The sequence below is a fragment of the Pseudoliparis swirei genome, chromosome 9 (assembly GCF_029220125.1).
Source record: "Pseudoliparis swirei isolate HS2019 ecotype Mariana Trench chromosome 9, NWPU_hadal_v1, whole genome shotgun sequence".
In the NCBI taxonomy this organism is placed as follows: Eukaryota; Metazoa; Chordata; class Actinopteri; order Perciformes; family Liparidae; genus Pseudoliparis; species Pseudoliparis swirei.
The window spans coordinates 13,425,360-13,568,939 of record NC_079396.1 but is presented as its reverse complement, the minus strand read 5'-3'; the positions used below and the strand labels follow the sequence as shown (position 1 = coordinate 13,568,939).

Here is a 143,580-nt window from a genome sequence, read left to right as displayed (position 1 = left end):
GCAACTGGATTTCTGTGGCTTTCAAATTCCCTCGAGACTTAAAGCTTTGCCGCTCTCCTTTTTGAGATTGCTCTAAGTTACTCTCTCACTCCATTATTTGCTGTCCCTCGTTCTGCTTCCTGCTCCAACTCGCTTCTACCTGCTCCCACACTGTCACATGGTACTTTGAGCATTATTTGACACCTCGGCATTTCCATCAAGCTTTATGTCAACTGAATTTGATCAGAGAAAATAATATGGCTGCCGCATAGAGGAATATGGTGTAAGCAGATCGATGCAGTTTCCAAAATTTGGATTAGAGAGAGCGGGAGAGAAAGAGATTGACTTTGTCAGTCTGAGAGAAAGTGCTGTCTCAGCTGAAGCCCAGCTGCCTTCTGCTGTGCATCTGTGGGCCTTGAGGTGGAGAGTCCCGCATCATTACCTTTAGTTGAGTATTACATTTCTTCCACTGAACAAACCACACATATATGTGAATGCACATGTATGAATGCAGAAAATCATACTCACAAACACAACCATTTTTAAACCTTGAGAAACAAGTGCCTGATGGTTTTCCAGCTGGTGGATTGTAGCTACTCCTCTCACCGGCTCAGGCTGGCTCAACGATATTAAACAAAAACATTTCCGTGTGAATATTGTTCCTAATTAGAAAGTCTCAAACTTCATTTTTAAGTCGCAAAAGGAAATTCTGAATTACAAATATCCAGTTTCCTCAGGCAGTCTTTTAAGCTGAGCTCCTCCTAAATGCTGTTTGTTGTGATGAGGGAGGATGGGAGGTCCTGTAGCTGCTTTCTCCTTCTCTAGCTCTATGGCTGCTGAAGGCAGCTCCTCCTCTGGGGCTACACCACTAACAACATGACAAATACGCTTCCGCTTGACTGTATTTATTATGACACTATACCGCATGTTGATACATGGCCTTTGTCCCTTTCTGTGGCTTTTCTTGCATGAGTGTGTGGCTGCGTTTTGTTTTGAATGAGTGCCTCTGTTGAAGTTGCACAGTAGTAATGTTTGCAGCTCCCCAGAGAGTCTGCACTTGAACATGAAGACTAATGCTATGGCACTGGGTCAGCCAGCCTCTGGCAGGTAGAGATGCAGAGAGAGTGGCTGACCATGGACCAGAACGAGTCCCTGCAGCAGCATGAGGAGCTGAGGTCTGAGGGAGAGCATGAGGCTGAGAGAAGAGGGAGAGGAGCGGTCGTCCTTGAGGCAAAGACACAATCTGTCCCATCAGGGAACGTGTGTGTGTGTGTGTGTACATCCATAAATCTGAGTGTGACTGCTTTCTTTGTCCAGCGTATAATTTCCCCATTAATTTAAAGCTCTCTTTGGGGACCTTCACACACTGTAAATCAAACGAATCGCTGTATGGAGCAGGACTTTGCCCGTGTGCCCTGTTGAGCAGTGTGTGTGAGTGCATGTTTGTATGTGGTCCCACCAGATTCTACTCTGCCCAATGACAACATATTGCATTAGAACCAGAGCTTATAAGGATAAGCTGTAAGTGTTTTCTCATAAACAAAATAACAGAACAGGATAACCACATGGCACAATAAAACCACAGCCAAAGTTTACACTATTGCTACCTTGCACATCTGTACATCTGAATGATTTTAAAAATAAATAAACAGATAATTAATTGACAATTAATTAATTGTCAACACATTTAAAAAGCTGTATATTCACTTCTACCCACCTCTCAAATGTAAGTATTTCTCTCTTTTATATGATTGTAATTTAACAGAAAATCAGCCAAACAAAACAAACACTTTTAAGACATTACCTTAACTTTAAGGAAACTGTGATGGACACGTTTCTCTACTATCAGATTAATGCCAATTTAAACAATTACAAACAGATATGTATTACTGTCACGGTAAATGAGCCGGTCGACAACAACTTTGCTCTAACCACTTCTTCGGTTCTCTCTGTACTTGATTTCAGACAGAACTTTCAGCTCTTTACACTGAAACTTGGTGGAGTGGGCGGATTCAAAGGTCTGGACCCCCCCTGGCAACCCTAAATGTGCTTTTGAAGCCCGATCTGTGTGAGTGTCTGTGTGACAGACAGGCCGGTCTGGAAGAGCCGAGAGGACTCGAACAGCGATTTGGATGTTGTTAAACCCTCTGACACGCCAGGAATCCTACCAGACTCAGAGGCCATAACCTGAGCTTTTCGACGGCCTGCAGGACACCACCATGGCTTTGTGTTGCAGCCAGTGTGCTTTAAGTGTGTCTCGTGCATGTGTCTTTACGGTTATATCTTGGTGAGGGCCATTTTGAGTTTGGACCTTGAAAATAGGGACATCTTTGGTAAAAGTAAGGGTTTGGGTTAGGCTTTATTTCAATGGTCGGCATTGAGGGCCGGAGAATGCATGTTATTAAAGAATCACCCAAATATAGAAGTATTTATACGTGTGCGTGTATAAAGACTAATGCTTACACAAAACCGTGTAACCGTTCCTGTGGTCTTCACTTTATGATGTTTTAGTTTAGATTGTTTTAGAGAAAGTACAACAGTAAGAAAGAGAAACAAAGGACAAAACAGGCCATCTGCAGGCAGAGGGGAGAGAATTAAAGATGAAAACAGGTGCAGTATACAACGAGCACTAGAGAGCAGATTAAAAAAAGATCAAAAGCAAGAGTGACTGATTCTCCTATTTTAAATAATTTGCCAGCCTGCATGGTGCTGATACATCTGTTATTGGCCATATATATATAGAAAGTCAAGAAAGTCCTTTCTTTTCTTGTACCCGTTTCCAACCTCATGCAATAATTATGATTTGATGATGATTGCGATTTCAAATGATTTCAAATACTCAACCACACGATCCATCAACCAAAATCTATACATCAATCAAACAAGGTTTCAAATGATGGCTTAAAAATGAAAGCCAATATACTGTTTTGAATATTCTAAAAAGTATTATTTCATCACAACAACATAATGTTGTTATGCACTTTCAGGAGTGCGTTCTCTTCAGTGAATGTCTAACTCTAGAAACTGAAGCTGATGGAGGAACAATCTCCATGGGGTGTTTTCCTTGTGTGCGGGGCAGAACAAAAAGCTGCTTCTAGAATCTAGGCTAAGAGATTCTCTTCATGTCTTGAGATAATCTAACAGGCGGTGTAGGTTGTGCCACACTGTGTTCAGCCTTCCTTCCCATGGGCGTTGGGTGCAATCAGGGGAGAACAATGGGAGCAGGGTAGTTGGCACCGAGCATGCTGGCCAGGCACAGATGTGCCAGGGCTGTTGGCAGAGAGAAGGAGGAGGTAACAGTCCGGCTGCCAACTTGCCTTTCTGCCGGGCCGTGAAGCCGGCACCTGCCCTCCACATGGCCCGGAGGGGAGGGTGACATCAGTGCATATCGTGCTGCTGATGTGTTTGGTGCGGGAATATTACAGATAGAAGATTGAATACATTGGGTAATACAGGATCCGATTGGGATAGACACAACTAAATGACAACTAAGATACATTCTTGTCATTTCAAAGTTGTGTGCCATGCAGCAGCTTTAGTAAATAATGTGTGCAGTGTTCATAATTTGCTTTATCGACCTAGTATGTGCGTCGCATTGAGATTTCTGCCACTAAATCCTGAGAAAACCTGACCTCGACTTATGTACACATTATTGAAAGAACTCTGAATCAGTGAGATGAGGTAAACAGGCTGATGGCTCTCTTTCTCTCTCTCTCTCTCTCTCTCTCTCTCTCTGTGTCATAACCATTGAGGAGCAGACTTCCCATGACCTAAATGACTTATTAGCATTCCAGTGTTTGTGGTCAGGTGAAGCTGTCAGACTGTGTAGCTTTGCCCCTGCTGGTCTGCTGTTCCATATTGAAAAGTGTGACGAATAACAGGCCATCTGTCTCCGTGTCTGCATTTCACTAACCATCTTTCCCTCTCATCTCGATCTCATTTGCTCCTTGTCTCCCTCATGATCAGCCCAGTGTGTATTCCGCGCTGGACACAGCTGTGCCCAGGCATACAGGAATAGCCAATTCATTTGGACAGAGGGTACAAGAGGTAGACACAGAATGAAAATGTGGTCATTCAGTATTCCCTTCCAGTCTCGGGCTCAGCAGGACTGTGAGCCTCCCGTTTACCTCACCACAAGCACAATCAACGGGATCACAAGCCCAACCAAAAGTCCTGCACAATGAAAAAAAACGGACACGTCTCTCTGCCTTTGCACTGCCATCCACCATGAAGCAGTCTTACCTCCGCGTATATACACGCTCTCTCATTCATTCAAAGCAGCCTGATGCCTCACCTGTCGCCTCACGATCCTGCAGCACAGAACGCTATGCAAGTCAGAAGCCCTGAAATGTTGTCTGGCGGCTGTAACCTCAGCTGCTTACCCTCCTGGATGCTCCCTCGACAGACGGCTGTGGCAGCAGCAGCCTTCCACCAGGTAGCATCCTCTGCTCGGCGTGAATTATGATTGCACAGCCTCTGACTGACAGGCTATGATGTGCTTCATCAGAGAAAGCACACTGTGCAACACGGCTCACGTGGTGCTGGGACTCACACAGGCACAGATGCATGCAAAAAGACCCAACACCTGAATGTATCCACAAGAGTGTGCTACTGAGACGCCCCCCTCCCACCTCCCCCATGTACACTTCAAAGCAGTCACTTCCCCATCTTTTTTTGGAACCACAATATGAATATAAAGTGAAAATAACGCATGTTCCTATTAAACTTTTTCATCCCCATCTTTGAGTACCATGGTATGCTAATTATAAGCTTCCGATGAAGGTCAATATATGCACACAAGGAAGGTGGATGCAGATAAAGATCTGTTTGATTTGCTGCCTGGAACTGCCGGCGTTACACTTTAATGAGAGGATTATGTAGGGGAAAGCAAGGAAAGCTGAAACGTGTTCCCTGGCTTCAAATGCCAGTTGGCTTCTCTGTCTGCATTAATGTTGCATGTCAGGTATGTGTGTGTGTGTGTGTGTGTGTGTGTGTGTGTGTGTGTGTGTGTGTAGGTGTGTGTGTGTGTGTGTGTAGGTGTGTGTGTGTGCGTGTGTGTGTGTGTGTGTGCCTGTATGGATGCCAGGCCATGTAAAAAGGTTATGAGAGCTTAGTTCATGTGAAGTACTCCAGCAGTCGCTGCTCAAGACCGAGCGAGGTATTAGTCAGAACACGTCTCGGTCCTTGATGCAAATACGCACTGCGATTTATGAACACACACACTCACACAAGTGCAAATAACCCTATATTGTACAGCGCTGTGCCCGTTTCTGAATGACTTGTTGTCGCCTTACTGCACAGGCAACATGTGAGAGTCTGTGTACATGTTTCTGCAGCAGTGGGAGGGGGTTAAACTTTTCCCTCTAATTGTAGGTCCTTCCGAATTTACCCCACCTACCAATTTGGAGAACAGCAATTTTGCTAATTGTTTTGTTCTGTACAAGTAAAGTACAGACTGCAGAGTGTGGCTGGGATTTGAAAGCACTAACAACAAGAAGGTCAAACAATGTAAAAAAAGAAAAATCAAATCACACACATAGTTTACAATTTTTTTTAAACAACCAAGTGTGAGTTCATCATCCCCATCCTTCCACATCACACACACACACACACCAGAAACTCCATCTTTTCCCCTTTGAAATCTGATAAGAGGACTTAATTCCACCAGTTCCATTTCAAGAACAGCTTCTCTTTCAAAAGATATTGCATATAACAAACATCACCAGACATGCTAATACGCTACACAGATAAGACAGAGTAAACCTTCCATATATTCCAAAGAGAAGTATTGTGCATAATGACAGAGTGTACGAGGGAGTAATGACACCCTAGTGAGATAATAAGACAGAGGTAGGCCCCAAAAAGCCCCCCAAAAGATCCTAACTTGATCTCTCCTAAGTAGCTAAATCAAAGCTGGAAGGGTTTAATTGCCAGTCGATCTCTTTGGTAGACACAGAGGAACTGACTGGGGATTTCAAGAGAGACAGAGAGACGGAAGATGGGAGCTAAGGGAGGAGCGAGGAGGTATGATGCAAACATAATGGGATGGAATGAGCCTGCCTCTATGCCCACGCCTACGTTGCCTGTCAACCATTAACTCCACAATAGACCGTGTCCAGAATACAAGCCAGGGCCACTGCACGTGTTTGAGCTCCGCTGTAATCCTTCAAATAAATCTCCTGCCGGCTCCTTGTCTGGCAGCAACCGCACTTTTGGAGGCTGTTGGCTTTTGTTACTTGTGTGGTTATGGATCGTGTGCTGGTAGAAGGCACAAACGCAGAGACATGCACATACATGCACACGGATCTCGTGGGCTGATTTCCCTTTGTGACCTTCCTGTTTCACGCTGTAGACATGTTGCAGCGCTGTGATCAGCTTTGCAACGCCAAATCCTGACTCTAATTTGACCTTTCTTTTTTACACTGGATCTGTATTATCTATATATCCAAGGGAAGTAAATGTGGCCGGTAAAATGATACAGCTCTATTCCCTCCCACATGACTGATCTCCTGTTTGACTCTGGTCCACCTTAAATCAATGACAGCTCTGATAATGATGATACTTTGGGAGAGTAGCCGTGTGTTGGGCTTCTCGTTACAACTCGCACCAACCCATTCAGAGGATTAATGGTCTTTATGAAATATGTCTGAATTGGCCTCAGTCTCATTACATTCCATTGTGATATTTATCTCTATAGCACCCAACATGATGAAACCATAGCATGTAATTAAGTTTTAACTTCAGCACAGACACGACATGATTTTGCACTGCAAGGCTCCACTCGTGCGCAGCCTGTGTGTGTGTTGTGTGCGTGTGTGTGTGGGGGTGTGTGGAGGTTCTGTGTCTGTGCGTGTGTGTGGTGACGGAGAGTGTTTGTGCTGTTTTGAGGTCAGTAATGACAGAGAAAATAGCTGTCAGGGCTAATGGGAGGGGACAGCAGGGATGATGGGAACACAGAGAACAGCGCCGCTCAACATGAGACGAGGCACACAGCGCTGCTACAGTGTTCACACAGAGAGGGTCACAATGAGAGCAGAACGCAAACACACACAAATATGCACAAACATACACCCCTGTGTGGGCACTAGCAGTCATTCCCTCAGCATGTGTTATGGAACCTTAAATCTGATATAAACCTGGACCTTGAATTCTCCATAAAAAATCGACGACTCTCTTACGACTGCTGAAAAGATTGCAGCTTTATTTTTTTGACACGACAGCAGCCGTAGGAGGCAGCGAAATGCATCTTGCTGTGGTGTTGAGTGATAAGAGACGTTTCCATGGAAATGTGATACTTTTTTCTGTGACTCACTGTTGGAATACGTTGTAGTCGACAATATAAACTGCCATCCTCAGCAACGGAGTAATTGACAGGTGTGAAGTATTTGATATGCAAATGATTTTTCCTTTAAGTCTCTATTTTTCTATATTTCCACACTTATGACAACCTGGGGAGCACTGAGGTAGAAGCTACACACAAACAAATGAAGAAACAAAATCCTGTACGTTCACACATTATGTGGGTGAAATAACTCCTTTTCCTGTGTCTTCTTTTCAATCCCCGGCAGTCTGTTCTTCTTTCTCAGGTTTCTAACTTTTCATCTATTTTCCTTTTGTAATGAATTATCATACCTTGGCCGAGGGCCAGTGAGGTGTGTAAGTGTAAGATGATCACAGAATTGTCCAGTGGAGATGTGTCTGAATGTTTCTGGCTGTAGGCGATGTTTGAGTCAGTGATGGATAGACTGTGGGAGGAGGAGGAACCAAAGCATTGCTTTGTTGTCTCTGTTGAAAGACAGTGATCCACTGCAGCGGAGGCACATTAGACGTACTGGCACTGGTAGAAAGAGACAGCAAAAGGCTGTCTATATATCATTGCAGTGCAGGGAGAACAGAGGAATAAAGAGATGGAGGGAGAAAACCAGAAAGAGTGAGAGAGGGAAAGAAAAGAAAAAGAACAAGGTGACATTCTTCGCCTGAGAAAGCAGAACAGCAGAGCGTGTACCCTTTCTGCTTCCCCCCACCTGTCCTCTGATGTTCATTGTTTTCCTCTCTGCAGCCTGTTCAAATCCACTCCTTCATGTTCCCTGCCACCCAGCCCCCTCCTAAGCCACATTTCTCTTGTTCAAGGCGGTGGTCACACCCAGGTGAAACAATAGCCAGCAACTTTATTCCCATGCACCTCCCAGAAACCTGTGCCCTCGGGTATGGAATTCTATCACTTATTTACAATCTGGGGGATCAGCCCAAATGCACTATGGGGAAAAGCAACAAAGGCACTAGATTCTCTCTGAGATTGGACCCCCACCCTGCTTGAGAGAAAAGGAGGAAGCATGAGGGGTTGGTGAACGGTGAAAATAATATATGTGCTCTTTGAAGAACAGCAGCCATAATGTACCGCTGCCCAGTGTTTGACAGTCCATTTCATTGACTTCCATTCTCCAAGGAGGCCAATATGCTATCAGCCTAATAGAGTGGGGGAGGAGACTTTATGTGGTTGACGGCCACTGTTTTTATTTCAGTCCTGCAGTCTGTCTATGAATATGGAGTAACCCAACACACGTGCATGTCCTCTAATATGATGCTCTCTGTTCATCCCTGGGCAATCTAAGCACAGCCCAATCTCTTTAAGTGCTTGGGGGTCTCTTCTGGAATGTCACTTGTCATTGGTGTGACCACAAATGACACTTTTGCTTAAATCAGCATCCATCACCTCCCCCTGCAAAGAACCTCTGGCAGCTGGGGAGGTGTGCGCGCTCACAGAATTAGAGCAACCCACCGAGAATATTTAAAGGTTAAAAGAATGTCTGAAATGAAAAACGCTGTGTGTGTTTACATTGTGCGTCGACATAATGTAATTTAGACTTTGGAAGTGAAACACACACACACACACACACACACACACATATATATATATATATATATATATATATATATATATATATACACTAACGTTCAAAAGTTTGGGGTCACTTAGAAATGTCTTTATTTTTCAAAGAAAAGCACTGTTTTTTCAATAAAGATAACATTAATCAAAAATACACACTATACATTGTTAATGTGGTAAATGACTATTCTAGGTGGAAGTGTCTGATTTCTAATGAAATATCTCCAGAGGTGTATAGAGGCCCATTTCCATCAACTATCACTCCAGTGTTCTAATGGTACATTGTGTTTGCTAATCGCCTTAGAAGACTAATGTCTGATTAGAAAACCCTTGTGCAATTATGTTAGCACAGCTGAAAACAGTTATGCTGGTGATATAAGCTATACAACTGGCCTTCCTTTGAGCTTGAAGTTTGAAGAACAAAATTAATACTTCAAATATTAATCATTATTTCTAACCTTGTCAATGTCTTGACTATATTTTCTATTCAATTTTCAATTCATTTGATAAATAAAAGTGAGTTTTCATGCAAGACACAAAATTGTCTGGATGACCCCAAACTTTTGAACGGTAGTGTATATATATATATATATATATATATTTCCACCCATAGATGCTCATTCCCCTGGCATAGCTCGTTAGATGAAAGAGGGAAACCTCCAAGAACCAGACAGAAGCTCATTTGTCAAAGTAGAGAACAGTGTTTTCTCTCTGTTGTCTCATGCAGGCTATAAGTCAAGAGCAAGCTTTTTGCTATTTCATACCTCCTCCCACACCTTCAAGTTCAGCTGAAGTGTATTCAGCATATTTTTCCATGATAGCAAGTGATGCATTATTCAGTGGACTCTGGTTGATCTTGGCTGCAATAAATCCGTGGTCGATAGAAACGTGGACATGAACTTGCACACACTCACACACACACACACACAGACACAAATACACAAACTTGCATTCTCCAAGTGTTGATACATGATGAATTAAAAAGGAAGTGAGCATCTAGGAACCACATTGCAATGGAGAGATCTTAAACACATGTACCATGGATGAAAGGGCTCTGGGCTTTTGAAAAGCCATCTAAAGCAGCATGGTAATGAGAGTAATGAGGATATCAGACGAACGTGGAGCAATATGCTTGTTAAATGGCAGCTGAATTACATCAGAGGTTCACCCCTGTGAAGCAAAACACAGCTGAAGCGAATTGTCTGCGCCATGGCTGAACCGCACTTATTATTTAAGGAAACTTTAGTATAGTCAAAGAAGAGTTCACACTCATAACCTACAACAGTCACACCAGGCGATAGGCAACACTTATCCGCAGCCGGTGGGTCATAGGATCTCATAACTTCACAGGGAGTTAGAGGGCAATTCCACAGAATTCATGCTTCAAAATAAGTTGACTAGTGATGAGGACGACTCAGGCTGGGCAAATCTGTGGCCATGGAATTAGTCTGAGATCTCATTTTGGGTTTAGAGACTGGAGCATGGCGTTTGAAATATATTGTTTTATATTCTAGGCTGTGAGTGTCTAATGAAAGGATCTTTGAGTTGCACTATGGAAGAAATATATTTTGGACTGATACTGAAACTCAGGATGCATACATTTTAATGTATCTTTTGAGTGCCCCACCACTGAAGTGCTCTTTTAAATAAAAGACTAAACTTAAAGCAATAGTTTGAGACTTTGTCAAATAGATTTTTTTCACTTTTTAGCCAAAAGTTGGATGAGAAAATCTAAACCACTTTGTCTGATGTATACAAGGTTTACAGACACGCAGTAACTATAGTATGTAAGTGTGTTTCAGTGGCTGAACAAATTCAAACAGTTCATGCTCATAAATCTTAAAATGTGTATGCAGGCATGCATCGGGGTTATCCCCTACGACCTGTAGATGACCTTGTGCAAGAAAACAAATTAGCTAGACTGTGCGTCTGTAGCCTATGGAGGAGCCTTATCGGACACTGTAACAGAGGGAGAACGATTGTGAAAGGTGGATACTGCTGAGTTGAAGACAACACATTGTGTTGTCAAATGATTCAGGGAGTCTGCACCTCATGCACCCTGCCAGTTCTCCTCACTATCATCCACCCTGAAAACCAGCAGTGGCGATATTTGGTTGGTTGGTTTTTCCGAAGATTGGAGACAAGATGAAAGACGTGTGGAAAAGAGGGAGGACGGACTAGGAGTGTTTTCAATCATGGTAGAGAGCGGAAGAGAGGAAGAGTTCAATGCCGTGACTTAGGTGCTGCCTGCATTGCAGCCTGGGCCTTATTGTTATTATGATTTATTTTGTAATGAGCAGCGCTGCCCTCCCCTCTGCCATACAAAGGCCTGATTGAATCTGGCGTTCCATGAGCATGTTAAAGAGGTCCAGCTTCATCTGGGAGCTGCTGACTGACAGTGGGTATCATCTCTGTAATTGTTTGGTAGACTGGAGCTCAAGCCAGCCAGAGAGAGAGAGGGAGACTGTCGAGGAAGGGGGGAGGGGAGGAAACATAGGGAGGGAGGGATTAGGATTTTTTTTTTTTTATAGGCGGGGTGAAGGAACAAAGTTATCTCTGTAGATCTCAATTTTGTAGGGATGGGACCCCATGCAGAGAGCTGGGAATAGTCTGTTTGAATATGTTCAAACTGACTATTCGTCTGTGTTATCAAAGCAACAACAGGGGTAATGTTTCAAAACAGAAACCCTGCATGTACAGAAGCTGTTATACAAGGAAATTATGTTGCACCGTTTTTATTTATTATAGAATAGTGCCGGCATGAGTAAAGTGCATGAGAGATTCTGTATATATAGCTGTACTATAACAACGTGACACTGTACCTGACACCTTCATGTGACTTCTTCTTGTCAACTCTGCACATCTCACCCCATGGTCTCTCTACCCCTCACCACCCCATTCTCTCTCTACCCCTCACCACCCCATGCTCTCTCTACCCCTCACCACCCCATGCTCTCTCTACCCCTCACCACCCCATGCTCTCTACCCCTCACCACCCCATGCTCTCTACCCCTCACCACCCCATGCTCTCTCTACCCCTCACCACCCCATGCTCTCTACCCCTCACCACCCCATGCTCTCTACCCCTCACCACCCCATTCTCTCTCTACCCCTCACCACCCCATTCTCTCTCTACCCCTCACCACCCCATGCTCTCTACCCTCACCACCCCATTCTCTCTCTACCCTCACCACCCCATGCTCTCTACCCTCACCACCCCATTCTCTCTCCCTCACCACCCCATGCTCTCTCCCCTCACCACCCCATGCTCTCTACCCCTCACCACCCCATGCTCTCTACCCCTCACCACCCCATTCTCGCTCTACCCCTCACCACCCCATGGTCTCTCTACCCCTCACCACCCCATGCTCTCTCTACCCCTCACCACCCCATGGTCTCTCTACCCCTCACCACCCCATGCTCTCTACCCCTCACCACACCATGCTCTCTCTACCCCTCACCACCCCATGCTCTCTCTACCCCTCACCACCCCATGGTCTCTCTACCCCTCACCACCCCATGCTCTCTCTACCCCTCACCACACCATGCTCTCTCTACCCCTCACCACCCCATGCTCTCCTCCATCACCACCTCTGTATATATCATGTTTTTTCTTCTTCCTTTCCCCTCTTCGAACTCACTCTACTCTCTCCAACTCGTTCACATCTACTTCTTCATTACTGCATCACTGAACACAACCTCCCTCGCTCTTCTCTTCCTCTGTTACCATTCTCTCTCTCTTCCTCTTCCTCTCTTTCTTTGTGTCCCTCTCTCTCTGTGCAGTAAATGGTAATTAAGAAAACAGTGTGGTGAAGAAGAGCTGCAGAAAAGATGGTTATCCTCAGTCCACATGCCATGCATCCCAAGTTAGCCCCCCCCCCCTTCTCAATCTCTCCCTCTCTTTTTCTCTCTCTCTTTCTCTCTCATCCCCCTTCTTCAAGTTTCAAGTTTCAAGTTTTTATTGTCACATCCCCTTTTATACAAGTATAATCGGTTCGTGAAATTCTTATGTGCAAAACACCCGACAGCAGTAGCAGACTAAAAAAAAGAATAAGAATGAGAATAAACTATACAATATCCACACACAAAAAAGAAGAAAGTATTAACAATATATATATAAAACAATGTAATAGAATATACATCATGACAATATATATATATAAAACAATGTAATAAAATATACACTTTTTTGAGACTATATATATATATATATGTATATACATACAATATATATATAAACAATGTAATAAAATATACACCATGGCCATAGATATTCACAGAATATGTTCTAGTGTGTAGTGTTAATGAGGGTCTCAGTCCTTGTTCAGCAGCCTGATGGCCTGACTGAAGAAGCTGTCTCTCAGTCTGTTCACTTGATACCGCGGTATCGCCTGCCTGACGGTAGAAGGGTGAACAGTTTGTGGCGGGTGGTTATTGTCTTTCATCATCCGTTTGGCCGTATATGTCCAGGATGGAGGAAGCTCACCTCCAACGATGTACTGTGCCGACCGCACCACCCTCTGTAGTGCCCTACGCCCAGGGCGGTGCAGTTCCCGTACCAGACGGTGATGCAACCTGTCAGAACACTCTCGATGGTACTGGTGTAGAATGTTCTGAGGATGCGGGGGGCCATGTTGAATTTCCTCAGTCGCCTAAGGAAATACAGGCGTTTTTTCACCACGTGAGTGGTGTGCGTGGTCCATGTGAGGTCCTCGGAGATGTGCACGCCGAGGAACTTGAAGCTGCTGACCCTCTCTACTGCAACTCCTTCTCTGTCCTCCTCTGCTCTGCGGTGAAGTATTGCATGCATGCAGTCCCACAGCATTGTCAGCCTTGTGTATTAATATTGCTGGTGTGTGTTTGTGTGTGTATATAGGTGTGTATGTGTGTGTGTGTGTGTGTGTGTGTGTGTGTGTGTGTGTGTGTGTGTGTACCTGCAATGTGCAGCGCTAGCACATTTGAGTGACAATGAAAGATAGAACAAAAAAGTACTCGTATCCTGAATCTGCCCAACACTGCAAAAGGGAGGTTCATGTCCGGTGCTCCATGAACTGGGCAGGTATCATTTGAATGAAGAGCAATATTGCGCAGCAACAAGTGGGGTAATGGGGCTGAAACAACAATGCACAAAGCACATTATGTCACAAAGTCAGTTTTAAATAGACTGGATAGATTTACTGACAACATAAATAATTGCTCAACCACAGGCTGCTATCAGAGGTTAATTTCAATATGAATGTGCTTTATTTAAACAAACAGCTTAACAGCCTTTCCATTCTTGCAGATATGTATTGCTATAATTCCGATTATTCCTCTTTGTGCCAAATCCTGCTATTTGTTTAAATGTGCATTCTCTGGCACACATACAGCTCAGTTTACAAACTAAAAATGATCTTGTTCCTCTTTGGAGTTTTAAGTCAGAGCCAGAGCGGACAGTGAATATGGATGTCCAAGTTTAATTTTGAGGCCAAGCATTCCACTAGTTTCACATGCAGCAAACCCAGAACAGTACTCTTGAAAATAACAAAAAAAAAGGTCATCAACAAAGGAAAAGTAGTCAAAGCAAGAAGACACTGTGTAGGCGTATTGAAGGGCAGTATTTAGTCAGACATATTCATGATTTAAAACAACAACCATTTGACCCTCATACGCTTTTCATCATGCCAGAGATAATACAAATCGGATAATCAACAATTCAGGACCACTATAGAAATAGACTTTGACTTTCCGTGTTTTTGCTTAAATTAATGCACAACTTGTTAATTGTGTATGCTGTTTGCAGTGTTTCATGTTGGCTTTATGCTGTGTTTTGTTTGTTTTATGTAAATATTTGATAAATTATTCAGATTAAATTCAATTTGAAACACTTTATTTTCATATTAACATGATTGACTGAAATGTGGCTGAATGAGCTGACTGAAACAGGACAAACATAGTAGTGCCAGTCTCATAAAGTACATAATGCATTAAACTAAGTATGAAACAGAAGTGGGTAAATCTATTTCAAGACAGAATAAAAACAAACAAAACCACACACCAGAAGTAAAGCTTATCCCATCACATTCATTCACTAATTAACTTTGGCTCAAAAAACTGGAGGAATATCAAGTCAATATCAATATTGATCTCACACAAGAAGAACGCAGAGGAGCATGGACACACTGCCCTGACACATTCGTTTCAAAAAGAGCCATTTGATTCTTCATCTTTGGGATGAGCCCCATCTCACTATCATGCATCTCTATTTTCCCTGTAACACAAATATATAATTGCTCCCATTGTACGCATCATATGGTATCATCATCTATGTGCATTCAAACACACATTCATGCACACATGCGCACAGCCCATTGTCCTCCTCTCCCCCTGTAGGCACCCCCTCCTCCGCTAACACACCATGAAATCTCCAACACTCACAAAACATTTACATGGCGTTAACGCTAAAGTGCGATACAATTGGAGCCTGAATAGCAACTGCAGAGATACATTGTTTGTGTGCACGTGTGTATATGTGATAGCAAAGCACATCAGTAGTTTCAGCACTCGTTTACACTGTGCAGATTGTCTAAAATATCCTTTTACCAACAGCCCGTAAAATGGTGAATATTAATGAGCCTGAGTGAATGAATTCTACATTTGAGTTGAGATTATAGTCAAGTGCCCTTGTGTGACTGTAATGATCTCCTGTGGTCTCCCGTGTGTTGCTGTGGGATTAGCATGGTAATCATGAAGCATGTTGACACACACTGTTAGTCAGATTGATGTGCTTGTTTGATTGGTGCAGAGCAAAACAGTTTTACACACCGACTGACTGCATTAGCCACGTGCTATTAATCTGAGACTTAATGGCTTTCCCCAAAGATGGTGTTCCCATGCACGATGTTTTATTCAAATGCTTGCTGGGTCCGTTGGTAAAGTGTTGAGATCTATCACTGTTCCTCTCCCTTACACAAATGCTCGATCCAAATCAATGTAGCTGCGTCTGAGTTTATCACCAGCAATTATTCTCCAAGTAACACCCTCTCTCGTCTATTCTCGGACCAATCAAATGGGACATGTCGGAGTTTCAGACTCAATGAATATAGATGCAGCCCCTCAAGCCAGATGTCATGTGTGTTTATATGTTTGTGAAAGTGTCCGAAGAGGAGGACAACGAGGGTGAGCTGCTAGACTGGCTTGAATCTCTGCACTGATACAAACAGCCGCAGGAAACAAGCATTTCCATTTCATCCCCCGTTTTTGGCCCACTTGCTAGGATTTCGAAAATGTGTACTTTGCTTAAATGTCACGCTCTCACCATATCAAAGGCTGCAAAGGCATATCTTTTAGATGTGACCACGTCTGTCTACAGCTATGGAATCAAAGTTAGATATTGGTTTGTGTATATATTTGGCCTTGTTCTTATTCTCACGCGTGCCATATGTATAGCCAAATAACCAAAGGCACTGTGACGTAGTGTTGTTCAGTCGTCATGCTCGTACACTGAGCTTGTGGACAGACCAGTGACGCTGTACTGGGAAGCCTTGGTGATGCCCGACAGTGTGCTGCTGCTCCACTGCTGCGAAGAGGACGGACAGACGTGACACTACAGTGACGACGACAACAAACCATTATGTAGTCCTTCCTGTTCCTGCTCCCCCCCCCCCCCTCCCCCTGTACTCTCATCTCCCTCCTACTCTCTCTGTCCTGCTATCAGAGTCTCAGAGAGAGGGTAAGAGAAAGGAGAGGGGGAAATAGAAAAGGAGAGGAAATAGAGGGAGTGAGCAAGAGCTAGACTCCACCATCAAGAGGCTCACCTTGTTCTGCACCATGCACACACAGCACCCCAGCTTTGCTCTCTTTCTCCACCAGGCCGGTGGATGCATCATTCATGAGCAGCGACACATTTGGCTGCGTCATCTCATCACATAACTGTCAATAACTTTTTCGGACTTTGCCTACTCGGTCAGCAGGTTGTACTGGATGCGATAACAATATATCTTTTCCCGCAACAAAGAGCAAACTGCAGGATGCTGCTTGAACGGCAGTTGGTGACGAACACGACTATTAAGATTGAACGATACTCCTTTAGAAATGGTGGCACTAACTACATTATTGATATTGAAAGCTTCTTTAAAGGATAAAATCCAAGTTAAATGTATGCTCGTCATAATGACAATATATCAACCCAAAAAATTAAATCCACTATTAAGGCATTAAAGGGATGCAGATGTTCCTTTGCTCTTGAAATCAAAAGACATGCAGTCTTTGGCTAACAAACACTTTAATATTCATTATACTGTCGCTGTTGAAAGAGAGCAAGCGACCACATGCAGAGAGTGAAATATGAAAGGGTAGTTATTTAAGAACTGCCGTGTCGTGCTCCCAGCACCCTTTTTGCCCGACCTGTCCTTTTCCCTGAGTGCCTGTGTGTCGCAGCCTGCTGTCAGGCTGCCTGCTGTGAAGGTCACCCTCCCTGCAGCTATGGATTACACAGGCGAGCACAGTCAGGCAGAATACGATATTGTCCTTGAGGGGAGGTCTGAGGCCGAGACAGGCAGAGACAAACCCTGTGGAACTTCTGGACCCCACCGGGACCAGCCAGTATGATAACGTAGCTGCCACCATGTGATGAAAGGTAGAAGGGTAAAAGGAGCAAAAGAGGCAAAGCAACCGTGCATATACAAATATAATTGTCTTTATATCTATTGGTTTGTCTATATATACATCTTTCTAACTATATATTTATTGCGGTGCAGGTGACAAGATCTCCATCTCAGGTGTCCATGGCTGCTGTAGCCCATATGCTCACCATATATAAAAAGAAGGAAACCTTCAGACATCAGAGCAGCCTTGATGGGCCAACAACACTCCCAGCAGACACAAGAGGGAATCTAATCCCACAGTCGTCATCAGGTGATATCAAAGAGCCGACAAAAGAGCATTCTTCCCTCTGTTTTCCAGCCTCAACGGAAGGGGATGACATCTTTTATCCTGCAAAATGGTGCAATGAAGGTGACTTTTTCTTTGAGTGGGACAGGAGCCATTTGACAACAGCTCTCTCTGGAGTCATGCCACTGTTTAGAGGTCAGAAGAGACAAAACAATAAAGGCACACACACACACACACACACACACACACACACACTTGGCAGATCCTGTTGTCCTTTGCTGGCTCGGTTTTCCTGCTGTGACCTTAATTTGTTCTGTCTTGAGTATGAGCGGCTTCCGGGCAGCGAATGCACCTCGAGGGAGCAAACTGACAAGATGTTTGAGCATTAGGTACATGTGGGTTTGAGCATATGGGAGAGACAGAAAAGAGATCGGATGAGATAGAAAAAAGGAGGGTATTGAGACGAGGATCAAGTGTATGTATTTGTGCATGTGTGAGTGTGTGATTCTCAAGTGAGCATGTGGCTATGTTCCCTTTTAAGCAGAGGAGACACGGAGAGGAGAAGCCGAGGCTGAAAGGACTGGACGCCCGGCCACCAATAAAAGCAAAAGAACACAAGCTGTCTCCCTGCAGGCTAATCCTCTAATGAAGATGTGTGGCGCTGGTTGGCTGGTGATTATTGGCCCAGCACAGAGACACAAACCATCTTCAGTGCTACTGTAAATATAATCTCTCACATTTACGCGAAAGCCATCACTGGCGCAAATGAGAAAATGTCGGGTGGCGGCAGAAGCACTGCTGTTCCATTGTGTACGGTTCCTGCTGCGCTCTGACATGCTGTCACACTCCTGATGAATAATGTGGTTACTATGAGTACACACATGTTATGAAATGTCATGATTTGGTTTATTATAAAATAATGCAGACAATGTACAGAGCTAAAGCAAAGTCACTGCCAGGCTGTGTTTTCAATACATGAGTGTAAATATGATTTGAGAGATGTTATTCTTTTTTTAAATGTTATATTAATTATCAGATTTATTTGATCATATTAATTTAGGATAGGAATATATAAGCATTTTTGCTTCTACCGATGCCTTTTCAGTCTTTCTGTTTTGTATTTATATAGAATAGTATTGTATTGTATTTCAATGATTGACAGAATAAAATACACAAATACAAATACAAAAAAATTGCTACTTTAATAAGCAATCCCATTACAAGACCAAACATTAACTGACATTATTCAGATGTGAAAGATTCAATGTGAAGTCGCTTATGTGTAGCTGCGCGGTTTTTACCGTCTCATTGGACCAATTGCACAGACATGAAATATATGCTAATTTTATGGAAATGCTTATTTTCATGCTTCTTCTGATTTGTTACATTTCCCCCCGTGCTCTTTTGAACCCCATCGCCAGCCGCTGTCTGAGTTTCACTGTTAGCTGAGAGCTGTGTTGAAGCAGGAGTTCATTCATCCGTGACCCGCACTGACTGACTGCCGCTGCATGAGGAGACACTGACAGTGGGGGATTGAAAGCTCAGTTCAGGATACAATCTCCACGCTTGGAATTTCAGATTCCACCGGCACAAAAATCTCTTCACTAGATGTGCATAAGAATTGACCTTGAAGGAAACCAAGAGCCCAAAATACAACATGTGACAGCAACAAGATACACACATAGCAACATACAGTCAACGGACGAGCTCAGATGCCACATTACCCCTGTGGCCCTAACAGCTTGCTAATCCACACCTCTGGCACCCCACCCTCGCGATCCTCCGATGCTCCTCCCCCACTCCCCCCAGGCAGGTGCAGGGAGCTTTGGTGCAGGTCCTGGCAAAACCCAATCTCCTGTTTCTCTCCCACTCTCTCTCTCTCTCTCTCTCTCTCTTAGGGGTAGTGCCGCTTGTTCAAGGTAGAACTTGTGTGGAGACAGGTGTGCATACCAGACGCCGGCACTAAGCCCGCCAAGCAGATCCTAACTACCTGCTAGCACGGTTTCCCCGACTCTCATCCGACGTCGAACGAAGCCCCACCTGCTCGCTGCAATCAGTTGCCGTGAGGGGGAACGATGCCACAGAGGGCAAGTCTGAGCTTGACCTGCTGCCACTTTTATACCGCCAAGCTTGTCTGCGTCCATTCAGTCGCGATACACACACCATCAAAACACATTGGGACCGATTTAGTTGGCAGGGGGAAGGCGTTAGGGCGAGAGATTTAGGCTATTCTGAGCTATTCGTGGAACATTAAGGATTAAAAGCTGTAGCTCAAGGCTTCTTGGAAGCCAACTACTCCTTCAGTCTCTGTGCCTGTGGGAGTGAGTTGAGAGCTGTTTGGGTGGATGAGGTCACAGAGGGAGACGGTGTCCTTGTGGTAATAAGTACGGTTCAGGCTGTAGCGTGACATTCACAACAGTGTGTCAGATCTACTGTTCACATTTGCCTTTGCATGGGTCAGACGATACAGAGAGACTTCAGCTCAATGATTTACTGATGGACGGAAGCATCTATTCCACCCCGGCGGCCATCTTTAACCGAAAGATCGTCACCCTGTTTGCTCATTTCCTCTCTGCCTTCATCTCTTCAATGCTCCCTTAAGTTTTTTGTTTTTCTCCTTCTACACTTCTTGTTCAATCCCGCTCTCCCATTATTTGGTTGCTTCATCAACTTCCTTCTCCCCCTCCCACTTCTCCTCCTCCTCCAGCTTCCTCCTCTCTAGCCATGGCCCTATGAATTGACCTTGCTGCATCTCAAGGATAATTGATTTTTCTTTGGTCTTTGTGTGAAACCTATATCTCAACAGCACTCAGAGGAATTTCCTCTTCCTCCCAGAGCTGGATGGAGCTAATTCTCTTTCATGAGGACACTTTTGACTCCATTTTATCTGTCTGTCTGCCTCTCTCTCTCTCTCTCTCTCTCTCTCTCTCTCTCTCTCTCTCTCTCTCTCTCTCTCTCTCTCTCTCTCTCTCTCTCTCTCTCTCTCTCTCTCTCTCTCTCTCTCTCTCTCTCTCTCTCTCTTCTGAGCACACAGAAATAGAGCAGGCATGATTAATGCAACATCTATCGACGCAAAACGTTAGCTTTGCTCAACCTTTTTATGCTCTGCTGCTGTTTGGGAAATTGTGATTCATGCACCTTCAAACGCTGTTCTGAATTATCCCATTAATTGATCAATAGAACAGTTAGAATTTTTAAAATTGAATGAGCAGGAAAGAGAAAGCACAAGGGCTGTATATGACATGGATAAAACGTGTACCTCTTATTTCAAGAATCTGACGCATAGCACTTTGCCATTTCAAGTCCGGCAGCACCAGATGTTTGCATTCAATACTAAAACGTTCAAATGTGACTATTATACCACACTCATACAAGTAATCAAGCATGGGTGCTTTGAAGCAGAACTGATATGTTCAGTGCACCTCCACTCCTGCATTGCTGGTGTCTGGTCATCATCTAAGTCAATATTTTATTGATATTTTAGTATCAGTTATGTCCCTGCACTATCCTCTCTAAAATATCTGTTTTTGTTCAGTTACATGAAGAAAATAAGGTTGTGCAAGTATAATGTAAGCATTGAATAATAGAGCCAGACTTTTGGTCTGACACATTTTTGTCACGAGGTAATCCAACACCTGTGTAGGCAAAAAAAGAAAGTACACATGGGAAATATATTTAAACTCATTTGTAGTTCTCAAGATTTAAATGCATGGGAAGCCCTGCAGAACAATATCACCAAACTTTAACACAACTAAAAAGCAAATGATTATCAAGATACCAATAAGATATATCAGAATATAACTGCAGAGTCTTAGTGATGCAAAGGCATAAGGACAGTAGATAATGGCACCAGAGAGCTGCAGTGTGAAGAACCATGTGCCTCGTTCCACTTTGTGATCAGAGTGACTGTTGAAGCATACAACACGTTGTCCAGGCTTTATCTCCCAGGTGTCTTGTAGCCTCGGGATTCGCAGTAAGTTTTCATGCGGGCTGCCTTGGTGAATGCACTAACGTCACCCCATTATCACAGACGGGTGGATGTCTTTGCTTCACGGAGCAACAGCAGTGGGCTGTTGTGGTGGCAGGTGCCGGCACCGGTGTGTGTCGCATAAACTGTGCGTTTTATTAGAGTATATGCAAATGTTGCATCATGTATACATTCAGTGTGTTTTTAGAATAAGTAAAGACCTCATCACAGTAATTCATTATATCAAACCATGCGTGCTCTTGTGCCATTTAGGCCTATATGAATGGTCTTTGACAGAGGTCACTGCAGTGGGAGTCAGAGCATACAGACACTTCCACCTCCCTCTGCTCTGCAGTGTTACACACACTGATGGGCCACACACAGACAAACACACACACACACACAGACAGAGATGCACTCAAAGACACAATAGGTAGCCTTCCAACCAGTCCAATAACAGGGCTATTCATAAGAGTCTTTTAACAGCGGTATTGACAACCTGCTGACACACAGTCACTCCAGCATAAACAGATGGAGCGGTATAGAAGAGCAAGGGAGGGAGGGGAAGAGACCTGTTATAGTGGCTTTTTGACTGACAAGTCTACTCCGCGAAACAGGAGTTGATTCTCCCTATAAATGAATAATGTCACATTAATCTTGCATCCTAGGTCACTCCTAAAATATGTGTTCTATTCTAATTACAATTATGGGAATAAGATGAACTTTCTCATAATCACAAAGCGCTATGTCTTAGCCATCCCTCCAACTTGCCAGAAAAAAATATTCCATCTGAATGGAGAAAGAATATCCTGCAAAGCAAGCCAGTGGCCCAGTAGAAATATAAAGAGTGAACATTGAGTTTTCACTTAAGAAATCCAAATTAACTGCGAGTTTGCAGATTGATTTCGCGAGATTTAACCTTCACAGGTGCTAATCACGTGTGAATGTTTATATCTCAGTGTTGCCAAAGCAATAAGCAGTATAAATGCATAGTTTGGTCAGCGTGTTTAGCTGCACAATTCTCAGGCTTCCGCAACACAAAAGTGTCCCAGTTATATCTTGGATAATCCAAAAAAGCAGAATGGAACAAACTGTGACATGCATACCAAATATCTGACTCAATAGGAAGTTAGAATAACTGTGTGACTTTGACATTAACAAAGAGAGCAAAGCCGTCATGGAGAGAATGGCGGAAACTGCTGATGTGTTCAAAGATTCTCTTTGAGCTGACCTGTGGAACCAGGTGAGTATCTGCAGGCTGTTAGAGGACGGGGGCGGGAGAGCTTGAAGAATGGAATGAGCAATAGCTATGCAGACAGGTCAACATAGAGACAGATTATATGAAGACAGATGAGGCAGAGTGGGCACACAAAGACAAAGAGACGGACGGACTGCATGGTCCTGCACTCAGGAGGTGAGCTCTGACGCAAAGAGACAGGAAGATGAGACGAACAACATCCAAACATGAAGTGAGGCTCCCCGAAAAAAACTTTGAGATGAAGCTAACAAAGTGGAATGTCCCCGGAAAGCTTGTCACATTGCCATCATGCAGCATTGTGGGTAACAGTGATGGAAAAGACACTTCTTATCTCAGAGCAGATTCCAAACCAGGAGCTCCCTCCGGGCATCACTGTGCTGAAAGCGTAGGAGGATTTTATTTTTTTTGACAACATGATGGCTGATCACAATGACAACGCAGTCAATCGAGAGGCTGTACGTCAACGGGAGCCCGGTGATCATGTGATCTATTAGCTTGCCGTTGTTCTCCTGCTGCTTGGCTCTGTTCTCTGCCAAGATAACACACACACATGTTAATGCACAAGCACAAACGGCATCAGAAGCAGTCCCATACCCCGAACTTGGTGCAGAGCCCATGTCAGGCAGTGAGCTAAGCTGGCTGCCCATGGCTTGGTAAAGAGCTCACTGTACAGCACAACAACACATCCATTGCCATTATCAGCATCAGGGCTGTCATCGCTATCACAGCGGCCAAAGACCTGAGCCAGGGGCCCGGATTGCCTACGAAGCTAGTTACCATGGACTTGTGAATGCATCGTCAAGGACAGAGCCACACTGGGAACGGTTGTTTGCTCAAGGTCATACAAAACAAAGGATAGAAAGAGACTAATAGCCCTACACAGCTGTGGTTTACACAGGCTTACTCACACCATACGCAGATCAAATTGTATTATCGTTTTGTTTTTAATTCTATATATTGCCATTTGTCAGAGATATGTTATCACAACCTTGCAGATTTATTTCAGAGAGCAGAATCAGGAAATGTGCTGATTGGAGGTCCAGATCCGCCAGCGTCAAAATTGTAAAGGTCATTACAATGTCATTACCCTTTTCAGAGGAGGAAAGACAGAAATGTCAAATCACTCAGCAGCCACATGATAACGCAAATGGAGCAGAATGTTAGGTACTGGAAAATCAACAGAAATAATGGAAGATACCTATCTGAGTTAATCCGGAGAGGTCTACGTCAACTTTCCTCGAAGAGGGACGGTTTTATGGACACACTGGTTTGGTATATCTGAGCTACAGTACATTATTACAGTTTGAACACTGTTTAATATAAAGTTTGAAACAAAGAAAAAGAAAAAAAAAGAAATCAGCAGTACATGCAGTCAATAGAGCTTCTGCAAAGGCAGAATTCATGATTCATGCTACTGCCTTCAGAAGCACACAGAAGTCACATTCCATCTTTTATTACTCATCCCACAACTGTAGTGCTAAACAGTTGAAATAGACGCACTATAATAACTACTCTAAGCCCAAACCATTGCTTTTATAAGCAACTCTACCTACTGTTAGTTATCGTGGGACAGCTGTGGTGTGGCTGGGGTAAAATATAATTTACTGGAGCTGCCAGACAGTGCTTGTCTTACTGTTAGATTAGGTCAGGTAATTGCTCCTTTTTGACCAGAGCAAGAAAGTGGAAATGTAGCCAACGCCAAAACGGACAGACACAAAATGACCATGTAAAAAACTAAAACTAAAAACTTGAGAGAGTGAGAGTTAACATTTGAACAGTTCCACAGACATGATGTATACTGTCTTGCTCTGAGCATTTAGATCACAGGAATACGTACCCCCTCAATATGCACACCCCAGACTACATGACTCCCTTTAATCATTAGAGATGTCTGCTTGAGAAACATGCCTGCCGGGAGAGGAGTAGAGCTGCGCCTGAATCAGCCCAGGCATGCGTTAAAACAAAGCCGCCTCTCCGGCAAAGAACATAGCAACTCACACACACACACTTGAAACAAATGGACACAGAATAAAGTCACATACTCCCACAGGCATACACACAGTAGAAGACTCTGGAACACTTTCACAAGCTGACGTGCTCAGTGTTGCCTATGAAACACACACTATCCTTTCCACAGCAGCCCACCAGGATCGGTCACATAGAGTAACAGTGGCAAGCTCCCATCCTCTGTATGTATGTGCAAGCTGACTATGTGGAGCAGAGACCACACAGCATCCCCTCTCTCAGACATGCTACTATGAGACCAGAATACTGAAGAAGAAAGTGCCGCCTGACTCAGAACAGAACAGCCCTGTTTGATAACTAAAAGCTAGACTGTGCTGCAAACTGAGGACTGAATCTTCGATGGCTTTGTTTAAAAAGGCAATTTTTGTGACAACTTGTTTGGTCATGTAGAAACTAGGTGGTAGTGTAACAAATACCTGAGAGAAATATGTACTTGAGGAATTCTGTCTCCCCCATTTGTAGGAATTAGCATTCCATCAGTTATCAGGAGTATGAAACCAACCATTGTTACCTCTTCTCACAGGGCATGAGAATATGTAGCCTGGTCACGTGACCAAACCATAATGACATTGTCCAGCTTTGACCTTCCCTGTCATCACTCACACCTGCCATATTCATGGATCACTATTATCGCAACTACAAGCACTAACCACGATGTAAAGGTTCATCCCAGCGGTCATTATTGACAGATGTCTCTGAGGATGGAAACCATCAGAGCGCACTGTCAATAAAGAGCTGCCAGCGGCCAAGTTTAAGTAGGGATTGGTGATCCAACGACATGATTGACCTCTCCAAAATCCCAATGCACCAAAAAGCGACAACTTACCCAAAATCATGATGTGCTTTGCCTCTGGTGTCCCTGGGTTGACAAGTGCTCCCTCACTGCCCCCGTCTTGCCTGCTTTCGCCAAGGGACAAAGACTCCCAAATCTCTTTTCAGAGTTCCTCTCCACTCTCCAGAAAGAGCCAACTCAGACAGGCAGCGCTAGACGAGAGGAGAGACTGCTGCTGCTGTGCTCATGCCGTTCCTTGCGCCTGCCCTCTCCAGGTAAAAAGCTGAGTGTGATTATGAGCGATAGAGCACAAGGGTGTGTGTGTGTGTGTAGGTGTGTGTAAGTCTGTGTGTGTGTGTGTGTGTGTGTGTGTGTGTGTGTGTGTGTGTGTGTGTGTGTGTGTGTGTGTGTGTGCGTGTGCGTGTGTGTGTATGGAGGAGGGGGTCCAGCCTTTCTGCAGTTGTGGCTCAGGTAAGCCTGAGTGCTGTATGGAGGGGGTAAGTAGGCAAGAGAGGGAGAGGGAGAGAGAGGGGAGGCAAGGGGGTGTCAAAGAGGAGGGGGAGCCTAAATTGTGACAGCCTATCATAGGGGGAGGTTACAGAGCAAATATCTTCTTCTCCACAGCAGCCAGGAGGAATTGTAGTGGTCTCCAACAAAAAGCTGACAAGCAGTGTCTTCTGAGCGGTGTCATCTCTCAGGCAGCTTCAGAGGGAAGGACTTCACCGCACTGGAGTCTGCGCTGGCTTTGGTCTTTCTCAGTGAAACGCACGTTCCCCTTCACACTCTGGCTTTCTCTCCCTCTCTATGCTTCTTGTTTTTGGGGTTGGGTATAACCTAAAGGCACCTTACACATGCCTCTGCTCTGATTGGTGGCAGCCTCAACCAATGGAAACAGCGACAGACACTTGTCATCATGCAGAGTGGACGTCATGAAAGAGAGACAGAGCTTGCCTTTTCCCTCAGCCACTGTTACTCTATTTCATTTCTCAAATTCTTCTCACAAATCTCCCCCTTACGAAGAGGATGATTGTCCACCCCCCCTCCCCACCCACACACACACACACACCACCCTCCCCCACGCCCCCTCCACCCTTCTCTGTCCTTTGACTCCATGTGTATGAAGACTTGTTAAAGGATTAACCTTTTTGTGTCTGTGGCTCTGCCCTTCTCCCCTTTTCTCCTTCCATCTCCTAACCTGCCCAGGCAAGGTTGTGCATTTTATCAACCGCTGTGTTTTCGTCAAAAGGATGGAATTTAGACTGGGAGTGGAGTGGGGGAGGCAAGCAAAAAAGGAAAGATGAAATAGAAAGCGACAGAGCGGAGGAGGCAGACGAAGAAGGAGGGGCAGAGATTAAGCTGAATGCAACTGACAGAGGGATGAGGAAAAGTGGAATGACAAGGGGAGACGACCGGGAGGACGGAATACCGACAAAGACCGTCGGACACAACGGCTGCAGAGACCTAAACTGTGTGGACCAGAGCAATGCAGCCACTAATCGGGCTTCACAGGTCCACTTCCTCCATGCCAAGAAACCACTCAAACAGCGTCCGTCTGCTGTCATCTCTGAGCTCTCGTCTCTCTCTGTGTGTCTACAGATTCACATGTGAAGAGTCAAGATAGCCAGAGAGAGACTTTTGAAAACAATGTGGTTGAGAAGCTCTGCACTTAAGGCTTAAGAAAGCTGTCAAAAAACGAATCCTCTTGGGCGGGGATACTTGCAATCACACGGATATAAACACGTGAGCCTGGGGCGACAGAACATTCTGCCTGATGTTCATATTGCCTCTTCGTGTCCTGCTCTCGCCTTCTCTTTTTCTTTTCTATCTCTAACCCCCCCCCTTTTTTTCTCAGGCTGAGGCTGTGAGTCACAGGGTGTTGGAGTGAATACTAAGGAGGCTGGCAGACACCTCCAGTACCGCTCTACACAGCAGCTCCACTGCATACATGTGAACCATTGAATGAACAGTGTACATTGGAAGACCCAAACACATTTTTACAAATTGTAAATGTGGGTAAGATACACTGACTACCTGCTGGAGTTATGGAACATATGGTAGCTCCATATAACACCTGCAGCGGTAATACAGATTAGCCATTACACACAGGGAGTAATTGACTCACATTTGTGGAACACACATTGAAGAGTGCAAAAGGACAAACATACAGAATAGAAAATGAATTTGAGCCTGTGGCTTCTTGGATAAAACGAACCAACACACAGTGTTTGCAGGAAATGGACTGAGCGCTGAGGATATTAGTTTTTGAAAATGGGACACCAGCAGCTGGAAGTATTGATGAGAATAGTTCTCATCAATACAGCAATGCGTGCAAGTCCTTCCATGAGCATGTGTATGTGTGTGTGTGTGTGTTTGTGTGTCAGTAAAAGAGCTGAGATAGGGTTTCCTCATTAGTTGTGTTGGTATCAATAATTCAGAGCCGGTCCTTGTTGGCGTTCAATGGACCGAGTGCTAATGTGCTGTCGGGCCAGCGGGGGCCCAGGACCCAACGCCATTTTAATGGATGTCATGATGAGAGGGGGAAATTGGAGCACGGAGATCCTGTATCATCCATAGGTAAGAAGAAGGAGAGAGGACACGGCAGAGGAGAGGAGTGAGGACGCAGGGGGGGAAACAGATGGCAGGTATGGGGGCACAGAGGGTGGTAGGGAGAAACAGGAAGAAGAGATAGGAAAGAGGAAAGGAAATTGGGCTATTAAGCTCCCCGTTTGCCATTGGCTACAGATCGATCATTCTTAGAATGACCTCTATCACCTTTGAATGGATGGGTATCAGGGGGCACATGTTAAGTGGCCACTAGGGGTATATCTTCAATGAATAATGAACTAATGTATTTTCATTTGCAATTTACTTGACTTGCTAGAGGTACTTCACTCACGAATGTCTTTCTTATCATTCATAAATGTTGACTCGTATGATTTATGAAGACACATTTTCCATTTTTGCAGCTGACCAGCAACTAATTGGATTAAATTATGGTAAAAGGGTAGTTATTGAAAACTACTTATATTCTCCATGTAAAAGTTCAAACTTGTATAATTATTTATTCAGGCAACCATAAAGATGTCCTTCAGACATCGCAGACCAGTTAAATGGAGCGCTTTGTAGCAACACATCCCGTTTCCACTCTCAACTTGTCAAGCCTGGGGATCTGACACCGACATACCAAGGCACCCTTTAGTGTCTGTGTGGGATGCAACAGGCTTCCAAGTAACAAGCAACACATATCACTTTTACCCAAGAAGCCGCTGTGTGTGTCCTGTGGGAACCACGTCAATGTTGGTATTATTATACCGATAGTTCTATGATTGTATTGAATGTATTGAAGAATCCAACAATGCTAGACACATTTAAAAAATGTTCTAAAGTGGAATGACAATCCAACCAGGAGAGTTTCATGCAAATCCAACTGTTAATGACATAACATTGTTTATTTGGAAAAATTAAAAAGACATTTACAATCAGGTTCATAAGTATTCAGACTGTGACACAATTGTTCTATTTTTGCCTATTTACACGACTGTAACGTATTTGAAAAAAAACAGTCAATATGAAGTTGATGAGTAGACTTTACAATGGATATAACAAAAATATGGCATTAACTGTTTAGAAGTTACAGCAATTTGTTTACAGTCTGCCACATTTACAGAGGTTTAGAATTAATTTGACAAACTAATGGATAGTGAATATAATCATCCATTATCAATATAAAATATTCCATCATAGTCATCACCAAACGCTGAGTTTCCTCTCTTGAGATGGTTTGCCAGGCCCTTACTGCAGCCTCCTTCATGTGCTGCTTATTTGTGGGTCTTTCTGCCCTCACTTTTAGCTGAAATTAATTAAAAGCATGCTCACTTTTGGAGCATTATCCATCTGTACCGAGTAGCACCGTCCAATCCGTTTTGCAGCATTTGGCTGAATCTGAGTACATAGTACACCCTCAACACCTCAAAACTCATCCTGCTACTTCTATCAGCTGTGACATCATCAATGAACACCAGTTGCCCAGTTCCATTGGCAGCCATGCAAGCCTGTGCCGCAGCACTGCCTCCACCACGTTAACCAGATGATGGGGTTTGCTTCAGATCAGGAGCCGTTCATTTCCTTCTCCACACTTTTCTCTTCCCATCCTTCTGGTCCAAGTTAATCTTGGTTTAAGTCATGCTCTCTGGCTAAATATGGCCTTCCTGTTCTTCAGTGTTACCAGTGGTTTGCAACATGTTGTAAACCTTCTGTATTCAGATTTATGAAGGCATCTCTTGTTCCTAGACTTTGACAATAAAAAGCCTCCCTCTTGACCTCAGTATTATGAAGGGTTATAGGGATGGGTATTCCAACACCGGGTATACACAGGACCGCTGTACCTGCACGCACGTAGCTAGCGCGCAGCTACGAGCTAGCTTAAACATGGGCTGCTCGTCATAATCGGTCTCCACGTGTTCAGGGGACGGTGACGTCTCCCCGTCGCCAGCCTGGCGCTGGTGTGTGCTCACGCGGCTCCGCGTAGTCACACACGGCCAGTCCTAATAAACTCCTTCTTGATGGGGGGGGGGGGGGGCGCAAGACTTTTTTCGTCAGGGCGACCGGAGCTATATATATATAATATATATATATATATATATATAAATTTTTTTTTTGAATCATAGGTTAGGGCACTTATAAGCTGATAGCTCAGCCTCCGACCCTTCGGTCAGCCACTTAAGGGTTAAAATTTGTGAATCCACAGAACCACATAACCCCACCCGGGATGGGGTGTAGGTCATAATCAGTGTGTGATTTCGCCAAACCCCCCTATCGTTGGGAGGTCGCGATTCAGACTCGCGCCTGAATCGCTCCTCCCGGTGGCGATCTGAATCGCCATCGCCACCCCGCTCCCTGAGAGATTCACAATCTGCTGCTTTGCTGGAAATCACAGGGAGGTCGCGGCACTTTCTTGGCGATGTGTCGGCGTGTGCGTGCTAAAAAAAAACCCGTTCAGAAACAAAGAAACCCGGAAAAAACCGAACCCTGACGCAACAACAGGCAACACCTCCGTCAGCAAAATGGCGTGAGGTTAAACGATGACTGGGCGAACCTGCTGACAACACGAGAAGTTCACAACAATAGTTTTTTCAATTTTTTCAGGCGCCCAAAGAAAAAAAAGACAAAAGAAATGCGCTATGTCGTCGGGTACATCACCGTATTGAACCGGTACCATATTGGCACCGGGTTTCGGTACCCAACCCTAGTTACGAAGGGTAAGCGTTTTCCGGACCAGCTACCAAATCCAACAATTGTAATCATCTCCAGATGACCTTTTTATCTGCTTAATTTGTCATGAAATAACGAGGTAACGGGCTACACCTGGCCATCAAACCATTTCTCAGACAATTGTCTATTTACTTTTGAACCTCTGAAAATGTGGAGGTAACAGTTCCTAAAAGGTTAATGTGATAGTTTGGTTATATCCAATGTAAAGCTAAAGGTCTGCACTTCAACCATGCCGACTACGTCTTTATACATGTGTGTAAAGTTGTGTAAAGAGGGAAATAGGAAACATTGAGTCACAATCCAAGTCTGTATGCCCCTGAATGTACCTTTAATTCCTGTGGCTCTGTATTCTATTTTGTAATTGTGTTATATCTCATAGTGTTGGGATTTGAACCTCGAGGCCACCGTACAAGATGATGGCGAGGTTGATGGTGGTTGTTATTGGTTGTTAACTAATGCCGCCCTCTACTGGTGTAAATCCGTAAACACAGGACTCGAGTAATCTGTCTGTAAAATATTCAAGTTTTAGCTACCCTACTAGACAGCAATCTGGAAAACTGAAAACCAAGCCATGTAAACTGAGAGGCTCATATGTTCGCAGAGTCATATGAACACACACAGTTAAATCAGGGAACCAAACAGACATGAGGCACAGCCGGTTGAATTGATGGACTGTCAGACTGAATCAGAAATACCTAACTCATATAGGAAACTATCTGTACAACAGACTTGACAACGCTGCGGAGGCCAGTGTCCTTACTGGAACTGTTTTTATGGGCAGAATGGGGAATTAGACAAAGTGCACAGATCCTGAGTGTAACAGGTCAAACTTGACAGGAACGACTAATAAGTATGAAGGACGAATACGGACTTAGTCTGCTGATGTGCAGAGACAGCATTTTTTAGATTTATCAAATCTGAGAGAGAAAACGACATCAAATGCCCCCATTCATCAAATGCTATGATCCGTCTTCCTAATTCTTTCCTGCAAAGGGAAATCAATAAAGCTACACTCACTGAAATCTGCCAGACCGAGTGTAACTCACCTCCTCACAACAGCTCAAAACCAGTGTCAAAATGCAACTTCTGTTGATCATGAATTCTACTCATATTTCATAACCCGCAGGCGATATGTGACTTTCCAGAAACGATAGTTCATCGTTTTTCTTAGCATGGTGTCAGAAAAAGATTTCTGTTGACACAGAGTCTGCCCCTTGGTCATATATCACGGTTTGGGTGTCTCTTGGCACTGTGGTGGTGAATGTAGAGGCTGCCTATGAATGTCAAAGGTGGGCGAGCTCTGGGTATCAGCACACTTGCCCGTCATAATATGGCAAAGCATTTAATAGAGCCACCAGAAAATAAATTACAGCTTACTATGCCAGCTATGGAATCTGAGGTAACTTTATAGGAATCACATCTCTATATCTGCCAAATGATGAGCACATCGTAGGACACAGTCTATTTAATGGCTTCATTAAGAGCATGCATAGCACACACAACCAGCCGTTTAGTATGAATAAAAGACCTCTGCATTCCCCTTGAAGTGGCCGGAGTCTGCAAGTCTGACAGTTGAGCATATCAGTTTACAACTGTGAGGGATAAATCATCTCACTAAATTTAGACTATTGATCAGGTGTGAACATGTGCAAAAAATGTTTCCAGTTGTACATTTTAGATTGTTTCTCACTTTATTAAAGTGTTATTAGATACTAATTGCATTAATTCAATGATTAAGGCACAGCTGGTTGAATTGATTCATTGATCAAAAGTATATTTATCTATTTTGAGAATATATTTTTCATTTCAGTCAATTCTCAAGGACAAATGCCGTTTCTTTTTTGTTGTCAGCCGGACCAAACAAGACATTGATAGTGTTGTGCTCTAGATATTGTGATCAGAATTTGTCCTTTCTTTGTGACATTTTAGAAGCCAACTGATTAATCCACCAATCACAAAAATAATCTTTTAAGAAAAGAAGTTGCAGCCTTTTTACTAAGTGTGTATGCCTTCATTACATGCTTTTTGATCAAAATGCCATGTCGATAAAGCTCTACAAAAATAAAAAGATTGATAGAGTCTGCAGTTTTTTGAGGACTTGTGATATGTGGGTCATGTGACTGTCTTGTGAATCCACGCCTGTGTATAGAGATGAAGAATGTTGATATTGACTGCCACACTCTCACACGTCCCTGACATTTTTACACCAGCACCAGAGGACAGGACGTCTTTCTTTCCAACCGCTCGGACCACACATTTGCACTATAACTGCAGTCCATACTTCCCTACAACTTAACTGTTGCTTCTCCTTGACTAAATCATTTAAGATACACAATGTTGTGTATTTTAGAGAACAGAATATAATGATTTTCTATGTGGATCACAGTCTATTTCTAAAGCTCAGACATTCCTCAGCTGAGAGTGATGTGGTAGCTGAACAAAATCACCATGGAAGTCAAAAGTCAACCACAGCCCTTCTTCAAAAGTTGGTCTCCTTCCCACACACGTTTTGTTGAGAGAAAACACGACAAATTGTGCACACATATGCTCAAATTAAGATCACCTTCACCCCCCAAATGTGGGGTGTCAACAGTCTGTGTGAGGGTAGCAGAGGACAGATGAAGCTGTCAGAACAGTTGTCAGCTGCAGGGACATGCAACATGTATTTGAGCCAAGAATGAAGACTGTATGAAGAGCATTTGCTTACATTTGACCGATCATTCATATAAACAAGTGTAATGTTTTGTGGTGCATCCGAGCATTGTATACCAGCAAAATCCACTTAATGTAGCTACATATAGACAAATTGAATTTTAAAAAGATGTATTTCTCGCTCCACACAGAGACAGTAAAGAAGCACACAGTTATTGTAGCATCAGATGGTAATAGGCTCCTTTCCTACCTGTGGTCCACATTGCACCTCAAGTCCTCCTGCAGCTCCTTATTGAGTCAGTCCAATCTCCTATCCAGGCACACTGAAAAACAACTATTTCCACTGTGATATCCCTCCCAGTATGAAACTGGTCGGGTGGAAAAAAATATATCAAGAAGGATCCTCAACTGTTTTTATTCTTCCAAGAGCTGTGTATGCAAACGGCATAGCCCTACGCCTGGCAATGTAAAGGATATGTGGAAATAGCAACCACAAACACATCTATTACCTTCCCTCCACCTCTCTACATCCCATCTCCTCCCTCCCTCTCTTTCCCTCTCAGCCCTGTGTGAAAACAAAACTTGGGTCAAGTAGCTAATCGTAGCAAGCCCTAATAAGTGAGGGCAGTTGGATGAGAAGAAAGGAAGAGCAGAAGCTGTCGCATAGAATAAATAAATAAATGTAATCGAAAGCATAAAGAGCGAAAGTGAGATGCAGTACACAGAGAAATATCAACAAATGAAAAGATGTTTTGTGGTATAACAGAATACACAAATTATCTAACAGTCAGAACTGTTGCTAAATTGTCATAAAGGACCACCAAATGGTAAACCTTTGTATTGCTATTATTGCTGAGAATGAAAGAGGACAAACTGGTAAACCTCAGCAAAAAACTGAAAAAACGTTTGAACGTTTATGGAAAGATTTTGAGTGAACAGTAACACACACATGAGTAAATTCAGAGCTAGATGTTATCCACCCACCCTACAGGCCACTTGGAGCTACAGTACCATGACATGATAAGCGAAATAGGCGAATAAGCCCTGACACTGCATCACCGTACACAGTTTAAAAATCACACACTCTCAGTCTTATACGCAGGCACACTGCATCTCAGCACTCATCCATGGCACTCTGCAGGAAGATAAGGTTAGAAGCGGAAAATGACAGCAGTTTACAGTTGTAAGCACATTTCAACACCAAGGGGCCTGCGGGGTAGTGTTACAGGGACACACTGCTTCCCAGGACTGTCCCTGTCTCTCACAGGCTAGTAAAGTATAAACCACAAACCATTAAATCTGACAGTTGACTTACTGGCTATTATGTATATTGTTATGTTTCAGAAGAAATATGCAGCTGGAAAGTGCAATTCCAGCCTGAAATACCTTAAATACGAATGCTCGATCTTGGCCTACTTATACACATCTGTGATGTGGCACAGCTTTTAATATAGACAGTATCACAGAAGTTAACAAAGTAAAGTTAGTCATAACACACACATCTTTTTGTTTAAACTCTAGTTTAAACTTAAGTTTAAATGTTTACCTATTTTGCATGGTTGAATACATAAGACAGGAGTATAGAGCAATAATAAATGTGATCCATCCAGCCTTTGACTTCTCCTGTGCATTGCGTGGTCCAGCCACTGCTGCTGCCGTCTCCCTAAATCCACGGTGCGTCCGCACGGCGTCCATGTCAGCAGGTCCACAATGGAGTGGGCTGGCAGATGGTGTCCGGTGGCCCTGTGAGTGCTTCCTCAGTGGTCTCCTGATGTTACAATTCACATGTCCAACTTCTCTCAGTCACTCCAGTACAACTGGTAGTCATGCCATCATCTCATGAACTGATACATGTGCAGTTCTGGATGTACTGTAGGCCAGGACAGTGGAGTGTGGAGATGGTTGGGCGGCAGGACAAGGGCAGTGGTGGCGTTGGGCGAAAGTGGGGCCTGGGGTGGAGCAGTGGCCTTCGTGGCCAAGACCAGACAGATGGTGGTGGACTTCAGGAGGAGGTGGCTCTGGTGGAGGACTCTGGAGTGCCTGGCCCAGGGACAGGAGAAGGGACTGACGATGGAGGGTGAAGATCAGCAGGTGGCTTTGTAGGGGAAGTTCAACATTTTTCCCTTGAAGAAGAAGGGTCGTCTGTGAGCAGCATGCTGGAAGATTTAGAAGACACGGCAGTGCAGTGTTCTTCGGGAGTTCTTTGCCATTGTCTGCTGGGAGCAGTGTGCCTTTGCCTAAGTCTGCTGCCCGGGCGAACTGACCAGCCTCACCAGCACACTGGTTGGAACTGGGGCCATGAGAATCTCTGTAGGTGGAGACTGCTGGGACAGGTGGTGGAGTCCACTTGGGAGGACGCGACGACCCTTATTGACACCCCACCCGGACCACCACCTCACCACTGAGGACTTTCTCACAGGTCTCCAGACGCTCCCTCCACCTCGTCTGACACGGAGACAGCAGGACGGATACCAGAGAACATTCCTGCCCCTGCCAGTGGAGGGCTCACTTGAGAACATCTCTGCTCTTCTAAATATAACTACAATAACTACTACCACCCTGATCTGCACTTGTCTATCTCATTTGTTACACACACACATTTTACACACATTTCATTCATTGCATTTCATTTGCTCACACACACACTTTTTTTGCACACTTTATTTGTATTTTTTGTTTTGTATTTGTGTGTGTTGTTGTGTGTAATGTATGTTGTTTGTATATTATATATATTATATGTTATATTATTTTTTTTTTTATTTTACTTTTATTCTACATTTTCTTCATCTTTTTTTCTTTTTTTTTGTGTTTTTTTTTTTGTGTTGTGTGCTGCTTACTCGACAAACAAATTTCCCCTTGGGGATTAATAAAGTATATATCTATCTATCTATCTATCTAAAATATCAAAAATCTTTACAGTAAACAACATCCTTGAATTTCTCTCAAAGGGGGAGTTAAGCTCATAGCCTACACTTTCCTTTGTGCTTCATGAAGACTATATATATATATATATATACATATATATATATTCGGGCTGTCAATCGATTAAAAAAAATTAACTAATTGATCGCACATTTTGAAATTCATTAATCGCGATTAAAAGTTTTTTTTTTTTCTAAAGACTAAATCTTCTAAATGAATGAGTAATCCCTTCAGACAGCGTGTATTTTAGACACTTGTTTAATTGTATTCTTTTTTAAAGACAAAACTTCACACAGAGCTGTGTTTTCAAAGAGGCTCCTACCGATACAGAGCCAGTGAGGTATTTAATATCGTGGATGATAAATTGTTTCTTCAGTGAAACATCCAGATTAGTAAACAAAGGTGTATTAGAGACCCCATTGGTCCTGTCATCTTTAACATTGAACAGCAGCAGAACCAGTGGCCTTGGTAAACTGACAATATGTCACGTTAACCCTCTGGAGGCTGGGCTCATTTTCTCGATTTTACAAAAAAATGTAAAGTCACTTTTGCATGTGACACATCCCAGTGTTTTCCCCACCATTCTCTCAAGGTGAGGCCCCGCCCCCCTGAAATTTTCTCTATCGCGCCAGATTACAGCAGAAGTAATGTAAGGTTCTTTCCTTCAAGACGTCTTTGTTCTTGTGTTAAACTAAACGTCTGTTGTTGGTCGTCTCTACAGCAGCATGTCATTCTGTCTCCACGTGTCGTTCACTCTTCTCGGCTCTCCGTCTCGCGCGCCGCAGAGCTCCATGCCGGCGTGTCTGCGCGCGCATCGAGCGGAGCAAAAAAAAAAAAAAGTCCCCTGCACCTTCCGCCCCGCGTCACCGACACGTCGCCCTCTGCTTCTCTGTGAATATCGAGGAGCAGACGGGAGGAAGGAGGCGGACTGCCGCGGCTTGACACTCAGAGGAGTGCAACAACTTCAACGACACCGGAAGTAAACAGAGTTGCGTTAATTGCGTTTAAATATTTTAGTGCGTTAATCGCGGCCAAATTAATCGCATAGATTAACGCGTTAACGCTGACAGCCCTAATATATATATATATATATATATATTATTTTTTAATGTTTTTAAGCAGTCTGGCATATATATTTTATAAAACATTAATTAATTAAGTAGTAAAAAAAACTGTAACATTGAAATGCAGCTTCTGGATTTGTCTAACCCATACTGCAACACACATATAATAGATTCATATTCAGATATTTAAAAAGTATTTAGGTACAGTTATGCTGTACAATTTTTTTATTCACGTCTACAAAAAAAAGTCAAAATGTGGCTGCAGTAGGGCTCCGCCATGTTGAACTTACTTACGTCCCGACAGAGTCCCGCCCACCTCAACCTGCGCAGACTTTAATTAGCCAAAACCGAAACACCTGTGCAGTGTGCGATCGTCGGCAAACACAGTACATTGAGTCGAGACCGTTTTATGCTGAAGCTATGTCCAACATTAATCTTCTATCCGCCAGGTTTTCCACTTATGACAAAATGTACAGTCATGAAGTACGCGAACAAAGCTTTGCAGACTGGCCATTTAGAGAAGATTGTAACTGCACACCTGAGAAGGTAAGAGGGCCGCCGAGTCTCGACGCTGCTGGTTATGATAAAAGGCTTCCAGCAATATTTACGATTGACAGCTTTTTTTATGTGCAATGATACAATGTTGTGTATTAAAAAGAGGAATTTAACTGAAATTAAAGCACCAATGGTGGAAGAAGTTGAAAGTAGCTGAACAAGCTCTGTTAAATTAATGTTACTAATGTTTCAAAAGTAAAATGTTGGCTTCTAAAATGTTGTGGAGTAGAAGTGTAAAGTAGCATTAAATGGAAAGTAGACGTAAGCTAAGTTACTTTCCACCACTAGAAGGCACTAACTACTTCATGGTAAGACAGGCAGCGGGAGGTCAGACTGGGGTAATGTGAGGGAGGCTTCCTCTTAATTCACTCAGGATCTGTCTGTCAGCCCTAGGACACGGTGGCTACTGAAAATAATTATTGATTTTCCCAAATCATGTTGACACTTCAAGTTACGTAATCTTATACTACAGCCTTTTATCTAAGGCTGTCACAGTGTGTGATCGATGGTTAAGCAGGTGTCACTGGTGCACTGACTCTACCCTTTGCCCATCCTTGTCATGTGATGGATGGGCTGCTGACACCTCACTTGGTGAGCAACACTATATGCCATGTTACCACATCTCCCCCCCCCCCCCAGAGCCAAAATTAGATTATCTGCTGGTTTTGTTCTCCATTACACTAAATTCCCTCCAGCTATGCTCTTTTGTTCTTGCATTTGTCTCATTTGTCATTGAGTTAGCAGCTCATAACATTCAACACATTTTGTGCTTGCTTTTTTTTCTTTTCTTTTTTACAGTATGGTGGGGACATTAAAACATCTGTTGCTGCTTGGTTTGTCTTTGCAGATGGCCACGGCTGGGTTTGTCCACTGCCCGAGTGAGAATGAGCCTGATGTTGCTTGCTGTTTCTTCTGTTTGCTTGAGCTTGAGGGATGGGAGCCAGATGACGATCCTTGGTAAATTAAGCATGTCAACTTCCTCAGGCCTTTTCCTTTACCTAACCTACCTTCAGACGGAGAGCCGAGAAGTGTTAATGCGACACGTAGAGACAGAATGACATGCTACTGGTTAGAGACGACCAACAACAGACGCGCATTCTGCGCATGCGTTAAAAAAACCAACTAATTAATCCTGTAATTTAATCATAATGCGTTAATGCGTTATTTTTCACAGCACTAATATATATATATATATATATAAAATTATAATTACCTGTTTTAAATGTTGTTGCAGTTTCTTTATCTTAATCAGCATGATGTCATTTAAAAAATAAAATCTTTTTGGTGTTTTTGCTTTTACAGAAGATTGTATCCCAGTTGAGTTGGATTTATTTAAAGCGGGCTCATTTTAAAACCAAAAATGTAGGCAGTGCCCATGAGGAAATGTGTGGTTGCTTTTCATTAAGCTATTCTTCTCATCTTTTCTTGCCTCCTCTCCTCACATCTTAGTCCTACACATGGAAGATGCGAGCGGAGGAGGAGAAGCAAGGAGTTGGGCAACATGCGTTTATCAAAATGAGACGTCCTTGCCTTGGAGCAGTCATCCCAACTAACTACAACTTATGAATCGAAAAGGAATAGTTACATTCAGTGTCCTGCCATGGTTCAATTATTCCAGCTGTGTGTCACTACTCTTTTGCAACTGGTGTGTCCTCTCTGATGATATGAAGGAACAAATGCCTAAGTCCTGAAAGGGGCTAACTAGGGTTAAGGATGACACGACATTGCTCTGTGTGTAAAATGCAGATGTTGTCCCTTGCACTAATGTCCTCAATAGCATGTTCTCTGCCCAGGACTGAACATTCAAAACGTAGCCCCAACTGTGGATTCTTAACCTTGAAGAAAGACGTCATCGAGCTGACTGTGGCTGACTACTATCAAATGGAAAAAGAGAGGCTAAAGATCTACCTTGTGAGTGTCCTTAAAATCGGTGTTGTGTGTGTGATGAAGTGAGGTTTTGCTTGAATATGTTTGGAGTGGTTGTTCACATGGCCTGCATTTTTTTCCACTCTCCAGAGAAAGGTTTGTCATCAGAAGATGGCAGATTTCCGGGATGGCGTCGACCATATGACTGAGAGCCTAAAATCTCAGTTGGACACTATGTGATATGGTTGAAAACAAACTTCCTGTTTTATATATTGTGATTTTATTGCACTTACACTAACCATAAGGGTGTAGCACCAGCCTTTACTCTTGACTCAATAGTTTTTAATAGCAGTTTAAATGATCAATAAAGTTGTTTGTAGTATTGTCTTTAACCACTAGATGGTGCTTTTGCACTGAAGCTGTAGTTTTCTGCAAGACGCTCTCTGGAGTTTCACATCTCGCACTCAAAATCTTCACAAAGACGATCTTAAATAAAAGCTCACATTGAACAGGATTACAATGCTGGTTATATTCCCTCTTTTCAAGTAAATACGTACCATGTTCCTGAACGTGCCACCATCTCTACCACCCCTTTTCAAATGTTGACCCTGGACAGATGGCCTGAAGCCCCTCCCTTTTAATACCAACTGTTGCCCCAGTAACATCTGTTACATATAGGGGGACAGTGTGCACTGAGATTGCTCACCAGGACTCTTGCCTTACCCTGTGGCCAGGACTAAGATTTAGGAAACCCTTATGGATGCTGCTGCTGACAATGGAGGAGGAGGAGGAGGTGCTCATGCAGTAAACACACTAAGAAAGACCCGGCACACTGTTATGCTTCACTGCTCTTATTTCACCTTTCAAGAACAAAGGTTTAACTCTGAAACTATTATTTGCAAAAGTTGGTGTAACGTCTTGAGAAGTTTAATCTCTTGTGTAGCAGAAGGAAGACGTTGGGCTCAGTTTGTGTGCCTTTGATGGCTGATGGGAGTGTTGGCTGAATGGAGTGCAGGATTAAAAGAGGCTATCCCTTCTCCAACCATCCACTGGTCTGGATTACTGTTTAATGTAACACTCTGGCCACTGAGCCCAGATCAGCTGCTTAATTCTCCTTTATCCGCTCCCTGCAGAGCAAATTGAAGTAACTATTTTTACCCCAAAAAGTAACCTACCCATACGTGATGTAACATTTCTAATCAAACTGTTATGCTTCTCTTTTTTTGGGTCTTAAATCAATGCATTGTATTCCCGCATTAATGTGTTTCTTTGATCGGTGACTTTTTTTCATTTGAGATGCATGTAAATGTCTTATGTAGAGGAAGATCCACTAAATGTACCAAATACTAATTTCAGTTACCTGATGTTGGTTGACATTTAGCTCTGAGTGTTGAGGTATTTGCATAAATGCACAGATTATAAAGAGTGTGTTTACAGTAATTGCTAATGTCTCTCTAATCCGGCTTTATACACGCTTCCATTTCAATCCACTTATTTGTGTGTCTTCCTGAAAATGAACAGCATGACTTCTTTGCCATAGTGACACAGATGTGATGGATGGGCTTATCTGTGGGAATGGCATAAAACTGTTTTGATTGGATCATAACTGAGGTGGGTTTATGTTTTTCCCACCCCGGTTTTATAGCAAAAAAAAACACTATTAAAGTATTTAGAATTATTCATTAAGTTAATTATCTGCATTGCACTAGTGCACATGGATTTGGTTGTGGTCTGATCTAATTAATATACTGACAAAGGGTGCAACAATGGCTAGACTGCAGTTTTGTAATTAATGGGTTTCTACTAAACGAACTGTAAACACTGAGTGAGGCAGATGGACAAATGGACAGATGTTCCCAACAGCAAGTTTACAACCTGAGCTCTCATCAGGCCCATCTGTTGCTACTTTGGCTGGGACCGCCCTCTCCCCTCCTCCAGTGCTCCTCATCAGCCTCTCCCCGATGCTCCTCACACGGCCCTGTTCTAATCACATGACACCTGTGCTCACCCTCCTGCCTGACCACGGTTAACCCTTTGATAAACGGTGCTTAAAGCCACGGAATATTACATGTGAGCGCTACTAATTTCAACATCGGTGTTACTAATTCTCTTAACTTTTGCGAGCTTGTTCCAGTCTGACAATCTCATGGAGAAACCCAAAGTATAGTAAGTATGTACGGGAGTGTGCAAAGGTCAGGTGGGCCCAGTGAACCTGGACCAACGCCACGCGGCTGTGGCTCACACTGATGTCGTGCACAGTACCTGGGCAAAGGGACCCTGCATTTAAATACTGTTTTCAGTTTTTCCTCCACCGCTAATATTGTCTACCGTCTGGCAGTTGGGCACGCAGGCTGCTGGTTCGCTCAGATACCACGGCCCTCCTAGCTTGGATGTTTTTTGTGCCCTGTTCGAAAGGGACCCCCATCTGTCCCTCCACTCAGCCCATTGTGGTGTCCCAAAGCCCAGCAACTTCCACAATGCAGTGGGCGTGCGGGAGGGGGAGGGGGCAGGGTAAACACGACAGCATCCAGATCCCATTAGAAGCTCTTTAACTCCTCTACCCTAATGCTCTCAGAGAACTCTGGGAGAAGGACCACCCCTCATCCTCATGCACACAATGTCACCTTTTACACCCACTCCCATTGGTAATGAGTCCACAGCCGGCCCACTCCCCTCCCATGGACGTCTCCTTTCTCTCTTGTATCGGTAGAACAAGCTACCATACCATTTTTTTCTGTGCCTTATTTCACTGACCACAATAATAAAATGATCTTAAACCTCCATCGTATGTTTACAGGGGGGACGCTGGTGTGATTAATGATAGATCTTGGATATTTATTCAAAAGTTAGAGTTCATTCTTTTCCTGTCTCGCAAGCGTCTACTCCGATGTCCATTCAGAAAAAGTTAAACTCATTTTAATTGAATCACTTCCACCATTATTGACCGTGACCAACCCAATCTCTATATCTTCTCATAACACCAGCATTGCCATCTTGTATTGTTTGAGTCGGTCTTTCCCCACATCTGTCTCTCCATCCATCTCTTCAGTCTTTCTTCTACCAGCTGCTCCTCCAAGTTCAGGGCGTCTCCGTTTCGGGGTGCGCCACCTCTCAACCTGGGCCCGTATCCCTATGGTGCCCACAGAGGTGTGTGTGTGTGTGTGTGTGTGTGTGTGTGTGTGTGTGTGTGTGTGTGTGTGTGTGTGTGTGTGTCCCTGTGCGTGTGCATATGCGCACTGTTGCCCAAGAAGGGAGGGGGGATCACTGTGCCGGCCCCAGTTTAAAGGCAGAAGGATTACCGGCACACTGATTAAAGCCTTCCAGCATCCTATGGCCCCATTAATACAATCCTAATGACAATGCGTTATCCCTCTATATAGCTCCTATGGATCAGAGCCTTTTCATTTTAGTGGGAGCCACTCTTGTTTGGCCAGTGGATTAAATGTAGTGCACACATAAATTAAAATATGAGCACAAGGGAGATGGAGACAAGGCTTCAATCTGAACTTCAGAATGTTGTCTCAGAACTAGTTTGTTCTTTTGTTGTTGGTAATGCCCACAGCCAACATTTATTTACTATAATGTTATGTTGCCATTAGAGGTCATGCTATTGGCATCTACCTTTTTAATGTATATCAAGATAAAGCCACGAAGAACACAACAGTTTTGGAGTCAAGCGTTGGCGTGCTGCACCATTAATTCTGATCTCTGGGCTGATATCTGACATGACCTCACTCTCCCTCGGGAGTCAGCCACAGGTCGCGCTCCGCTGTCTGCTGTCTCAGCCAAGATGGCATGACAGCATGTGTTCCCTTCTCCTCGTGGACGAGAGCCACTTGATACACTCAATCTGTGTGTGTGGTCTGTACTGTAAAGTACATAACCACTGGATTAGTGGTTGCAATGTTTCAAATATTTATTTTCATTATTTTTATCTGAATTTATACAAATTTTCACGTTATTCAAAACATGTTGGACCTAAAATCCGGAGGTGAAAGAAATACATATAACTTCCTGAATTGTATTGAAACTGAATGTAACTCCGTCTCCATGCCCGATCTCCAGAGACTGTCCTGCATCTCTCTGTTTTGTAATCTTGTATCCAAAATTAATTTATGTGGATTATTTCTATATCCACCCACTCATGTATTTGGAAGCTGGAGGATAATCCCCCCTCTGCCCCCCCCCCCCCACCCCACACCGTTTTTTGCCACAACAAAACAGCAAAGACACAAAGAGGGTGAACGCCAGCTAACTCTGCCAGTACTTTCTCAGCGGCCAAATGTCTAGAGCTATGTGTCATTCCTCTGCCAAGGCTGACGCGCAGGAGGACGGAGGACACGCCGGTGAATGGGGAGCAAGACCTTAGTCCCCTCTTCTGCCCTCTCCTTCTCTTTCCTCTTCTCCCCCCCCCCCCCCAACACTAATTTCCTGTTCCCTCTCTCTCTCATGCTCTCACTCTCTTCTCTCTCTCCCCAAATTGGCCCAGCTGTCCGTCAGCCGCCCCCACCCCACCCTCCACCCACCCCTGCAGTTCCCCCAGCTGTCTGCCCGCCCCAAACGAGAAGCCCAACAACAATACAGGTCACAGGTCAAGAGAAAGAACAGGCTGCGTTCACAATGGACCAGTGGCGCCCAGTAAAACAATCATTCCCTTTTTCTCTTCCAGCCTTTCTCCCCTGGTGCCAGCACTGAAAAAGACAAACCTTTGGAGAGGTAGCTGAAGAGGGGGAAGTCCTCTTGGACAACAGCCTCCGAGGCACCTTCCCCTTCTTACAATTGCCTAAAGGACCACAATGATAAACACACTCGAACACACCAGCTCTTGCTCTCAGCTCTTCATCTCTACACTCTGCCACCCCGCTCTTTGTTTATCTCAAGTGCAATCATTTCCTTCAACACAATCATTGAAGTCAAAACGAAGTCTTTTGTCATAAGTTGCGTGATATAAATGTGTTAGGGACCTGGCCAGTTTGAGCTGATCTGGAAGTTGGCATCAGAATAGTATATGTAGTTAATTTACTTTTCCTTCAACTTACGCAAAAGGTTTAATGATGTGTACTTTGTACGTTGAGGTTAGATTCTTTTTTGAATAATAATGGGGAACATTTCTAGTGCATTTCTCTCTCTAGGCTATTGTGAATGAATTCTTTGACAATGAGCTCTGCCCTACGGTGTTTTGGCTTGGATGGGAAAATGGGACATGTGTGAGAGAGACCCAAAAAGCCTGTGACACATTCACCTGTTCCCCAGAGCAGTTTTCCCATGGCCCACAGCGGCGTCCTGCCTGACCTGATAGAAAGCCCAGAGAAAGCCCCTGAATGACGTCATACATGCTGCAACAGACTTATTGTCACAAAGATCTTTATTCCAGAAACGTTGTCTTCATTCTTCATTTTAGTTTGTCCATGTTTATGGTGAAAATTATTTTGGCCTCTTAAATTTCACAATTCTATTTTTAGTTTTTTTTATCGTGTTTGTATTTTGTTAAAAGTACTGAGATATTCTTACTCATGTCAACATGAGAAACATGCACTTAATCACTGCTCTTTGCATGAATTCAGTAAAACACCTGAAACTGAATGTGTGCAAAGGGAATGTTCATAAGGGACTGTGATACGTGAGCTGGTATTGAGTTATCTGTAATATGATTACAATATTTAAAACTTCATTTATTTAATTTGGATTAAATAAATTAAAACATTTAAAAATTACTCTTCTGACTTGTGGTGCCTTCAATATAGTTTGCAAGCTGCCAAGTATTCATGATACTTTAACACACGTTTAATCTGTCATGGAAACAGAGCTTTATTTTTACGGAAGTCTCACTACATTATTATTATTAAACTGGTGTAGCTGCATGTAGGTACCCTCCGCTCTATTGGGAGACGTGCACGTTCTGCTCAACTGAAATGTACTGATAACAGCATATAAGAAAACACAAGGCAAATAGTGTTACTATGGAAATAGTATATAATATAAGAATATTTATTCAATTAAGTGCGAAACAGTAAAATATTTACAACAGTACTGTATGACAAAAACTGTAACACCAAATAAACAAGTACCTGGAATACCTCAAATAAATAAATTAAATACAGGACAGCTACTAGTGACTGACAACAAAACCAAGAAAACAGTGAAACAAAAACAGTGCTGAAAAAATAAAAAAAGGACAAGACATTATCAAAATAAATATTAAATACAGATATAAATAGATGCATTGGGTTTTCTTCTGGCAAGTGTGGCCTCAGTGCACAATTTAGGTTATAACTTTTTGTTCAATTTCTTTTAATATGCAGAAATGCACTAACAAAGTCATTTTTGTTCATTCTCTACACTTGAAACATTTGTGTAATGTCGGATTTAGTCTAATAATATTTTGCCACTAACAACTGAGGGGGCAACTTCTGTCAAAATAATGAACACCAAAATGAAATAACAAATAACAAAAAATAATAAATAAAACATATAAAATGGGTGCGTGTTTGTATCAGGTAGATCGAGTTGAGGTGGTGAGTCTCTGAGCGGTCAGCGCTCTCAGAGTTCTAGACAACATAATGCAAACCATTTACCTAGACCATCGTTTTTACAGCCGTTCATTCGAGAGCAGTGCTTCATAGCAGAGTCAATCACTGGGCCTCTAAAGTGTTCAGGGTCACATTTCACATGCTGCCCATCTGAGAGGCGACCAGGTGAGAGGGAGTGAAGGGGTCAAAGGCCACGTCCAGGGGCAGCTCATAGCGGGACGCTTGAAAAAGTGGATGGCCCTGAGGCCCTGCTGGGAGGCCGCCAGTTGTGGAAGTGGGGTAATGGTGGGACGAGAGGTAGTGGGCATGGTGGCCAGGGTGGGATGAGTAGTTCCTCTCTGACTCACGGGGAGAGGGCTCCTGCTTCAGGGCAAAGCTGCCACTGATGCTCAGGGGGGGAGTGAGAGGTCCATCGTATGGTGGAGTGCCACTGCTGCACTCGTTAGGGGAGGGGTTGTCATATACAGGCCCCTTGAATCCCTTCATATGGAGGAGGTGGGAAGCCTCCAGGGAGCCATAGGGGGGGCTGGGAAGGCCTGGAGACGGGTAGCTGAGGGGATGGCTCGCCTGACCCCCAACACCACCCACCCCCGGGCCGCCACACTTATCGTCCATCTTGTTGAGCATCATTGGACTGGGTCCCAGCTGCAAGCAGCCGGCCACGAGGTTACTGGTGGGCTGGGACAGACCTTTACACATCATCTCCACAAAGCCATGACTCTCAGGGGACTGGCCATTCTCAAGCGACTCCGACAGAGCCCAGATATAGTTGCGTGCCAGCCGCAGAGTCTCGATCTTTGACAGCTTCTGCGTCTTGGAGAAGCAGGGCATCACTGTGCGCAGGCTCTCCAGGGCGTCGTTCAGCCCGTGCATGCGTGAACGTTCTCTGGCGTTGGCTTTGACTCGCCGGGTACGACACCTCTCTTGTCTTGCTTTGGTCATCTTCTTCTTCTTAGGGCCTCTCCGTTTGGGAGCCTGTTCTCCATTTGGTCCCATCTCCTGCTCCTCATCATCATCCTCCTCCTCCTCCTCCTCTTCCTCCATATCCTCACTGCCCAGTTCTGTGCAGGAGCGGATTCGTCCACCGACAGTCAGGCCATGGCTTTCCTCTCCATCCTGAGAACTGCCGTCGTCCTCCTCCAGCCAGCCGAGGGAGCTCACCAGCTCACTCACATCCCCATCTTTCCCAAATTCTTTGGTCATCATTTTGATCTGAAAAGAAACGGCACAAAATGTCAGTGTATCAACCTCAAGTGTGTGATTGATATCTTAAGGACTAAATATAAATGCAAATACGCTTTACCTAAAATGTATATGTAATGATACGATGTTGTATGGAACAGGAAGCGGTGCCTGGCGTCGTGACTGTGGCAACTCTTGTTCCATGAATAACAGAATGAACACTCAAATTCATCACTACAGATATGTACCGTCATCTGGACTCAACAGGATGTATTCACCATGAAGCTCAAAGATTAAATCAGCAACATACAAGTCAACCCACATGTTTTGTTTTGTAACATCTTGAGGAATAATGCAATAATAATGCATTAAGCCCAAAAGTTTGAAGAAATAAAAGCAATAGATAGTTTTGTTGTTTTATGTCCCCAGACAGGTGATTTGCTATTGTTTTGAAATAAAAAGCGACCCTTATTGTGCAAAAAAGTGCAAGGACAAATGACTGTAATTTATTAAATCAGAATTGCAGACAATTGTGTCTGTATTATATGCAACATAACTTAATTAGGCTGAACTTAATTAGGCTATAACACTGCAAATATAATACTTTTATTTCGGTTTATTGAAATTGACAACACATTTAGTAAATAAACTGTTGTTCTGCCACTGAGAAGACAACGTAAGTGCACACTGTATATTTAGTAACAAGATGTTGAATCATTAATAGAATCAATTTGGGAAATGTTTCTTGATGATGAACAAATTAATGAACTCACCTGTTTGTATTCACCGCTCAGTCTGTTAAAAATAAAAGAAACACCAGTCTAATAAAAAAAGATCTGCAGCTGACTGATTAGTCCAGAGAAATTGATTTTCTCTCTTTGCGCATGCACCACTGTCCCAAACTGCTCTGCTCCTCAGATAACCATGAGTGCGCGTGGAACTTTCATCTACAAATGACACGACGGGTCTGATACCCTGGCCTTTAACCGGGTAAGCCCCTCCCTCAGGGGCCCGGCCCACTCCCAACTCAGCCAAACGCGCGTGGCGGGCTCGTGGCCAGAAGTTGCATTCAGCAAATGAGTGAGGGACAGAGTGCACCCCCGCCCACCCCGCCCACCCCCCCCCCCCCCCCACCCGCCCCGCGTGCGCGTGTAGACTCTTTTATATTTGTTAGTCATTAGTTTCTGTAACACTGGGAGGTTTGGGGTCGGTGCAGAAATTATGCACAATTTGGAAAACCCTTATAGGCATCATAAATTATATCTGATCATGGAGTTTACAGAAGGCTATAACGCAAATATCCACATTCATAGCAGCCACAGATTATTTATTTAACTTCATCTCACTTTATAATCTGCCAACAATATGTAGACTACACTATGTAAAATGGTGATGAATTTGAGTTGTCACTGCACAAGTGTTTGTTTGCAAGTTTAGAAAAAAGAATAAATGAGGGACATTATTTACTCCCAGCACTTGCACTGCTATGTTCCCGCTAAACGTCATTAGCCTACATCTTCAGACTTGGATATGTGACACTAACCAAAGACAATCCCATCTACGTTTTAACCATCGTAATCGATTGTCTATCTCTTCATTAGTCGCTTGGATTAGGAATTTTCCACCTAATTAAACCGGCCTGGTCTTCCCTGAAAAGAGACGCTCTTCCATGTGCGCGTATTTAAGTGATGTTGACAGCTTCGTGTGCAGAGAGCAGGTGTGTGCGTTGTTCACCCACTTATTCAATTGTTTTCTTCCATTTTTAGCGTCATATTCTGTCCCTCAGGGCCGTCTGATTATTGAATCGATTAGATCTGTGATGGACAGACAGGTACTTTATGGTAGCCTATAGGCTCAACTGACGTTGTAAATACTGTAATTCCTTAATTGCTATGATTCATACCTTTTCAAGACGGATCATGTTAATTTTTAATACGTAGTTTATCTATTTATTCATCTCGTGTTCTCTTTTTGTTTTTTGGTTTTTGGATGATAAAAGTTGGCATGAACACTAACAATGAATACACATTGTTTTATCATGCAATCCGTAGGTCTCGAGACGACTATGCCATTGTTGATTCTACACTAATCGTTTCTCAATAATGAACATTTTCCCTATTTCTGACTTAAATACCAGGGCATAATAAACTCCCGCCTGTCCTCGTGCGTGGCGAGCTGCAGCGCAGCGGGGGTCTATTGTCATCACTGGCCATTGACAGCCGGGGTCTTGCGAGCTGCACGTGCCCCCGCATTGATACCATTGTGCGCGCCGTTGCGCACAGCTGTGTGCGAGATTTAGACTGAACTTTGCCAACTGCACTGTTGGTTCTCCGTGTTTCTGAGCGTGCAACGTATTTGCATGTCTGAGAAATAAGATGTGGTCACGTGACTAATCTGCAACATCGCGTAAAAACAGGCACTTATCCAACGATTAATTGAACAGACCCTAACAGATGGCTGGATATAGGAAGCGTGGGATGGGGGGGGGGGGGGGGCATCTGTTGCTTGGATGCTCACACGTCACCGCTTACCCGAGAGGATGTCTCGTGCTGAAACAGCATTTATCCCTCTCTAACGGCTCTAATCACTCCTGGTCAGTGCACTGGCCATACAGGCATGTGGACACAGAGAAAGAAGAGTCCTGCCGTTTGTGTGTGTGTGTGTGTGTGTGTGTGTGTGTGTGTGTGTGTGTGTGTGTGTGTGTGTGTGTGTGTGTGTGTGTGTGTGTGTGTGTGTGTGTGTGTGTGTGTGTGTGTGTGTGTGTGTGTGTGTGTGTGTCTTGCCCCAAGTGTACAGCAACAACTCTAATGTGATGTGTCTAAAGGTCCCCAGGTATATGCACCTCACAATTTCACAACACACAACACACGTACACTATACCCTTCTGTCCCATGAGTGTGAGCCTGGCCTCCACCACACCTGCAGCCTGCATAGGGAATTAGAGTCTCGCCGTCTCCCACAGTCCCCGTTGGTTTCCCCCATGACTGACTGACTGACGACAGAGAGGGAATCGAGTCCTGCTCCCATTTAAGCAGTAACACAGAAAGCGAGCCTTCTGGAAGAGGTCATGGTGGACACATCTGATCTGAACCAACTTTTTATAAGTTTGCATGATTTTAACGTGTACTCCAAAATATTTATTGAACAAATTTAGGTTTTGACAAAGTTATGCAGTTAATTACTGACTTAACATGTTCCGAACCTAGCCAATATAGGAAAAGATTCATTTTGTTTTGAGTTTATGACCCTAAAACTGGCTAAGATGAATGTTCAATTTAGGCATGAGCAGTTCAATATAAGTCTTTGACCAAAAGAGTGGGCCTACCAGTCTTACATTAGCTATTTCAGAGCTGTTGTTGCTATTAATGGGGGTAACCTCCGTCCTTCCAACAAGCGCTGCCACAAGTGAGTTGTCTCTCGCTCTGGTCCCCTGGGACTCAGAGTAGAATGGGAGGGATTTGTGTGCTGCGCTGACAGATGGGTCCTTGTTCCTGTCTTTTTCCTCATCTCTATCTCCCTCTCCCTCTTTCGCTAAAACACAGACACACTCACACACACCAAGACTGCACGAATACAATAGGAATGAAAGCTCTACACACATGCTCCCTGCACCGCTTCTGAAAGCTGAGCCCCTTGTAGTGATCATAAAAGATGGAGGGAGCGTGGATTTGCAAGAGGGCTTTGCGTGGTGAGGGGCGGGGGTCATGTGGCACGGGATGGTGAGAGGGATGACATTGTATTGTTGTCAAAACCCAAAAGAAATTGTGCGTGTCAACCATTTCCCAAGTTTTGCCTGTAATACTTTTGAGAAAAGTAGCTATGCACTTCATCTGACTTTTTAAAATAATTTTTTACATTCTGTGTGTGTGTGTGTGTGTGTGTGTGTGTGTGTAGGTGTGTGTGTGTGTGTGTTGAGAAGTCCCAGGGCTCAGTTCTCTCCATTTGCTGCTCACTGAGGTTGAATACAGCAGACTTTGCTGAGGGAGAGACTGACAACCTTCTGACTCTGCTGCACACAGGGGATCAGCAGTGGTCTGCACACATAAACACACACAGCCAGTTGTGAATCAGGATCTTTTAAAGGCAATTACATCTCTTGATGGTAACTAGTTTGTACGCTATTCTTTGTCAATTTCTCACTGCAAAACAAGTGAGATATATCTAGATAAGTCTGAATGTTGAAGGATTTTAAAAGTGAAACCTCAAGCCACATAAATCAAGATATGAATGAAAGTTTACTGTGGCCAGGTTTTCACTCTACAATATTCATCCAATGTGCACTATATCTTTACACAGGAACCTACAATATGCATGATAGTTTAAAAAAAAAAAAAAAAATCACTTGAAAAAGACATGTCTGTGAATTGGTGCCACACAGGTACTTATCTTTATCTAATTATGTTGGAATATAATCCCATGTTTTGACTTGAGACTATATACATTTTTTTGCAAATGGCTTTCATATCCATGAAACACAGATGTCGACAACTTAGAGTTGTCTGTGTGACAAAGTGAGTGTTGATAAGATCCAACAGAATCTCATCCAGGAAATATGAGCAGATTTCGGGCATTTTATTCCTCTTCCTTTGGGCTAATGGATTTGGAAAACATTCCAATTGGGCAGAAATGTAGCTACAGAATGGGAATCAGGCCTGAGGGCAATTCTCACTAAGTGGGGAGAGAGCCACGAAACAAAGGTGCCTGTGGTTTCATATTCAGGATACTTTACAACCTCCGTCCCAGGACATCAACAATGTTTTTGGGTGTGCTGTTGAGGGCCAGAAGAGGGGGAGGAGGATCCATCTGCCATGCTGCCGGTCCTCAGGGAGACGGGCATATCCCAAGGGTGTTTTGGAGAGAGAGGGGCTGAAAGGATTACACCCAACCACTAATCAACGACGGTAATCTGTGGGCCCCCGTGCAAAATCCCCGCCGATCCAAATTACAATTTGGGACAGAATAAAAAACTCAGCGTACAGGAGCAACTAACTGATGTTGTACATCTTCACAAATCCAAGGAGAAATCCAGGTGATTTTTAATTGGGAGATTCAACGGTGGAGGTGTGATTGGCAAAGAGCCATAGTGTCTCTGTGATCAGGTGCAAGTGTCCCACAAGTGGCCTCTGATTCCCAGTGAGACCATTATGCAAATACAAAAAAACTAGACAGGCCTACAACATAAATTAGTCTAACGGATAAAAGCACTTTTGTAATCAAATCTGATTCCAAAATGTTTTTCTTGCATTTTGGTGGATACGACCCCAAATAACTAAATATTAGAACTTGTTTAAACATTTCAAGAGTGTTTCACGGATGTATTTATTTTTCATTTCTTTAAAGCAATCAGAAATTGCTATTATTTGCCTGTAGTCTTGAAGATGGACGTTCAACAGCTGATTTCATGTTGTCCCAAAAAACGAAACCAGCAGAAAGGTTTGCCCTGAGCCGTCCAAAGTGTTTGAAGCAGCAGGAACCGACACAAGGTGCAGCTGTGGAACTATTGTCCTGACAGGTCTTTCCATTTAATAAAAGAATAGCAGGGAATCAAGTTGCCACTAGTTTTATGATCCCTTGTCAGTATGGTTTTGATGTCTGGGGTCTGGATCTAGTGGTGGGTTTAAAGCTCCACAGGACTATAGAAGATGCTGCCTAATGATGGTGCCAGTCCTCCAGGGCATAGGGAACTGGAGCATCCTGGCCTGCACCACCTCTACCTCCTGCAGTATGCCCATTGGCTCGGCAGCCTCTAAGCCGCCTATCCCCATAGCCTCATTGTTTAGTGGGCCCAGCACTGTCAATATTAAGCCTGGCTAATGTGATCTAGAGGCAGCTGGAGCAGCCCCGATTATTACCATGACACAGCCGACTGAGGGGTGTAATATCATTAAAAATAAATCAGGTGGTTTGGAGATTTGCTGTAGCATGGAAGACTTTGAATGACATTAAAGTGGGAGAACTGCCATCATTTCATTAGTCAGTTGGGCACCTCAGAGGATCTGTTGAAACATTTCCTTTGAGTTAAAGTAATTTAATTTGCTTTCACAACAATACACACACAATTACAGAAAAGGGAAAACGGTGTTGGTAATGTTTCCAACTAAGTGTCTAATAATTAAAAAATAAATGTCAGTCATGTTAAGAACTATGAAGACATCTGGATCGGATAATATTTTTAAATTTACTTATTATGTTATGCTATATTGTAGGTCATCTATTTGAATGCAGACCTTTCGGATATTCCCTTTGTTATTATTAGCCTATTGTGGTGGATTATTGTTGCAAATGATGAGGAACACGTGAGGTACTGCTAATCTTCTTAAACTGCTTTCCACTGAGCTGTCTGCTCGGCAGACTCATCAGCAATCAGCTGACAATAGGCTGCGAGCTGACAGAATCTATTAACATTTCCAAAGTAAAATATGAAAAGCTATAAGTTAGCTTCGTTTCATGTTCTGTGGATAAGGTTGACTTTGTGGGCGGTTTCCTCATGTTGCAGGTTCGATCCGCTGCTAAAGCGCCAGGAGTGCCGTTGGTCTCGCAGCAAGGGTCTTATGTCGCTATTGTTTTGACGCTCGACCCACATAAACGGTCATTTCAAGGGCCATTGAGCGCGCGATGGATTGTTCCCAAAATCAACTGAGGAGTGGGTGGCATTGATTATTGGAGGAACGGGAAGAGTGACGCCAGAAGTTGTAAATCTGTTCTCTCTCCAGTGAAATTCAATCATTTAACATCGAGCCAGTGCGTCACTCTTAGCCAAACGGACTAGATCCTTTTACTTCAGCTAAAAGTGGCAGGCTATAATATAGGCAGCTTGAATTAGGCATATGGTTCTAGGGAAATAAAAATAACAGATGGAAAAATGATTTTGCAGAATGGCCCATATGTATTCATTATGTAGGTTATATTATATTATATTATTATAATCGATACTTACTACTTTATGTGTTTCTTATCATTTGCATTATTTATCTGAATTTGTAAAGTATTGCTGTCAAATAAACGTACTGGAGTAAAACGTATTTCCCTATGAAATGTGCAAAAGTATAAACTCGCAGGAAATATAAATACTCAAGTAAAGTGCAAGTACCTCAAAAGTACTTAAATAAATGTATCGCCTTCAACCACTGGATGGACACACAGACAGCGAGATCGAGATACAATTCATCATCATCATCAACATCATCATCATCATCATCGTTATTATCGTAAACATACTTTCGTAAATGCTGTTGTATCAACCATGCATGAAGTAGACCCACGACTGAATTAAAGAACAGATTTTTTTTGTATTTGTTGGAGTTGACGAGTTGAAGCCAGAAGCAGCGCGTGGTCGTGTCTTCATGTTGTGTAACACTGACATCTAGTGGCACGACTCTGAACTGCTGTCTCCCTTTGGCTGTCTCGTGCTGTACATAGGTACTGTGCAGTGGTTCTGGTTTTATAGTACTGCTGCATTAATGTGTCTGTTATATTTGATTGCTTATACGGTTGTGGTAAATTTTACTATTTGTAAATAAAAAATATAATAAAATCTAGTTGAGATCAGAATGTATGACTCTCTTGACTCATATCTTCACATGCCTGAACATAGACAATATGACAAAGCCTATAGTCTATGTTCTCACTCACACACACACACACATTTCTGACCCAAATAAAAGCATGGGTTCAGAGTCATACACCTGAGCCTATACTTTATATTTATATATATATATATATATATATATAGATATAGATATAGATACAAAATATAAAATAAAATAAACAAATAAATGAAATCTTTCATCTACTCCTATAAGCACTTGCTCTTCTCCATGTCCACCTCTGCCTCGTCCAACTGCCAGTCCCTGAGCATCATCGCCTTCATCAACCTGCTTCTCTCCTCCCCTCTCCACAGCTCCACGGGATATGCACAACTGACACACTTTAGTCATAGCTTGATACCTCCTGCCAGCAGCCAAACCAGGAGCTGGTGCAGAGATTCGAAGTGTTTGGCTGCCCAGGACGTCAGGAATGGCTTCGAAAGGAGAATCCTCGATTAAGAAGTCTCCTTCACCAGTGACCCAACCCAGACTGGGTCCTCCTTACCCCTGCTTACCTTTGGCTCTTGCAGATCCAAAACCGGCTCGAGAGCAGAAACCGAGGATGCTGCGTCCTTCGGATTCACCATTTGACCCCACTGCTTTGGAGGTGAGTGGAGTATACATCTTTTTGTGACAAAGCTAATGTGGAGCATTCATAAAGTAGGACTATATTTAGATGAGCCATGTACTATTCATCTCATCTCTGATTTCATGTCCAGTGCAAGATGCTAAATCAATATAGAAATTTGTTTGCCATTACGTTCTGTTTATGCTGATTGGTTGCCAAGTGGCTATATACGATACTGATGCTGATAAACTGTCAGCATCAATCTGGAATGAGACTAATAATCTAAGCTAAGCAAAGAAATGGGGCACTGGAAGTGAGCATGTCATGCAGTCTGTGGCCTCCTTTGGGAGAAAGAGGCTGTGTTCTGCCACCGTGTGTTCTATTTCTTTCATCAAGAAGGAGATTCAAACCAATGATGGGGACCGACACACCTATTAATATTATCAGTATTACAAGAGGCAAAATAACAAGACACCATCTTTTATTCAAAACTCAAAGTGAGAACATTTTTATTTGACACAGAGGTTTTATTTGACACATTTTTCAAAGCTAGAAACTGTCTGCAAGGAGAATGGACCTCCCTTCTGTATTTTGACTGAAATAACAGTTTGTGAGATATTTAATTCAAATCAATTCAGTTTATTTTATATAGCCAGGCCTCCTCTTATATAGGAGGCCGGCCCTCCAGCAAGAGACTTCAGACCCAGCCAGGTCCAATGGACCCTATGAGACGTAAAGTCACAAACACTCCGGAGAGGAAACAGAGTTAGTAATGTGCGATGGAGAACTCCGTGACTAACATTGGTGGTCATCGAGGCTTCATCACTTACGAATACAAATTGAGATCGATCTGATAAATAGGACTTAAACCAACTTAGTGCGGTACCCGAAATGCCAATCGACTGATCCAGTCTCTGGAACAGGATGTTACATTACATGTCATTTAGCTGACGCTTTTATCCAAAGCGACTTACAAACCTGTTACATTCATACACTGTAGACACAGCTACAGGGAGCAATTCAGGGTCAAGTGTCTTGCTCAAGGACACATCGACTAGGGCGGGGATTGAACCTCCAACCCCTTGATTGAAAGACGCACCTGCTAACCACTGACCCATAGTCTCCCTATGTCATGGTCAAGGTCAATAGTGTCGAACGCAGCAAAACAAGTACAGAGATGAGTCCTTAATCTGATGCAATTAAGAGGCCATTTGTAAGTGTCACCAGTGCTGTCTCGATGCTGTGGTGTTTTCTAAATCCTGACTGAAACTCCTCAAATAAACTATTATGATGGAGAAAGTCACACAACTGGTTTGCGACCACTTTCTCAAGGATCTTGGAGAGGAAGGGGAGGTTAGAGATCGGTCTGTAGTTAGCCAACACCTCTGGATCCAGAGTGGGCTTCTTCAGGAGCGGTTTAATGACAGCTACTTTGAAGGAATGTGGTACGTGGCCTGTTAGCAGAGACACATTGATAATATCTAATAGAGAGCTGCCAATTAAAGGCAAAACGTCTTTAAGCAGCCTCGTCGGGATGGGGTCAAAGAGACAAGTAGAAGGTTTAGAAGTAGAAACCGTTGAAGATAATTGGTCAATGTTAATGGGAGAAAAAACATTCAAATATACACCAGGGCATACAGCGGTTTCCAAGGCCACTCCAATGAAGGACAGATTGACACTGGTTGAGGGCAAGAGATTATCTTGCCTCTAGTTAGTTGAAGAAGTTTATGAAGTCATGAAGTCATATACTGATACAACATAACCGACCAGAGGCACTTTGTTTACTGTCCTATGACAGATATAGTACAGTGTCATTTACTTTGTAGTGACATGTGTTGACTGTTAATGTTATACAACACATAAGGCAATAAGGAATTGAGAAAAGGCAATGTGATTATTTAGAAACGGTGTCATATACTCTGGAAATTAAGTACATATTAAATTGCTATATTTAATTATTATTAAAATATAAAATATCACTAAATATATAGGAATTTAGTAAATTGTGTAAGTACCTTGACGAAATAACTCCTGTTAACATTACATAAGTCTAAGCTATTGGTGCTCTCAAGTCAAAGGCAGGGATAGATCAATCAGACAAAACATGAATGTAAAAATGTGTCAAAGTAACTCAAACTACACTGATGCCCACATTAGACTTTGTGTTAATGTACTTTATCTGTGTTCGTGCTTTAGCTTTGCTGTCATTCTCTCGTGCTTTAAGTGGTGCAATGTGTTGCTGTTACTACACACTTTTAAGGAGCGAGGCTGTCCCATTTAGCCTGCCAGGATATGTGGGCCATGTAAAGACATCCCTCTCTGCTCACAGTGGGACCACGGACAAGACAATAGGCCAGAGTTCCTTCTGTGCAAACAGGGTGCTTTAGCTATGCTGCTAAGAGTCATCCAGTGCAACCATGCATTCATTTACCCATCAAAGGCAAACGCACACCACAAAGGAAGAAAGATTCTTTAAAACATCTTTAAAATAATGTCTTAATCAGAACACATATCACTTAACATAGGGTCCATTGACCTCACTGCCTACTGTGTAATGTTAAGGGCAGGCTGCTGAAATGAAAATGACTGTATATTAAACCCATCTGAGATAAAATACTGTCCTTGGAATGATCATTTAAGTCTGATATGGTTTTTCAACAAAAACAGTGAACCTCGATAACAGTTCTCAATGCAGAACCCATGAATATGCACTAGACAATTGCGATTAAAAGAGTTTAACTACTCGCCACATGATGTGTCCTACTTCACTGATTTAATGATCTAGTTCACCTTGTATGTGCATTGGATAATTTAAATGTCCTATTCAAAATAGTTGTGATGCCACAAAATCTTACATTCCTTTTAAGGTGAGCGCAATAACCAAAGCAACACATATAAATGAATGGAGGGGGGATTTACGTATTTAAATGAATGCATTATTAATGTAAAAACAGTATGATCATAATAGGTGACTTAATGCATTCTTGTAAATGGAGTAAAAAATGAGTAAACTCGGCTCTTACATTTAATTAAACAGTTAAAGAATACAGTTGCATATTCCTGTCACCTCGATCATACAGTGAGCAGATCAAGCAGCGTTAAGGCATGTAATTAATGCACGGTAACGTACACACGCGTTATACCTTGATCTCTAGACCTAATATGGAGCGTCGTTGTTTGCCCCGATGCGTGCACGTCGTGCGTCCTACGTCATGACGCACTGCCGCCATAGCCCGCTGGGCTTCTCCTTCTCGCCCAGCCTGCTCCAGAGCCGTCACACATTCTTTGGTTTGTCGACTCCTCGGACACACCTCAGCCAACACAGCAATGGTGGGTTTTTTTGTTTGCTCCCCACGACTTGCGGAGCATTTTTTTCTTGTTTAATTAATTTCTTGCCTCAAGAAAATGGTGTAACTTTTTTAATATGAGAAGTTGAGTTTCGATGTCGAAGTTGGCTCGCGGGCTGTTACCGGAAGTGCAACTTTTGTAACAAGCTAACGTTAGCTCGCACGGTAGATGGATTAAAGTTAACGTTCACGCGACAAGCGAGTTGATGTCGTCTAAATACCCGCGTGGATACGACCCGTTGCTGAATGATTTAATTTGACGGAATGTATTGTTTGAGTAAATCTAACTATCGGAAATAATATGTTGCAACGCCGTTGAACCCAGCTAGCAATTCACTGGCAACCATAATCATGTCGCCTGCTTTCTCTCTGAACAGTCTGACTTCTCGGAAGATCAAATTATTGGTGAGTTTAAATTTTGTGTCGGGACATTTTCCAAATCTCGCTCGTTTTGCATGCTTTCATTCTTGCTTGGTTGAGATGACACTTTGCCCTGTATCTCCTCGATCGCCCTGCTCTGCCGCCTGCCATGTCGTGTTTTGTAGGCTCGGTTATTCTTCTTAATTTCTGTACCGTTTCATCACTTTCCACTCGCAACTGCTTATCCTTTCCAGATTGAATTTAACCTGGATCAGATTCATGGTAAGTCAGTGAGAGGGGACCGCCTCGGCTCACAACTGATGCCCACCCGAGCGGCGTGTTTAGGGTGTGATCTGCATGCTACTTCTGGGTCAGCCTCACGTCAGCCTGTGTCCACTGTGGAGTACAGTCGCTTTGCACTGTCTGGTCCGTCAAAAGTCAGTCACATTTTGCATTTAATGTTATAGTACTTGGCAGCTTTGACCGTGTGTTGCATTGTTTCTGTATGTGGCAAATCATGCGTTGGCAATACGTATAAAGCCAATTGTAGCCAACGTTCATATGTTATCATAAGTCAGTCCTGGTTGCCATTCACTTTGCCTTTTTATCTTCCAAGCGAGGCCTCTTCTAGCGTGCCCTTTTTTGGTGCTGGATACAGTCGTGCATGTTTTTGTCCTCGGGCTGGTTTGTTTAATCGCAGTTGTCATAATGGGCTGTAGCTACTCTCACTCTCCTCCTACTTTGCTCCACTCCTCTATTACCAAATATGGTGTTAGGAAAAGTGCTCACTGGCCTAAAGGGAAGAGTCACATTCCTCAGAACCGGAAGAAACTCCACAACAGTGCCTGAGCTTTTTTGGGAATGGCTTGTCTCATAAGATTAGGACCAGACTGCTGCCTGGTTATTGTGCAATCTGACTCCATGTCTTAGCCAAGTAGCAACTTTCAAGACCATCCTGTCATATAGACACTTTATCAATCTGGTCATATTTATAACTAAAACGGTGAGAACTACTGGCATTAATTATTTGATTGCTACCATAAAATGCGCAAGATATTAAAGATGACATTTCATAGAAACCTCAAGTGAAACTGATTGTTGCAATACCATATAACTTTCACATTGTTTAATTGAATACGTTTTGTTTTAGTTTTATGAAGGAGATAAACCTTGTGTTTCTTTGTTTTATTCAATATTTTATATTTATTAAGTGAAACTTTTCAAAAATCCTTTGAACATCAGTCGGCACCACTTACTGCAGTCTAAGAGTTTTGTGAAGCGTATCTGATGTTGGTGATCTGCAGGAAACGTGTGTGTGTGCTTCTAATTAGTTTGAAAGCATTTAGGATGATCTTGGCCGTCTCATTTACAGAGTTGGATTAAAAGAAAATGTAACATACCAAACCCCTTGCATGTTTGTTTTGGTTCTTTAATTAAGGCATGATACGTTATAATTTTAACCCGATTCCATGATATTCAGACACATTTGATATCTTTGGAAACTAAATGCCCGAGTGTTTGCATGTTCAAACTACAACAAATGACAGAACATGAAGTGTCGCACTGGTAAAGTAGTTTTACCTTGTTTTTGTCAAGGTGTAGTAAAAAAAGTAATCAACCAACAAGATGACTAAAGTGAGTGCAGTATGTGCTGAATTGAGGAAGTTAGAAGGGTGTTTTCCACTGTCTAACAGCCGAGTATACAGAGCAAGCTGCTTTTCAGTGGTTGCGTCACAATCTCTGAGTTGTATAAAATACTCCTAGATTATTATTTGTTTGCGTTTGAAATGATTTTATGAATGCATCTTTTATCCTGGAGAGCCGGAGTCCTGTAGACTAGAGTAGTGTGGAACATACGCAGGTTGCTCAGTGTAGTGCTGTGTGTCCCGCCTGCTCACTTTAATTGTAGACCTCCCAGCAGAAAACATCATGTCAAATCTTTGCTTTTTATTTTCCGCCTGTTCTCATTTTCTGGCTTTTCTGATTTCATCTATTTCTAAGTCTGTTAATATCTCCATATCATTCATCCATACATGTCTGCTGATCTCCATTTTTTTTAACGATAATTCATATCCCTCCACTAACTCGTCCTGTGTCTGTGTGTCCTGCAGAGTTTAAGGAGGCATTCTTGCTGTTCGACAGGACAGGAGATGGCAAGATCAGCTTCAGCCAGTGTGGTGATGTCATGCGGGCCCTGGGCCAGAACCCCGTCAATGCCGAGGTGCTTAAGGTCCTGGGCAACCCCAAGGCCGACGGTGAGAGGGGAAGAAATGCACTTAATGGGAGATATTTCTTTTTATGTACAGAAATTCTGTCACCGTTCAGAAATAAATATTCTTATGATTTGAATCTTTCTGTGGATTTCGTGTTTTGCAGCTGGAAGCTGAGACTTTCCTCATATTTCTTTCTTTCTTTCTTTTTACAGAGTTGAACTGCAAGATGCTCGACTTTGAGCAGTTCCTGCCCATGTTCCAGGCCATCGCTAAAAATAAAGACCAGGGCTCCATGGAGGACTTTGTGGAGGGGCTGCGTGTCTTTGACAAGGAGGGCAACGGCACAGTAATGGGAGCAGAGCTTCGTCACGTCCTCACCACGCTAGGCAAGTTACATTTGTATCGCCCTTGACTAGACTGCTAGATGGGAAGATTATTTTGAGTTTATTTCATGACTTCATGCTGTTTAAATTATTTCACTGACAAATACTGTAATCCCCACAATGGATATTGCCAGCGCAAGATGTACCTGCTGAAAACTTAATATACATGATATAAAAAAGTAAATTATTTGCATGTTATTTATTTGGCGTCATCAGGTGTGCCAGTGTATTTTTAGTGTTATAATTGTTTTTACTTATCTTTTACTTGTGCACATTTATGACTTGTTCATTTGTGAAATTCTTTATCAAATTCTTTATCTTTCTAAATCATGGTAATGCCACTCATTATATATATATATATAAATAAATAAAATGTATTGTTTATTTTTCAGGTGAGAAAATGTCAGAGGAGGAAGTTGAGACACTCTTGGCTGGACACGAAGATGCCAATGGTTGCATCAATTATGAAGGTAAGAGGGAAAGAAATGCACCAGAATGGGCGACTTGCCATGATGCTACCGTCAAAGAAACTCACACCCAGTCGTTGGTAATGAAACTACAGTCGGCACATACACTCTACTGTGCCCTCGGTTACATGGGAGTTATGTGAACATATCGTCTCGGTTACCATTGCCCTCGAGGGGTCCTTCCACCCCGCTGAAAGACAACAACATACGTTATTTACCGAATTTATACACACTCTTTTTGTCTGCTCAGTCTTTCCTGCATGTCGCTGTCATTTACTGCATTCTAGTTTCTCTCCTTGTGTCACTGAGGACGGGGCTTTGCACACCGTGTGTTTATGAGAGCACTCAGACACTGTCTGCCAACACGTTGCCCCCATCACCGATATCGGCTGCTCTGTCTCAATGGCGATCGGCTGAAAACAAACATGCGTTCATGCTGACATTCTTGTGCGGTCTTGAAAGCAGTCGACATGGGTCGACTACTGTCCTCGCGATCTGAAGGCAGTCCTTGGAAGCACCCGTTTCTAACTCCTCCGCTACAGTCAGCCAATGCCTGAGTTAGTTTTCCGATGTGGGTATCCGTCCGGTTCGCTGTCTCCCACGCGTCTTTACACTTGTGGCGAGTTGACTGCTGTAAGCGGCCATGTCTAACAGTGTGTTGTTAACTGTTCTTCCTCCACAGCGTTTGTCCGCCACATCATGTCAGGCTGAGGGCCGGTATGGGCGTTTGGTTTTCCATGAGAGTGCACCTCCAGGCTTTCCTGCAATTGAGTTGTTAAATAATTCGCTCCCATGAGGCCACCCTCGCACTTATTGGCTGTAGTTTTGCGCTGCATAATCTGAAAACGCGTCCAATGTAGAGATGCAAAGTGGACCTGTAGGTTCCTGTGGGAAAGCCTGGCGGTCTCTCTCATATCTAATCCTGAGGCTGTGAGCCATGCGGCGCCTCCTGCTGCTCCTCCTGTCCCTCCTGCAGCCCTCTGTCTTGACCCCTGGCTGCCGCATGCCCCTCTGCATGTGTCTGAACTCCCCAGAGGTCAGACGGGGATGTGAGGGACACGCAGGGAAGTGACTGGTCTCATTCGGGGAAAGCCTGGTAGCCGCTGTCGAGTTATGAGCGAGTTATGAGCGTGTGCGTGTGCGTGTGCGTGTGTGTGCGCGTGTGTGTGTGTGTGTGTGTGCGTGTGCGACACAAGACTGCTCCTATCTAATTTGCATGTCATTGGCACTATCCAAATCGGCTTTATTCTCTGTCGGTGTTAGCGGTGCTGCTCTTTTCAAACCGATAAAATAGACAGTTTATGACATTGAAGATATGTTCTTTACATTTTAATATCGCCACCAGCCTTGGGGGAGTGGACCAGTCCCTTTTTCCGACTAACCAGAGAAATGCAATGAGTTGCTCTTGTGCTGATTATTGACTCCTCTCTACTTATGGAAGCTGAATTTGTAGCTGGCCGCCGTCTGACTGGACTTGGCTCCCTTGACCGTCTCCCCTTTCCTTTGCTTCTCAACGAGAGGAAAGCATACAGCGAGGATGGCTTCTCTAACCGGCTCTTCTTGGATCATAGACATGGCCATCGGCTTCGGCTAAATAGGAGATGGAGATGATTACCGTACCTCTTTCTCGCAGTAACCGTCTTCCACCCTTCTCTCATCTGGTTGAACAGAATGTGGGGCCTCTCCCTCCGAATGCGGATCTAGACCACGACTCTCACACGCGTTTCTTCTTTTGCAGAACTCGTCAGGATGGTCATGAACGGGTGAAGACGAAGAGCAGCCAACTTTTTCTACCCTGTCACATGTACCCCATATTTTCAGTTTGCTTCGACATCACCTGCCCCCCCAACCTTTTCCATGGATTGGTTTTCCACATTGGTTTGATTTAAGAAGTGCCTTTTACATTCCCTACGAAGACCAGAGGGCCCCGTCTTTGCCGGCAGGTCCATTCACAGATGTGACCAACGTGTATGCATTCAGATGTCTTAATGCTCGCATTGTTTGCATTATCATTCCCAGATGCAGCACTTAAGATGACATGCATCAATAAAGATATACTGTAATTATTCATACTAGTGTGTCAATGTTGGATGGGACATTAATATATATACATGTATGGTATCCAGCTGTCAGCAACCTACTGTATCATTGGCTAAACATTTCTTTGGCAGAGGAATTTGTTCCTCCAATCATGCGGTAAATCGCTATATTCAAAACCATACTATCATACAGTAAAAAAAAATTGTTAAATGTGCTCCCATGTTTTTAATTCCCCTAAATCTTTTGCTTCATTTAAATAAATGTTTTTCCTGAAAACTAATTGTGTTGGTTTTGAGCTCATTTGTTTAATTTGCCTTGTCTGAGGTGCAGTGCGTGAAGCTTTTCCATCGACACAAGAGGGCAGTGCTGCTGCTGCTAGTCAGGAAGACCAATTCATTGTTCAGGGAGGCATGTTTCGGTCGGCTCGCAAAGCTTTTCTTTTGTGCTAAATACGTAATTTGAAGGTCATCATGGATTTAAGCTCTGGTGCTCAAGTCGATATCATCTTTTATTGGCTGTTTATGGTTTCTCTAAGTTTAGGGACATTGCAAACTCAAATATCAACCCAAAAAGCATTTCATTGTACATTTTTTGCGGCCATGCTTTTATTTTTTTAATGATCCGTGACTTGGGCAGTAGATGGCCGTTTGGTGGCTGCCTGACCTTTTCTTCATTTCCCTCCCAAGCAGCCTCAACTATTTCCTCTCATTAGGCCCTGCAGCGATTGGGCGTGTGCTGCTCGTGTGTGTGCGGGCTACGGTTCAGGAGGGTGTCATAGTCCACTGCTGAATAGGTTGTCCACTAATTACTCGGTATGTGTGTGGTCGATGGAAGTCAAGGCTATTGATTATTTTAATCCTCCTATTTGTGAGTCTGTGATCCTCGTGGCTGTGCATTCGACAGGGGATTCACTAATGGGCCTCAGCGCAGCCTGTCTCAGACCTCTCCCCGTCCAATTAACTTTCAACTGGAATCTGCCAGTAGAGAGAGCCGGGGCTCGGCTCGGCTGCAGCCCGCTATCTCCGATCAGGAGCAACACATTCAACAAATCCTTTAAGTCTGGAATGCCGTCAGCTCTCTTCTCGAATTAGACACTTTGGTTTTTGCCAGTAATCCAAGAGGTATTCAAGATTCATTTTATTTAACACGGAGATGTCTCGCTCTCGCTCCCTCCCTCCATGTTTAAGGAACTGTTAAAGTGGCATTATTGGAATTTGAGTTCCCTTAAATGAACTAGTGACATTATTTATACAACAAAGCATAGTGATGACGTTTTCATCAACTGCCTGTAGTTTTATATCACTTTGATTTGTAAGCATTAAAGAAGAACTACTGGTGAGTAAATTGGATAAAAAATAAACTACCTATTACTTTTCTTTAATTTTAAATACTTTTTTTATCTTTTTATATGCCTCCTAATATTGAATAATACAGATGATTAGTACCTTGACGAAATGACATGCTGGCTAAAATTCAGATCATTAGAATATGTATTGATCTGTTTGAAGTATTTATCAAAATATTAGATTTTCAAGAAAAATATCCACAGGCCAGCTTCTCATGTGAGGATCTTCTTCTTTGCTTTCTAATGACACTACACCTCATGTCTCTGGGTTTGGGCTGTCGGTCAGATAAAACAAGACATTTTAAAAAGTCACGTTGCTTTCTGGAAAATTGTCATGGACATTTTATAGACCAAACAATAAGCAGCAAATAATCAATAATTAATAGATGAATCATTAAAAACAGTATTTAAATCAAGTTTTTTTTATTTCCCGCAACTATATTTGAAATATAGTTTCACTCAGATGAAAAATAGCCTCTTGGCTAACTCTGGCACATTTACTGAATTTTTTTAATCAATGTGCACTGACCCTTATTAAATAAACCATTATAACGCAGAGAGGCTGGATAAGTGTAAGAGCACAGCATGACTTCCATAAAATCAGTGGGGTTATCGGTAAATTGAGAGAAATGTACTAATATTCTATACATTCTTTTAATTTTCATAAATTCCCAGAATGTATGTGTTGGTTATTGTTGATGGGTCTTGCCAACAAATGAGCTTTCGTCAACATTCTGATAAACAATGTCAAGCAACATCCATCAAACACTGAACCAATTTAGTTTGTTTGTACAATTGATGACTATATTGTAAGATTGAACTCGTATACATCGGCTGAATTTTGTCGACCCTGGGTGTATTCTGAGCAGAGATCAATACAGCGGTACTCGTGTTTGTGTCTTAACAGTGTCTTAAGACATATTGGAAATCCATGTTGTAGCAGGCAGAGCTGTGGTCAGCCCCCATTTGTTGGATCTCATCTGTGAGTCCACAAAGCCACGTCGTATATCCAATTCTCCAGGCGGTCCAAGTGGTCACTCCAAATAAAACTGAACAAGGGTATGCATGTGTTTATGACAATTTATGTTGAACATACATGCCTTTATTCAGCCCTGACCTACACCACAGCAAAACAACATGCACAAACACACACATGGGAGGTCTAGATATTTTTAATAGCAGTTGTCTACTCCGCCTATTCAACGTACCAGATCCCAGGTTTACTGTATGATACATACTGTATGATCATATTTTAACAGGCTCTCTCAAAAATAAAGTACTAAGTCGATATGGCAGTGTAATAACAGTAATGTGCCTGTAATGTATTGTACAACATTAAATGTAAGTAAAACACAGCAGCTGTTACTTTTCACTGCCTCATATTACAATATCTATGTATCCACTCATACTACTGACCCCCACACACACACACGCACACACACACTTTTTTCAATAATGCACTTGGCAATTTAAACTTCATCACACACAAGTGCCATCCGTAAAATGTGATGCCTTGTAATATGTTTAGTTTTGATCTTGCTGCGATATCTGACTTTGTGATGAAAACAGAAAAGAGGTGTCAAACATCTGTGTTTACTCAGATGGCCTTATTTTGATCAGTATGGCCCCAATACAGGGTGAACCACAACAGGGATTTAATTTCAACTGCTGTAAATCCCTGTCGGGAAATATATTTTACAACGATGAGTTGTAAAACATAGGCAGGCCATTCGATCAGAGGTCAGCTAAGTCATCGTGATCAATGGCAACCTCAACACCATTATTGCATTGAAAAACAATTATGCCGAGAGTGATTGTTATATCCTAGTTTTCACAATGTCAGTTAATAGGTATCACATTATAGTACTTTAGATTTTTCTGAGCAATTGTTAACTGTACATTCATATTTGCACAAAGGGCGCCAATAATTACAGATATTTATGATGATTGGCTTCAAAATCACACAACTCGACTTAATTCCACTTCTCTCTGACTCGATCCACGCTTTTGGTCGTCTGTAATCTCTGTGTCTGTATGTGTGTGTTTATTTGTCCATGCAGGAATGGAGTCTCTGCATGTCTGTATATGTGCATTGATTTGCAGATGAACATGTCTGTGTAATTGTGATTATTACGTCTGCGTGTGTGTTGGTGTCCATTCTCCGTGAGGAAGGATGACTTTCAGTCTGGGTAGATGAGGAAACCGGAGAAGGTGCTGTACTTGTTTGTGTTCCCTCCGTGGACCTTCCCCCCGTCCAGCTGCACACACACCTCATCACCCACGTCCAAATGCAGGATCACACTGTTGGATGCGTAGTCGTAATTCTGATCGGCGTCCTGAGCGATGGCGCTGGCTCTTACCTGTCACCCACAGAGGACATACGCATTGGCAATTAGAGCATGGAGGAAACTGAACAAACACTTGCAAATGTCATCGCCGCTTACGCAACAGCTCCAGGAACTCCGCAGCTCTTCAAGACCAAACCCATTAACTCATTCCGTTATCACATTATTTTTTTTAGGCTGGGTCATTATAAATTATTAACACCTTTCGAACGAGACGCTTGTGAATATGACATCTCCTCTGCATTCGTGCTGGATAAACGGATGGATGGGACGGTGACCCCAAAGGTGGACTGAGAACACGACCACCGTGTCCGTTATCGATCCGTCCTTTGCTGGGGCTGAGATCTGATTGGGTCGTGAAGATAAGCGTAATCATTGGGGACAACAAGTTGTCCATGGGGAAACTAGTTCATTCGAGAACCAGCATCACGATCCACCTCAGCTATTGACCTGTTGCTTGTGATCCTAGGGCCAGTTCAATATGCATGATATTGAGTGGCTATGCCGAAGCCAGACAGTTTCACATTTGCATGCTGTGTGCGGGTTCCGTGTTATTGACCCAGCAGCAGTACATCTTTACTCGTTTTTTAACACATTTAATTGGGTTTACTCATTGTAGATATTTAAATACACACGCTTAGATTGCAACATACCAAGCACATAGCTCTGCACTAGTTCATGTTTTGTTCAAACTGGCATGTACATTTAAAGGGCTCAGAGTTATTAAGTCGCAATCCTAAAAACGTCCTATGGAGGATCTATCAATATTTCTGGTGGAGCAGCGCGAATCATCAGACATATGTCAGCCACCAGTGGCCTTGTGTCTGGCTCAATGTCTGTCTACGGTGGGAGCACTCAATCTGTGTCAGCAGCCAGACAAGACACTCACATCTCCATGACAGCCAAAGAATATGATCTGCAACGCAACGACCATCACGCCATCCCCATCGCTGGGCCTCTTTCTCCCCAATGAGCATGCATCAATTTGAAAACCGTCAATCACTGAGCAGCACTGGCTGAATTACTGTCACAGTATGCTCTCATCCCTGTGCACCGATCCATTTTGCCATTTTCTTATTGTTCACCATCTATCTATCTACCCTGGACATGTGTTCAATTTCATGGACACTATCTGTAGGTCTCCTTCAATTAAATCCAGGTCATGGATGTTGCATCCGAGATGCTGCATGTTGGTGACCAGTTTAATTTAGGGAGTAGAGAAGTCCATTTCCTGCGGCTTTACACCTCAATAACCACACATTAAACACGAGAATATCTTGTGTTACATTACTACAACAGTTTTGTGTAGTTAAATTTAAGATGTTGTCGTCCCCAGGCATCCTAGTCTACCTCTGCCTAAAACAGCTATAATTCTCACTCAACTTGTATCATTGCAATGGACAAGTGTGCACGGAGCCATATCGTGTCGTAAAAGTTCAACAGAAATGGAAATGACCTAAACATTGTCTCCGTGGGAACAAATGGAAGAAGTGAAAGTTGGATGAAGTAACCTCTGTCTAGATGTAACAAAGACCGTCTGGGATGTGGAGAAGTGAAACACACGCCTGTGCAGGCAGGTGCACCGGTTCATACAACAATGAGCTTGTATATTCATAAAATCATATGTTTAATGAATTGAGATAGTGTAACGTATGGTTATCTGGCTATAAAACCAGTATGAGATATATGGAATGTAGATCTGCTCAATGCACCCATGTCCTCGACATACATATACACGATACTAAGTTTTTAAATGAGTTAAATGAAATGAAATTGATTGAAACATAGCACACAGAGCATAGTTGGTAATCTGACCTATAGTCTGGCCACGGAATCGCATCTGATGCAGAACAGAGTGTTGATTATTTGTTATATAATCAAAGCCATATCATTTCTTTAACTTGTGGGTACCCTTGTGTTACCAGGCAGCCCAATTAATATAACTAAACAATGAACATAACTATTCTATTCTTCTTTGGCCCCCTGGACCATCTCTCAAATAGCGACCCCAATCCATTGTCATCTGAAAAGGTTATACTGTTGTTCTGCTTGACATGTGTCGTGACAGCCAATATCAAATTTGCATCTCGGGCTGCAGCTGACAGAATCAGGAGCCGCAGTGGACTGCAGCCCTCCCCGAGGGAGGGACGAAACAGGAGTGATCCCATTTTACAAAGCGCTCCGCTCGCTCCCTCTCCTCTCGGCGCGTTTCCACGGGTGAAGGTGACAATAAAAACATCAGAACTAAGTCAGCTCTGCTGTTGTTGTGACTTCCTATTGACACAAGGCATATGTCATCCAGCTCATTATTTTATCCAAACAGTGTAACCGAGGGAGATGTAGAGAGATCTTTACCACCTCGGGTCTTCTCAGATTCTCATGACTTAATGCATGAAAGTGCGGCTGAATACTCTCACAAGAGAATAGTATTCATCAGTCAGTATAGATGTCATTTTGCCAATATACCATCTGCGAATTGGTGCTTCAGCTGAGGTTCCTGCGCGTGAAGGAATAATGCAAGCCGTCCATTCATGCAGATGCCAGACAGACAGGCATCAGAGGGCCGTGGTGGGATTAGGACCGGAAGCCGACGGAGGAGAGGGATTCGGCTGGAGGACACAGCCTGATCCGTGTGAACCAGGCAGCACACTGTGCTGATCCTGGAGCTTGAAGGGGTGTGAGCCGTGAGGCAGGGGCCCCCAGGGTTTGCCTGTGGCTGTCTCTGTCTCTGCCTCGCCCTTTCATTATCGGGCCTCCAGTAAACACGCCTGGGAGGAGAGGGGGCCACAGGCAAGGAGGAGGGGAAGGGGGGGGGGGGTGGAGGTGTGGGGAGCAGCTGCAGTGTGATCGTCTATACAAGTGGAGCTGCAGCGCTGAAGGCATACACGGAAAGACAAAAAGAAGGTAGAGGGGGGAGAAAAACAAGGGCCAGGGGGTCGAGGAAAGGGGGGGCGCCTAGAGTAACAGGCTGATCAAGCGAGGCTATTTTGTGAGACCGGTGAGATGTGGGGGTATATGAAGGCTTGTTTTATCTGTGGGTCTGTGCTCCACTGGTAATAAAACTGACAAGATTCATTCACTGTGATATACTGACCTCTTAGAGTGGAGACAATAGAAAAGTAGCTGTTAAACTTACCTAAGGGACTCCAGCACATGGCAGGAGGGTTGGTGATGGGTGGTGGGGGGCGATGTTGTGGAAATAGAATATGTATTGAATAGGTTTTTCCTCTCCGTTGGGACCTCGGGGATTACATGGCGACCAGAGACTGCAGCATTGCGCCGTACCTTAGACTACTATTACCTGGCATTCAGCGTTACTGCTGCGCTATAATGGGAACACATTTGCACAGTAGGAAAGGGATTGACTTCATTAAATTATGTGTTTCATCAGAGACACTTTTTTATATTTGATTTAGATTTCTTATGGACTGAAATACATCATCCTGTCTGAATTATCGTCTTAGAACAAATTATGTTATATCTAACAATTTCTCTTGCTCTGAGGCTAATTATATTTCACCTATAGCATATCTATGTCTCTGTTCTGGGAAAGTTATTACAGGTACCAGTCATTACACTGAGGGATGACATTTTAACACGACTGTAAAATAACTTGACCTTTAACTGAGCTATTAAAAGAGTCTGATGAAAAAAAAATGAGGGAGAAATTAAATGGGAGCCGAGCCAGTAGCTATTTGTCTACATTGTACATTGTGTGAAGAATATTTATCATAGATATACAGTGGGGCACTATGGGAATATAAATGAGTCGGTGAAGAGCTCGCCAACCAGTTAATGAGGAGAATGGAAGAGATTGTTAAGAAGGTCCGCTTGACGTATTACCAACCTTCATAGCATCCAGCATGCCAACATTAGCATAGACCGTCTTAATAACATTTGCCACCTATCTGGAATATTAAGTATCATTCAACTCATGTGTCCTTGACAGTGATTTAGGAATAGAGAGATTAAACACATTTATAACAGCAGTGGCACCAATCGGGGAGAACATTTACAACTATTTGTTTTGACTAAGGCTAAATAAATATTCAATCATTAATTATTATAATGATGTATGACTGAATCATCTTTCAAACATGGATGATCACAATTTGGCATTGTGTGCCTTCTGTGTCCTAACTTTGCATTTCACATTTAAAAGGGGTGAAAGGGCTCTAAGTGCAGAGCAAACATCCACATTGAGATTGTACTGTAAGTCGATTACCATTGCATTACAAACATGGAAGCAACGGAAGTGTAAGAACCTCTTCAATCCCAAATCCCCTATCTCTGAAACCCTGTCATGATGCTGCGATGATTCGTGAAAGTTGGATTGAAGTGTGAGCAGGTAGGCTTTACAGAGTGGGGATTTAGTGAAGGTAATAGGTATTGGATCTAGGAATCACACAGAAGCCCTGCCACAGTCAGCACATCCTCCTGAGATGCTGGCATCGCACCGCACCACACTCATGGCACATGAGTCGGACAGCTCAGGCACTGTGCCTATTTAAACGTCATTAGCAAAGAAACCGGAGTATATTCCTCGAGGTAATCTGTTGATGTCCAGAACTAATTAATGATCTTTCACTTCCTAACTGCAATTGGTGCATAAATACAGTTTGTAAACCAATTTTCTTTCTTTCTCTGGAACGACCTCGATCACTTGTCAAGCCGAGACGTGTTGAGGGGGTGTCCATTGGTCATCATGCCTGATCTCATCCCGGCCTTCACTACCAGCCTCCCTGATGCCTCGTCTGGCAGCCCACTGTCTCCACGCCTCCATTAAGTCATCTATCTTCCTCTGCTCCACCCCGGATCTTCCCATCAACTCACTTGTCTTGTTTTCCTTCTCACTTTCACTGTCTCAGAGTTAACGCCTCGGCATGTCTATGTCATGTCAGGTCTCTTGTGTTTCATTCATTCTCGCTGAACCTGTCTGAGACGTGCACTAAAACCGGTTGCCGAACAAACCCAACGTAACAAATGACCGTATCTGTTAAGGTGTCAAAGTTACGACGCAAGCGGAAAGGGAAGATGGCACAATTGTGTCTCTGTCAATCCTTCTTTATTGTGTTGAAAACATACCCAGTGGGCAGAGAGATATCCAAGAAAGCCTTAGCACTTCATAGACTCTCCATTGTCACCTACCAGAAGCTCTGTTTGTTTAGATCCTTATTAGGAGAGCGCTCGACAACGCGGCTGTTTAAGGAGGCCACCTGACGGGTTTCAGATAGACCAAGGTTAAATGATTGAGTTGAGTGAAAGGATAATTAATGGATAATCAATGAACAAGCTGGCGACGGGTATGGAGATGAAAGTATAGCAGGAGTTCATGGAATCTAATTTAAGATGTACAATTATTGAGCGGTGTTAAGATGACGAATGATAATACGAGGCATTAAGTCGGCCGGCTTAAACACATATTCACCTCTGTGGCACCAAATATAGTCTAAATTAGATATGAAAAATCAACCTTATTTACAACGGCCTGATTAAACCCTATGAACCTGTATTGGGCGGCGTACACGGCCTGAGAGTCCTTGGTGCACTATGTATCCATAAAGTGAGGTCTGAGCAGAGAGTATTTGCATTTGAAGTCCTTGATGAATGAATGAATGTAAAAAAAACAACTTGAAGAATGTTTCCTGAATTTAGAGTCCTCTGATGAAATGCCTGTGATTCCTCCCGCCGCTCGTCTCCCCTCCTCCCATCAGCACATGTGCCTTTAATTAGTGTCTGGGGAATGAGCGAGTGGATGAGTGGACTGTCAATTTTACATTCATTATTTATTGAGCTGAGATGTAAACTGACTGGTCCACGTACTGACAGACATTTCTCCCGTGCTCTTTTGCACTTCTGTTTAGGCGATAATCAAGCTCTGTGTACGATACTTACTAATTAGACGGTTCCTTTCGGCGGCGGCGGCATTCTGCCACTTGTCATTTAGCCAAAGTGCGTATGAGAATGCAAATATCCGTAGCTTGGATTGTAGACTGTATAGCATGAATTTCCCTTAATGAGAAGAAAGATTGCTTTTTCAGTCTTTGGCTGTCATGTTGCCACCTGATAAGTGGAATGTGCTCGGAATCTGAAGAGCTCAATGTTACCGAGGTGAATGCGAGTCAATGGTCACACAGGATGGTCAACTGTGAAAGGAAATCTGCTGCATGGTCGTGTGTGTGCATACATACAAACGCATGCTTGCAGACCCTCTATTGTACACACACACACACCTTCTTGCATGCACACAAACACACACACACACACACACATTCTCTTACCAGTCCGTTCTTCTTCAGGTCTGCCCACATGCTGGTCCCATCACCACCTCTCATTAGAACATGGTAGGTGAAGAAGTAGATGCCCGGGAGAGGACAGGTGAACTTGCCGGTGCTGGGTTCATAGTAGTTACCGACATTAGTCACCACGTCATCAAACTTCAGTATCTCACTCCCCTCATGCTGCTTGCGTAGGCCTGCGTAAAAGGCGATTTTGGGAGTGTAGAGTGAGGGAGAATAGCCACCAGGACCTGGACCTTGGGGCCCCTGTGGCCCTGGTTTGCCTGGCTCTCCAGGGGGTCCACGTGCTCCTTGAGGGCCAGGGATCCCCGGAGGCCCGCGAAACCCAGACTTCAGCTTCTTCCCCAAGTAATCCTGGGGTGGTGGCGACACAGCGGTCAGCTCCTGGCCAGGCTGAGACGTAGCGTAGGGGTCACAAACCATCCTGCAGCTCCCAAGCATTTCAAAATGACTCCCTGCATTTTCGGTGTTCCCCCCTTTGGCGGTATGGACCAGCAGGGGAATGGCGACCAGCAGTATTAGAACCATGGCCACACCTACAGCAGCTCCAATGACCCGTTTCCTGCGGCTGAGCCGTGAAGCGGCCAGCGTCAGGAAGTCCTCTTCCCCCTTGGCTGGAATAGTGCCGGCCAGGATGAAGCCTCTCAGAGAACCGGCTTGGTGTAAGAAGGATGTGCACAGGAGTGGAAAGAAAACGGCGTGTCACTGAGCTAAAGTATGAGAGAGAGTGCAAAATGGAAGAAAGCGAGGAGGAAAAAAAGCGGAGAGGATCCTTGAAAAATTGTAGACACGTCCAGGGGACCAGGAACACAATATTTTGAAGCCTATAGTTAAAACGATGGAAACTTTACACATCACCGTGTTTAAGGAAATAAGCACACCAATCTGGATTTCTCAGATTTGTGGTGACACAGTACAAACAAAACACACAATTTAATTGATAAAGTCTGGTTGAAATTCTTTTGACTTCCCTCGTTGTCCTCCAGATCACTTTATTTTTTCAGCATCAGACAGAAACCATGATTGGCAGTGAGAGGGTTGTTGTGGAAGCAAAGCTTATTAAAAGTATGCTGAAACAAGGGATGGTGCCAAATTCAGCTCCTTGAGGAAGGGGTGGGGGTATTGTTGTATTCTTTTTTGCTGGAAGCGTATAATTTGAAGTTTTTTTCAAAGAATAATCATCTTTCGTGCCCCTCCTTACAAAGCTCAGGATTTCACTTCATGTGGACGCTTTACTCAATGCCATGACTAGAAGTGACACAAGTTCAGAGTTCAGATATCTTTTCCTGACACAATTCACATGTCACTGTCCACAAAAAAAACGTTCTTCCGGAAACCAATAACACTTTTAATAGATTCCTCCACTGCAGCTATATCTGCAGCTGGGGAGGGGAGGGGGGGAGCAAAGAGAGCACAGACACCTTAAATTGATTTATGAATTATTGCCATTTACATTTGTAACTGCATGTAATATGTTTGAGATCATTCAAAGAATAATTACAATCAAATGATAAAGATGAAAAATTCAACAACAAAAAAAGGATTTAAATAAAGATGGGATTAATTTTTGTTTGTTTTTAAATAAGGCAAATAGACATTTGATTTAGTTGCATTGCATTTCTCTTGAGTCTATATGTACATTACATAAAATACGTGATTATCTATAATGCACCATGGACATTTCTGATTGAATTTAAAACAGTTTAAAGAAAAAGAAACGGACAAATAAAACTCACCATCTGCTCTTCATGACGCAAACATATGTTTAAAGCAGACAGCATGTTTCTGTGCATCCGTTCAGTCCCACCACGATGCCCACAGAGGAGAGCCGACGGGCGCGCAGGAGACGCGAGGAAAGTGACGAGAGTTTCTTAATCAGCGCCTAATCCCTTCTTTTCCTTCCAGGTAGGAAACAGAGTTTAAATTCCGCTAACTTCAGAGGAAATTAAGCCCAGAAAAGACCTTTTGGAACACTTTGACGCGCAATTCCAAATGAGGGGCGAACGGCGACCAGACGCTGCGATCCAGAGTGGTTGGATCGCTTCACGCAGTGTGGTCCATGGGCAGCCCTCGTCGACACCTGTTAGATCCCTCTCTCTCTCTCTCTTTCTCTCTCTCTCTCTCTCACTCTCTCTCTCTCTCTCTCTCTCTCTCTCCCTCCTTTACATCATACCAGCATTTTTATTTTGCTACATTGTGACAAGCAACATTGTTATTCACTGTAGACAACACGCCTCCCATCTGCATCTTGTTAGCCTGACATTCACCTGTTGTTGGAGGGAAACTCTGAGCAAGAAGAAATGTTTGATAAAGTGTTGCAGAAAAAAAAGGCACATGTTTTCATCCTCTCTGCACCGCGGAAGCGAGGACGGAGGACGTTGACGAAGTAAAAGACGCCTCAGCATGATGTGTGAGGAATGGAAGAAAAAACACTAAATGTTCCCCAGACCATTGTCTGTGTGCGACTCACATCCCACAGCTATAAAGCCTCATTAGTGAAGACACCCTGCCCCACACACTGTGCTGCTCTTTTTCCTCAACCTAAAACCTTACACACCAACACAAACTCTGCTTGCACTGTGGTATCGACACAGACTCACATTCTCACATAAAGACGTATGCAGGTATATGGACAAACCATTTCTGCACCATTAGTAATGGAAGGCCGTGTTTGGTATTATTGCATTAATTCTCTCGCTGTCAGAATGTGATGCCACGTAGACGGAAATGTTTTCTGATCACCTTCCATTTCAGTTACATCTTGGGTAGATTTTTAACTCATATCACTATTTCCTCAGAGTTTTGTGTCACCTGTCTGACACGCACAATCGCAAATCTGTGAGTTTAAAGTTTGATGACTGAAGCATTGGGAGCAAGGGAAATATGTCTACATAATTGATGACATTCTTTTTATTAACCACCACCTCTTGGACCTCTCTCTCCTCAGATATGATGACCACTGTCTGGCCATGTATGGATCAACCGACCTGATCCCACCGGACATGAAGAGGCAGATAATCATTAAGGTGTTTTTTTCCAAAGATGAGTTAGTGTGGGAGGAAAAATACAACAAAACATAAAACTATATTTTCGTCGTATAAGAGACTACAGAAAATGCATTTACCTTGTGAGGGTTAGGAGGAAATTGTGTACACAGCGTAAATTCATCAGCATTTACATAATGCAATAGTTCATCAGTTTCTCGTGACCGATCATTAAGTTGATTGTTGTCCACTGACAAGAGAAACGATTCTCAAGGATAAATCTTTTCTCTTATGAGTCTTGTTTACAGAATTTCCACCACCGAGGGGAAGTTTAATGAGCAATGGCCTGTGATATTTCCTTTGGGAAATGTTGGTATATCGTGTGTCAGTCCCAGTATGGTCGGTCAGTCTGTCCCACTAAAACAGTGCTCAGAGGAGCAGCATGGGGCAGATAATCATCGCCAACATCAGAGGCAATATGCTCAGGATTGGATTTTTAAAGCCTGTTTAAATATTACTGAGGTGATTAATATTGAAATATGTGCATGTCTTTCAGCTGTCTGTCTCCCTGTCTCCCCATTATCTTCTTGATTTGTTCCCTTTAGTATTCACACTCGCCAAAATTTCAACATTATGCATTATGTTGATAAAATGCCTTTTTTTATTCAGTGCAATTGCTTTATCGTGTCGCTTGACTTTACTTTGACTCACACAGTCTCCACTGCCACCAATAGCAAAACGGGCCATCGGAGAATCAGTAGTGGGGTGTTTGAATAATCAGTTTGTTTAATAATTAATTTCATATATAATGACACACCCAGAATAAATCTCTGTCTTTTGTGCACACGCCTGCATAATTTTAGGCCTAACTTTTCTCTCGTCTGTTCTGTGTAAACAAGTAAGAGAGAAGCAGGAACTTATTTATGCCCACATTACTCATGTGATATTTATTTTCTGCTCTGGCTGGTTTGTCTGCATACTCTTTTAAAGACACCATTAATTCTTTAATTCAGCCATTCACAGCAACATTTAAATAATTCTTTTTATACATACGATTTTGGCATGCAACAAAAAAAGTGTTTATTGCAAGAAGGGTGGTAATGGGTGCAACAATCTTAGCTATCTCAGTCAGCAATAGGTGGCATATTGTATTTTGTTTTGAGACTGTGGCACCGTCACACAATCCACACCGACGCAGGGAGTGTGACCAACACATACTGAGCATCAGCTCTGAGGGATGATGACACACCGTCCCCAAGAGGCACGTTGCTGCCGGAGGGTCGGCGCTCCCGGGGGACCGCTGCTCACGTCTTCCACAGTTAACAGTGACAGGAATCCAGCTATCAAGCTCCCATTCTTTGCTGCGAGAGATTACTCTCTTGTAAATCAATTTAGAGGTCATTAGGGATATAAAGAGGTGATTTGAGGCAAAACCAAATCCATGGAATCTACGAGAACTGTACACTTTAAGAAAGACATGCTATAAATGACATTTACGTTGCTGCGTTTACATTCATGTCTGTTGGACATGAGGAGTAAGATATGAAGATATGATGATTGTGTTCAGGTTTGACCCTTGGAAAAAAGGATATAACATGGATTAAAAGCACAGAACATAAATCACATTTATAGCAAGATAATTCAAAGATGAATATGAAGTTAATTTATGCAGGCTCACTAGACCATGCATTACATTGTGCTTGCACCTTGACATAAATGTATTATTTTCTCCCTCACGTACATGGGCATGTATGGTTACTGTACAGTTTATTTGTAAGCAGATGTGTCTACATCCTGGTGATGTGCTGTTTCATTAAGTTCTGATTATGGGGCCTGATGCGGAGTGACAGTGTGCAGATTGAGTTGCACAGCCACTCTAATTCTCTCTATTAATAACAACCCTCCACGCTGCTTTCCCTAAACCACAATTATTAATCACAATTTGTCATCTGTCCGATGCTCCACCCTCTCTTTCTCCCTTTCTCCCACCCTCCCTCTCTATAGCTGTGTTCTCCTCCATCCCAGCAGGGCCAGTTATTCCCTGTACCTCCCCACCTCCTCCCACCCCTCACCCCAGCTCCGTTCGCCTTCAGCTCAGAGACATGGTCCAGCATACAGAGGCATATTCTCACTCTCTTCCCTCTCACACACACACACACACACACACACACACACACTCTCTCTCTCTCTCTCTTCTGCTCACTTTAACTGCACTCTGGAAGGAGCCTGATTAATCAAAGGCTCTTCATCTTTAAATGGTCAAATAACAGTTAACTTGGATTTTATAGACTGTTTTGGTAACAATCTACTGAAGATGTATTATAATAAATGCTCTTTGCCAGCCTTGCAGCGCGAATAAGCCTTGTACAGTGTAATCATTGTCGAGGCCTACAACCACTCACTGAGATCGCTTGCAATGGCCTTTTGGAACACATTGATTCTTTCTTTTTTGGCATAAATCCCAGGCATCTGGAATTTCTATGTACACAAAATTTTGGCATTTAATCAATAAGTGTGCTACGATATCTATAATGTATTATTGCATTATTGAAAATATTCTGAGAACTAAAATCATGTTGATTTATGAGTTAACTCCCCTAGGTCTTGTTCTGCCACTCCAATTGTCAAGCTGCATTTATGCTCAACATTTTGACAATTTTAGGATATTAATTTAGACTAAACTGCAATTTAACCACACGACGGAACTTTTCTTGCACTTTGTTTCTTCAGGAGTTGAGTGAGTCTCAAAAGCAATGCCACCAACCATCCCACAAGCATAGTCCCCCACACACACACACACACGCACAGAAACAGGGTCCCTCTAATGTTTCCTTTGAGCAGAATAGATGTTTGGGGGAAACAGAAAAGATTTTCATGTGCAAATGTCAGTCAGTCCGCTCTAAGCAATCACAGCCCCGTCTTCTCCAGAGATCGGGGCTTGAGACACAGCCTGAATAATTTAGCAGCTCGGTGCCACAGTGCTTTAGGGTCGCAACCTTCTAAAGTGATGACAGAAAGACGTTGGCTGACTTCCCCTCCCATTCACTCCCATTACCACTTCTTTACCATTCCTGATTCCAGGCAGACAAAGCAGAAGGCCACACTCGGGAAGAGAAATCATCACTGCTGTATAAACTGCGTCAGAAACCAGAGCACAACCAAACAATGACATTTTCAGAGCATCCCCAAGTCGGTGGCAATCCTCTCCTGTGGCACGCTGAGAAAAAAACACACGCCGCACACATGATCACCCAAGCCAGTCTTGGCAATGCGTTACAAGGGCAGGCAGAGAGGAATGGAGGATGCAAGAGATCCCACTGAATTATTGAGAGTGATTTTTTTGGGTGACTTATGGTTGGTGGCTGTCACGTACAGCATGATAAATTGTGCTGAGCAGGAATTACACTTTCTCATTTCTCCTGCTGTGTATTTGTCTCTGTCTGACCACCCCTTTTCTCCCGGACATTCATCCTTCTACCGCCTCTGTCCTTGTACTAGTGAGGTCAGACTTTTGGAAAAGCATGTCCTCAAAAGTCATGTCATGAAGCATCTATGATGACTTTTCAGTAGTGTTGCCGTTAGGGTTTGTAGTGCCTTTTATCAATGTTCAATATATCAATAACGTGGATTTTCATGGAATTTAGGATACACATTCGAGGTCACAAGAGGATAAAAGCTAATTACTTTGTCTTACTCTGTGAAATAGCTCGAGCTGGATTGGAACACAATTTGGCACCGACAATCATTATTTCCAGAGGATGCATATACTGGCCCTAGTGATCCCTTGACTTCTCTACAGCCACCATGAAGTTGACACTTTCACACAATTTTAAATAATTTGTCACATCAACCATTGGGTGGAATGCAAAGAAATTTATTTATTTATTTTATTCACAACTTTGTTTCATGATTGTCTGTCCCATCTCTCTAGACACATCTCTAGTTCCCCAAATCAAACCATTGACATGTTCCATCCATCCACGAGAGGCCCTTGGAAGGTCCCTTCTTTCCCCGTCACCTGACTGCCACACCCATCCACACACCTGTTCCCACGTATTCAACTCTGTTTGTCCATGTTTCCTCTGCATGTAAGCATTTTGCAATAATTCACTCAATTCACCCTGCTGACTACAACAATAAAGAGCTAAGAAGTGAGATAAAAGCAGTTATTTGCACTTAAAAAAGAATCATTGTGGATATGGAGATGATTGAAAGTAAAAGATGAACGATGGGTTGTAACTTTTATTCTCAGACCAGAGAGAGAAGTTCCTTCCAGCCTCTGGGAGCCAGCAGGGAGCAGAGTGGCGACCATGTGGAACAGTGACCAGGGAAAGAGAGCTATATGTCTGGCCGTGGCTGGACATACAGCTCATAGGGCCTTGAGGTGTAGGGAGTGTGGGCTTGAAACCAGCACCAGGTGTTTCATCTAACTGCAAACAGCCTGTGGCAGCCAATGAATGAACTGCAAGAGGACAAGGGTTATTTCATGAGGGTGTAAATGAGAAGAACTATTCTGAATGAGCAGTGGTTGCTGAAAGAAGTGTTTTGTAATGAGTAGGAGGGAATAGTTGTTAGGAAACTGATTAAAGCATTAACACGGAGCAAGATTTAGTTCCAGTGCACATATGTGGAGTTCATTTGGTAAATAGATACACTGATGAATGAATGGTGGGAACCCGACACATCGACCAACTTGATTTTGGTTGATCCCATTATATCTGAGAACTCCTTTCTTGGTAAATAATAATCTCCGAAGACCGTGACATTTTGAGTTCTTAAAGTGTGTGTGTGTGTGTGTGTGTGTGTGTGTGTGTGTGTGTGTGTGTGTGGGTGTTATCCTCTTGCTTTTCCTTGAGTGGCTTTGTTTTTGTTTTTATTTTGCACATATCAGGAGACATATTCTAACATTCTAATTGACATTCCCAGTTGCATAATGTTTCTAACTGACTGATCAGGTATCAGAGATGGACTTCTTTGTGTAAATGCAGTCTGAATAATTCATACAGGGCTGTCAGAGAGAGCGAGAGAAGGGGCATTTTGGAAATCAGCTCGCTAGGCCCCTGACCATGAATAATTGATCTGAACTGATTAAAATTTGCAGTGATTACCTCTCACCTCCCCAACAGATAAAACGCCACACCTGTGTTTGCTGTCTCTTTACTTATTCTCGTCTTTCTCTCCTTCCTCCCACTCAAACATGTTTCAATTAAACACATGCAGTCACACTGTGTGTGGTGGAATGTGAGACACTTCCGTATCTTTGCCATTTCAGTCAGTTGGAGTTCCAGCATCGAGCTGCATTTCCTCTCGTGCATATTCATGCTAAAGCCGAATTCAGCAAATTAATTGTGTTTGTATTAATAAAACAGTATTGTGCTTCTGTTTTTCATGTCCCTGAACAAAAATGCATTTAAGTTCAAACTGCTAATCCAAATATTAAACCTTGTTTAGCTGCTGTTGAAGTGCGTTCTCAGCCCTCAAGCAGTGGATCCTCAGATAGCCGTAGGCACTCTGTAATTGCAACAAGCATACTGTCTGATACACTATAACAGCTAAGATACCGTGTTCCCAGAAGAAACCACCTTGATCAACTTGTCTCTACTCGCTGCACATCAGATAGAAGACATGCACACAGATGCCTCCAACGGCTCTTTGATCTGTGTTCCCAAGAAGAAAGAAATGCGTGACAGAGAGCGACTTGAAGGAGGAGAGAGGCAGGGAGCGGGAGGAAGTGTGGAAGAGTGACAGCTAATGACAGTGGCTACAAGCATCAGTGGCTCACGGGCTCACCTTGGCGATCAGCAAAGCTTTGGATTGGAAGAGGATGTTAAGGACAACAAAGCATTGTGAGTCTGTGTTTTAGCAGTCATGGTGCATCAGTGGGATTGGATATTATGGTTACTGTGGTTGATCAGTCATAACATCAGTGCAATATTTGTCAAAGACAATAGTTGATCAATAACACTGCAATATTTGTCAAAGAACAATAGTTGACTGCGTGTAAATGTATTTTAAGATTAAAGTTTCCGATGCAAAAAGCAGAATTAGGAAATCAATGATGACAGAAAAAAAAAGGCTCGACGTCATCTTGTCAGTGCATCCTTGCTTTATCCATTTCACGCCATGTTGAGGTAGTGTGACTAGGTGTAAGTCATTTGGATATCAGCATGTTCAACCCTTTTGTGAAAATTCCACAAAAGCCATCAGATTCACTAATGCCGAAATAGAGAAAAAAAATTAGCAACAGCTTCTAATGGAAGTTTACTAGAAAACAAAGCAACTAAGCAGTTAAAAAAAACAAATAGTGAAAATTAAATGTCACAAAAAATAGAGACATTAAGGAAATTAGCAATTTAAGTTCATCAGTATTGTTCTGCACACTGTAAGAATGCCTGTAACACATCGTATTAATCGCAACAGACACGTGATGCCAGTAAAATAAAAGGTTAAAACAATGATGGTGTCCTCTCTTCTTTTTCATGAATGACAGTACGCTATATAGGCTAGTTATTGGTCCAGTCTACTGGGAATTTGCAACTTTCTCAGACATTTCTAATCATCATCTCAAGTGCAATAATATATTCTTCAAACCTATAACAGAACAGCAGTCTTCATAAACACAATGTGACATTAATAATGCCCGTCACATGAATAATGTTACAAATAATAATGGTCACCATGGTAAAAATAATAACAGTACTTAACTGCATGGCAATATGTACCTGTGGTATTCTAATAAAAATATGCAGTACATACACAAGAACTGTGACAATCACATTGATGTCTGATCGGAGTGACTGCTGACTGAATATAAGGCCTTAGGATTAATAAAGCCTGGCTATTTAATAACGCCTGGCTATTTGGGGCAGACAATCAACTTGGAATGGTGGGAACACATAAGGTAACACAAAATAAACAAATGATAAAAGAAAAACATAACTAAGGATAGTCGAGACATAACAAAAACATAGCCTAGCTGATGCTGACAGACATGTTGTATGTGGGCCTTTTTGGTAATATCCACAGTATTTGGTCTACACACATTTATTTCATGAGAGGTGAGCTGAGAGGCAACATTTTGATGAAGGACATGAACAAATGTACATTTTCTTTTGCACAACATCCATGTTGGCTTCTTCTTTGCCCCCTGAATTAGATTTTCTGACACCGACTTTCAAAGTGTGTTAGAAGTATACAAGGAGTGCTTCCGAGCTCGTTCTAGCTGCAGAGATGATCAGTGAAGTCATTTTTTTAACTTTGGGAACATCCTGCAAGGCGCAGATCAATGTGAAGTCCATCCAGATGAAAACATCAGACAACTCTTCTCCAGCACACCAACCTTCTGTCACGAGGCGATTAGTATGAACCCAATAGCACGACTCAGGAGACAGAGCTGCAAATAATGATCCTTTACTCAAAGTATCATCAAGAACAGAACAGGCAGAGATATATAAACATAATATCGAACGCTCGAGGGCTTGGTCGGGAAAAACTCAGAACAATCTGGCAGAGGACAAGTGCAAGTGAGGGGATCTAAGTAGTCAGGAGCCGTTTATCAATCCAAGTATGCTGAGTACAGACTTGTGTTCCTTTGGAGTTTGGACTTGGGAGTCCAGACTCCAAAAGACGGGAGGACGCAGGACGGTATTTCTGTGATTGGGAGAGCAGCTGACTTGATGACCTCACCACATCAGCTGTTCTTGAGTTTACTCAAATTATTCAATGTAAATATTTTTTACTGTCAAACAAAATATGACAACCTTGCTTTTTTGAAATTGTAATTGGGTTTGTTGATATATATATACATATAATATATATGTATATATATGTATATAAACACATTTCAAAAGAAAATAATCATACACATATAATTGCATATATATTGTGTAAAAAATAAAAACATATATATATATTGTGTTAATAAATATATATATATATATATTGTTTATGAATACATCGTAAATATATAAATATGTGTAGATATATAATAAATATGTTATGTATATACATTCATATATATTTGTATATACATATATATATTATATATGTATATATATAACTATATATATATATATATAGTTGTATTACACATGTAATTGCAAACAATTTGGTCAAAAGTAAAAAGACACAATTGTAGTTCAAAGTTTAATTAAAATATTAAGTTATTAATTTTTACCCTCAGTCAAACTGATTTAACCTTATCTGGGAATAAATAATAAACTCATTGTGCTCGTTAGATCCTCCAAAACCCAAATATTGTATCTTATGTTAACCGCTACGGAGACATCAGAGCATTTTTTTTTTAAATCAGGCTGTTCTCGACGGCCACACTGAACGCTGACCGCCCGGCGCTGCGGAGCTCACTGGGCGAGCAGATCCTTAAATCTCCGCCGCATATCTTAATAAGGCTGAATCAGTGAAAAAAACGACCACGGATTTGATGCTTAAACTACTAACTTCTCGCCTGAAAACATCTTAAAATTACATCAGTAGTAGTCAACTGTCAGTTGTTTATTTTCTCCTCCGCTATAGTTTGTGGTTGCTGGTTCGAAATGCATTCTGGGATATCGGCTGGGCAGAGTACGCACAAGTCTCCTCTGATGCATCCTCCGGAAAATGGGAGGATCAGGTAACATCCGAGCATTTTGACCGTGCTATGAATTGGAACATGTACTCGGGCTGCGACTGATGACGTTAACAAGTCCACGAGAACACAAGTACAGAGAAGTACAGGCAAGAACGCATATTGATAAACGGCGAGGGACTAATGAGGGAATGGGCAACAGGTGAGACGGGCATGAGGACCAGGTGAAGGTAATGAGACTGATGAGGTGGGAGTGATCAGAGGCAGGTGAGTGAACAAGTGCAGGGGGTTGGACTGACGAGGTGGGAGTGACTGAACATAGAGTGAGGAGGGTGTGGAGTTTAACTGTGACAGAATCCCCCCTTTAAGGGACGGATTCTAGACATCCCATCAGAACAGTTCCCTGCGGTGGGTGAAGGGGAGCCAGAGGAGGGACCGAGGGCACAGCAGAAGCAGTCCGGGGGGGCAGGACGGAGGACGGCCACCAGGTATACAGACGTGCTCCAGGTGACCGCCAGCAGGAGGACGGCTAGCAGGAGGACTGACGTGCTCCGGGGAACCGGGCACATGAGAGGGGGGCCCTGGGAGACAGGACCAGGATAACTGGGGCCAACTGGGCCGGTGACAGGACACGGGGAGCATAGATCGGCCGGAATGCTGACGGGTCTCGGTGGCCCACCATAAGCCTGCGGGTCCAGGCGAACGGGTCCAGGCTGGGGAGGGGGAAACCTTGCCCTTGAGGCTACGAGGCCCACCAAAAGGAACTGAGGCGACCTAGGTAGTCAGGGACTAATGAGGGAATGGTCAACAGGTGAGACGAGCATGAGGACCAGGTGAAGGGAATGAGACTGACGAGGTGGGGGTGATCAAAGGCAGGTGAGTGAACAAGTGAAGGGAGTTGGACTGATGAGATGGGAGTGACTGAACATAGAGTGAGGAAGGTGTGGAGCTAAACTGTGATACCTTCTTTCAATTGCAAGTTGATTTTTCATACTATACTGTAACAATCCAAATGGCAACCGGCAAGATGGAAAATCAGATTTCCCTCTAGCTAGTCACTTGAGTCGTTAGTCAGTCAGCTTAACGTATGCCATGCTCTTTTCCTAAACCCAACTTCGTGGTGTACAGGGAGGCTGGTCGACTGGAGGTCCTCCGTTGAGGTTTTCGAGTGGCTTGGAGATCTGCCTGTCCTGTCGGCCCTGAGCAAATACTCCATCCTAAAATGGAAGAAGAGAAACAACTCCCAGCTAGCATCACACATGGCTGGCCAGGGCCTCACTAGCATTCCACTTGTCTGCTCTCTCCTCCGCAGAGCCTTCACAAGAAATGGGAGGAATACTAAGAGAGCAGGCATAGATTTTCCGCTGGGGGGGTGAAAGACAGAGAAGGCTGTTGGAGGGTGGTGGGGTTGACTGCCCACATCAAACTCCCCTCCTTTTCTCTCACCCTCTCACTTTCTCCTTCTCTCCTTCCCATCTGCCTGGATCTGGAGGGACCCTGTGTTTGTCAGCCAGGCAGTGGAGCGTCTACCTCTAACCCCACCTTCTCCTGGTTCTCTTTCTTTTTTCCCTTTTCTTTCTCAGTTTCTCTCTCGCTTTAAACCTGTATCCCTCTTGCTCGGCTTCCCTTTTCGGATTCTTTTCACAATCGTTATGTTTTGCTTTCCTCTGGTCTGTTAAATAGCCTATTCACTCCTCTTGTAAGGTAGAGTCTATTGAATAAAGTCAATAAAGGCCAAAGTGAGAGCCGATAGAAGGCGTCTACCTAACTGGGAGGGAATTCATTTAAATTAGGTTGGAACAAGAATGCACCTAATCACCGACAGCAAATCGTCAGAAGAGAAGGAGAGCGACTGGCAAATGAAAACAAGTCTTTGTTTAACATTTTAAACAACTTTGTAAAATGTTTAATGTAGCTTTAATTCACTAATGTGTTGCATTGCCCACCACTTGCATTAATAGGCCTTGTGGTTGGGTGCATTGTGACTAGCATGGCAGGCAAAGAAAAAATTACAGATTAGCTCTAGGGATGTGAAATGTCACCTCTCTGGAGAGGTAGGAACCAGAGCTGGTGGAGGAGGTGGAGCACTACCAGCTAGATGTTGTTGGGCTCGCCTCATCAAATAGTTCTGGAACCAAACTCCTGGAGAGAGGCTATTCTCTACCTAATCTGTAGCCAAGTGGTGCTTTGTTTGTGCACTTCTGTGCTCGTTAGCGTAGGGCGCTTCATAGGTGTACTTGGTACGAGAGTACCCAAGGCCAAAGAACGATGATCAGCTTTGTCGTCGTATCGTCAGATCTGTCTTGGGACACTTGAAGAGAGGAGCAGAGCAGTCATCTGATCGAGTTGGATCAGAAGGGCATATGGAGGCTGCCAGACAGACCTGGTCCCAAATGGAGACAGGGAACAGGGAATCCGAGTCAGCCATGCTCAAAGCCTCCATTGTGGAAGTGGCTAGGAGTTGTAGAAGACGTCTGGTCCTTAAGTTTCTGCCAGTGTCTGTTTTGGGGACCTCCGAATTGCATCTAAGGGAACCATGTCCCAGTGGATGGATGGATAGCAGAATGAGCCCTTTTCACTTTTTGACCATTTTAGTAAAACTGTCCAAGATTGTATCACGTTATAAAAATGCAATGCTAAATCGGTGGAACTATATTATTAACTTTTCAACATATTTTCTCATTTATTACCAATTAAGTTTGTAAGTGTAATTTTCCAATGTTGTAATAAGTACCACATACACAATTAATTGCACGATCTAGAAATCTACGACAGTCCAAAATCCTGGACAAAAAGAGGAACATGAAAAAATATGTATGATAGTTTTTGGGTTAGAAAAAAACTTAAATTAAATCTCTTAATTCCGCATCTGAATTGGTCAATGCTCATTTACAACATGAAGCTATAGCGTAAGTCCAGTCATGTATTTCTCATACATCTGCCAATCACTTCTCACACATACGCACTAATTATTTACATACTGTCATTGTTCATGCCCTCAATCATGACACCAGCTATTTAGATCAGCTGGTCCAATAAGCATTGTTAACATCTTGCTGCTGTCTCTTTTAAATATGACTCTCTCTCTACCTTCATTCATTCATGTTGCTGTTACACAACCCTCCAACACCCCATCTCCACCCAGTCTTTGCAGATCCATCTGCTTTATCAACTCATCATGCTATCAGCCTCATCAGCACCATCATCATCCCCACCACCAGGTCTGGACTCCACTGCCCGGATTTATCTTTTTGCTGATTGAGGCAGACGGCACTCAATTACAAATCTCCCTGTAGAGTCCAAGCGCGAAAGACTCTGAGACTTCATCATCACATATCATATGTTAACAATAAACACTTGTTCTTTCTTTATTTGACCGGTCTCTCCTGATTGAAATAGGATGTGTCCCCTTACTCAATCCTCACATCTCATCCTCTTTTCTTTGCCTCTGACTCCTTCACTTCTCTTTCTTCTCTGCTTCCTTTTCAGGCCCAGACAATCCACACGTGTGTCGAGATTAGAGGGGCTCTATTGATTTCAGAAGCTTTGAGATCACACGTTGTGTCTCAGATCCCTCTGTTTACATCTGATTCCCTGCAAGCCACTATGGTCTCAAAGAGAGAAAAAGCACCCGGCCAATGTTTCCCTTGTCTACAGACGGTTATCTGTTATTCAGCCATGCTGAGTGTATGTCTTAACCATCCAATTGTTTCAGGTTTGTGTTTGTGAAAGTGCCCGGGGCTAGTCCGTGGTGACACACCACCAAGCTGCCAGGTCAGATTGTAGTAAATGCCGAAACAGAGGAAGGTGAGTCACAGTGGCATTTGGAGGAGGAGGCCCTGCAGATAAAACCCATCATGCCTGCAGATGTGGCCGGTAGCTGAGGCAGCTGGATAACAAACTGCCACAACATGGGAACCTCTGGAGCTTAACGGGGAGGCATCGACACGATCACTGTGACTCATCACCATCCCATTAAGGAAAAGCCCCTCTACCACATGAAGACCCCTTCCCCCACCACAGATAGGAGAAATGATGGGCGAGGTCAGGGATGAGACCTGACAACGTTTTCTGATCTTCCTTAAAAAAAAACTTCACTCTTTGTAACATTTGACCATTTACAGCTTGTTTACCCTTATTACTTGAGGCAGCTGACACAGAAAAGGTGTCACTTGTGATTTATTAATGGTTCGATGTGAGTGAGACATGTGACAAACATGCATCTGTTTTGTTTTGTTATCCATCTTAATCGGCCAGGTGTGTAGCATTTCTATGTTTAAGGATTCTATGCATCACTGGATGCTGGGCGCTCGTGTCACTGACATGTGGACATTAAAGGCTGACAGTCTATTGACTGGCCTGCCAAGCCTTGTTAAACCAACTGGCAGCTTTTCCGAGACCAAAGCCTACATTGCTTCCTTTTATACCAACAACAAACTTCTTTCTTCCCCTGCAGCTATTTATCTACCTTTCAATTCATGTCACCTTTCATTTCTCGCTATTGTTTTCAGCTGTCTTCTTGCCTGACCCCTGGTCTCTCTTGAAGGATGCATGTGGATTTCTGGCAGCTTGCTTGGTTTTCTTTCCGACCAACATGCCACAATTCTATGATTGGCCTTTAGCTCTCTTTGAAGCTTCCCTGCATCTCTCTAAACATCTTGGGCAACATCAAAGACCACACATTACAGGAGGCTAGGGTTCAACTGGGAAGCACAGTGTTTAAAGCATCATCCCTCCTTTCCCCTTTCCCCTCTTCTTCAGGGGTCCTGTGTCTAGGGTCCATGTACCGGTCCCAATACATATAGTATACCTGACTAAACGCAACGGCCATCGGACCGCTGCTTCAACGCATGAGATTGAAAATTGAAAAGGTGAACTTCTGGATTGGAAATGACCTGCCCCTATTGTACGAGCCTCATATTTAACTTCCGCGCCCTGTGCTGCGCTGTCATAGGTGTGATATTTAACTCTGACGGCAGGCAGCCATGGGCTGCGACGGGAGGTGCCGCCACCACCCCCGTCACCGTGGGCTGACGGGTGGTGACGTCCCATGAACACGTTAGAGACCCGATTGCAATGACAGCATGAACTTGCAAGTAGCCCCGTAAATAATTCATTCAACCAATATATAAAGTAATAAGCTTAGTTAGTGAGCTAGCGCAACCAAGCTTAAGTAAGCGACAATAGACAGTCTGCTAGCAGATGTTGATGCCCAGCGGGTGTAGCAGATGTGTTGATACCGCGAATACGGGAACGGAGGGGACGGGGAATAGGGGCGGAGTTTTTGTGTTAACTCTGTCAGAAGCAAAGTTTGTAACTCTTGTGTTCATCTTCAGTCCTTCTCTGGTTGTTCTCTTTTGCCCATCACACAGCATTGACAGGATTAATCCCTACAAGGTCTGCACATGACAATATATATCACATCATATATCATATAATATATATTGTGTATACATATTGTAGTCGTTAACGTGTGTGCCAGTGCTCCATGATAACGGCTTCACAAGGGAATATGGGAATTTTTTATTTTTTATGTGTCCTCATAAAAATAAAAAAAAAAGTATCGGTTCAGGCACCGTACCGTTGCACACATTGTCGTAAAAAGTACTTAGCAGCATATCGATAAAAACCCAAACGATACCCATCCCTACCTGTGTCGGTGCAGCACTGCTGAAGGAGCGGAATGGCGAGCAGGGGTAAAAAGGGGAGGAAGAGGAGGCAGCTTCTCTCCCCGCGTTTGTGTCCATCATGTGTCATGGCCGCTCTTGCCTTTCATGTTCTGTCTGACTGAGTCTCCTGCTCTAGCAGTCTGTTTCCTTGCTGAAAATCTGCAAGAGACGCCTTCTCTTCTGCATCCATTTGAGCTCAGCTGGGCTCAGCTCTCACCTTGCTGACACCAGCTCCTCAGCAGACACCTCTTCTCTGCATGGCTCAGCTGGCTGACAGACAGCTGTCTGTATGGATAAAGCAGGGGAGGACACACTGTACTCGGAATCACCGTCAATGCCTACTTTTCTAACACCTTTGCTGTTGCCACCGCTTTGTTTGGACGCATTTCCTGCCACCTTAGAAACAAAAAACAATACCTAAAGTGAAGGTGATTGAGGTTCTGTGTTCTGTGTACTTTGTGGTTTCATTCTCTTTTACCACAATGTTCGGAGCAAACACCGTTTCCTCACCGTTTCATGTTATTGGATGTTGCTTATTGCAATAATAATGCTTGCTACATCTCAAGTGTGGCTAATTGTTGAGCCTGGTCAAGCTGACTGTAACACCGGAGAGAAGAAATCCACGTGTGAAGGAAAATTCCGTCACAAGGGCCCAAAACAAGCCAGTGGCTGATGAAGACAAATGTGTAAACACATGTTGGCAGAATTGCTTTTTGGTTGAGCGTGACCGGCTACGCTCAGGAGGGCGGAACCAGGAGTTGTGATTTATAGTTTTGTGCTGTCCCTGGACCACCACTGTCTGCTGCCTCCTACGACTGCAATTACCATGTGTGTCTATTAGAATAGTCCTGCTGCCCACAATGCAACGCCGGAGAGGAGAGGAGACAACACACAGAGATAGTCTTGTTATTCGAACAGTGTTCCCGACAATAGCATGATACAAAGGAAGGGAGGATAACAAAAAGATGCTGCAGATTATGTGATAATTCAATTCAATTATTTTCAATTTTACTCGTAGACCAATTTCTGTACAATACACAGACATACATCCCCAACCTCACATCATATCAGGAAAACCCAGGAAAAAACAGACCTTCGAAAGAGGAAAAAACAGAGGAGACCCCAGAGGAGAGGAAAGGAAGGATGAGGGAGGCAATAGACAAGAGGTGTACAGTGTTAGGTTGGACAGATGCAATAGATGTATAATGAATATGGAAGAGTGTAGAGAATAAATCATAGTAGGTATATTATGACAGGAGATATGAATGATCCAGGGGGCAGAGGGTGGTGATGAGGTCTCCCAGTGGCTCAGTCATGATGGGACGTAGAGTCAGTCAAGTTGGGCAGTCCCACGACGACCATCAGGCAGAAGGATCCATGCCGCTCATAGACTCATACATAGGGAGGATCTAGTCAAGGGCATAAAATCAGAACCCAGAGTGGGAGACGTGGTGATTGAGAGATAAAAATTGAGAGATGAGGAATTCATCCTTAAGGAGTGAAAAAGATCCTAAAAAAGCCTCTATAGGCAGCTATAATATCCTGATATAAGCCTATCGGCTAATAACCTATAGGAGCACCTGCAAACCTGATTAACTATAAGCTCTGCAAAAGAGGAAGGTCTTAAGTCTGTTCTTAAACGAGGTGACTGTGTCTGCTTCCGGACTGAAATTGGAAGCTGGTTCCAAGAAAGAGGAGCCATATAACCAAAGGCTCTATAGGGCTCTCTTTAAGACTCTAGCTTTAGTAAGTAGTGGGAACTACAAGTGGTCGCATTGGCTGTAGCTCTCTAATATATATAAACGAGTCACTATCAATGCGCTTATCACCAATAGAATCTTTGTACAAGGCTTTGTAGGTTAAGAGGATTTTAATTAACTGGGAGCCAGTGCAGAGCCAGTGCAGCAGGAGTGATGCAGAGAGTCTTAGTTTTAGTTTTCTGATTTCTTTTGGACCTTCTGGATCAACTTTGAGGACCATTCATTAGGGATCAGCAGGAGGCTAATAGCAGTTTGCAGACAGCCTGCTAAGTAGGAGTTACCTGAAAACCATCCTCTTTTGAGACAACGTGAACCAATTTTCTGAAATATTTGAAATATTAAGAAATGAAAGAATTTGAAATATGAGATTTGCTTTACGTAGAGTTAAAGGACAAGTCCCGGGACAAGATAACGCCAAGATCTTTACAGATTGATTGGATGCAGTGCAATGCCGGGTTTGGGCAATGCCGTCTACAGAATTGACATCACCAGATAATTGATCTCTAAGTTTACCGGTTTTGTCTTTGTTTAACATCAATGTTTTCATCAACATCTATGTTTTATGTGTTTAAGAGTGTTTTATGTCTTTTGGACATGCTTGAATTCTCCTTAGTTTATCGCTAATCTAAGTTGATCGATAAATATAGTGCAATGATCTGAAGTTTAGTGTTAAAGACAATATTGTGAAAAAGGAAGCATGTAAAGGTAAAATAAAATTGTCCAAGCACAGTACCTTTGTGAACCTCGTGATGAACGGTTGCTGTTAGTTTCAGCATTTACAGCTATAAAATACAACTGGAGATATATCTGATTTAAACGATTAAACCAAATTAGCCTGAAATGCCATGCCACGTCTCTAGTCCAGTCGACTGGTCAATGGTGTCATGTGTAGGTCAATGTCTCATGGTCAGTGGTCCAGACAGGACCAGAGGAGTCCTTTATCTGCAGCTATCATTTGCCATTTTGTAATTTTCACCATTGCTGTTGCTGTGGTTGGTGTTTTCAACCCTAATTGGAAATTGATTGAACTCAAATATGCTATTATGATGTAGAATGAAATGTTGCACTTTGATTTCAACTTTCTAGAGGATCTTGGAGAGGGAGGAGAGAGTCTGTATTAGGCCTGTAGTTGGATCCAGAGGGTGGGCTTCTTGAGAGGGAGTTTAATAAACAGCCACCTTGAAACGTGTGCCACGCGGGCCTGTTAGCAGCAGACACATGATAATATCTAATAAGAGCCAATTAAATTAGCAAAACGCCTTTACAGCCTCGCCGGGATGGGCGGGGTCCAAAAGAGACAGGTAGACGGTTCGTAGAATGAAACGCGAAAAAAATGGTTGGTCACTGATAGGAGAAAAATCCTCCAAATATACACCAGGGTTTACAAGCGGTTTTCGGCCATTCCACTTGAGAACAGATTGGCACTGGTTATGGGCAAGATTATTAATGTCCCCCTAATAATTAAATTTTCATTAGAGTTCAAAGTCACATTACCACTAAGGTCAAAGAGAACAATGCTGAAAGGTAAAGGTATTGAAAGTGCAAAAATAAGGACAGAGACAGGTATCTTCTTTCAGTTGGACATGTATGACTTTATTTGTATGTTATAAACCACATACGATTATAGTTACTATATATATATATATATCAATTATTTATATTAAATGATGTCGAGTAACTTTGTATTATGTATTAATGCAATTTAAATTAAACGACATCCATGTTTGTTTTTACGTAGCTTCACCTATAGATTTCACAACATCTTGTTTTACATTATATGTCTTCCTACATCTTATCTGTCTCGCTGTAGACCACTCCAAAGTCTGTTTTAACTAAAGCGAGCTGGTCTGGATTCAGATTGCTTTGCTTTGGGCCTTATAGCATCTCCTAGTGGGCAAACTGCTTGCAGTTTTCAGTCCCATGAAAATGAATTCTTGAATAATGTGATTCAGTCAATAACTTCAGGTACCTTGACAAATAAGAGAACTTGACATCTTTGAGTTTGTTTTTTCTACGGTAGATTTATCTGCAGTGTTTCCATTGGGGATCATTTTCCGTTGCTGTTTTATAATCAGACTGTGCGCAGTCCCTGCCCACAAACTGTGTAATTGATGCAGAAAGATACAAATGTTTTGACAGTTTTGTTTACAGCTAATAAACTACTTTGCATTAGGTAACTCGATTTCTTTTCTTTCTGAAATTAATAATATCGGTAACATCTACCTAAAAAGAAAATGAATCACCTTTTTTTTTTCTTCATGAGAGCTCTGAAGTGATAATGAGACCTGGCACTGAGCTCTGGCCACTGTCATTTATGCTGTAATTGGCCTACGGGTGTAAAGGGCAGCCATGCATCAGAGAAGACAGAGAACTAAGTGGCTTACAATGACAGGACTGAGGGAATGAAAAACATGTAGAGGGCTCGCATAAGTCACAAACTGAAGCGAGTTTATGAGCTGGTTTATTATATTACATTCATTATGACTACAAAGACACACAGTGATTATTACACAGATGAATAAATGCAAGCATGACTGAATGAATGGAATAATCCTAACCATTGCAGTTGTTTTGAGTGGAATCATGGGGCACATGCATGTGCGAGGTTACACAGAGGATAGGGTTGTGATGTTCACACCGATGTCATAGCTCATTAGAGAAATAACCATGGTCTCAATTGATCTCTGTGACCACAAGCTCAAGTGGTTCAGGATGAATTTGTGAGGCATTGATTTCTATGGCTTAATAAAGGTATGAGTATTTTACAGAAAGATGTGAAAGTCGGATTACCAGGAAATAGAGGTATTGATTTGGTCAAGAAGCTGGGGTTTACATTTCAAATTTCACCAGGGAGACATGATCTGACATTAAAAATAAAAACTGTTTTGACTGCAAGATATAGGAAAACATTCTGATGAGTCACAAATCCCATGGTCGTGTGTTTAGAAGACTATATAATATAGGTGTTATGGTATGATAAATGTGACTGATAAATTATGATTGCTACCCAAGATCAATATAAAATAAAACATTCACTTGAGGTGTGTTTCTGTGTGCAGAGCAGAAGAACCGTGAAGGCAGTATATAAAAGGAAAACCCTTATGTACAAATATTCCAGTAAAAGATGAGAGAAAAACACTGAAATACCATCAGAAATATATACTAAACTAAGTATTAAAAGTATTCATATTCGAGCAGAATGACCCTTGGCAGTGTTATATTGTTGTGTTTTGAACTACGATAAACCTCAAGATAGAATCCATATAAGGCCCAAGTAAAAAAGAAAGGGGAGCCTCAGTATTAATACACAGGATTGGAATCTGCTATCACCCTCACACTGATTGACTGCTCCTAATACAGGGAGGGAGTCATGTTTAATAAAAACTCTGCTCCTTCAAGTCTACGGTATTTGCGTCAGTCATGTTTTTAAACACAATAGTAAAAGTGATCAAGATAGCAGCTCCAATATTACTTGGAAACGTTCTTGACGAACAATTTATTTGGAATTACTAGTTTACTTATAATGCTAATTATAATCATATTTTGAGATAACAATCTAGACTTTCTAAGATCCCTATGCATGTTGGGAACCCTTCGTTAAAATACTCATGACTATGATGCAGGTTACAGACAGCACACGTCTCCTTCTGTACTTGTGTCCACTAGGTGGCGACGTCGATGCATGTCTTCACTTTGCGTGACGCGCGTATGACGACAAAACCCGGAAGCAGGAAGTGCCACATTTCTGCAGGCGATCTTTCTGCTAAACACAGCTGCGTAAATGCATCGCGGATGCATAGCAGCAACAAACACTGCAGCTGCCATTACAACGTGAGTTGCCTGCATGAGCGCGTGCCTTCACGCGGTTGCCTTCAGGGTCCGTGACTCCGCCGGGGGCTCCGTGGTTGTTGTTCTCCCGAGCGGACTGGGAGCGTCTGTCTGGACGCAGCGCTGCAGCTGATTCTGCGTCTCCTGCGGGAAGATGCGGTCTGGAAGGAAAGGCTCCGGCTCGTTCGTTGTGCCCGCGCTGGTGACCTGGTTGCTGCTGGATGCTGTTGGTGTTGTGCAGGCGAAGGTAACACGTGATGGATGCGGTCAGAAACTCTCAGTAGTCACAATAAAACACTGCTTGGCGACCAGTATGTCCCTTTTCCCCCATCACTTATATTTCTTAAAACGAAATTCCTTTGTATAGGAGACTAAACTGTACGTTTTAATTTATCTGTAATATAAATATTGAGTGGAATATAATTGTGTTTTATTGTGGAAGGTATTAATGCACTTATGCACTTGCTCTTATGTATTATTATGTGTGTTTATGTAAAGATCCTGTGTAACCTTCTTTGTGTGTGTTCGTCCTTAATTTAAGGCCGATATAACAAGTATGCAACACACATGCTGTACATCTTTAACATTACTAAAGTGTTCCCTTTTTAGCAGATGTTTTTTAGGTCCATTTCAGCTACAGATGAAATGTATTGTTTGACATTGATAATAATATTGTGGCTTCTTACTTGAACATTTGTATTTATGAATATGAAATTAGTAAATTAACAGTAAAATTGAGAAAATAAGTGTATAAACGATCAGTTTTTTCTAAGTATTGTAACTTGAGGGTCAACAATATCAGAAAAAACATTGTTTTAGTGTTTGCATGCAGGCAAGGCCAACATGAATGCACCAGATTTCCTAAACTCTGGTGCATTAATTAATTAAATGCAAAGATTTTACAAAACGTTTGCATTGAAGTCTTAACTGTCGGTAAATGATTGGTTTGATAGTGAAGAATCTTAAAGGATATATTTGTCTAGTATAACTGTTAATTGAAAAATGTTGCCTTTCATGCTGGAATAATAAACTTTTTTACAGAACAAACTCAGTTTTGTTAAAAATGCAGAGAAAGGACTAGTGCTATGGAGAAAACATAGCATAAACACAAAAAGGTGAGCTAAAGCATTACAGTTAGCACAAGTCTGTGCTCACTTTTATTACTTTTTTTACAGAACTTTGAGGATGTTCGCTGCAAATGCATCTGCCCGCCATACAGAAACTTCACCGGCCACATTTATAACAGAAATGTGTCTCAGAAGGATTGGTAAGAGAAACCTTTTATTTATTCCTCCAGTCACAGAGAAACATGATTGAGAGTTGCAACATCCATCCCGACTCTTTGGTGTGTTTTACAGTAATTGCCTCCATGTAGTGGAGCCCATGCCGGTGCCTGGCCACGACGTGGAAGCGTACTGCCTGTTGTGTGAGTGCAAGTACGAGGAACGAAGCAGCAACACCATCAAGGTACCACCAGCTTTCTTTGGGATTCTAGTGACGTGGAAACATACCTTCATTCAATCTGTGATCTTGAACCGCACAAACCAAGATTAACAGGGTTAGTGTGATAAGAGTGTCCTTTATTTATCCGGAGGGAAATCGTGGTTCAGCAGCTGCAGTATAATGTCGGAAATAGTGCAAATGATATAATAAACTATATGTTATTTTATGCCGCAGAACATGAGATATTTAAAACATCTCTTTTTTTTGTTGTCTGCTTAATCAACAACAACAAAATGAGAGACGTGCTCAACGTGTCAGTGTTTACAGAGCTGACTGCTAGAACATCAACATTTAAGTGGAGAAACTCAACTTTAATTTTCAGTATTTTAGTTATCTAAAACTGAAATGGTGTTACACCCAACGAACAGTGTGGTTGTCAGAATAATAACCAATACAGATATAATTGAATTGCTAAGATGTGTTGAAGATGAGCAGGAAACAATGCGAGTGGTCGATACCAGCGTGGTAACTTGTTTTCCGTTCTGTCCGTCCCAGGTAACCATCATCATTTACCTGTCTGTCGTGGGGGCGCTGCTGCTCTATATGCTGTTCCTGCTGCTGGTTGAGCCTCTTATTCGCAAACATGACGCCTACACCCAGCCACTGCACAATGAGGAGGACTCTGAGGTGACCATTCAAACCAATATCAAGTGCACTCAAGCACACACACACACACACACAGTCAGTGGGTGAAATATCTGCTGTCAATCGGGAGGTCCCATCCAAGCCCTGGAGTAGATTTGTATTTCGCACACTGCACACAGAACATGTCTTCCTTGTGTATCAGTTGAATGTGAAATCCTTGAACATGTCATTGATTCTTTGTTTGTTCAGGAGATGCGTCCGCCGGCGGACAGCGCCCAGGCCAAAGGGAACACAGTGCTGGAGCGGGTGGAGGGGGCACAGCAACGCTGGAAGAAGCAGGTCCAGGAACAACGCAAGACTGTTTTTGACCGCCACAAGATGCTAAGTTAAACCCCACCGCTGACCCCAAAGAGGGTTTAGAATAGGTAACTGACCTGGGCTCAGTGCTATTACACTGTCACCAGCTGCACTATTCATGACCCCTTTGTTAATGCTGCATACTGCACCCTCTAAAAATGTATTTCCTCATGAAGAAAACATTTAAACACGATAAACTAACAAGCAGATGATTTTTATTTATTATATGTAACATTTTAGGCAAAGATGCTACTGTAAAAAAACAAAAACGGCATGGTTGGTTAGTGTTAACATCTAGAAACCATCTCAATCATTTCAGCAATTAGCGATGCAACAGATTTTGAATGTCTTGATTTAGTAAAGCAAAAAAACCATTCTCTAATAAGCAAGACTGAATAGTTTTTAAGCTTCATCGGGATCATTTTTGTTTTTAGCTTCTTGCTCACTTGGTTTATTGTGAAGATGTTTTTCTAATTTATGACGTTACCTCAGAACAGGAACACGTTGTGTATGTGAATGGTCTATTTGTCTATTTGGGTAAAAAGAGTATTTTACCTAATAACTATTGTCAAGCATTGCACATTTCCTAGTTTAGCACTAATAATAATTTATTTATGATCATTATTATTTATTTGTCTCCTATTGCTATCCATAGTAACCTGCACATTTTGTATAATTTGGATGGATGGAGTAATCTATGGATTATGCATTTTGGGGTTTGTTATTTTAAAGCTTTGACCTTGCTACATTTAAAAGCCCCAATATGTTGCTGTTTCTTTCCTTGAGATCGGGAATGTGTTCCAACAGTGCAACACATTCAATTCAGTTTATTTGTATAGCCCAATTTCACAAATTACAAATTTGTCTCGGAGTGCTTTACAATCTGTACACATAGACATCCCTGCCCCAAAACCTCACATCGGACCAGGAAAAACTCCCAAATAACCCTTCAGGGGGGGAAAATGGAAGAAACCTTCAGGAGAGCAACAGAGGAGGATCCCTCTCCAGGATGGACAGATGCAATAGATGTCATGTGTACAGAAGGACAGATTTAGAGTTAAAATACATTCAATAAATGTGACGGAGTGTATGAATAGTTCGTAGGAGGCATATTCCACGACGGAGACCTCCACGATCCATCAGGCAGATGGAGGTAGAGAGGAGGAGTGGGCGGAGTCTCAACAGGGCAGTGGCGTGGTCGGTAGCAGGAATTCCACGACCCAGACCTCGATGATCCATCAGGCAGATAGGATCTATGCCGTCTCATAGAGTCCGATGACCCTATGAGACGTGAAGTCAAAAAGACTCCGTGGAGAAAGCAGAGTTAGTAATGTGTGATTGAGAGATGAAAATTCATCCCTAAGGAGAGAAAAAAAGAGGAGAGAGGTGCTCAGTGTATCCTAAAACGTCCCCCGGCAGCTATCAGCCTATAGCAGCATATCAAGGCGCTGGACCAGGTGAACCTGATTCAGCCCTAACTATAAGCTCTGTCAAAGAGGAAAGTCTTCAGTCTACTCTTACATGAGGTGACTGTGTCTGCCTCCCGGACTGAAGGTGGAAGCTGGTTCCATAGAAGAGGAGCTTGATAACTAAAGGCTCTGCATCCTATACATCAGCAATTCACAGCATGTACAATATAACCGATAGTAAGGTCTACCAATTCATTAGTTTTAGTCGTATTAGTTGTTGGCATAAACACTTTTTATCTTGAATCTACATGTGGAAACCGATTGGAAAGAGGTTTGTTCGGTGAGGTTGGAGCAAGGTCACATTTGTGTGATCATCGTTTCCCATTCTCTTGGCCCTGATGTGCATCGTTATGTGTTCGTGAATTCCCCGTTGCATCCTACTACTGAAGATCCCTGTAGGGGAACTGTTATTACAACGAACCGGCTCACTTTCTCTCATGCACAATGTGAACGGCTGCAGAATTTATTTTCCTGTCATGGCTTGTCTTTTCATTGAAGTGTTTTTGATTGATTTGATGGAAGTATAATTTAATTGGTATTAGAGTTTTGTTGTTATTTATTTCTCCAGATTTACTGGATTGTTTCACTGCTCATGTTTATACAATTGGCTTAATGTGAAATTAAAAAAATATGAAATACTGTTTTTGCTGCAGAAGTCACTGTTGTTGCTGATTGACAGTAGAGGGTGACAGAGTACACAATATTGGGCTTGCACACATATTGTACACAAACTAAAAAAGTTAGAAGCTCTTGTATCCTTAGTTCTTATTTTGTTCACCAAATCATCAAAATCCTGTCGCGCAAATGAGTGATTCCGGGCAGTTTAATTTTTTTTAAGAATTTGTTTTTGCCTTTATTTCACAGAGCACAGTGTAGAAATGGGAGAGGGAGAAGTGTGTAACATGCAACAAGGCCCGACGCGAACTGAAGATGTTGGAGGTATTTGTCCTCTAACCACTCGGCTACCTAGACGATCCAGTTTGAGCACAGTGTTGTCCTAAATGTACACAACGAGAGGTTGCTTAGTAAATGTAATTTTTGCTCTCATTTTCTATCAAACAATAATATACTGATTATAAACGCCTGATGGGGGGCTAGAATAAAATGTTACGAACCATGTCACCCAGCCCCACATTTCTTTCAGATGGAGAATGTCCAACATGTAAACAGTGTTTGAAAGTCTGAGGCAGAACTATCCGTGTATTTTCTCTTCCTCTCTTCTTACAGTTTCGTGTTCACATTAGTGTTCAGCAGCAGAGCAGCTGGATCTGTTTAGAAAAGGAGAGCCGGTTCAGGGGGCTACTCGTGATATTCTGCTGCGACGCAATGCCCCTAAACTATGTCTCTCCCCTTCTTGTGCCACTGCTGCCCTGACCCAACCTCCCCTCGATCACATCTACTCCCATCTTCTACCTTACACCCCCAACCTCCACCCCCTCCTAACCATTCCCAAGCATGGCCTGTCAGTGGTTCAGTCTAAATTTACACTACAGCAGGGCCAACTGCTCCTGTTATTTTTCTCTGCCGGGGGTTTTTCCTGTCAGAGGCCCTCAGCCAGGAGGAGAGGCCTGTGGCTCTGCGTGAGGGAGAGTCAGAAGGAGAAGGGAAAGAAGGCGACGGCGGAGCGCACACAGGATTGGCAGGCCTGGATATCAGGGGCCTTCACAACCGGGAGATATAAAGTGCCTCCGTTTGGATTTACTCAGTAAGAAGACACATTTCTACAGGACTGGGAGCTTTTCGCCGGTCTAGGCGTCGAGATGGCGGCCAATACAAATTACAAGCTGGTCATCATGAATGAAGAGGAGCTGAAGAGGAAACAGAGAGAGAAGCTGAAGAAGCTACAGGCCACAGGGGGAAACCCTCGACCTGCGAGAACCCTCTTCCTCTTCAACCTCAAAAACCCCTTCCGCAAGGCCTGCACCAGCGTTGTGGAGTGGAAGTATCCTTTATATACACACACACACACCTGCCTACTTATACACAACTTGCAGACTTTTGTTTCTGTCATATTCAGTAAACATTGGCTTAAAATGTGTCCTTCAATTGGAAGTATTTTACTCCTACAGTACGTATGATACTCACGGTTTTAACAGCATGTGGGGCTCTGGCTAAGAACCCTGAGCCACTGAAATGATGTGTCTGCAGGCCCGTTATTTATCAGCCATGTAGTTCACCTGTGGTACGCATGCCCACGCCAAGCCTCTTTCAAATCTGTGTTAAGGTGACCCCTGAAGTGTTAAGACTTGTGTTATGTATTTGGCAGCTCTATATCAAAAGTTTGTATCCTTTGTATTTTTACCTGGGAAGCATCTTAGGCCAATCTATTTACACCTGGCAGACAATTTGATGCAGCTGCCTGTTAGCGTCCTGAAAGCTGACGTTCTGCTTTTAATGTGGAAATAGCCGCTCTGAAGCGCTGGCCCTGTGTGAGGCTTGAAGCCTCAACACAAGGCAGACTACTGAGTGATGTTATGGCCCCTATGGGGGTTTCCTGCTTTTAGCCTGATGTCCATTCCTGGTTAATACACATTTCACATCCAAAATAGAAATAGCTAATCATATCTATAGCACAGAGATGCGTGTACACATTATTGTGTAAATATTTATGTTATTTCGAAACTGTTTCATTAAACTTGTCTACATATTCTCAGTCCAGTCATGAGTTATGTTAATCACATTGTATGGTATTCTGTTTACAGCTAAATAGACTAAACCCCTTAAATTGTCTAATTGTACTTTTGTATATCAATGCTTACATATTTTAGGATAAATTTATATCCAATATTGAATGACCAAACTGTTTTTTTCTGATGAGTAGTCTCTGTTTAAATGGTTTGGTCATATTCTTGGGCTGTGCAGCTGTCGAGCGGCATCAAAGAGACATGATGCTGAGCTGGCAGGGGAATTCTGCTGGAGAGCCCTCTATGGACAAGAATGAGGCAGCACAGCAGACACGGTTACATGTACCAATGGGCTATAACTGAGATGATGTTTCATTTAGAGGCACTTATTAATATAATCGGAGTTTGTTGAGTTTGATTTTTATATTTTTCATTATTTGATTTGTTACAAAGAAATGCACAGATAAAGAAATATTGTATATATTGTATCCCTTTGTTAAATTTCCTTTTGTTGGTAACTGGGAGTTTGCCGGTCCTCCCTTTTTTATGTTGTTACGATCCTGAGTTTCCTCACCCAGAACCTTTGAGATCATCATCTTATTGACCATCTTTTCAAACTGCATTGCGTTGGCCGTGTTCATGCCCATGCCTGAAGAAGACACCAACAACACCAACATAAACTTGGTGAGTATGAGAGTGAACACAAAGCCTTTCTTTGACGTATGACTCAGTACTCCACATGGAACTTTGGCTTTTTAGATATGGAAAATAAACTAAATAGTTCTCTCATGTTCTCCAGTATTGACGAGAGGATGACTGTGCAGCTTAACACATTAATATAACTGCCTTGAGCCAGCTTATTTAGACACGTCATATCTAAGAGTTTCAGCTGGTCCCTGATCTGAGTGCCAAACCCCTTTAGACACAACTCAGTTCTTAATTTGGAATCCCATCTGTGTCTGCAGAGGAACATGGCAGCTAACAACTGTGCTATGAGTTCATCATCCAAATCAGAAACGGGCTATGAAAGAAGACAATAGTACTAAAACATGAGAACTTACATGAGTAACAACATGGTATGTGTGAGGATAGTTTCACCCACATGGATACATTTACTGAATACAAAGATGTTAAGAGCTTAAATGGCTTGTGGTATCTGTTTTTTATGAATGTATGAATTGAAATGCCTCCAAACTGGTTTTAATACATACGCCTTTAAAACTATGATTGTTACATCTGAGTGATGGCTTTTTAGAGTTTGCTTTGCCTTTTTCTTTTGTTGTTTTGGCGAAACACAATAATTCAAGAAATATTTGTTTTGTATTGTGTTAAAAAAAAAACAATAATCCTGTGGGTTTCTTGAGGAAGGCTCCATGAGTAGACTTCATGAGCGGACCGCTGTCTGAGAGGCTTGGCCTCAAGCTCAAATCACAATATAGCATCCACAGCCAGCCATCATTAGCTTTCCTCCCTCCAGTCAAGAAGCTCCACACATCTCTTGGTTGATATCCACCTGATTGTCAGCTAAATTCATCAAGACCTCAGGTATCTGAGACTGAAACTGACCCCAATAGTATTATCTTTGCTTTGGCCCACTCACCAGTCTTCTACCAAATCCTCCGTACTTCTTACTGAGCCATTCCTCAGAGGGGAACGATGTAAGAAGAGCTGGTCCCCCTGTCTCTGTGAGAATTCCTCCGTGACGCAGGTCGATACAGGAGAGTCCACACATGGTGCTTCATGTAACCACATTTACTGTACACTCCTATCCTAAATATGATGGCCTGTAACATTGATAAACCACAATGTAGAAGCGCAGCTCTGCTTGGTGCTCCTCTCCATTTCTTAGTTCGTCAATAGATGCATCTTATATTGTTAATGTCTGCGAGGATGGCCTTGGACTTTCTAATTGATGAGGGCTTGGGGACTGCTGTTGGACGGTTCAGCCAAAAAGTATTGACCTGATTAGTGTAAAAGGATCAAAGGGAGCAAACATTTAAATTACACTGTACTTCAACTGAACGTTGATGAGTTGTGAAGTCGTGGCTGGATTCCTTGTGAGCTCTCATGTACTGTTCTCATATTTCAGCTTCTTCTCCTACACTATTTGTATTTACGTCAGCAATGAATAGCAAAAGAAGTAGTGTGGCTCTAATGACAACAAGTGTAAGCAAATAGGTGTGATGCAGTGTTTTGATAGAAAAATGTCGCCACCCTGAAGTTACAGTTAAGTTTTTCTTGTGTGTGTTCCATCTTCTTCATTTACTTGCCAAACTCATCCCTGTGTCTGTCTGCCTCTTGTCTCTGAAAGCATCAACACTGATGCTAAATACACAGATACAGGCAAAACAGATGATATTATTCAATAAACATGATATTCATCTGTTTACACCTTCAACTTTATCTATCAACAGTTTGTTTAGTCTTAATCTGTCAGACAAAGCTTGTCTCACCCCTCGTGTTTAATCTGCATCACATTTAGCCATGAGGCTACAAAAGCTAATGAGTTCATCCAGCAACATCTACTGCCATTCCCCGTAGCAAGTGCTTAAATAACAGCGTTGTCGTCTTCTCCAATCGCTCTTTACTTGACTTGAGAATTGAACCTATGAGGTTACAACACTTAATTTCCGTGCATGTGTTTGTCTCAACGCAGGAGAGTTTGGAGTACATCTTCCTGATCGTGTTCACGTCAGAGTGCTTTCTGAAGATAGTGGCGTATGGGCTCGTGTTCCATGAAGGCGCCTATTTACGTAACTGTTGGAACATATTGGACTTTGTCATCGTCGTCATGGGGTAAGATGAGCTCCGAGCTGCACGTGGATCTCTCTTAACCACATCTATGAAACTGCCACTGACATTGTATATGTTCTAGTAAGATCATAACTAGATTATCTGTTGAATAGTTATTTTGTATTGACTCGGGGTAGTAGACACTAATGGGTGTGTAATATTTCCTGCAGTCTCTTCACCTTTGCCTTGGATACCATCAATATGATAGCAGGCGTGCCGATGGAGAAAGGCGGGGGGTTTGACATGAAGGCACTGAGAGCCTTCAGAGTGCTGCGGCCCTTACGTCTCGTCTCTGGAGTCCCCAGTAAGATCCTCTTCTGTAATCTAAAAACACTGCGGAAAAGCCTTGTGTCCACATAGCACTGTGTGATGAATGTGGACGTACTGTTTGTGTGAAGAAAGCTTGGTGGTCACGCTGCTGAGGTCGTGTTCTGTCGTAATGGTTTTACTGGTCACATTCAGGCTTGCAAGTGGTGATGAGCTCCATCCTGAAATCCATGCTGCCTCTGCTGCACATTGCCCTCCTGGTCTTTCTCCTGGTCACCATCTATGCCATCATGGGACTGGAGCTATTCAAATGCAAAATGCATAAAACATGCTATTACACTGGCACAAGTATGACTATGACATTGCTTCATTTGGACTTTTATATATTTTGTAATTTGTAGTCCTACCTGATACTATAATACCAGCTATAATTTAAATATATGTATTTCCCCTCTTTGGCCCTCAGACATCTATTCCATAGCAGAAGGCGAGCCACCGTCACCCTGTGCTCAGGCTGGTAACGGACGCCGCTGCATGATCAACGGCTCTGAGTGTCGGCCAGGCTGGGAGGGTCCCAACAATGGCATCACCCACTTTGATAACATCGGCTTTGCCATGCTTACAGTCTTCCAATGTATCACCATGGAGGGATGGACCAAAGTTCTCTACTGGGTCAGTGACGACTTGAACATCTACGAGATTGTTTGTTTGTTTCCGTGTTTGTGCTGGTGCCACCAAAACCTTCATATATGTTTACAATTTAGGTATATATTTTCTAAAGTATACAGAATGCATTGTTTGTGGCTGACTAATAGTTGTGTTTCAGATTAATGATGCCATCGGAAATGAATGGCCCTGGGTCTACTTTGTTCCTCTCATTCTGCTTGGGTCCTTTGTTGTGCTTAATTTGGTTCTGGGCGTGCTCAGTGGGTAAGACAATTGTGATCTTCTCATGTGTGAATCTTGCTTCTTCCCGTGAACAAGAAAACAATAACCGCATGTGCTTTTTTACTTTTCCTTGACTTTCCACTCAGAGAATTTACCAAAGAGCGAGAGAAGGCCCGGTCACGTGGAGAGTTCCAGAAGTTACGAGAGACTCAGCAACTGGATGAAGACGTGCACGGCTACATGGAGTGGATCACTTACGCTGAAGTCCTGGATGCTGACCGAGAGGGCAAAGGTCAGCATTACAATCCACCTCAGGACCCTCAGGTCCCTTGTAGAGATACTGGATCACAACTGTTCTTCTTTTGTTAGGACTCCTGTCTTTGACCCGCGACTCTGACACAGACAGCCTGTATGACCTGGATGGCAAGAGTCGAATTGTCTACTACTAGTGAGTCTGCAGTTGTGTAAATTAATCAATATTTACATGCAATATTCATGCGACTCAACAGTAAGCTAGGGTTATGCTTGTGTTTAGTCGCCTGGCCCGTCGCTGGAACCGTTTCTTCCGGATGAAGTGTCTGGTGTATGTGAAAACCACGGGCTTCTACTGGCTAGTGATTTTTCTCGTCCTCCTCAACACCCTGATCATAGCAACAAAGTACCACCACCAGCCTCACTGGCTCACGGCCGTACAAGGTTGGTGAATAGACTATATAATGATTACGATTCTTTTAAAATAAAAATGATGTCCATAGCTCCATTCATTCGTCTCTCCCTTCTTTTATCTCCTCAGATGTGGCCAGTCGTATGCTGCTGGTGCTGTTTGTCGTCGAGATGTTTGTGAAGATGTATGCTCTGGGTCCACGAGGATATTTCATGTCCCTATTCAACCGCTTTGACTTCTTTGTGGTGCTCTGCGGTATCCTGGAGATGATTATGTTCTCTGCAGGAGCCGTGGCTCCCTTGGGTTTCTCTGTACTCCGGTGTATCCGACTGCTGAGGATCCTTAAAGTCACAAAGTAAGTCATGTCCCCTCGAAGGATCATGTTGCATTAAATGGGAGTCAAGGTCATTTAGCGCCTCTCTTCTTCTCACTGTTTTGCAGGTACTGGACCTCTTTGAGTAATCTTGTGGCTTCTCTCCTCAACTCTGTACGCTCCATTGCCTGCCTGCTCCTTCTCCTCTTCCTCTTCATCGTCATTTTCTCACTCCTGGGAATGCAGGTGTTTGGAGGGAAATTCAACTTTACCAACCAAAGACCCAGACGCAGTAACTTTGACAACTTCCCTCAGGCCCTCATCAGTGTTTTTCAGGTGAGGCGAGACACGGATTCATAGATGCTCTGCTTAAAGCTCTCAGCAATGTCAGCTATGATTTTGTTCAACCTTTCTTGCCTGATTTTAATGATTTCATTAACAGAAGAAGCTTCTACATGATCCTTTTATACCTGACGATAATGAATCACTGTTTTTCAATGCATGGATATCTCTCAGATCCTAACAGGAGAGGACTGGACCAGCATAATGAATAATGGCATTATGGCCTATGGAGGACCTGCCTTTCCTGGCATCATGGTCGCTATCTACTTCATCATCCTCTTTGTCATTGGAAACTGTATCCTTCACATATACACACAGTGTAATTTAGGATTAAATAAGGCTACAGGCATGCTACTGGCTGAGTTTGCTCACATTTACCAATTATTACGGAACACAATCGACAGCTGATTCTTAACCTGATGATGATTCTAGATGAAAGGACAGAGGAACACCAAAGTTATTATGATTCATCCTGAAGGGACGTGAATGTGTGAACAAGATTTCATGCCAATCAATGCAATAGTTATCGAGATATTTAACTTCAAATCTCAAGCCAATCTCATGGTAGCGCCAGAGGAAAAATTAGGGGACCACCACATTTGGATACATTATTTGGGACTCGTAAATATCTGTGCTAAATTGTATATCAATAACCCCAGTTTTTAAACCAACCCACCAGATGGTTTGGATTTTGTGTTAGCATATTTCAATCTGGACTATTTTCAACATTCCCATCTAGAGCAATGCCACTAGTACGGCTAAAGAAAAGAAAACCAGGTGTTTGTTCTCCTGAGCTTCGTGCAATCAGATATCCTCCTCAATGTCTTCTTGGCTATTGCCGTCGACAACTTGACCGAAGCTGAGAGTTTGACTTCAGCTCAGAAAGAAAAGGCGGAGGAGAATTTGAAAAGAAAGTTAAGAAGGTGAGATAACTAATAAATAAGTGTGATGATTTGCTCTGTCTTCTCATAGCTAGACTTTACTATGTTCCCTCTTGTTTCTACCCCCAAGGTCCAAAATGCCTGAGAAGACTGACGAGGAAAGGGAAAGGATGGCTAAGAAACTGGCAGAGCAGAGAGCCAAGATGGAGGTCATGCCCACAACAGCCACGGTTAGTCGGATTTCTGGTGTCATATTACATTGTTACTATCTGTAATTAGATATTAATCAGGAGCATAAGTTGCTATCATACATGTTTGTTTGTTTTTTCAGCTCAAAATTGACGTGTTTGAGGCCAATGTCAATGAGGTGAAAGATCCTTTCCCACCCGACGACTTTCCAGGTAACACATTTCTAAACCTGGACTCAAACTCTTCATCCTCTCACATTTCTCAGCGGTGTAGTTGTGGCAGGAGGCGGCCACTGATCGCAGGAATTTATATTCATTACACTGGCTGTTTACCAGTGCTGCTTTCTTGGCTAAGTTACAGTATAAGTATAGTCATTATTATTATTATTAGACACAGTCAAATTTATAGCAGAGTCTAAAGTTAGGCTCTTTACGCACTACTCTGGAGACCATATAAGGTCGATAACATGATTAAATATTGAGAGATTTCCCTCATTCCAACAATATTTAGTTGGCTGGATTCTAGCTTTGTTTTCTCTTCTGTAATGCTGCAACTCAACTACTACCAACCAGTGTTAAAGTTAATTTGTCATTACACTGTTGTCATTTCATTCTATTTTTTTCCAGGTGATGACGAGGAGGTAGAGCCTGACATCCCCATGAGTCCTCGGCCTCGACCAATGGCCGACCTGCAGCTGAAGGAAGAAGCCGTTCCGTTGCCTGAAGCCAGCTCCTTTTTCATTTTTGGCCCACAGAACAAGTAGGAACCAAACATACCACCCTGAGAATAACAGTGTTTAACAGTGAATTTATTGAACTCACTGATGCCCGTCTTCACATATTTGTTGTAATCCAGGATCCGTAAACTGTGCCACAAGATCATCAACGCCTCCGTCTTCACCAATTTAATCCTTTTGTTCATCCTGCTCTCCTCCATCTCCCTGGCAGCTGAGGACCCCATCGATCCCAAGTCCTACAGAAATAAGGTAACAACCAGGTCGACCGCTACACTTACAGCATTATCGTTTGAAAGAAGGACGACATTTGACAGTAAACCTTTGTGCCTTTTTATCTTCAGATATTGGCCTCTGCTGACATCATCTTCACAACTGTGTTCACCATTGAGATTGTCCTAAAGGTAATGTGCTGAGTTTTTTATGTTCTGCTCTATTTGGGTTGTCAAGAATCCAGATAACAGATACATTTTTGTTCTGCAGCTGATGATAATTTTGTTCTGATATTCTGTGCATGTTGTCCTGGACATTACAGAATACAACACATATCTCTAATGTTATATTTGGCAAAGGCAAAAGCCTCTGAAACCGTATTCTATGTATTTCAGGTCGCTAGAATCTTCCGTCATAATAATGAGTTTTATGTTGGATCAGGATGAGGCATGTTTCTCTGAAGGCCTTCCATGTTTCACAAGAATCACTGGGAACCTACCTATTAACAATTCTAGTATGTATTGCCCTACTGAGTTAGAAACACCAAAGTCAGCAAACTGTGTCAGTAGACTACTGCTGTAAATAAACAAAGTTAGCACAGCAAAGACAAATAACTTTTATTACTGATTAATCTGTCAATTAAAAGGCATCAGATTAATGTTCAATCAATTGGCCGATTTATCAATCAACTGCTTTTCACAGTTCTATTTGACATGCAATGCAACACATGTTCTTCTGACTTAAATCTGTTTGTTTCACCGTCCTGGGTGTTCTCTAAGCATCATGTTTCTGAATGACAGATGACAGTTTATGGAGCATTCATGCACGAGGGCTCCTTCTGCCGCAACTCCTTCAACATCCTGGATCTGATTGTGGTTTCAGTCTCTCTGCTTTCTATGGGGATGGAGTGAGTAAACATGTTGAGATTGCCCTATTAGATACATATGTGCCACATGCACATTTCAAGATTTCTTTTGGTGATGTGCCGTGTGTAGATCCAGTGCCATCTCTGTGGTGAAGATTCTCAGGGTGCTGAGGGTGCTGAGGCCTCTCAGGGCCATCAATAGAGCCAAAGGGTTAAAGGTACAACACATGCATGAATACAGGAATTCCCCCTTGGGAAATCAGAGGTAGAAGAATAATCATACCCTTTACTTAATAATACAATACAATCAATACAACAATATTACAAAATACTCAATCACAAGTCAAAGTGATGCATTCAAAATAATACTTCAGTTAAAGCTTTAAAAGTAATAGTACCTGTTGTGCTTGCATCTGGCACATGACAGAGGGACATTCAAGACACAAGCAAATATGGTTGGAACCACTGGTATCTTTAGCAGTTCCTTGCATTTTATAAGCTAATCAAATGTTTTATGTTCAATATTATTCTGAAAACGTGCTAGTAATTATAAGTATTAAAAGAGCCTCAAAAGTACAATATTTATTGATGTTGTTTGTTGAGTCATAATACGGCAATACAAATAAAGTACAAGATCTCAAAATTGTACCTTAGTACATGTATAAATGGTATTGATCGGTCATTGTTTGTCTTTTATGACAGCATGTGGTCCAATGTTTGTTTGTGGCCATCAAAACCATCGGCAACATCGTCCTGGTCACCATGCTGCTTAATTTCATGTTTGCCTGTATCGGAGTGCAGCTCTTCAAGGTAATCTTTAAAAAGATGATGTTGACACTAAATGTAGCATGGTACTCTTAATGTTCTCCAGATTAATCTAAGATAACTATAGATGCCAGGCTGCTTATTTATTAAATGTGTCCCTAATACTTTCCCTCCTAGGGTAAATTCTACAGCTGCACAGACTCGTCAAAAATGACAGGGGAGGAATGCCAGTGAGGCCAAAATCTTTCACACATTGTAGATTTCATCTTTCAAAACTGTATTGCTATTTTAGAGTCACCATTTTCTGTGTCTGCTCTCAGAGGACTCTTCGTGAAGCATATGGAGGATTCCCTACAAGATACAGTGTTGGCAAAGAGAGAATGGATCAACAGTGACTTCAACTTTGACAGTGTGCTCAGTGGCATGCTGGCTCTCTTCACTGTTTCCACATTCGAAGGCTGGCCAAAGTAAGCACAGCATACATATTCATTTGATGAATTTCATTTTGTTTCTGTTTGATTGAGTTAGAGGACAGAATATCTTATTATGTGGGTCTTGAGTTGGAAGTTATTCCATTTCCTGGAGCCAGGGATGGTAATAAAGGCAATATTATACTTGTTCAACTAAATGATACATTTCATCTCAACTAATTAGCGTTCTGATATTTCTGGTCTTTGATCTTTGTCTTGAAATGTTGCCTCATCACTCCATTTGTCTCCAGACTGTTATACAGAGCCATTGATTCAGACGAAGAAGACAAGGGTCCTGTCTTCAACAATCGCGTAGATGTGTCCATCTTCTTCATCATCTACATCATCCTCATTGCCTTCTTCATGATGAACATCTTTGTGGGCTTCGTCATCGTCACTTACCAGAAGGAGGGTGCACAGGAGTACAAAGACTGCGAGCTGGACAAAAACCAGGTGCTCTAAGACGCCAATCATTGCCAGTCAAATATGAAAAATTTCGCTCAAGTGTTGAATATGTTTTTCTTATAAGACACCTTCCGTCTCCCTTTCAGCGCCAATGTGTGCAGTACGCCCTGAAGGCTCGACCCCTGAGGTGCTACATCCCCAAAAACCCATACCAGTACAAAGTCTGGTACATTGTCACTTCCTGCTACTTTGAATACCTCATGTTCTTCCTAATTATGCTCAACACCTTGTGTCTGGGGATGCAGGTATGTAAATTAAGATTATTTTGCAACCTACAAACATTTTGTAACTCTATTCAAAATACGGGGTATATATATGGATTTCCAGCAAAGTCACAGACCTATTGGGGGGATTAGCAGCACATTAATTCAGGGTGCCCTACAAAGTATTTTCTTTAATTTACAAAACCTTACTTTGCACTTTCAGAAAATATTTTTTTATGTAATTATGGTAAAAGGGGACCAGAGATCCAGTTTTTACATTTTCATTATGGACCTAATTAAATAATAAAAAAACATTTGGATCTTATTTGTTCTAGATTTTCGCATCATTTATTTTGTTTATGACGACATGGTACTCACCAAAAAGATGTTCAGCATGTGTTAAAAGGCTTGATGTGTTGACGGTAGAAACCACAAACTCAACCAGCAACACAATAATTAGGGATCTTCTGCCTCTGACACGAGAAATGACAAAAGAACATGTATTTTTAAAATTCTTATATAATATAATCAATCATGAATAATTAATGATTTAGAGAAAAAACTGATGGGCTTTAAGCCGATATATTGTTTTAATTTCCTTCAAGCTTTGCGTAATTACCTTAAATAAAGCTACATTTCGTCGTAAATCTACATTATATGAATATTCCTTTTTTCGATGAATCTTCTCATTCCACTTTGAACAGCACTGTAACCAGTCCGACCATGTGACCAAGCTGTCAGACACTCTGAACGTGATCTTCACCGTGCTTTTCACTGTGGAGATGATTCTCAAGCTCATGGCCTTCAAAGCGAGGGTAACAGCCTCACACGCTCAAATAACAAATAACTATCCACACACTCCAATGTCCTGCTGTGTCAGCAATGCCGTGTCCGTCTGTGCAGGGCTACTTCGGAGACCCCTGGAACGTCTTTGACTTCGTCATCGTCATCGGTAGTGTCGTTGATGTCATCCTTAGCGAAGTCGATGTGAGTACGATGGAACTTTTATACGTCTTTTCTATTCCAATGAATTCCACAGATTTTAGATTCACATTGCAGGTGTTGCTTATGAAAGTCCCTGGTTTGTCTTTATGAGACATTCCCAGTCATTAGTTTGATTTGGTTTGAATCGACTGGATGTATTTATTCAATGCTCTGACGCAGAAGCATATAAACACGGCCCAACAAGTAGCTCACAGAACGTGGTCAGTACTGTCGTTGGCCATCTCTGCCACTTCCACCCTCCTCAGTGCCTTGTGCGACCTCTGAAGCATCGATATTTCCATTACCGAAACCACCAAACTCTCCATTATTCCCACAATTATCCATGACAATAATGTATGTGATTTGATGTTTGTGTGTTGTCTGAGCACTTCAAAGTGTTATGTAATGTGGTTATGCTACACAGTGTTTTTTTCTTTCCAGTCACTGTTTCTCTCCATTGTTGCACTGCATTGTCTTCACCTTTTCCATCCACAAACACAAGCTTGTTGTAATTTCTGTTTTCTTCGTCTAGTTTCACATCCTCTCCTGTTTCCTCTTTATCTGCTTTCCCCCCCTTTCTCTTCTTCTTTTGCTTATTTTCCCTCTCAATTCTCACACACCTCACTCCTCATCTACCTATCCTCCACAGAGCGCCCTGGCTGCCAGTGGAGGACTGTACTGTCTCCATGGCTGTGCTGTAAATATCTGATGTTCACTGCACTGCTGCATGAGCCTTGCTGTGTGAGCACCTCACTGCGTTCTCTACTAAACCAAAGTACTACTGGACCATGTGCGGCTCAAACTTCTGGTTCACTGTTACGCTAATCTTTCAGTGCAAACGTAAGATATTTCATATGTTGTGTTCCGGTATGACTAAAATACCATAAGGGCTCAACATTGACGATATCAGCAGAGCAAGTTTTGATGATGGCTGGTTTGACTGTACCAGGGAAAGCTGTCTGTATTTCTCAGTATATTAGAGTTGTGGCAACTTTCCCGCGCTGACAGACGTACGACTGCAAGTGAGCTTGCCGCATCTTCCCTACCCACAGGAGTGTTTTCTTCTAATCTTCATGTGCAATTTTAAAAATCTTTAATTCAGACTTTTAATTTAATCTGGAGTATCCACTCCATAAACTTTGTTTGGATGCTTCCTAGGTTTTGTTGCTATACGCCAGACTCCTAACTGCTGCGCTGTCACCTGCCTCTCCCATATGGTTATTATTACACTCACCGCCAGAGGGAGGAGAACAAAGTTCTGCACTTCAGCTTTAATATTTTGACAATAAAGTTTGTATAGAGTTTATTTTGCATGAGATAGAAATTGCAGTGTTTCTTCTGGTCTTCAGCAACTAAGACCTGGAGGCGTTGTAACTCATAAAAGGTGGAAACATTGCTCGAATAATAACCCTGATGTGTAATCGTAGATCATAACTTAAAAATGTTTAACAGGTCAGTGATATGTCTGCTATGTACGTCTTATTAATGATAACACAACGTCTATCAAACATAACACATGTAACTACAGTATTTCATCTTGTGTGCAGGATACAAATCCTCTGCAAGCAATTGCGGTAAGCATCAACTTAACATCAATTTTTTTTAAAAATCTTTTCAAGTTTCCTTTTCCTCAAATCTTCCGGTCTTTGTGTCTGTAGGCGTCTGAAAATGCCTCGGTCTCCATCACGTTCTTCCGACTCTTCCGTGTGATGCGTCTGGTCAAGCTGTTGAACCGTTCGGAGGGCATCCGTAACCTGCTGTGGACCTTCATTAAATCCTTCCAGGTCTGTCACGCTTGGGTTATTAAAAACATGTTAAAAAAAGTAGAAATAACAATGAATGACCTCCTGTTTGCGTTTGTGTCTACAGGCTCTTCCTCATGTAGCGTTGCTCATCATCATGCTCTTCTTTATCTACGCTGTCGTTGGGATGCAGGTACTCAAAGCATACTTTTTTTTTGTCATGTAGATTGTCAATATGTTTTAGAAGAATTGCCACTCAGACAAATTTCTGTATTCGTCATACATTTTTGGCTGGCCGAAACAACACTTCAGATCTTTGGAAAGGTAGCCTTAGTGGACGGCACGCAGGTCAACCGCAACAACAACTTCCAGACATTCCCTCAGGCGGTTCTAATGTTATTCCGGTGAGTCTTCAAGCGAGCGTCATTGGTCGAGAACCCTTTGGCTGCCGGGTCCCAAACGGAGCCAGAATCTCACTTTGGTTGAAATACCCAGGTGTGCTACTGGAGAGGCTTGGCAGGAGGTCATGATGGCCTCAATGTATGGGAAGAAGTGCGACGCCATGTCTGACTTCCTGCCAGGTGAGGAGTTCACCTGCGGGTCCAACTTCGCAGTCTTCTACTTCCTCACCTTCTACTGTCTCTGCGCCTTCCTGGTGAGCAGCAACATTCATCTTTAAGCTTCATTAGTATCTGTTGTTGGATGTCAACTATCAATGTATCATAATAATTCAAAAACTCTTTTCCCAGACAGTTTCGAACTGTGTGAATACGTGTCTTCTTTCTTACCTACCTCAGATCCTCAACCTGTTTGTAGCCGTCATCATGGACAACTTCGACTACCTCACCCGTGATTGGTCTCTTCTTGGTCCACACCATCTGGATGAGTTTAAGAAGACCTGGGCTGAATATGACCCTGAAGCCACGTAAGCCTAAACACTGAAACTTGATTTATTTATGCTCAGTCAGCACAATAAATAGACCAGAGACCCTGAAAATGATTATTCAACAGGGGGAGAATCCAGCATCTGGATGTGTTGACGTTGCTGCGAAGCCTGCAGCCTCCACTCGGCTTTGGCAAGTTCTGTCCTCACCGTGATGCGTGCAAGGTACAAACAGGAAGACAATAACAATACAATCAAATCCATGTTGATGCACATTGTACTATAATAGCACAAAGAGACACACCGTAGCATATTGAATATTCCTATGAAAACTATTAATAGTGTCCAGGTCTTACAATGTAATTGTGAATATTTTTTAAATGATTAGGTTAGATTATTTAGGTTTGGATTTAGATCCTTTACCTTTGTGAACATGAAATTTAGATGTAGATCGTATACGTTTGTGAAAGGAAAATAGAAGGACAACCACATGCTTAGATAACAATAAAATGAATAGAAATAATGAATGTAAAGTATGAATGATAAAGTATGATAGAAGCTCTTTTAAAAAGGTTGTCTGGGTCGACTATAGCAGTTTCAAAAAGCATTTTCCTGTCCACAGCGCCTGATCGGCATGAACATGCCTCTCAACAGTGACGGCACCGTCACCTTCAACGCCACCCTGTTTGCTCTCGTCAGGACGGCACTCAAGATCAAAACAGAAGGTACGCAGCTGCCCACATGGTTTATGTGTTTCCGCAACTTGGTGTAAATGCAATAATCTGACCCCCACTGACCCTCATGAACAGATTTATTTGATCCTATATGTTGACTGTTGATTGTTTTTGATTGTTGTTGTTTTGTTTGTCGGTCTAATGTGTACACACCAGCCGCCAAATCAAATTCTTTATGTGCAAACACATAGAAAATTAATGTTTCTGATTCTGATTCTGAAATGTGTTCTGGATTCTTCTGAACAGGTAACTTTGAGCAAGCCAACGAGGAGCTGAGAGCCATTATTAAATCCATCTGGAAACGCACCAGCATGAAACTGTTGGACCAGGTCATCCCACCTATTGGAGGTGAGTCTTTCAAGATAAATAGAAATACTGCAATTTCACCGTGAAAAATGAATCCACAATTGTACATACTGACAGCTCTGTGACATCTGTGATCACAGATGACGAGGTGACTGTGGGGAAATTCTACTCCACCTTCCTGATTCAGGAACATTTCCGCAAGTTTTTGAAGCGCCAGGAGGAGTACTATGGCTACCGGCCCTCGAAGAAGAATGCCTCAGGCCCAGAGATCCAGGTGAGCGATCATTATGGTCCCATCATTAGTGTCATGTGAACATTGTCAGACAGGAGATTACTTGTTTTTAAATAAATGTATGCAAATTGTTGTGTGTATTGAATTTCTTAAGCCATGTGTATTTAATTTAATTTAATATATTTGGTATAGCACACATTTGCTTTAGAGGGCTTTACGATCTGCACTCATGACCCTGCTTGAAGTGTCAATAAGGTCTTAAAATGTATTAAATGTTACTCCATTGACACTGTTACGCCTGCTTTTCTCACACCAATACTCAACTTAATGTTCCTCTTCTGCCTCTCCTTGTTACCACGCTGCCATCCTCCATGTTTTTCTAGGCGGGCCTGAGGAGTTCAGACGACGAGGTTGCTCCGGAGATGCACCGGGCCATTTCTGGAGACCTGCTGAATGAGGAGGAGATTGACAAAGCTATGGAGGAGGCTGGAGAAGAAGGCATCTACCATGTGAGGAACACTGCCTGCAACAGTTTTACTTTTAAAATACTGTGTATTTGGAGTGACTTAGTCAATTTGATTATCCCTGTATATTATACATGTCATGTGTGTTTGTATTCCCAGCGTACACACGACCTGTTTGGTAATCGGGTGGACTCCTTCTCTACTGAGCCCGTCAACACTCAGGCCCAGCAGATGACCAACCAGCGGCCCCTCAAGTTCTCCGAGAGCCAGCCGGAGTCTCCACCAAACTCTGCTGCCATGGTGCCCGCCACAGAATTTTTCCCCACAATCGAACCAAAAAGCAACACTAACAACAACGCCTTCGCAGAGTGAGTGTCAAAAACACGCAGGCTAAAAGACGCATGCTCAGCGTTAACATGGCCGATGCGTCACAGTCTGAGTTGTCTTTCAGATATTCATTTGATCGAGAAGGAAGTCGCGAAGACTTTTACAACCTCAGTGACGATTTGGAGCGAGGTAATTCAAAATGTTTCACAGATGAGCGACAATGAAGGGCGAGGAAGTGTTGACACTTTTTATATGTTGACCAAGCCCCATATCACTTTTTGCTCAAAGAATTTGGAGAAATATTTTAATCATGTAATCTTAATACAAAGAACACATATTACATTGTTGTTGTTATTACCCATAGCCAATTCCAGATCTGGAATATATATATAAATATATATGTTCACATTTCTCTGCTCTTTTTTAATTTTCCCTTGTTAGTTCACTCCTGGAACTTCACGGTGAAAACAGGCAAAACGCAGGTAATGTTTTATCTCAGGATGACTCATCCAGTGTGAATGATGATGAACAGCTTAGAGAGACAACATATGGATGCATATCTTTTCTTTGCAGCTCCTGTATGACCCGAACTATGGTGACAGTCAGCGTACTGCAGCGGACCAGCTGGTCCAGGAGGTGAGTGAAAAGAGAGCTCTGCCTCTGGAGTCGTGAACATTACTCCTCTTTCAGTGCCACTCTGGGATGGAACTTCATGTTTTTCTCCTTATAAAGTAAACCGTTCTAGTTTGTTAAGGAACTCACTATAGATTACGAAACTTTTGTATGAAATGTTACATTTAATTGAATTTTATATGGCCACAGATCGATTTAGAAAAACTAAAATACACAAATTAGTTGTTATTTTTAATTACAAACCAAATAAATGTCAAGTTCAGTTTTATAGTTGATCACGTCAGTCAAGTGAATGGAAATATTTGTTAAAAACTATAAATTAAAGGTAAGAGTTATCAAAATATATTGGAAATCTGGCTGTAATTTCCCTTTTGAGAAAGACACTCACTGTGCCTTCATCTGCAGAGTTCAATAAAATATCAAATAATTATGAAGATGATTCAAAATGATCTGAAATTGTATAATAACAACATAACTTACCTCTGGGTTTATGATTGTTACCAGTAATAACAAGAACATGTGACTGTATGTAAGCATGTGGTCTCTTCTCCAGGCTCTCGTCGAGGGCGGCCTGGCCTCCCTGGCCAAAGACCCCGGCTTTGTCTCTGTGACTAAGGAGGAGATGGCCGACGCCATGCACACGACTGTCAATGAGATGGAGAGCGTGGCTCGGGGCATCCTCAGCGAACGTGCTGGCAGCGTCACCTCCATCAAAAAGAGGCATCCCGTCCCTCCTGCCGCGGCGGCGGGCCAACCAGATCCAGCTGTGCGGAGAAAGAGACGTCCAATCCAGCTGATTCCCTCCGTGCAGGAGGGAGACTCCAAAGTTTAGAGGATGACTACTTGAGTTTATGTGGTAATGTTGTGATTTTTACACCTGCAGGTAGCTCCACCTCGCCTCACTTTACGAAGCGTGTTGCCCTTTTAACAGTCTGTATCTCCTGGCTCAAGGCCTAAGGGCAGGTTGGCTCAGGTTTAGATATCGTCAGGTGTGTTTGAAAGTTAACCGAGGAGAAACAATACATCTGATGACCACACGTCTTAATTTTCAGATTTATTGAAAGCCCTGTAATAAAAATACTAACTTATATCAGAGCAAACAGAATGACGCACTTCTTTCTTTGCAACGCTTGTTGAAGTTATCCATTCCATATGACTTCTGGGATGACCACGCGAGTGAGCAGTGCGTCTCGCTGGAGACTGAAACAACTCCCCGATGAAGGGAGCCGGCAGCCGGCCGCTCAGAGGACCGTGGGAGGAGTTTCTGTGCGTCCAGGCCCAGAAAGGTTCAACTGAATAAGCAGTTTATGCTTTTAAAAAGGGGCGCGGTACTACGATGACAATGCAGGTTGAGCCATTCTCCACTTTGTGGGCAAAGAACCGACTTTGTCTTTTAATGCTGAGGTTTAGAGAGTGTCTCCTGCGCACCACTGTTGTTGTGTGCAGTTCTCAGATTTTGGAGGAAACTTGTTTTTTTTATATGGACAAGGAGGTACATTTAATCTCTAAGATTATTGTCCAAAGATTTAGCTGTGTTGAAGTATTTGTTCATTTGAAATGTCGTCAAAGCACTGCAAGGGATTTTTTTTCCAGGTCCCTTTGTCGCTCTACTGCTACGTTTTTGATTTACATCAATATGTCCCAAACCTTTGAGTTAGTGTCACTTAGTTTGAGCCATACAGATGATGTATCTTCATACCTGGAGTATGTGGATTTAGCTTTACACCTCACGACACATTTTATTCTGAATTGCACTTGATTCATATTTTCTATGAATTCAAACATCGACAGACCCGACAGGACTTTCTTTTCTAACATTAACGTGTGATCAGCCTGTTTTGCTGTCATACATACACTATGGTGCATGATTTTGGAGACGCTTTGAGTGAACTTTGTTACTCAACCTCAAGTCTATTTTACTTCTGAATCTATGCCATTATGGTTGATGTTTCATTGGTATCATAAATAAATCATCCAAAGATTCACTTCTGTGTTAGTTTTCTTTCTTTAGACAAACTAAAGTTGGAGATTTGAGATACCGTGCTGCAAGGGAACAAACACACCCACAAAACATTAGTTTGATTCATTAAATCCTCTCTACCTCCATCTGCCTGATGGATCATGGAGGTCTGGATCGTGGTCCATGCCTACTACCAACTATTCATACACTCTGTCATACTCATTGAATGTGTTGTAAATGTACTGAGTCCTTCTGTACACATGACATACATTACTTCTGTCCATCCTGGAGAGGGATCCTCCTCTGTTGCTCTCCTGAAGGGTTCTTCCCTTTTTTCCCAGTGAAAGGTTTTTTTTCGTGCTGTGAAGAATAACGCGTTAACGCGTTATGATTAAATTACAGGATTAATTAGTTAAATTTTTTTAACGCATTTAACGCATGCGCAGAATGAGCTTCCAATCCGTCTGTTGTTGGTCGTCTCTACAGCAGCATGTCATTCTGTCTCTACGTGTCGCGTTAACACGACTCCGATCTCCGTCTCGCGCGCCGCAGAGCTCCGATTCGGCGTGTGCGCGCACATCGGGATGAAAAAAAGTCACTTGCAAATCTTTATGTTCTCACAAAAATATACCGAGAATATCGGTAATATGTGATTAATCATGATTAATCCACAGAAACCTGTGATTAACCCGATTAAAATTTGTAATAGTTTCACAGCCCTAATATATATATATATATATATATATATATATATATGGTTCTTTGAAATAAGTTTTTTTGAGAAATCATAGGTTAGGGCACTTATAAGCTAGATAGCTTCAGCCTCGACCCTTTCGGTCAGCTACTTTCTTCTTTTGTTGAATTCTGATTGTTGTATATTTTGCTGATCGAAATAAACTAAACTAAACTAAACTAAAATAAACTAAAATAAACTAAACTAAGGGGTTAAAAGGGCCCCATTTGTGAATCCCACAGAACCAAACCCACCCCGGGATGGGGTGTAGGAGTAATCACACGAGGTGATTCTCGCCAAACCGTCCCACCCCGTTGGGGAGGTAGGCGATTCATAATCAGACTCGCCTATGAATCGCTCCTCCCGTGTAGGCGATTCTGAATCGCCTATCGCCCACCGCTCCTGTGAGATTCACAAATCCCTGCTGCGTTGCTGGAAATCACTTCTACTTACAGACTCTGGTTCGGGGCTCCGTGATGTCACTAGCACCAAAGCGCTTAGATGTCACGTGACAATGTTTCCATGGTGACGGACAAGGTCGCGGAGATCGAAGGCACTGACAAGAAGTGACTTGATAGCTGGTCACTGTCTGCAGGGTTGCCAGGTCTGTGTGACAAAACCAGCCCAATGGCCAATCAAAACCAGCCCAATATCAGAACTCAAAATATGCCCGTGCCAAACCATATACACTGCTTTTAAAGTCCATTGCCAGTACCGCTGCTAACCATGTTGGTGTCCTAAGCATAACTCCTTCATGATGAGAGAGGAAAGTGACCTACGGCGAGCGTTGTCGACTGGGGGGGGAGGGGGGGGTGCTAGTGAGAGTCCTGTGTGCGCGGATGTGTCGGCGTGTACGTGCTGATCTGGAGTCAGTTTGGTAGGATTTGGGTATTAATAAATTATTTAATTTAAAATATGGATTTTTATTTCAAGATATTCATGTAATTTGCATGCAAAATAGGTCTACCCGAACCAGCGGACAAAAAATTCAACCCGCGGCAACACTTCAAAAGTAGCCCAATTCCGCGGGAAAACCGCGGACATGGCAACACTGACTGTCTGTCTGTGATATGCTGGTCTAACTTGTTTGTTTAAGACAAGAATGACGGCGCCAGTCATGGTAAACCCTGCTACTGCCCCCTACTGGCGAACACGAGTATCGCCCTGCAGCCACTTCAGGTGAAAGCAGGATAAGGAGGTGAAATAAGGGTTCCACTTATGTATATATTAGTGCTGTGAAAAATAACGCGTTAACTCAGTTAATTCAATTACAGGTTTAACTAGTTTTTTTTTAAACGCATTTAACGCATGCGCAGAATGAGCTTCCAATCCGTCTGTTGTTGGTCGTCGGGACGAAAAAAAAGTCACTTGCAAAATGAGCTTCCAAAACACCACTTCAATCTGAACTCTGTCCGCTCTCATGCAGACGGTCTGTTCATCGGTAATGATCCTTCCGCAGGTTCACCTCCGGAAACCTTGTTACGACTTTTACTTCCTGTAGATCAGGGTCTCAACACGTCGATCGCGACCTGCCAGTCGATCGCGCGTAGTGTCGGTAGATCGCATGACATTAAAAGATTGGCCCGCCCCTGACATGTTCTCTAGAGCACGTCTTTGTTTATTAAACTAAACGTCTGTTGTTGATCGTATCTCCACAGCAGCATGTCATTTCTGTCTCTTCGCGTTGCGTTAACACTTATCGATCTCCGTCTCGCGCGCCACAGAGCTCCGTGCGCGCGCATCGGACCGAGCAAAAAAGTCACTTGTCAATCTGTCCACCTGTCCGTGTCCGGGCCGGTGAGGTTTCAGCTGTGCAGCGGTGTCCCCGCCGTCCCTTTCATCACGGCCCAGTTCATGAAGAAAACCCACACAGTCAGTTTGCCTCAGCAGCTGCTAGAGGAAGACTAGAGGCCTTTAGATTGTATCATGGTGGAGTTAATGGTTGACAAACAAGAGAAAATGTTCTGTTTAACCCTCCTGTTACCTTTACATTTACTAACATATTTTACCCTCGGGGTCAATTTGACCCCAGCAATTAAAACCTCCAGAAAATTATTAGAATTAATATTGCTTCCCAAGTTTAAGTGTGAGGTACTTTATGTTTGTTTGTTGACTACCTAAATAGCCCTTTAAATAAATAAAAAGTTGATATTTCTGATATGTTTGACACAGTGAAAAACAGCCTGGGGTCAAATTGACCCCAAAGAACACAGACATTAAACATTGAATGGGGTCAAATTGACCCGAAAGGTAACAGGAGGGTTAAACATTCTGTTTAGGATGAAGATGTATTAATGTTCCATATGGAAGAAAACTGCTAAATAACTGCTGAGTTGCAGCACCATTGTATAGAAGAATGTATAAATGTATATATCCGTCTTTTGTCATAAATCTCTATGTTCTCACAAAATATACCGAGAATATCGGTAATATGTGATTAATCATGATTAATCCACAAAAACCTGTGATTAATCCGATTAAAAATTGTAATCGTTTCACAGCCCTAGTATATATGTCTTATGTGTGTGCATATATATGTATGTGTGAATGTATATATATATATATATATATATTATATATATATTTACATATGTATATATATATGTAAATATATATTGACATATGTATATGTACACATATTTTTTTGTGTATATATATTAGGGCTGTCAATCGATTTAAAAAAATTAACTAATTAATCGCACATTTTGAAATTGCGATTAATTAATCGCGATTAATTAATCGCGATTAATCGCGCTTAAAAGTTTGTTCCTTCTTTTTAAAGACAAAACTTCACACAGAGCTGTGTTTTCAAAGAGGCTCCTACATATACAGTGCCAGCGAGGTATTTAATATCGTGGATGATAAATTGTTTCAGTGAAACATCAGATTAGTAAAAAAAAGAAGTATATTGAGACCCCATTGGTCCTGTCATCTTTAACATTGAACAGCAGCAGAACCAGTGGCCTTGGTAACTGACTGACATTCAAATATGTCACGTTAACCCTCTGGAGGCTGGGGGCATTTTATACATTTGACAAAATAAATTAAATTCACCGTTTAAAGTCTTTTGCATGTGACACACCCCCACGTGTTATACATCAAACATTCTAGAACAATCTCAGCTCTGAAATGAGCCTCATTGTCCTCGCGCCGTGTTCTCTGGTTCTCTGACTGACAGGCTGCTAAATGAGCCTAACCTGTGAGGTGGGAGGTCCTTTGTGATTTACTGAGTGTTCATTGGTTGTTTTTTTCCCGAAATGTTGACAGACAAACAGATTGACCAATCACGTTGAAGGTTTCGTGTGACGAGTTCTTTCCGCGCCGCGTCACCCGACACGTCGCCCCTTCGTTCCTCTGTGTATCGGAGGGGGAGACGGGAGGAAGGAGGAGCAGGAGGAAACCCGACTGATTCATCCACGAGTTAAACTGATTTATGCTCCTTATTTTCGCGGAGAAATAATTGTTTTTAAAACGGAAACAGTGTCAAACCGTACTGCCGCGGTTTAAAAAAAAAAAATCGAAAAAATAAAAAAATTGCGTTAAAATATTTTAGTGCGTTAACGCGGCCAAATTAATCGCATAGATTAACGCGTTAACGCTGACAGCCCTAATATATATATTTATATATCAACAACTCTTCTCGGCTCACTGGTGAGCAAGTTATGTGCATCCCTGTGTATAAATGTATATATCGGTCTTTTGTCATAAATCTTTATGTTCTCACAAAAATATACCGAGAATATCGGTAATATGTGATTAATCATGATTAATCCACAGAAACCTGTGATTAACCTGATTAAAATTTTTAGTCGTTTCACAGCCCTAGACTTTTTTCTATTTCTTGGGAGTTTTTCCTGATCCGATGTGAGGTCCTGGGACAGGGATGTCGTATGTGTAATGACTGTAAAGCCATCTGAGGCAAATTTGTAACTTGTGATGTTGGGCTATATATAATGAATTAAATGTAATAAATGAGTTAGTGCACAGATCCTTAAGGAAGAGATCGGCGAATGCTTTCCATGCTGCCCCCAGCAGAAGTCGGTGTGAAAACTGAGACACTCTAAAAATAGTCCAGCAAAGTAAAGACTCCCCTTATGAAATGGAAACGAATGCAGTCAGATGCGTTCTGCATTACAGGTTCAAATTATTGGAAGGAGAAGAAACACAAATGTGTCAAAGGCAGTGTTAAAGTAAACAAAATAAAAGGGGCTTAAATAATTCAAATTATATTTATTGAAGTAAGCCCATCAATGAAGCATTTCTAACAGAAGTGCCTCGTCGCCACTTCCCTGAAGCCGATTAAGCCGTCGTTATTCACACAGCCAAATCCCCTCAGCACATTTTCTTAGACATTATTTTCTGACGACGCCGTTAACAAAACTCCATGATCTCATTATAGCACTGCCAGTTGCAGCTCACTAAGGGTTTTATTTAGCCATCACACAAGGGAATGTATCCACCATATTGTAGCAACAGATTCCTGATTGAGCTCGAGTAGCACATGAAAACGCACACGCAACACACGCAACACATCTCATGGTACACAACAAAAGAGAGGCAGGTATTTAAAGCACACAATTGAAAAGAGGGCCCTAAATAGTATAAAAGCTGACAACAAAAACTTGTTTCAGGTAAATTCGACACATTTTACCACATGATACAAATTCGACAGTCTGTTAAAAAGGTTTGATTTGTTCTCATTTACACTGGGTTATAATAATCTTTTATGGATCATTATAATCACTCTTGTATTGCCAAATTGAGAAAGGGTGGGCTTTTATAAATGTACATACGTCCTGGTTGTCACTGACTAGACAACAACAAAGAAATCTCACTAATTTAATACTTCTAGAATAACACAACAAATTCATAATTATAAAAAAGAAAGAAAAGGAAATAATATGTGGGACCTAATGAGTACATAATCTGTGACTACAGAATAGATTAGCAATCCAGAGAGTGTCGCGAAAGAACTTGCTTGCCCCGTTTGCCAAACGCTGGTGTCGGGGGGGGGGCTCGAACTATTCATTGGGATTTGGGTTGGCATCAGGATACTGGGAGAGGTCGAAGGTAAGCACTTTACTGATGACACAATCTCCTTGCTGTGAGTGAAAGACAAAGAAAAGCAGTTCATACATGAATCATATGAAGCAGATTTTTAAAATGTCGGTTAATTAACAGCTCAAGATCATTTGTCATTACTGGCAGGTTTCTGCTGGAGTCTGACGGGACCAGGAATGTGTTTTAATGATGCCATATTTCAAATTAGACGTTCCAAATATGACTTATTCTGACTTATTCTAAATCTTTAAGACACGATTTCTATAGTATTTATTTATTATGTGTACTTATATTTTTTACTTTTGAATACAACATATATAATGTAATTCAATACCCATCTCGAGGTAATATCATCAGGGACAATAAGGCCTAATATTTATCAACAACATGAATTTATATAATGTATCACATTTTTGCCATTACCTCCCAGCTGCATACAACAACAACTTCTCGTGATAAAAGTATTCAATTTACTTGATTTGGTCCTAAATAAGTTGACGCAATTGATGGATGAACTGATTAATTATTTTTTGTTAATTTAAGTTTGTGTCAAATTGACACTAAATTGACCTGCATGCACCACTCTGACATGTGTAGATGTATAACACGTCCACATACAAACATGTTTACAGTCTGTAAATTAATTAAATGTTTTTAAGACTTTTTAAGGCCAGCATATCCGCTCTAATATACAATTCTAAAAGAGTTATGGCTGTACGTTATGTAATATGTTGCACAGTATTTTGTATAGACAATAAATAGAAACACACCTCTGGATAAACACCGATGAGTGAGTCTGCCTTGGTGTAGAATTCCTCTTTCAGAGAAATGACGATGGCCTGGAAGTTCAGCACCGACTGGTCTTTGATATAATTGGCAACCTTAAAAAGGCACAAATGGATCTCGGGAGTTATAGTTTGTATAAAATGTGATGAGTGGCATGTTTACATCAAAAGTAGCATTGATAAAACTCAAGTCACTGAAACGATTAGACTTGTACAGACCTTGCCGATGTTCGTGTTGTCCAGAGCAGCATCAATCTCATCCAGGACGAAGAAGGGAGCGGGTTTGTAGCTAAGAACAAGCAAGAAATACGTTGCAGGCAAGATTACGGTCGGATGTGAATTAATAAATAACGTGAGCATGTATTCAGACTCCGTGCCCGTCCGTAGTTTTACCTGTGAATAGCAAAGAGCAGAGCCAAGGCCGCAACAGTCTTCTCTCCTCCAGACAGGTTGTCCATGGGTCTGAACCGCTTTCCCGGAGCCACACAGTTGTAGTTGATGCCATCCAGGTACGGCTCCTCCGGGTTTTCTGGGCCTAGGAAAGCCTAAAGAAGAGGGACACAACCGTTGTCAAAGGTTTAGCTTCCCAACACATTCATGATCTGTGATGGCAGATATCGCATTCGACACATTGTGTTGGTTACTGTTTAAAAAACTCAATTTTAAAGTTGGCAAACCTGGGCACTGCTGTTGCGTGAGAGGGCCTTGTAGATCTCATCGATGTTGGTGGCCACCGACTCGAAGCAGTTGTTGAAACGGTCAAACCGTTCCTTCTTGATCTGCTCAAAGGCTTGCTTGGCCTTCTTGGCTCTCTTACGGGCAGCCTCAAACTCTGAGGGGAGGAAAGTGAAAAGGGGGATAACATTATGAGGCGCTCCAGAAAGGTCATGTAACCGGCATCACTTCTTTCTTTCTCTCGTGTAATCCCACCCGCGAACATTATCCTCCCGTCTCACCGTCACTGGTCTCTTGGAACTTGTCCCTGACGCTCTCCAGCTTCTCCATGGCCTTCATGTTGGGTGCACTGATCCTCTGGAGGATACTTTGCTGCTCGTTCAGACGCTGCTGCAGAGTGTTGGTCTCCCCCTTGATCTCCTCCTCTGACAGTTCATCCTGTAGGGCAGAGGTATTCAATTCTAATTAAATCGGGTCCAGTAAAAGACAATGTCTCGGATCATCACTGTGATAAACTTTCGCCATGATTAAGTTATATATGTTTTGAAGTTGCCTCGTAGTTGTATCAAAGTCTGTGATTTCAAATATAGAAATAGCAATGAACTAATATCTCAACAATATTGATCGTAAATTAAAATGAATGAATCATAAATGATGTATTCTCAAATGATGAACTGTCTTTGCTCTGCAGATTTAAATTCAGTTCATATAGATGTGAAATGATTTCAATCCAAAAAGCCACAATATCCATATTATTCTCATCTTCTGAAATAGAGACCCCTGTGTGCACGGACTACATCTGTGCTTATGGAAACCACTTGTTTCAGCTTTGTGTTCGAAGCATAGTGAATTAATGCGTTAGGAATCTTGAGGATCTATCATATCTCTGACAAGGTTTACAACGCATGCAATTAGTCGGTGTGTTTCCTGGACCGCTGAACAAGCGCCGTGAATTCTAGAAGCTTTAGAGGTTGTTAATAGCTGCCGTAACCATATCCATCACATCGCTTCACATCTCCTCTTTTGTACATCTTTGACCAGGTCATTACTGTCAGCTGGAAAACCAAGTGACACAAATACCAACGTCACTTTTAAATAAAATGAGGGCTGTTTAACGAGAAGACACCGCTCTGCGTGTGCTACCTACCTTAAGGTCTTCAGACAGTTTGCCGTAGTCGATCTCTATGAGGGCCTCTTTAGCGAGAACAGTGCTGGACGTCCTCTGGCTGCTCGACTCCACTTCTGCCTGGGCGCTCCCCTGGTTACAAAAACCCAAGACAAAAGAAAGACGTCATTTTCTGTTTCACTCCCAAGAGCAGAGCGGTAATGGCCTGGAGGAGTGCGGTTGTGTGTACCTCTTCCTGGCTGATATCATCCATCGTTCCAGAACAAAGAGGCAACCTGATGTCCTGCATTTTGCAGGCTTGAAGCAGGTTGTGACGGTCACTACGCTTCTGCTCCAGTTTGGTCTCAATGGCCGTCACTTCCTTATGGATCTGAGTCAACTCCCTGGGAGATACAAAAACATTTATCATAGAATATATCTATCACATGTATCATAGGGCATAAAAAGATGTATGTGCGTTTGCAGCCACTGACTTATTGGCACCCCCCAGCTTTTTGCGGATGTCCTCCATATCATGGTTCTTATCATTGACTTCAGATTTCTTGGTGAGGTGTTGGTTCTTCAGGTCCTGAAGTTGTGCCATTGTCTCATCAATGATCTTCATGTGTCTGTGCTCCTCCTGCAGACAAGTGAAAATTAACCCGATGTCAAAATGAAGGACAAATTACATTTAGAAGTAAAGCTTTCGTCCTTCAATTTATGTATTTACTTTCTTCAGTCGCTCGATTTCAGCCTCGTCCTTCTTGACGGTCTGCTCCCACATCATAACTTTCTCATGGTCCTCCTTCAGCTGGTTCTTCTCATAGTCGATCTGGATACCGAGGCGGGTCTTCTGGGTCTCAAACTCAAGACTGAAGCAACATGTTGTGTGTAAGGTTAAAACCACAGAGGAAACCAGCAACAGCGTGAAGAACACCGATCGAGTCTTCACTACACTCACCGCTTCTTTGCAATCTCATTTTGCCTCTTCACCTTCTCCTCCTCAAACTCTCTGATGTTCCTCACGCCAATCTCTTTACAGAATTCAATAAACACCTCATCCTCCACCTGGAAACCGCAAAGACATTCATTACTGACGTACTACATATTCGTGAACAGGCTTCTAAATGGACTTCTCCGTGTCGGTCTCACCAGGTTCATGCGGTCTCGCAGGTCGTTGATCTCCTTCTCACGGGACTGGACGATCCTCTTGATGTCATTGATGCGAGGGCCAAAGTTGGCCAATTCACTCTCGAGCTTAGACTTCTCCTGCATGACACGAATTAATCAAGTTGAAATGCAACCGCCACTAGAGCAATAACTATCAGTGAGAGCAGCGTACGACAGTCTGTACCTGCATGTTGAGGGAGAGGTGACGGGTTTTCGTCTGTTCCAGATCACTCTGGGAGTACTTCAGTCTCATCTGCAGACCGTGGGCCTGAGACTGCACCTGACGCAGCTCTGCCTCCTTCCTCTTGGCCTTCATTTGGTCCTACAAATAAAAAACATTAAGTGGGAATTGTTGTGAGTGAATTCACTTCAAATGAAACAATTCACATTTTACGGTTGCTCAAGATATTGCAGATGGATCGAGAGGACCAACACGAGTGGAAGTTACCTTGAGCTCTTCAGTGAGCTTCTCTTTCTTCTCCTTGAGCTTGTCCACTGCCTTCTCATCCCAGCGCCTGGCCTTGGCCTTTAGGTCGCTGGCTCCTCCAGAGATGACTCCAGACTTCTGGAACAGAGTACCATCCAGGGCTACCGTCTGGACACAGGGATACAGGGAGAGGTTAGGAGGAAGAATAGACGAAAGGCTCATCCACCGAATCACCAGGTGGACATGTTAGATTTCCACTCTTTCCATCTTCCGGACACAAACATTTTGATTATTGAACTAAATTAAGTCAAATACCTTGTGTCTGTATGGCCCTCCGAAAGCGATCCTTCGCGCATCCTCTACGTTCTCGCAGACCAGGGCGTTGCCACAGGCGTACTGGAGGGCTTTCTTGATGTGGGGCGGCTCATAGCGAATCACATCAATCACCAGTTTGGCTCCTCGCAGCTCCCTCAATTTCTCGTCCGTTGGTTTCACCTAAAATAAGACGAGCACATTTTAAACTCCAGTGCCTGTTTCAGCAGGAAAATGGTCTGATTTTAAGCAAGAAATTAATAACCATTTACAGCTGGATGTAAAAAGGTTAATATATTATATTGTTATACTTAACGGCACCCAAATAATTTCAATGAAAAGCTTTGAAATGAGTAATACATATTAGAGGGCTGAATTTGATGTTTATTAGCTAATCAGAGTGATAAAAGATGCTTTAGGAAGATTCAATCTGTTTTTTTATATTTGAAGATTTTCTTATTTCACGTGTAGTTCTATTGAGCCTAAATAAGAACTCTAACAGTTCGTGTTTGTGGGCAAAATTTAACTTTTTGTATCCTTCTTTTCCCACTTTCTTAAACTCGCACCAGAACGTGACTTTTATAAGCCAATACACCCCGAGATGAGACACATTTTTACATCTGACATATCTTTTTTCTCAAGTTTGTAGAAGTTTAATGTGTTTATTTAGCGTTGGCACTTGATAGAGTGTACTCTCACCACCCAAAAAGAGCACTCAGCTGTACTTTTAAATATTCACCTCGAGGTAGTCGAGGGGAAGGAAGGTTTCGGGCTCTCCTCTCTGCTCCTTGATGTATTGAATACAATCTCTGCCAGTCTTCTCAGAGTCAACAATGATGGCGTCCATGTTCTTGCCCAACACCTTGGTCACAGCAATCTGATACTTCTTCTGAGTGGGCTGGCACAGGTCGATTAGACGCCCATACTGCAAAGAGAGAACAGCATAGTTTTACTAATCCGAGTTTATTTAACATCGTTTTTAAATAAAGCGGGGAAACAAAAACGGCTGTCCTGAAATTATTGGAAAATGACAAATAGTTTCAGTTGTCTTACCACAGAGCCCGGGTAGAGTCTTTTGATACTCTCCATGATCTCAGCCTTGCGCTGCTGGCGACTGTTCTCCTGCCTGTCGATTCTGGCGTCTCCCAGCTGCTCCATTACCTATAGCAGTAGCCAAACACAGCGGATACATTATAGACTTTTCCAGTTAACATTTTCACTTGTCAGACTGAAGTGGAAGCAATAACATTATTAACAGGAGTGTCAGTGCCAGGCAGTTAGGTGATGGTTTGGTTTGCCAGTAATCAGTGCATGTTGGCCCACTGGCTTGGATTAGTGGCACTATCATTTATTTTATTGATCACATTTGTGTTGCTCCCTGTGGAAATGTCCGCAGGAGAAACATCTATCGATTCACAGGGAGAAATGTAATTTTCTCCTGATCAATTCTTGGGCACGGATTAGCTAAAGATGCTGCACGAGGTCTCGTTTAAGACACTGTTACAAGGAAACGCCTTCAATCATAGCCAGGGTTTTTCCTGCATAGAGAAAATGTGGGCGCGCGCCTAAGCCGTTTTCCCGAACGCCTATGACAAATCCCGAGCGCCTAAGGCAAAAAAAAGTCAGCGATGGAAAAATAAATAAAACTGTGTTCATCACGTGCATGTCAGCGAATATGTTCTCAATAGTATGTTTCAAGTAGGCTACAGCCGAACCCTCGTTCTGTTTTGATCAATAGTAATCGAGTTGATAAGCGTGTCTTCTTGTCTGATCAATATGCAACTGTGAGGTGCGCAAATGGACAGAGCGACACAGACCGTGCAGGCACACCTGGTCCCATCAGTGTGACCCTGATAGCACACTGAAATCATTGACGGTCGGTTAGGATGACAACATTTGAAGTCATTTGCTTTTCTCTCCTTGTGGATGTTTTAAGCACCTGATTAAGCTCCGTGTTGATCTCATCAATTCTCCTCTTGGCCGACTCCACCTCTTCAGTCAGCTCCTCCTCCATGCGCTTCTGCTCATCCAGCGACTGCCTGAGGGGAAACGAACAAAACATGAAATAAAGGAGTATAATTGGAAAAAAACCAAGGATAGCAATAAGCTAAGCATAGCCGTGTTTAAAAACTCAAAAGGAGAGCGCCATACCTGCTGGTGGTAATGTAATCCTCTAATTTCTCAATACGTTTCTGGTTTTCTTCAATTTCACGTATCTTCTGTTTGATTTTGGCCTGCAGAGACACAATGAAAAACATAGGTGTAAGCATCCAAATAAGTATTAGTCTGGCACCGGAAAGCTGCCATCAGTAGTTATTTACCTCGGTCTCCACTTTCTTCCTCTCCTCCAAGTCGAGGCGGTCCTGGTCGGCCTTCTGGTCGCGGTTGAACTTCTCCAGCTCCTGAGCCAGGGTGGCAGCACGTTTACTGGCCTCCTCCTTCAGACGATGGTACTGCTTGACCTGGGAGGGGAGGAACAGAGGGTGATCTAAAGCCATCCTAACTTTAAGCTCAACTTGATACAACATAACATTTTTTTTTACTATTCTCACACACCAAAACGTGAAAATTACATGTGCTAGCATGAAGGAATTTTGAGAAGTATAGTACTCAGGTAGTACGATAGTCAGATATTTTTACCGCAATCTTATTACAGTATAAATTCAGAAATAGTACCAGTATTTCAAGTTCATCAACTAAATTAAATCTAATAATAATACATTATTCAATCATAATATACTGTGAATCCAGGCGCCCTCAAATGTGTGTAACGACCTAACATATCAAACCTGGTTTTCCTCGAGGGTGAGGTCCTGGCCTTGGCTCTGTGCCTCCTCCTCCATGCGCTCCTCAAAGTCCTGCTTGGCCAGCTCCACTGCCTTCATTTCATCATCCAGCTCATCCATGTCCCCCTTGCGTTTCTGGTACATCTTCTGGGCATTTTGCAATGACTTGCGCGCCGCCTCAAGCTTCTTGATCTTGTGAGACGTGTTCTCCTTGGCCTTGATGTACTGCGGCCTCTTTTGATTCAATTCAGAGTCTTTCTCTCTGTGGGCAGAGCCATCAAGTAATTAACAAAGCCCTGGGTCTTAAATGGCATTAGTTATACATAATCTGAGGAGCTGTGAGAGGGCTATTGCATAACTGTCACTTACTTGATTTCTTTTTCAATAGTCTGCTGCTCCCTCATCAGTCTGCCCAGCTCCTTCTTCTTGTCCTTCAGCTCCTCTTCCACATGGTCCATTTTTTTACGGTCCTTATCGATCTTATTGTTTCGCTGGTTCAGCTCTTTGTTCAGCTTCTCAATCTGACACTCATTGTGGTATAGCTTGAAAAGTTGCAATTGAACACTTGCCCTGGCCACTTCATCTTTCAGACGCTGGTAACGCTCAGCCTGGTGGAAAGATGGAAGGAGAGGCAGACGGGTGATTTAACGTGGTATATAATATGGGTTGTGTATAATAATGGCTGTTATTCTCCAGAGAGGCAACGCTGAGATAAAAAATCTCCTTTTCAAGAGTTTCATTGTCGAAATAAAGATCAATAACACAAAAAAACAAATAACATAAGTCAGACAACACAGAATAAAGAGCAAATCAACCGAGGTAATCAAATTGTAAAATTATTTCGAAGCGTATCTCAACACTACGGCAAGTCAAATTCTTCTCATAGGACATAAACTTGAAAATGAAGGGCCAAAAGTTAAATGAAGCATTTAATTTCCAATTAAAGCTGGACTCAAATACATAGAAGTGTACATACCTCCTCTTTCTCTTGCTTGGCTTCTTTGCGCTCAGCAGCAATGTTTTTCTTACGATGGTAATTGAACTGCGTGTCCTCCTCTGCTTTCACCATTTCCTTCTTCCTGCGGTCATACTCCTGGGCCAGATCTCCAGAACGTGAGATTTCCTCAAACAGAGCTGTACGCTCTTTGGGGTTCTTCATGGCAATAGACTCCACAGCTCCCTGACAGGAGAATAAGCCGTAAATAACAATTAACAATGGCAACTCCCAACACCATGTTACAGGATATTGATTAAGCACAGGGAAAACAATGGGGGTTCTCTAAAATGGCTTATTAAAAGATACTCGGCATAAAATCATGCATGGTTGCATTAGCCACAACACCATGAGTACGAGCATAAAAGAAAACAAAGCTAAGACACTACCAGGGCAGTTTAACAATTACTTTTAATTACCAACAATCCAATGTGATTTGGGCAATCTTTACTGGCAATAAGCAACTTCAAATAAGTGTTCCAAGTTCATTCTTAGAAATAACTGTCTGATCAAAAACATGTGGCTTAGTAGAGAAGCATTATGAAATAACCTATATGAATGAAATCCTCAGACAAAAGATTTTTAGGATTTCATTCTCACCTGGAAGACCAGGAAGTTCCTAGCCTTGATCAGAATGCCAAGTTTTTCCAGCTCTTCACTGTATTCCGGCAGGCCCACCACCTTGCTGTTGATACGGTACTCAGAGGAGGAACCTATTGCACACGCCACAAGCACATTGAAAGGAGATAAAGAAGAAAGCACATTCATTTATCAAAGTTACATACAAGATGGCAGCAAGGGCCTTTCATTTACCTTGTCCAGTAAATGAAAGTAAAGTGTCTTATAATGAACATATTTATATAATGTAATGCCTAACTAGTTTTGATAATTTAATGACACAAATAAAGTTCTAGTCTGAAAATTGGGCAGTAGCGGTAGCTTTCATGTGGTCGTGCAGCTGTGCATTTACAGGTTGATAAACACACTAAATGCAACATTACTTTAATTCATGTTATAAATGACAGAAGATAGTTATAAAAATGCTGTTTTTCATCTCACACATATGGTGAAGCGTACGATCCAACATGACAGTCAATGGCGGTTCGTACCAATGATGCCTCTTGTGAAGGTACGTTCCTCTCCGTTATCTTCCTGGTAAACCATGCTGACAAAAGCTCTGTTGGCAGCTGGCTTTCCTACTGGTGCTCCATGGATAAGATCCTTAAGAGTCTTCACACGCAGGTTGCTGGTCTTCTCTGCCAGCACGAAGCTGATGGCATCCATAAGGTTGGACTTTCCTACAACAACAGCGTTCAGAATGTTAGGAACTTTGAAAACACAAATGTATAGAAAGAAGAGTTACAAGTATATTTGTTCCGTTTACATTCTCTCAGAAAGGTGATGATTATAAAAATCTGGAAACTAATTTCAAAGGCAGTAGTTGACTATTACTTTAACAGAAAAAACTTAGTCATATCGACCGTTTACAGAGATTACAACTAAGATTGATCATGACCACAACAAAATAATTGTTATACACACACGAACATTGTACATGTTGATAGTCACAAAAAACATTTCAATTAAGCAGTGCAAAATGGTAACGTCAGCTGGTCGGATCATTAGAATGACAGGAAACGTAGTCCGACTACATATTTACGTTTAACGTTGTGGTATCAAACGTTTAAGACAGCGGGGCATGGTTACACGGTGTTTACAGTTAGCAAACGCTCGCAAGAAGTATTCATTAGCCGCGAGTTCATATGTGCAATCATAACATACCAGATCCATTGGGTCCGATGATCGCAGTAAACTTGTGAAACGGTCCAATGATCTGTCTTCCTTTGTACGACTTGAAGTTTTCGATCTCTATCAGTTTTAAAAAACCCATCTTGGTGACAGAAAGGACGCTGTTGTGGGGGTGAAAACCTGCAGTGAGTGTTATAGCTGCAGCTCGTAAAATGTTAGCTAGCTAGCTAACGTACTAACCGATGTTTACCGAGCAAGCAATATCGAAGACGATGTAGTCACGCAAATAAATGAACCTCTCTGTTCAATCTATTGCTGCTCTACGCATATGTCACATTATGAAGTGCATATTCACTTTAATAGTCTAAATAGCTTCATAATCTTAAACAAATAGACGCGATGCGGCGGTGACAACAATGCGCCATTTTACAATCTCACAGGAAGACCCTGGAGCGCGCGAGACACGAAACCTCGCAGTTTATCGCGAGACCAATGGAACGGTTCTCATGACAACAGTCTTGTGCCCCGTATGCTAGAACTAACGTTAAAAGAGATTATCTGAGTTCTCCAACAATTTATGTTAGTTTCCTCGAAGGTTAATGTTTGGTTTCGGTACAATTAACTTTGTTACAATGCAAGAGGCATGCAGCTGAGTGTAAGTGAATTACCATGGTTACCAAGGGCATACAAACACAACAGGATCAGACTCACCCGACTTTCAGCGGCACAAGCTCTATTCGGGTACATTTGGTACATCAGAGGTAGCGGGTAGGCCTAAGTACTTCTTCACATCAATGATCTTTGTCTGCGAATTAAGAAACATGCATGCAATATGGTAGAAAGTAAACTCTACAGGTATTGGTGTGGTGTTGTCAGGTCAGATAATATCTGGCAGAAGATAGACATCAGGATCTGGTGGTTCATTTAACACAGTAATTAATTTCCTGCAAAGGTATCAGCCATACTAATCCGTGCTTTAATGCTGCGTCTTCTCCCTCCATGTTAATTAGAAACCGAGAAAATGTACAAAGTGGATTTGCCTGTAGATCCATCCATTGAAAACGCAGTGAAGATGCGAAGGTCTGCAGAAACAGCACGCAAGGCCCGCATCTTCAACACCCGGCTGCGTGTGATGGGCCTCGATCTTGATGCTCTCAACCAACAGGTCCAGGAGAAAAAACATCATCAAAACATGGAGAAACAACGGGACAAAGCTTTCGGTAAATTAAAGAAAAAATAATTAAATTGGTTGAACACAACCATTATAATGCTATTAGCCCCACTACTGAATCCACTATAAGACTACTCTCGTATAATTTCCATTTCGGAAATTTACTTTCACAACTAAGGAGCATTGATCATAAGTGTCTTTATTTTAATTGCATTGCAGATAAGCTGAGAAAATATCATGGTGAAGCACTGCTTCAGCAAGACATTGATGGAAGAGAGAAGCAAGCAGCTTTACACACTGACCTGACCAAGTATTGGGCCACTCATCAACGTGTAGAGGACACGCGTGATGCTGATCTCAAGTGTGGCCTGAAGGGGGCATTCAGGATCACCATTCCAGAGGATAAGCTGGGGCCTGCCAGTATGACAATATTTCAGGTAGGAACTTGATGTGGATCAAAAACCTATTCAACTAAATCCAGCAAATTATTTATTAATAATTACGTTACCCCTCCTTAACCATTTTTCTTGTTTAATACAGGGAGAGGATATCGGAGAAGAGCAGAGGAGGAGAGAACAAAAGAAAAAGACAGACAGAGATCTGCGAGCACAGAAAGAAGACAATGAGAGAAGGCTTTTAGGAGACAAGCACAGAGGTGAAAAGAGACAAACACAAGCACACATACTCTGTTGTTACCGGTGAGCTCACATGCTGTATGCTACAGCCTCTGTGAATCCCACACATGCTTCATGCTTTCGTACACAAACAATCACACACTCCTACGCACAGCCCTTATCGCCAGGTGGCATTGATGGATGCTCATCCCAGAGAGCCGTTATGAATGCGTGAGTGTGTTAAAGAGCCTTGTACAATGGGCAACGGCTCATGCAGGTGTGAAACAACACGTGTTGCAGAGATGCTGGTGAGCAAAGAGCTGGTGCATCAAGACTGTCAGGGGCTTCAGCTTCGTGCACTCGAGGAGGAGTGTAAGAAAGCTGCCCGAGTTGCATTGGACAGCTACAATCAAGCTCTGGTACAGTACACACATTTGCACAATGCACATACAGATGGACACACAGATGCACACACCACATGCTAATGTGGATGCTCAAAGCAAAATCCACTGGGGTTTTAAGCCCTGACACGTGTGTTCTCAGGTGGGATTTTTAAATTGAAATTGCTAATTGAAGATATTAAGTGATGCGTACACACACTTGCTGCAGGAGGGTGGCCATCATATTAGTTGGTATCAAGCAACATGGATGGTTAAACTGCTTTGATGTGTGCATGGGCCCTGTCTGTTTTTAAAAGCCTCCATTTAGAGCTGCCCTGATTTGACTGAACGCACTCGGCTGAATCCTCCTTTGGGAGGCATCATTATAAATCACTCAGGTCATGGTTTTTTTCATGACAATTATGTGGTTTAATAACAACTCCCATGCACAATGCACAAGCAAATGCAACAGCATGAGTGGTTCTCTCTGGAGGATATTCGCCATATGGCAGACTCTTGCTCTGTGTTAGACGTAACCACATATTAAAGGTCGGGTTTCGTAAAGCTCCTGCCATTCTAACCACCAAGGCGACGATCAATCGACTGTCCCTACATCAGTGGTAAGGCCTCACCATGTCCCGCTCCCCACAGGCTGCCGAGCAGACAGAAACACTGAAGGAGCAGCACTGGCGAGAAGAGAGGGAGAATCTTGCAGAGATGCAGCACACTCTGACATCCGACATGATGACAGAGTGTGCTGAGGCAGCGGCGGGAGAGGTGGGAGGAGGGAGGCTGCCACTGGTTCTGGTGGACAGATGGAAGGGTATGACCCCTGAGAAACTGAGCGTCATCCACAGGGAGAGAGAAGAACAACGTCTTGAGAGACAGGTATGGAGTGACTCGAAGACACAATGCTCTATGACACACTGATTACGGTGAGCAATTCACAGTCAAGTCCCATCCTGCTTTGCTCCAAGCTCCTCTTGCTCCAAGCTCCTCTTCAGTTCTGTCTTTCTGCAGAAATCTTTCAAAACTTTCGTCCCCAACCGTCACATTAAACCACTGATGCGTGCCAAATCGAAAGAACGCTTCTTATCAGGGGGAGGAACACCATTCTGCCTATTACTATTATTACCTTTGTTTAACATGCTAGTCTAACATTTCCAAAAATGAACAAAACAAACAGTGACTTTTTCGTTTTATGTAACTTCTAATTGATTTAGTTTGTTCCTCTTAATTTGACATCCATCTTTTTGTCTTGTAAACCTTTCTCCTCATATATATGTGTAACATTTGTCATCAGAGAGGTAATATTATTTTTATTTTTTTCTTTCTTATGTATCATCTTGAATCTTTCTGTTTTATTCTAAGCTCCAGGTCCATCAGCTTTTCTTCATAATAAAAAAAACCTAAGAAAGAACGTTTTTAAATGCAGTATTCCATATGACATTTCCACCTTTTTTCCTTTTCATCTTTAGAGACAACGAGAAGGTAAAAAGATTCAGGATGCAGCTTGCAAACTCCAGCTCCTGAAGCTGTCCAGAGAAGCAGAGGAGGAGGAGAGCAGAGCAGAGGAGCTGAGGAGAGAGAAGAGGATTCAGACAGACCGTTACAACATGCAGCTGGCAGGAGAGCAACAGGCATAGTGAGCACGGAGGAAAGAGGCACTTGTCAGCAAATGTATTTTGGGTGTAGATGATAAAGTACTCTAATGTAGGATTCAGATTTAAATAACCATTCGTCGGAACAGTTACTCAATGTGTGTTTGTGTGTGTCTCTGTGTGCCCCAGCCAGGAGTACCTGAACAAGAAGCTATACACCAACAAACCCAGCAAGGACTACTTTGATCAATTCAACAGCAGCTCCCGCTGACAACACAGGCGTGTCTCTTTGTGACAATGTGCTAATAAAATCTACTGATTGTTGTACTCACACTCAATATACATTGAATGTTCTTTAATCAATACATCTTTCTCATTTGAAGTGACACACATGCATTGATCTACAGATACTGATGAAAAAGAAGGGACCCTTTTTGCTTTTTTGGTACAGATTGTTCCGCGTATTTTATTTTTTCGTTATAAAACCAGTTACAGTGGTAGATTCATATTGCAGTTACAGTTATATTGGCCCCATATGTAGTACACATCCACCCACCTCATGCCGTTCACGTCATCAGTCCCATTGTGCACAGCACAGCACAGAGGCAACTCGACACCCGGATGTGACTCACACTTCCTAGCCTTATTCTGTTTTTAAATAATGTGTATTCCTCACAGAAACCTGTCAGTCTGTCTTTACAGCTAGAGAGACATGACAATAATATACCACTTATAAAGCCAAAATGGGCACTTTACTTTCTCTCTTCCAAGACTAACTAACTAAAGAAATGTGTATGTACAGTACAGATGCACTGGAATGTGCTCATATGTGACTCTCTAACAAGAAAAAATAAATGATTTCAAAAAAAACTTAAGGCAGCAATAATCGGAAAGGAAATTATAGTAGATTAGGTTATTATTTTAGGTATTTAAGGTATTTAGGTATTATTATTTTTTTTTTAATGTATGTGTTTTCTAAGTCTCTGTTTTTTGAAAAATTTTATCATGCTGTACTGCATTTTATGTATTTGTATTGTATTGTAATGTTTTTGGACCCCTGGGAAGAGAATAGTCTCCACTACGGTGTAGACTAATGGGGATCCTTATTAAACTAAACTAAACTAAACTTCCGACTACTATTTCCTCCCTTCTTCTCTCCCTTATTTTCACTTACCCCTCGCTTCCCACTCAGCCATTGTTTTTTCAAATCTGTCGGGTTCTTTGTGGGTTCTGAAGAAGCTTTAAAAATTAACCAATTCTCTTTTTTTATATATATATATAAAAAAGGAGGAAAACAACAGTGGAAAAGCAAAGAGTGTCCTTAGCCTTACCCTCGACACATGAAAAGCAAAGAGTGAGCAGCAGCAGAGTGAGTATTTGTGTGTGTACACTTATTCCTCATTCAAAGCTAACATTTGCCACAAACACTGACAAAAATAGATGTTTAGCAGCAGATGGTTAAGTTAGAATATTGGCAAATGTTGCATCATTCATTGCTCCTGTATGAAAATAGATTTTCAAAAGCTTTATTGTCCTAAGTGTGTCCATGTAACCAACAACAGGGAGCTGACACACCTCCTTCAA

The 143,580-nt window shown here is 42.6% G+C and overlaps 9 protein-coding genes across 13 annotated transcripts in view; 5 read left to right on the top strand and 4 right to left on the bottom strand.

The window, feature by feature from the left end:
* znf385a (zinc finger protein 385A) overlaps positions 1–26,141 on the bottom strand; it is a 56,235-nt gene extending 30,094 nt beyond the window's left edge. For 2 of the 3 annotated variants that reach the window (XM_056423589.1, XM_056423591.1), the window contains exon 1: positions 25,814–26,141. In XM_056423589.1, coding sequence (XP_056279564.1) covers positions 25,814–25,823 — 10 coding nt within the window. In that variant the 5' untranslated portion in view covers positions 25,824–26,141. The remainder of the gene's footprint in view (positions 1–25,813) is intronic. The other variant, XM_056423593.1, reaches the window with a different exon arrangement.
* Positions 26,142–37,283: 11,142 nt separating this feature from the next.
* On the top strand, positions 37,284–41,529 carry birc5b (baculoviral IAP repeat containing 5b). Of its 2 annotated transcripts, none has more exons than XM_056423387.1 (5): positions 37,284–37,583; positions 38,118–38,214; positions 39,071–39,180; positions 40,017–40,134; positions 40,240–41,529. In XM_056423387.1, the coding sequence occupies exons 1-5, from the start codon at positions 37,330–37,332 to the stop codon at positions 40,327–40,329; spliced, it is 669 nt and encodes a 222-aa protein (XP_056279362.1). In that variant the 5' UTR covers positions 37,284–37,329; the 3' UTR covers positions 40,330–41,529. The 2 variants fall into 2 exon arrangements, with proteins under 2 accessions (XP_056279362.1, XP_056279363.1); XM_056423388.1 differs by having other exon boundaries at positions 37,503–37,592.
* A 4,527-nt stretch (positions 41,530–46,056) lies between these two features.
* On the bottom strand, positions 46,057–48,770 carry neurod4 (neuronal differentiation 4). The gene is made up of 2 exons (XM_056423285.1): positions 48,575–48,770; positions 46,057–47,831 (listed from the first exon to the last, which is right to left on the bottom strand). The coding sequence occupies exon 2, from the start codon at positions 47,823–47,825 to the stop codon at positions 46,755–46,757; it is 1,071 nt and encodes a 356-aa protein (XP_056279260.1). The 5' UTR covers positions 47,826–47,831; positions 48,575–48,770; the 3' UTR covers positions 46,057–46,754.
* Positions 48,771–59,205: 10,435 nt separating this feature from the next.
* On the top strand, positions 59,206–65,045 carry zgc:153867 (uncharacterized protein LOC337226 homolog). 2 transcript variants are annotated; one of them, XM_056423288.1, is made up of 7 exons: positions 59,206–59,285; positions 59,680–59,707; positions 61,774–61,917; positions 62,088–62,261; positions 62,651–62,728; positions 63,408–63,442; positions 64,464–65,045. In XM_056423288.1, the coding sequence occupies exons 1-6, from the start codon at positions 59,283–59,285 to the stop codon at positions 63,434–63,436; spliced, it is 456 nt and encodes a 151-aa protein (XP_056279263.1). In that variant the 5' UTR covers positions 59,206–59,282; the 3' UTR covers positions 63,437–63,442; positions 64,464–65,045. The 2 variants fall into 2 exon arrangements, with proteins under 2 accessions (XP_056279263.1, XP_056279262.1); XM_056423287.1 differs by lacking the exon at positions 63,408–63,442.
* A 2,221-nt stretch (positions 65,046–67,266) lies between these two features.
* c1ql4a (complement component 1, q subcomponent-like 4) lies at positions 67,267–75,288 on the bottom strand. Its single transcript, XM_056423427.1, has 2 exons — positions 74,737–75,288; positions 67,267–68,470 (listed from the first exon to the last, which is right to left on the bottom strand). Exons 1-2 carry the CDS (start codon positions 75,280–75,282, stop codon positions 68,291–68,293), a joined length of 726 nt encoding a protein of 241 aa, XP_056279402.1. The 5' UTR covers positions 75,283–75,288; the 3' UTR covers positions 67,267–68,290.
* Positions 75,289–97,503: 22,215 nt separating this feature from the next.
* Positions 97,504–102,134, top strand: tmem9 (transmembrane protein 9). Its single transcript, XM_056422871.1, has 5 exons — positions 97,504–97,826; positions 98,755–98,846; positions 98,938–99,046; positions 99,578–99,709; positions 99,917–102,134. Exons 1-5 carry the CDS (start codon positions 97,734–97,736, stop codon positions 100,055–100,057), a joined length of 567 nt encoding a protein of 188 aa, XP_056278846.1. The 5' UTR covers positions 97,504–97,733; the 3' UTR covers positions 100,058–102,134.
* Positions 102,135–102,965: 831 nt separating this feature from the next.
* On the top strand, positions 102,966–122,458 carry LOC130199202 (dihydropyridine-sensitive L-type skeletal muscle calcium channel subunit alpha-1-like). Its single transcript, XM_056422496.1, has 45 exons — positions 102,966–103,435; positions 104,696–104,801; positions 106,774–106,913; positions 107,081–107,214; positions 107,373–107,525; positions 107,644–107,849; positions 108,004–108,107; positions 108,212–108,357; positions 108,435–108,513; positions 108,601–108,761; positions 108,859–109,084; positions 109,171–109,378; positions 109,559–109,679; positions 110,193–110,307; positions 110,396–110,495; positions 110,597–110,666; positions 111,081–111,213; positions 111,310–111,439; positions 111,532–111,591; positions 112,201–112,307; positions 112,396–112,483; positions 112,968–113,075; positions 113,208–113,260; positions 113,351–113,497; positions 113,752–113,953; positions 114,052–114,210; positions 114,873–114,983; positions 115,072–115,155; positions 115,802–115,849; positions 116,700–116,726; positions 116,811–116,936; positions 117,022–117,087; positions 117,207–117,298; positions 117,390–117,549; positions 117,692–117,819; positions 117,906–118,002; positions 118,400–118,502; positions 118,758–118,859; positions 118,958–119,091; positions 119,433–119,558; positions 119,673–119,881; positions 119,965–120,029; positions 120,282–120,322; positions 120,414–120,476; positions 121,027–122,458. Exons 1-45 carry the CDS (start codon positions 103,254–103,256, stop codon positions 121,303–121,305), a joined length of 5,499 nt encoding a protein of 1,832 aa, XP_056278471.1. The 5' UTR covers positions 102,966–103,253; the 3' UTR covers positions 121,306–122,458.
* Positions 122,459–127,381: 4,923 nt separating this feature from the next.
* smc1a (structural maintenance of chromosomes 1A) lies at positions 127,382–138,645 on the bottom strand. Its single transcript, XM_056423658.1, has 26 exons — positions 138,264–138,645; positions 137,591–137,779; positions 137,082–137,194; positions 136,464–136,667; positions 135,857–136,095; positions 135,491–135,749; positions 135,023–135,163; positions 134,853–134,935; positions 134,641–134,740; positions 133,755–133,862; positions 133,441–133,626; positions 132,705–132,884; positions 132,411–132,557; positions 132,147–132,284; positions 131,945–132,061; positions 131,754–131,860; positions 131,523–131,664; positions 131,287–131,432; positions 131,043–131,196; positions 130,835–130,945; positions 129,969–130,125; positions 129,690–129,844; positions 129,406–129,557; positions 129,232–129,301; positions 128,998–129,108; positions 127,382–128,268 (listed from the first exon to the last, which is right to left on the bottom strand). The coding sequence occupies exons 1-26, from the start codon at positions 138,370–138,372 to the stop codon at positions 128,188–128,190; spliced, it is 3,699 nt and encodes a 1,232-aa protein (XP_056279633.1). The 5' UTR covers positions 138,373–138,645; the 3' UTR covers positions 127,382–128,187.
* A 606-nt stretch (positions 138,646–139,251) lies between these two features.
* On the top strand, positions 139,252–142,668 carry ribc1 (RIB43A domain with coiled-coils 1). Its single transcript, XM_056423664.1, has 7 exons — positions 139,252–139,450; positions 139,621–139,838; positions 139,942–140,056; positions 140,316–140,434; positions 141,047–141,283; positions 141,874–142,040; positions 142,186–142,668. Exons 1-7 carry the CDS (start codon positions 139,252–139,254, stop codon positions 142,265–142,267), a joined length of 1,137 nt encoding a protein of 378 aa, XP_056279639.1. The 3' UTR covers positions 142,268–142,668.
* Positions 142,669–143,580: the final 912 nt, after the last annotated feature.

Coding starts and splice junctions, on each gene's coding strand:
- birc5b (XM_056423387.1), top strand. CDS start 37,330: ATGTCATTCTGTCTCCACGTGTCGTTCACTCTTCTCGGCTCTCCGTCT. Junction 38,215..39,070: donor GTAACTGCACACCTGAGAAG/GTAAGAGGGCCG, acceptor TTGTCTTTGCAG/ATGGCCACGGCTGGGTTTGT. Junction 39,181..40,016: donor GAGCCAGATGACGATCCTTG/GTAAATTAAGCA, acceptor TTCTCTGCCCAG/GACTGAACATTCAAAACGTA.
- neurod4 (XM_056423285.1), bottom strand. CDS start 47,825: ATGATGACCAAAGAATTTGGGAAAGATGGGGATGTGAGTGAGCTGGTG.
- zgc:153867 (XM_056423287.1), top strand. Junction 59,708..61,773: donor CTCGGAAGATCAAATTATTG/GTGAGTTTAAAT, acceptor TGTGTCCTGCAG/AGTTTAAGGAGGCATTCTTG. Junction 62,729..64,463: donor TGGTTGCATCAATTATGAAG/GTAAGAGGGAAA, acceptor CTTCTTTTGCAG/AACTCGTCAGGATGGTCATG.
- c1ql4a (XM_056423427.1), bottom strand. CDS start 75,282: ATGGTTCTAATACTGCTGGTCGCCATTCCCCTGCTGGTCCATACCGCC. Junction 68,471..74,736: donor ACCTGAAGAAGAACGGACTG/GTAAGAGAATGT, acceptor TGTGGGTGACAG/GTAAGAGCCAGCGCCATCGC.
- tmem9 (XM_056422871.1), top strand. CDS start 97,734: ATGCGGTCTGGAAGGAAAGGCTCCGGCTCGTTCGTTGTGCCCGCGCTG. Junction 97,827..98,754: donor TTGGTGTTGTGCAGGCGAAG/GTAACACGTGAT, acceptor CTTTTTTTACAG/AACTTTGAGGATGTTCGCTG. Junction 99,710..99,916: donor ACAATGAGGAGGACTCTGAG/GTGACCATTCAA, acceptor TTGTTTGTTCAG/GAGATGCGTCCGCCGGCGGA.
- LOC130199202 (XM_056422496.1), top strand. CDS start 103,254: ATGGCGGCCAATACAAATTACAAGCTGGTCATCATGAATGAAGAGGAG. Junction 110,667..111,080: donor CCCACCCGACGACTTTCCAG/GTAACACATTTC, acceptor ATTTTTTTCCAG/GTGATGACGAGGAGGTAGAG. Junction 114,984..115,071: donor TCATGGCCTTCAAAGCGAGG/GTAACAGCCTCA, acceptor CCGTCTGTGCAG/GGCTACTTCGGAGACCCCTG.
- smc1a (XM_056423658.1), bottom strand. CDS start 138,372: ATGGGTTTTTTAAAACTGATAGAGATCGAAAACTTCAAGTCGTACAAA. Junction 134,936..135,022: donor GGAAGAAAGTGGAGACCGAG/GTAAATAACTAC, acceptor GTGTCTCTGCAG/GCCAAAATCAAACAGAAGAT. Junction 131,861..131,944: donor TGCGAGACCGCATGAACCTG/GTGAGACCGACA, acceptor TGCGGTTTCCAG/GTGGAGGATGAGGTGTTTAT.
- ribc1 (XM_056423664.1), top strand. CDS start 139,252: ATGTACAAAGTGGATTTGCCTGTAGATCCATCCATTGAAAACGCAGTG. Junction 139,839..139,941: donor CCAGTATGACAATATTTCAG/GTAGGAACTTGA, acceptor TGTTTAATACAG/GGAGAGGATATCGGAGAAGA. Junction 140,435..141,046: donor ACAGCTACAATCAAGCTCTG/GTACAGTACACA, acceptor CGCTCCCCACAG/GCTGCCGAGCAGACAGAAAC.